Source organism: Aquarana catesbeiana, linkage group LG02 (genome assembly GCF_042186555.1).
Source record: "Aquarana catesbeiana isolate 2022-GZ linkage group LG02, ASM4218655v1, whole genome shotgun sequence".
Lineage (NCBI taxonomy): Eukaryota > Metazoa > Chordata > Amphibia > Anura > Ranidae > Aquarana > Aquarana catesbeiana.
Window position 1 is genome coordinate 359851738 of NC_133325.1, and position 144179 is coordinate 359995916.

At 42.8% G+C, this 144179-nt stretch overlaps 2 protein-coding genes across 2 annotated transcripts in view; both read left to right on the forward strand.

The window, feature by feature from the left end:
• The first annotated feature begins 11799 nt into the window (after positions 1-11799).
• On the forward strand, positions 11800-89544 carry UBE2G1 (ubiquitin conjugating enzyme E2 G1). The gene is made up of 6 exons (XM_073615046.1): positions 11800-11980; positions 68431-68533; positions 69416-69513; positions 74160-74338; positions 80052-80174; positions 88858-89544. Exons 1-5 carry the CDS (start codon positions 11935-11937, stop codon positions 80136-80138), a joined length of 513 nt encoding a protein of 170 aa, XP_073471147.1. The 5' UTR covers positions 11800-11934; the 3' UTR covers positions 80139-80174; positions 88858-89544.
• A 43838-nt stretch (positions 89545-133382) lies between these two features.
• Positions 133383-144179, forward strand: part of ANKFY1 (ankyrin repeat and FYVE domain containing 1) — an 80899-nt gene continuing 70102 nt past the window's right edge. The window contains exons 1-2 of the mRNA XM_073615047.1: positions 133383-133528; positions 141655-141847. Coding sequence (XP_073471148.1) covers positions 133519-133528; positions 141655-141847 — 203 coding nt within the window. The 5' untranslated portion in view covers positions 133383-133518. The remainder of the gene's footprint in view (positions 133529-141654; positions 141848-144179) is intronic.

Sequence of the window (144179 nt, forward strand, 5' to 3'; positions counted from 1 at the left end):
GTGCCAGCTGATTGGAGAAAAGCCAAAGTGGCACCAATATTTAAAAAAGGGCTGACACATATCCCTGGGAACCACAGGCCAGTTAGCCTAACATCAATAGTCTGCAAGCTATTGGAGGTGATGATAAGGGACTATATACAAGATTTCAGTAATGAAAACGGTATTATTAGCAGTAATCAGCATGGATTCACGGAGAAACATTCTTGCCAGACCAATCTAGATAGAAGAAGGCCTGTAGATGTGGTGTATCTGGAATTTTGGCAAAGGCATTTGATACAGTTCCCAACAAGCGTTTACTGTACAAACTGAGGTCTGTCGGCATGGACCATAGGGTGAGTACCTGGATTTAGACCTGGCTACAGGGGCGAGTCCAAAGGGTAGTGATAATTGGTGAGTACTCAGAATGGTCTGATGTGGAAAGTGGGGTCCCCAGGGATCTGTCCTGGGACCAATCCTGTTTCATTTACTCATAAACGATCTAGAGGGTGGGATAAACAGCTCAATCTCAGTATTTTCTCCTTCTATGCAGGAAGTGGAAACCTTGCAAGAAGACCTAAGCAAAATAATGGGGTGGGCAACTACATGGCAAATGAGGTTTAATGTTGAAAAATGTAAGGTTTGGGTGCCAAAAATACAAACGCAAGTTACTTGCTAGGGGGAGAACCTCTGGGAGAATCTAGGATGGAAAAGGACCTGGGGGTCCAAGTAGATGACAGGCTCAGCAATGGCATGCGATGCCAGGCTGCTGCAAGCAAAGCCAGCAGAATATTGGCATGCATTAAAAAGGGGATTCACTCCAGAGATAAAACGATGATTTTTCCTCTCTACAAGTCTCTGGTCCGGCCGCATCTTGAATATGCCGTCCAGTTCTGGGCACCAGTCCTCAGAAAGGATGTGCTGGAACTGAAGAGGGTCCAGAGAAGGGCAACAAAGCTAATTAAGGAAATAGAGGACCTCAGCTATGGGGAATGAATACAAGCATTGAATTTAGTCTCTCTGGAGAGGAGACGCTTGAGAGAAGATATGATATCAATGTACAAATACCGTACTGGCAACCTTAGCATAGGAAAAAACGATTTAGTGAAAGGGAATTTAAAAACACATGCGACCATTTACTAAAGTTGGAAGAGGAGCAGTTCTTTACTGTCAGAGTGATAAGGATGTGGAATTCTCTTCCACAAGCAGTGGTATAAGCAGGGAGCGTCGATAGTGTCAAAAAACTATTATGCCCTGTACACACGATAAGATTTTCCGATGGAAAATGTGTGATAGGACCTTGTTGTCGGAAATTTCGACCGTGTGTAGGCTCCATCACACATTTTCCATAGGAATTTCCGACACACAAAGTTTGAGAGCTTGCTATAAAATTTTCCGACAACAAAATCCGTTGTCGGAAATTCCGATCGTGTATACACAAATCCGACGCACAAAGTGCCACGCATGCTCAGAATAAATTAAGAGACGAAAGCTATTGGCTACTGCCCCGTTTCCGACAACTTTGTGTGACCGTGTGTATGCAAGACAAGTTTGAGCCAACATCCATTGGAAAAAATCTTAGGATTTTGTTGTCGGAATGTTCGATCAATGTCCGACCGTGTGTACAGGGCATTAGATGGGCAACTCAACAACCACAACATACAGGGGTATACGATGTATATTGACATAAACACATACACACATCATAGGTTGAACTGGATGGACTGATGTCTTTTTTCAACCTCACCAACTATGTAACTATGTAACACTTAAAGTGCTTTATTTCTAAGCACAAGTTTTCATGTGATTTCACTTTTGTGTACTTATGATATTAATTGAGATACGTAAGTCATATACTAGTCATAACAGCACTGCTCTCTTTTGAATTTATGTCACAGGAATAGATTTATCTAACTTAAATTTCCACATCAGATGTATTATACCCCCCAGAGGCTCTCTACTATATACCGCAATGTTGATGAGAAATGCCCTAGGTGTGGCTTAGAAATAGGAGCTTTCCTACATGTAGTCTGGACTTGCCACCCCCCCCCATGTGAAGACATTCTGGCATGAGGTGGAGATGGATATTAATACAGTTGGGTCAGTTTAGGAGATATTCATTTTACCTACAGGTGGTAAGCCTTATTATAGGCTTATCTGTAGGTAAATATCACAAAGCAGACTTTACTACCACTTTATTTGGCCCTAGTATATGTATGTATGAATGTGGGTTAGGGACCTTATATTGAAAGCTCCTTTTGGGCAGGGACTGATGTGAACGTAAAATAATTATGTAAAGTGTTGCATAAATTGATGGTGCTCTATACAGTCAGGTCCATAAATATTGGGACAACGACACAATTCTAATCTTTTTGGCTCTATACACCACCACAATGGATTTGAAATGAAACGAACAAGATGTGCTTTAACTGCAGACTTTCAGCTTTAATTTGAGGGTATTTACATCCAAATCAGGTGAACAGTGTAGGAATTACATCAGTTTGTATATGTGCCTCCCACTTTTTAAGGGACAAAAGTAATGGGACAGATTAACAATCATCCATCAAACTTTCACTTTTTAATACTTGGTTGCAAATCTTTTGCAGTCAATTACAGCCTGAAGTCTGGAACGCATAGACATCACCAGACGCTGGGTTTCATCCCTGGTGATGCTCTGCCAGGCCTCTACTGCAACTGTCTTCAGTTCCTGCTTGTTCTTGGGGCATTTTCCCTTCAGTTTTGTCTTCAACAAGTGAAATGCATGCTCAATCAGGTGATTGACTTGGCCATTGCATAACATTCCACTTCTTTCCCTTAACAAACTCTTTGGTTGCTTTCGCAGTATGCTTCGGGTCATTGTCCATCTGCACTGTGAAGCACCGTCCAATGAGTTCTGAAACGTTTTGCTGAATATGAGCAGATAATATTGCCCGAAACACTTCAGAATTCATCCTGCTGCTTTTGTCAGCAGTCACATCATCAATAAATACAAGAGAGCCAGTTCCATTGGCAGCCATACATGCCCACGCCATGACACTACCACCACCATGCTTCACTGATGAGGTGGTATGCTTTGGATCATGAGCAGTTCCTTTATTTCTCCATACTCTTCTCTTCCCATCACTCTGGTACAAGTTGATCTTGGTCTCATCTGTCCATAGGATGTTGTTCCAGAACTGTGAAGGCTTTTTTAGATGTTGTTTGGCAAAACTCTAATCTGGCCTTCCTGTTTTTGAGGCTTACCAATGGTTTACATCTTGTGGTGAACCCTCTGTATTCACTCTGGTGAAGTCTTCTCTTGATTGTTGACTTTGACACACATACACCTACCTCCTGGAGAGGGTTCTTGATCTGGCCAACTGTTGTGAAGGGTGTTTTCTTCACCAGGGAAAGAATTCTTCGGTCATCTACCACAGTTGTTTTCCGTGGTCTTCCGGGTCTTTTGATGTTGCTGAGCTCACTGGTACGTTCTTTATTTTTAAGCATGTTCCAAACAGTTGATTTGGCCACACCTAATGTTTTTGCTATCTCTCTGATGGGCTTGTTTTTTGTTTTTTCAGCCTAATGATAGTGACAGCTCTTTGGATCTCATATTGAGAGTTGACAGCAACAGATTCCAAATGCAAATAGCACACTTGAAATGAACTCTGGACCTTTTATCTGCTCCTTGTAAATGGGATAATAGGGGAATAACACACACCTGGCCATGGAACAGCTGAGCAGCCAAATGTCCCATTACTTTTGGTCCCTTAAAAAGTGGGAGGCACATATACAAACTGTTGTAATTCCTACACCGTTCACCTGATTTGGATGTAAATATCCTCAAATTAAAGCTGAAAGTCTGCAGTTAAAGCACATCTTTTTTGTTTCATTTCAAATCCATTGTGGTGGTGTATAGAGCCAAAAGGATTAGAATTGTGTTGATGTCCCAATATTTATGGACCTGACTGTAAGTACTTGTAAACAAGAAAACAAACAAAAAATGAACTTTACCAGTTAGTAGAAAGAAAAAATGCAGGAGTAGGGAACCACAATTTTAAAGGAGTGTGGTCAGGGGCATGCCGCCATTGAGGCAAATTGGGTTGACCCCCTCAGGTTGCACTTGGTGGGGCACGACAATAACTGGACACTCCGTCCTCACTGCAGCTTGATATACACAGAGCAGTATTACTGAGCTGGTTGCTAGCCGCCTGCGCCATAACAACTAATGACGCTATACAGCCCAGCTGCTTGCGCCCTAGCAATCCAATAATGCAGCGTCATTGATTGCTATAACACTGGCAGCTGGGCCGCACGGCATTGGTTGCTGTGTATGCATCCTAGCAACTGAAGTGGAGGGCACAAAAATTGGGTGTGGAATTTGGAGTGTTGCCACCTGCCCCAAACAACAAATGGCCCTGTACAGAGCAGCTGCCTGCATCCTAGCAACCAATAATGTATAGTAACTGTAAAGATGCTTAAACTGGCCCACCTAAAAAAGCATCGCTCTGCGTCCTGGGTGAAAAATTTCTATGACGCCCAAGTAGTTATATATGCAACAATATAAATACACTCTATGTAGCAGCCACTTAAAATGTAAAACATAAATGTAAATGCAAAACTATAAAAAATCTAAACCATATAGTCCTTTAAAATATTGCAGCAGCGCTCTTGTCAAAATTGAATAAAAAGACAAGCTTTCATATATAGTTCATATGTGAGAAAGATGGAAACGGAGGAGATCAATTAGAGCTTTTGCTGTGATCTGCAGAGAACAACTTCCACCATAAACTTCACCACGTTAGGGAATTCTCCCCTTTGGGGGTGCACTCACCAGAAATACAGCAATACTGCGCCTTTAGTTGTATAAAACTTCTCCACCGCTCCAATAAACACTTTCACCAGATGTCAGTCACACTATACAGGGCTCCAGCAAACCATGTGAAAGGAATGAGATATCCACATAGTATAGTACCGCTTAAAGTTTATTTAATCCAAAAAAAAACCTTTACAAGATATGCGTACCAAATCTAAATTAAGAAAAGTAAAGTGCACTGTGCCTGTATGTTTCCTTGGTTGCCGAAAAGATGAGTAAGCGTTTGCTGTGTACAGCAGCGAGACACTTCCTGGTTTCTCGGTCCATGGAGCGCACACGTCACTTCCGGATAATGTCGTAGATCACGTCACTGACGCGTTTTGTCACTCAGAACCTTATACTTTGGTTTTTAAAAATTCCCATAAATAAATGTTATCTTGATGTTGCCCAAGAATGTTTGTGTCTTATCTGCTTTCCATGTTTATGTGCAAAAAGACTAATTTTTTTTTGTTTTACTCCACAGTTTCCTTCCACGCCACAGGAATGGCAGACTGTGGCCTCCCACTTTGCCCAGCGGTGGGACTTTCCTAACTGCGGAGGGGCAATTGATGGGAAACACGTCCACATCATCCCACTACCCAACTCAGGGTTGTACTATTATAATTATAAGGGATTCAATAGTATTGTGATGTTGGCGGTGGTGTCGGCTACTTATGAATTTCTGTATGTGGACATGGGGAAGAATGGCTGGATGTCCGATGGTGGAGTCATCGCCCAGACGGAGTTCTACAGGCGTCTCCAGAATGGCAGCTTGGACTTGCCACCTCCAGAAGACAATGTGGAAGGACTCCCATTCATCTTCTTGCGGATGAAGCTTTTGCGCTGGGGACCATCTTATGCGGCCATTCCCGATGAGGACCCTCACCCCGGACCAGAGGGTTTTTAATTACCGGCTGGCCAGAGCCAGAAGAGTGGTGGAGAACACGTTTGGAATCATGGCCAGTTGGTTCCGCCTATTTCTTACACCCATACATATGGCGGAGTACAAACTGAATCACATTATCCTGGCGTGCTGTGTTCTACACAACTTTTTACGGCAACATTCTGCCAACTATGCTGGCTCAGTTGGGCCTGAGGCCGGAATTCAAAATGAACCAACCCTGACGGCGCTTGAAAGTGGCCGTCCTGGCTTACCCCCCCCGAGTGCCCGTGATGTTCGGCTAAGATATCTTGAGTTCTTTGCGAGTAGGGGGGCTATTAATATGCCAGACAATGTGTAAAACCTTTTTCAAATTAAAAAAAAACAAAATAAGCAAATCTTTGGTGACATTTACTGCTTGTGTTTGTTTTAGCTGACCCTGACAGAAATGTGGTGAGTCCTGAAAATGCCGTGATTGTGTAACCTTACAAAGCACTGTTGGGTGTTATTTACTAAAGGCAAAGACACTTTGCACTTCAAACTGCACTTGTAGTGCAAAGTGGATTTGCCCTTAGGAAATAACACCCATTGTCACAGAAAGCAGCAATTAGAGCACCCCAAAAGTGTTGTAGCGTTAAGACAATAATCCACACATTCTTGCTTAACAATCTTTTTAATACCTGCACAATCACATGTGCATTTAGAAAAAGTTTTTAAAACAAACCAACATGTTTGCTGTATAACAATTTTTGGGGTCACATTAGAAAAAGTAGAAATGTCCATTTAAGATAAAACAGGCATGTTTAAAACCAACAAGAAAGACACAAATCTTGAACTTACAAAGTTCACATTTGGTAGAACTTGAAGGCAATATCAGACATGAGTATTTAGAAACTGTGTTTGATATTGCGTTCAGATGGGGTGAAGTCACCCCCGGGAAAAGCCAAATTTTGAAGATGCACACAAATAGCTGAATGTCAACATGTGCTGGCTGCCATCATGGGGGATCAAGGGACGTGTTTTGGGGAAGCAACCCCTTCCTCTCAGCTACTTTATTATTGAGGAAGGGGTTGCACCCCCAAAACGCGTCCATTGATCTCCCGTGATGGCAGATAGCACATGTTGACACACTGTGTGCCTCTTCAAAATTTGGCTTTTCTCCAATTTGACAAAAAATGTTAAAATTGTAGCACACCATAAAACAAAGGGATTTGGAGGGGGTTTAAACTCTCCCCAAAACATCAATGATGTTCTTATTTTTTTGAAGAACATCATTGATGTTTTTCTTGATGTTTTCCAAGTCCCTATTACACCCCATGATCTCCCCAATCAGGATCTGTGCACTTTCCGAGGTGAAAGGATCTGGATCCACAACATCACGATCACCTAAAAAGATAGAAACCAAAAAAAAACATGTATTATAAATATGCCGGCATCCATCTCTTACCTGAGCCTGTGGTCGCAGACACTCACCTGTTGTGGTGCCAATTTCCACCACGTCTTCCTCCTGCTCTGTTTGTCTTGGGTGGATTTCCCCTTCTTTCAGAGGTGGGGGGTCTCTGGTCTCCTCGGATGAGGGGTGTCCTCCGAGTCTTTTCTCCCCTATGTAAAAAAAAAAAAATGGTATACTTAGCACACAGATATTTGAAGGAAGAACTATAAATATGAAACATTGCTGTTTTGGCAATTCCAAGATGTAGAATTTTTAGTGTCCTTTGTCAAGCTTCAATACTTTACCTGTTTTGTACAAGCTTCACAGATGGAGACACCCCTATAGTATACACTGGAGCACCTGTGTGGGCCCCCTAATAAAAAAGGCTGTTCTTGTGTCCCACACTAGTGCTCCAGCGTCCAGATGTCTAAACAGCTGCTGAGTGTCCTCTCCTTACACAGAATCTAGTTTGCATTTCATTCTAGTAACAAACCCATCTACACAACCAAATTATTTTCAGACAAGTAGGCCCTAAAAAATGTGGGCAAATGCATATGGCCAAAACAATGGTGTTTTATAGGCCGAAAGAAAAATGTTTGATACGAACGAATAATGTGCCCATGAACATGAAAGTTGACATTTTAAACTGGATAACAGTTAAGAAAAGCACATGGAGCAGCACGAACGTAATAAACACAAAAAGACTAGGAACACAGCACAACTGCTTACTTTTTTGCAGCACACTCCAGATCTTTCTGTACTGCTCGTGCTCTCTTAATTTTCTTAATTAACTTCCTGAGCTGATCTTTCAATCGACGTACCCTGAAATTCTGGTGCAGACTTTTGACCACTTTCGCCATGATCTTGGCCTTTCGGACATTGGGGTTGGGGTAAGGTCCATACTTTCCATCATAGTTGGCCTTTTTCAGGATGTCGACCATCTCCAACATCTCCCCAAAGGACATATTTGATGCCTTAAATCGTCTCCTTCTGGATCGGGACGTTTCTGTCTCCGGGCTTTCCTCCTCCTCCTCCTCCTCGTTGGTGTAAATATCAGACACCTGCTCTGACTCCACCATGTGCTCTTCCCCACTGAGCCAAACGAGAAGGGGCGGGGAACAGATTAGAAAGAACATCAGGGGCGGGCGGAGTTTCACGCATGCACAGTGTCTATAAAGCTTAACATGCGTGCGTAGTATGTACGATCTGTGAGCAGAAGAAGGAGTAACGGAGGTGCCGATCGTGATAACGAAGGTAAGATTTAACATTGGGCCTATACTGCTTCTAGATTGAGGCCTGTATTTGCACAAGTTTAGAAGACTTTAGGCTGACATTAGGGTTTGTCTTGTGTTGTGTCTTGCAGTGAAAATGGATATCTTGAAAGATAAGGACTTTATGCCAATCTTCATTGATATGTTCAGGGAGCTGCCCTGTCTATGGGAGATAAACCACCATGAATATAAGAACCAAACAAAGAGGAAGGCAGCGCTGGATAATTTGTTGCAATTTGTAAAGACGGTGATCCCCATGGCAGACATCACCTATTTGAAGATCCTAATTGGTGGCCTGAGTAGCACTTATCTAAGGGAGCACAAGAAGGTCCAGGATTCCCAGAGATCAGGAGCTGCAGATGACATTTATCTCCCCAGGCTGTAGTACTATGAGAGACTGCATTTTCTGGCAGGTCAGACTGAACCCAGGCCAGCACTCTCCAGTCTTCCTTCCAGGCTTCCTTCCCCCCCAGCTGAGGCTTCTGAAGCCCAACCTGGGCCTTCCAGGCAGCAACATGTGGAGGAGTCCAGCTTGAGCCAGGTATAGCATTCCTCTAAATCTTTCTGGTTGTCCCATCAATGATGTTAACTAGATGTTAGTTTGGAGTACTAATTTATGATTGTGATTGATGATGCAAAAACTACAACCATGTCCCTTTTTCATACACAGGGAAGTCTCAGCCAGGAGGTGGCCGGGCCAAGCAGACTGCCTGATATCCAGGTCCCTCCCCTACACCTTCAAAGACAAAGTGGCAGGAAGAGGAGTAACCTGGAGGAGGCTGCCATAGGCCTCTTTTGGAAGGCTACAGAGGCCCTGAGAAGCCCCCACAGTGTGGAGGAGGACTTTGCTGGCCTAACTGTCTGCAAAATGCTGCAGATGGAGGAGGGCCAACGACTCCTGTGTGAGTCCTTAATTTTGGAAGCTCTCAATAAGGGGTTGAGGGGCCAAATAACATGTGCTACCCACATTTGTAACCTCACACATAGTCCTCCTCCTCCTCCAGGCCACAGCCGGGAAGGAAGCGTGGAAAGAAGACCGGAGAGTGATGACCCTGGGTCCAGTCTGGTCTGGCAAAAGATGCAGCCTCTTGTAGTACCACAGCCTGGGGACACAGATGTCATCTGCTGCTTTCTGGGACTTCTGGACCAGACTGCACTCCCTTAGATATGGACTCCTCAGGCCACCAATTTTGCAGGAAAATATTTGATGTCTGCCCTGGGGGTCAAAGCCTTCGCCAATTTCTGATGTTTCTCCAGCGGTGCCTCCCTCTTTGTTTGGTTCTGAGCCCTTAATAAAGGATTTTTTGTTTCAATTATACTCGCCTATGTGTGTTTTCCTTAAAAACGGACAGTTTGTTTGTGAGGAGGCAGGTACATTTCAAAAATACAATGTGAAATTAACAAGGGACACCAACACCAAGCAACCTTCTTGAGATTAAATAATACAAGATAATAATGGCATTGTGGTAACTTGACACACAAAACACACACAAAAATATTTTGGAGTAAAACTAAAAATAAAATAAAACAAAGATCAGCCTTGAAAAAAATATAAACCCAAAAAAAAAAACCAGCCTTGAAAAAAAATAAAAAATAAAACAACAAAAAAGAAATTTTGTCAGATGTGACAAATCAAAATATATTGAGGGAATCACAGTAAATGATAAAGAAAGAAGTTTGTGAGAAGTCTGTGTAAATATGAGCAGCAAAACTACTTCATTCTTCTCACATTATAAAGAAGAAGAGAGTGCGCTGTATTAAACCATTTTTTACATTGCAGCGTGACGAAAGTGCTGTATCCATTGCTAACGCTAATTTTACCAGACCGAGCTGTTCCATCTCGGAATTTCTTCTGAGCGTGCGTGGCACTTTGTGCGTCGGAACTGGCCACACACGGTCGGAATTGACGCGATCGGATTTTGTTGTCAGAAAATTTTATAGCCTGCTCTCAAACTTTGTGCGTCAGAAAATCCGATGGAAAATGTCCGATGGAGCCCACACACGGTCGGAATGTCCAACACGCTCCGATCGCACATTTTCCGTCGGAAAATCTGACCGTGTGTACGGGGCATTAGTGGTTGCTAGGACAATGGCAGCTGCACCACACAGCAATGGTTGCTGTGACTGCATCCTAGCAACTGAGGTGGGGGGCACAAAAATTGGATGTGGAATCTGGAGTGTTGCCATCTGCCCCATAACAACCTATGACATTGTACAGGGCAGCTGCCTGCATCCTAGCAACCAATAATGTAGTCTCATTGGTTGCCAGGACACTGGCAGCTGGACTGCACAGCAATGGTTGTTGTGACTGCATCCTAACAACTGAAGTGGGGGGCACAAAAATTGGGTGTGGAATCTGGAGTGTTGCCATCTGCCCCATAACAACCTATGGCATTGTAGAGGGTAGCTGTCTGCATCCGAGCAACCAATAATGTATAGTGTCATTGGTTGCTAGGACACTGGCAGCTGGGCTGCACAACATTAGTTGCTGTTTCAGCATCCTAGCACCTGAAGTGGGGAGCACAAAAATTGGTTATGGAATCTGGAGTGTTGCCATCTGTCCCATAAAAACCAATGGCAGTGTACAGGGCAGCTGCCTCAATCCGTATCGTATAGAGTCATTGGTTGCTAGGACACTGGCAGCTGGGCCGCATGCATTGGTTGTTGTGCCTTCATCTTAGCAACTGAAGTGGGGGGGTGTCATAAAAACTGGGTGTGGCATCTGGAGTGTTGTCATCTGCCCCATGACAGTTAATGGAACTGTACAGGCCAGCTGCCTGCATCCTAGCAACCAATAATGTATAGTGTCATTGGTTGCTAGGACACTGGCTGCTGGGCCGCATGCATTGGTCTGCATGCTAGCAACTGAAGTGGGGGACACACAAACTAGGTGTGGTAACTGGAGCGTTGCCACTTGCCGCATAAAAACCCATTACACTGTACAGGTCAGCTGTCTGCTTCCTAGCAACCAATAATGTATAGTGTTATCGGTTGCTAGGACACTGGTGGCCAGTCCACAAACTCATTGGTTTCTGATCAAAGCATGGGGGGGGGCACAAAATTAGTGTGCCATCCGTGAGAAGCAGTATAACATTGGTTTGAGGACAATAACTGAGTGTCTAGCTGTGGCACTTGATGACAAGGTTTTGGTGTAGATGTACAGCACCCCTGATCACTCCAATCACAGCCTCCTCATTACTACAGAACTGCGAGCCCCCACCAACAGCACTGCACAGCCCAGACACGAGCCATACCCACGTTCCCCTGACCTTCCTAAAATGTCTACCGTAATCCGACCTCCCCAAGATGGCGCCACGTGATCTCCTTCCCCCCATCGCCCGGTGTATAGGTCACGGTGTGGGGGGGAGGGCTATATCCGCGCATGCGCGAAGGGGGCTCCGAGCGCAGAGTGAGAGGGACAGAGAGAGTGAAGAGCCGGGGAGGGGGAAAGAGGTGACGGCTCGGACCAGCTGCCTGCTCCCTCCTCTTCTGGGTCGTCCGTTCGTGTTGTCAGCCAGTACTGAACACGTCGGGAGACAGCATGACGGAGCCGCAGTCGGCGCTCCTGCTGCGGAGGCAGCTAGCAGGTAACGTGCCTCCTCCCTGGGTAACAAGGGAAGACAGAGGGAAGGAGGGAGGGTGAGGGGACAGCGCCGGCGTGTGTGAGGGGAGCCCGGGGCACACGGCTGTGCTGTATAGAGGCAAGGAGGGAGAGGGAGGAGGAGGGGGGCTGTTGTTAGAGGCAGCTGCCTGCCTACCGGCTGTACGTGAGAGAGCGGCAGGAAGGGCTGACAGGCTCCGGGGGGGGGTCACCAGGAGGGGAATCCGGACGCGGAAAATACGCAGTTGTCATGCGTTAGAGCCAGGGAATCCCCTTTGTAATATAGGACCGGCCCGTCTGTGGGCGCCTCTTTGTGTTCCTGTCAGGATAGAGGGGAGCGCACCCCCGGGGGGAAACTTTGTGCCCTTCCTGGCCGGGGCTGCTGTGTTGTGTTCAGACTGCCTCCCCACCACCTCCTCCTCCCCCTTTGTGTGGCTGCCCTCGGCTGCTGCTCTGTGGCCCGGGGCTCCGACTACTGCCAGTGACACACCGCTCTGCGCCTGCGCACTGACCCCCTCACGCCAGGGTCCTCACTCTACACTCACATGTGCGAGGAGCTTTAAAGAGACACGAGCCTGTCACTTGTCTGGGGGAAGGGCACTTCTCTCCTGCCTGCTGACATTCACTGCAAACAGCTCAGGACATAATCATAATGGAATTGGCATGGTCACCAAGGATTAGTTTATAGATGATGATGATGATGATGATGATGATTATTATTTTTTTTTTTTTACTCATTTTATAGTAGAGTTCCACCCATAATAAAATATTTTTACATCTTTGAGCATGAGCAACATTTGGGCAACAATTTTTTTACTTTGCGTTGTTGCCATGGGGTCCCTTCTAATCTGCCACTTCTGTGCCGTGGCGATTTATGTCATATCCCGTGACGCCTGTGCTCCTGGGAGATGTGTGTCATGGTTTTCTCAGAAGTCAGTGGGCAGCGCCGAAGGCTTGCATCATCACGTTCTTTTACGCTCTCAGTGCTACGCCCGACTTGCAGTGCGTGAGATCGGGAGGTGCATGCTGGGTAGTCAGCTCGCACTTATCTCGGAAGAGAGTTCTAGTGGGCTTCTCACATGCCCACAATCAAGATGGAATCGCTCAGGAACACGAAAATAAGGTAAGTAAATTTATAAAAAAAAAAAAAAAAAAAAATTACTGGGAACGGGATTTAAATATATACATGCGTTAATGTATATTAACACATACAAGCAAAGGGAAAGCCTAAAAGAAAAAAAAAAATATGTGGGAGGAATTCCGCTTTAACCACTTCAGCCCGGAAGTTTTCACCCCCCCTTTCCTGACCAGGCCATTTTTAGCGATGCAGCACTGCGTTATTTTAACTCACAATTGCGCGGTCGATCAACGCTGTATCTAAACAAAATTTATGTCCTTTTTTTTTACCCCCACAAATAGCGCTTACTTTTTGTGATGTTTGATCACCTCTGCTGTTTTGTTTTTTTTTTTTTTTTTTTTTTTTTTGTTGCCATATATACAAAAAGACCAACCATTTTGGGGGGAAAAAAATATAATTTCTTTTTTTTACTTTCTGCTCTAAAGCCTATGCCATTAAAAAAAAAAAAAAAAAAAAAGTAAAAAGTTGAATTTCTTCATCAATTTAGGCCAATATGTGTTCTACATATTTCTGGTAAAAAAAAAAAAAAAATAAACATTTAATTGGCTTGCACAAAAGTTATAGCGTCTGCAAATTTATGGTATATTTTTATGGCATTTTAATTTTTACTAGTAAAATTCTGCGACTTTTTTTTTTTTTTTTTTCCCGGGACTGCAACATTGCGGCAGACAAATCGGACACAAAGTGACACTTTTTGGGAACCAGTGGCACTAATACAGTGATCAGTGCTAAAAAAAAATGCACTGTCACTGTACTAATGACACTGGCAGGGAAGGGGTTAACATCAGGGGTGATCAAAGGGTTAGGGGTGTGCTCCTAGGGAGTGCTTTCTAACTGCGTGGGGGATGGGTTAACTGGACGAAGAGAGATCTGTGTTCTTGCTTAGCAGAAACACAAGATCTCTCTCTTCCTATCTGACAGAATGGCAGTCTGCCTTGTTTACACAGACAGTCATTCTGCCTCTCCTGTCAACAATCAGTGAGTCCCAGCAGACATCGCATCCGCCGGACCTGCTGATTGGCTCCCACTGTGCCCAATCACAGTCGGAGCATGCCGCCAGTGGCGCGCGCACCCCAGACCTGGAAGAAACAGCAACATACAGGTACCTTGTTTTGCACATCCGAGGCACCCTGCCGCACTAAATGGGCGGTTCAGAAGCGGTTAATATATAAATCATTTTATCTTTTGTTAAATTTATTTATGGAGATGCTATAGAATTTTTATAGACCTATTCAGAATGCTTCAGTTGAGCTGTGTCGCTCAGCCAAAACAATTTTCTATATACCTCCTTGGGATCATTGCAGTGCCTTGCATAAAAATAGACCTGCTACGTTTTTATACAACACAGTGCACCTCAATGTGTCACTGCATCATGGCTCATCTATGTTGCATAGAAATTAATGATATACCATTATGTGATTGATATGTGTTTGAAATACTTGTGTGCTGCTATGTATATAAATAAAAATTTCCACGATCCGACCATTAGTGACCTCACACTGAATTATAAATGATAATAGTAAATGGTGTGCTCCTTCTAATTTTGTCCTCTGTGAAAGTAAAAAAAACAAAAAATAATATATATAATATTTTATTCCACCAACCATCCTTCCTATGCACCTAAATACTCTTTGACCATAATCCATGTACCATGCTAAACGTAAAATCCTAAATGAAATTTATTAATATTCAGAAAAAAACTAAATACATGTCCATATAGTGGTGAATAATCCAATTGTGAAAGCAGGTAAACCGGTGTTTCATCCGCATACAGTTCACCCCTGTTCCAATCTGTGCCCAAAATTGTGATCTGTTCGTGGAAATATATATAAAACCTCCACCAGCCACCTAAATGTGAATTGGCCACTCACCTTAGGCAATGACCAGATTTGGTCAAACAGCGCTTTTTTTGTTATAAATGATGCTCAGACCCTGTATCTGTCCGTCTGGTGCTGAAACTGATTACATCAATCTCCTGGTAAGGTACTCCTAGCATTTCCCATTTTCTTTCAGAGAGACACTGGCAGAATTTGATTCCCTTTCTCCCGTTCTAGATTTCATGTAATAAAAAGGCAAGGTGGCCATGCCAGGTTCAAGTTAGAGCAACTGGGAAAAAGATAGAGGGGGGAGCCTAGCTTTCCACAACCCATGGCTCTACTACTTAGCCTCTCAGCTACAGCACCTAATGGGGGCTATGGCTTCGGACACATGCTGTGAAGTTAAGGACTCCACGTTGATTCATTATGATGAACTTTTGTAGGGCCAGAACATTGGCTGAGGGACTGGAAGCACAACTTATTTCTAAGCCTAATAGGCAATATCCTACGTACAGGCTTATACACAAAATTTGGCTGAAGGTTAAGCAAAGGTGCAACAGGTTTTGGAATACACCCAGTCTAGTGCCATTTGGAATAATCAGATGTACCCTGAACTGGGAAAAGTAAAACATACAGCTCTGTGGTGTGCAGTAGGAGTTGCATCTCGGACACATATTGGAGAATGGCAAATTGATGTCCTTTGCTCAGCTTCAGACTAGGTATGGGGTTCCACAAAATATGCATTTCAATTACCTTCAGCTGCAGCAAAGCTATTCGGGCTGAACATTCACTGGAAAATATGGTAATGTCCCGGACTCCAATATTTCATAGGATGCAATCCTCATCCTCAACCAAAGGTTATATATCCAGATGTTACGCTATACTCCTGCCTGACTACCTGGAACATTGTCCCAATTCTGCTAAACTAAGATGGGACATAGGGGATATTTCGAGTGACCAACGGGAGGAAGCATTAGAGACGGTGCGCTTATGCTCTATGAACATGTCCAATAGACTGTCAACTATACATTTTACTGAGATTACACTTCATCGATACTGGGAGTCAATATTGAGAACACCTAATAGCGCTTTTTCCACTGAGACCCTAAGCCATGCCTTTTAGGCATTTTAGACCCTTTTCACACTGAGCTGCATCGCCGGTAGAGTGACGCTATTTTTAGCACTGTTTTAGCGGCGCTATTCGGCCGCTAGCGGGGCAGTTTTAACCCCCGCTAGCAGCCGAAAAAAGGGTTAAATCCGCCCGCAAACACCGCTGCAGCGGCGCTTTGCCGGCGGTAGGGCGGCGCTGACCTATTGTTTTAAATGGGCAGGAGCGGTATATTCACCGCTGCAAAGAAGCTGCTGGCAGGACTTTTTGTGACACCCTGCCAACGCAGCGCCCCAGTGTGAAAGCACTCGGGCTTTCACACTGGGTTTGCAGCTGAGGCTTTTTTCAGACGCTATGCAGGCGCTATTTTTAGCGCTGTAGCGCCTGAAAAACTCCTCCTGTGTGAAAGGGGTCTTAGAGGAGGTGGTGCAGGATAATTTCCTTAGGGAGGCAGCTAGCAGAGCTCTGTTTCAGGCTTGCAGACTCATTCTACTACATTGGATCTCCTAAAGGTTCCAATGTAGCAGATGTGGATAGATCACATACTGTGCTTAGGTATGAAAAATTGATCTATGCACATAGAGGTAACCTGCCTACGTTTGAAAAAGTATGGGGCAATTGGATGTCAGTGCGGGGCTTGGCCCCAGTAGACCTGATCGTAGACAGATTGTTAATGTAAAACCCCAACAGATAGTGTGGGTAAATACCTTGGGGTGTCTACTTTCCAAAATGGGGTAATTTGTGGGGGTTTTGTGTATAGACACATTTTTTTTTTATTTTATACCAGCGTCTGGCCTTACAGGCAATTAAGTACAGCGCTATCAACTGGTCCTTGAGGTTATATTCGTGGACACAGAGGGGTTTCTCTACAACACCAGTTGCCCTTTGAATTTGGATCGGCATGTCTGCATGAAGGGAGGACAGAACGAAAACATTCAGTGAATCCCTCCACTTCACTGCGGACAAATTATTACTTCTCAAGCAGGCTCTCTCCCCCAGCCTAAGACGGGAATCTACAAGCCGCTGGGGTAAGCCCCGGCAATTAGATTGCACAGTGCCAAATGCGCCAATTCCATGATCAAACAAGTGACTAAAAAGTGGCAGGCTTGTGTAATAATTGTTCACATACAAGTGGTACCCCTTTCTGCATAAGGGTGACGCCAAGTTTTACCAGCGCTCCCTATGTAGTTTGGGCAGTTCTCTGGCTCCACGTGACTATCTTTTCCCTCGTAAACCATAAAACTATATGTATAGCCTTTTGCCCTGTCACGGAGCTTATACATCTTGACCCCATATCTGGCTCGCTTGCTGGGAACATACTGTTTGAATGACAAGCGTCCAGAAAACTTAATCGCAGACTCGTCCACGCAGACAACTTGATCTGGAGTAAACAAGGCTGCAAACTGTTGGTTGAAGTGGTTTACCTGGGGCCGAATTTCTTGGAGCCGATTGTATTCATGGTCACCTCGAGGATGACCGAGTTCATTGTCGTTGAAGAACATAAATTGCAAGATCTGCTCATATCTATCCCTGGTCATGGAGGCAGAGCACACAGGCATATGGTGATTTGGGTCAGTGAACCAATATGACCACTACTTTTTTAGTTATGCCCATGAGGCGGGATAGGCCCAGAAAGTCTTAAATTCGGAGACCATGATAGGTCTCTAATCTCTGGCAAGAGTCAACTGGGGATTAGCTGTGATGAATTGACCAGCATACAAATTGCTTTGGTCCAGATCTATAGAGATCTTCTGTGAAAAACGGCAAATAAAAATCAAGTGACCTAAAACCACCTGAATTCCGGGTTGGCCAGTGAATGGGGGAAGTACGGGTGCTGCAGAAGTTGTGGGCTCCCAATTCGGATTGGCAAATGCAGCAGGAAGGCCACGATGGGCTTGACGGGCCTGTCTTTGTCGTCTTTGGGGCTGTGGGACACTAGTTGTGCTAGCCACCTCACCAGCTTGAACTGCACTTATGGGACACGCCACGTCACCACGTGATACTGCAGTGCTGGTTTGACTACGACCGGGGTGTACTAGGTCTCTGGTGCTTGCCAGTTCACCAGAAGGATGAGCGGCACTAGTACGGGCTCTCTGCTCCATACGAGAGCCCTGCGGTTCTTGCACCTCAACAGCAGCAGAACAGGGTCGGGTATGCCTGACCTTGGCAGGGACCACTACTCCTTCGTCAGAGCTATCTGTCAGGGTGCGGCTGCGACTACAGGATCGTATTCTGAATCTGACAGATGGGTGACTTCCTCTTCAATCTCATCTGTCATGCTCAGAAACGTGTAGGCCTCTTCACTAGTATATATTCGCTTGGACATTGTGGCATCTAAATTTACTGGTACAACTAGTGAAATGCACAGGAAAAAAGAGCACCTGACTGTCAGTGACTGCTTCAAACGCTACAAAAAAAAACTGTTAGTGTTCGCAGGGATCAGGCCTGTCCTGCGAACGCTGCAGTTATGTGTTTTTGTAAGTGACAGTAATCGATTTTGATACTGCACTTGGGTGGGCTAAACGCAGGTATCTGGGCTGATCCTGCTAACGCTGTGTTTTTGGGAACCCTAAACTACTGGGAATGCTAGTATAGATCTGATCAGATCTTGATCCGTTCAGACACTATACTACTAAGGGAGGTGTATGGTACGTGGGTGTTAGCGCTACTGGCACTAATCTGACTGCCTGGGGCGATGCAGACCCTGAATGACATTAAAAACTGATGTCACCCGCCAGGTGATCAGGGGGTTAAACCTTTATTGGGTAATATATGACAGGTGCCCTGATGCTATTTAAAAAAAAAAAAAAAAAAAAAAAACTAACCAGCATCACCCGTGACACCAATATGGTGATCACTGGTGAAAGGGTTAACTAGGGGGCAATCAAGGGGTTAAAACCTTTTATTGAGTAATAATATGGGGGTACCTGACGCTATAAAAACCTGACTGTGAAACTAACTAGCGTCACCCGTGACACTAATACGGCGATCAGAAAAAAGATCTATTAGTGGCACTGAGACAGGGGGTGGAAATGTTAACTGGTGGGGGGAATCAAGGGGTTTAACCTTTTATTGGGGGGTTTGGAGGGGGTACCCTAGACCTAACGGGGCTGCTATTAATTTCCCTGACACTGATTAGAGTCACAAGTGACACCAGTGCAGTGATCAATGAAAAATCTGAAAACTGCAATTGGTGAAGGGGTTAACTGGGGGGCAATCGGGGGTGACAAGTGTACTGGTGTTAGTGTTGTGCAACTCACGGTAAGATGTTCTCTCTCCCCTCTCTGGAACGGAAAAGAATTCCAGAGAGGGAGATGACATCGCTTCCCTTGTCTGTGTTTACACTTAGACGGAAGTATTTTTATTCACCAGAACCGATCAGCAGGTCTATGCCAGAAATCATTGGCCTGGACCTGAAGACTGATCGGTTCTGCTATGAATCCGATCGCCGGGGGGGGGGGTGCGCAACGTACCGGTACGTGAGTATGCGCATCCGTGCCATTTTGCCGACTTATATCGGCGTGAGCCGGTTGGCAAGTGGTTAAGCTCCACTGTAAAGGCTCATTTACACTTGCTTCAGCTTCAACACACATTAACGGCTAGTTTTACACTTGCTTCAAAACAGGGCTTTGGACATGCTTTAACCACTTACCCACTGGGCACTTAAAGCCCCTTCCTAACCAGACCAATTTTCAGTTTTCGGTGCTCTCACATTTTGAATGACAATTACTCAGTCATGCAACACTGTACCTATATGAAATTTTTGTCCTTTTTTTCACACAAATAGAGCTTTCTTTTGGTGGTGCTTATTTACCGCTGGGTTTTTTATTTTTTGCGCTATAAAAGAAAAAAGACAGAAAATTCAGTTAAAAAAAATGCTTTTTTCTTTGTTTCGGTTTATAAAATTTAGCAAATTAGTAATTTTTCTTATGTTTTGGCCAAAATTTATACCACTACATATCTTTGGTAAAAATAACCCAAATCGGTGGATATTATTTGGTCTTTGTGAAAGTTATAGAGTCCACGAGCTATGGTGCCAATCTCTGAAAATTGATCACACCTGAAGTACTGAAGGCCTATCTCATTTCTTGAGACCCTAACAAGCCAGAAAGTACAAATACCCCCCCAAATGACCCCTTTTTTGGAAAGTAGACATTCTAAGGTATTTCGTAAGAGGCATGGTGAGTTTTTTGAAGTTGTAGTTTTTTCCCACAATTCTTTGCAAAATCAAGAGTTATTTATTTATTTTTTTTATTTATATATTTTTTTCACAACATTGTTATATTAGCAGGTTATTTCTCACACACGGCATATGCATAGCACAAATTACACCCCAAAACACATTCTTCTATTCCTCCTGAGTATGGCGATACCTCGTGTGTGAGACTTTTACACACCATCAGGTGTTTCCTAGAGCATAAATTGCACACATCATTTCTCGACTACTGCTTACTTTTGAAGGCCCTGGAGAACCAGGACGATGGAAACGCCCCAAAAAAGACCCCATTTTGGAAAGAAAACAACCCAATGTATAATCTGAGGCATATTGAGTCTTTTGAACATGTCATTTTTGTTTCTACAAGTTTTTGGAAAATGTGTAAAGAAAATGAAAACGCATTTTTTTTTAAAAAATATTTTTATTTTACACAACGTTGTCCATTTACACAATGTTTCTAACACAGCATGTACATACCAAAAATTACACCCCAAAATAGATTCTCCTAATCCTCCTGAGTATGGCGATACCACATGTGAGAGACTTTTCTACAGCGTGGCCACATAGAGAGGACCAACATGCAGGGAGCACCATCAGGTGTTCTAGGGACATAAGTTTCAAATCTAATTTGACTACCTATTACACTTTTGTGAGGCACTGTAGTGACATGGATGTGGTATGGATGAGAACTGATGTGGCATGGATGAGCCATGAATGGGTATGGCTGGGGATGGATGGGTATGTTGAGTATGGATGGGTATGGATGGCTGGAATGGGCACTGAGCAGCGCTGTGGGCACTACACTTCCAGCCCACAGCGCGGCTGCTACCGATCTCCCCCCTCTCCCCTCGCACTTTACCACTTTAGGGATCGTTCCCTCATTTGACGGAGTGATCACGTGGTAAACGGCCGCTATCAGCAGCTGTTTACCATGATCTGTGATGCGCCTGGTCCGCTGGATCCGGCGGTCACTGATGTTCTCGAGTGAGCGGGATTCTGGAAGGACGTCATACTACGCCCTCCCAGAGTTATTCGACCGCCTGTAGCCGTCATTCAGCTATGGGCCGGTTGGTAAGTGGTTAAAGTTATCTGAACGGTAGTCAAAGCTCCTGTCCCTAAATAAAATGGTTAGCTTACAGTCCTGTTTACACCTTGCTTTTGCTTTGCTTCAAAATATTATACCCCATGTAGCTTTAGTGGTGCTTCAAAGCCTCCATAGAAGTCTATGGTAAAGCTTGCTTGAAGCCATACCAAAGGTTCATCAAGGCCTCATTGAAGCACCAAGCAAAAGCAAGGTGTGAACAGGACTGTAAGCTAACCATTTTATTTAGTGACAGGAGCTTTGACTGGCGTTCAGAGAGCTTTAACAAAGCGTGTCTGAAGCCATGTCTTGAAGCAAGTGTAAACTAGCCCTATGAAATAGTGGGCAGGCTTTTATTGCAGAAGAGCTTTACATATATAGTGTACATTCCCATCAGTCCCTGCCTTCAAGGAGCTTATAATCTAAGGTCCCTCACTTTCATTCATTCATTCTAGGGACAATTTAGACAGGAGCCAATTAATTCAGCAGCATGTCTTTGGAGTGTGGGAGGACACATGAGTACCCGGAGGAAACCCACACAGGCAAAACATGCAAACTCCAGGCAGGTAGTGTTGTGGCTGGTATTCATACTGACCATAGTGCTGCTAGGTGGATATGCTAACCACTTAGCCCCTGCCTGCTCACTGTTTTCTCTAGTGCTGTAAACTGAGCTGCACAACTCGACCTACAGCACCCGGCTGGTCTGGGATGAGTAGCTCCTGCACATGTGCAGGAGTGACGTTATCCCCCTCTGGCCAATGAAAAGTCCTGAAGACTGGAATGCAGAAAATGATGCTGGTGCAGGACTGCTGTACAGGTGAGTATTGAGCCTCCGGTTCTGCTTTAAACCCAAACCTATGTGAACATCACTTTCACGCCCAAGTCATTAAAAATGTAGCCTATCTAATAAAGACCAATGAAGTTTGCCTTTATAAAACTTTTATGGCTATGTTCGTGAGTGACAGAACCAGTAAATATTTTTGCTTTCAATGTTTATTGGTTGTTTACAAAGAGGAAAATGCATAGCTAGATAGCGTTGATCAGACATCAAAACCAACATAGAAAGGAGGTACACTTTACATAATACAGGGGGTCCCCTAGTTACAAACATCCGACTTACAAACGACTCCTACTTACAAACAGAGGCGGACAACAGGAAGTGAGAGGAAATCTACCCCTAGGAAGGGAAATTCTCTCCTGTAAGAGCTATTATGGGGAAAAGGTACCTCCACTAATGCTTTATCACCAAGGCTTGTTTCCACAACAACCCAAAATTTTAAAAATCCAATTGTCATTGGGACAGAAAGTGAGGTGAAATCTTCTGAACAGGGGCACACACAGCAAAACAAATGTTACAGGGGTGTTAACCCTTCCCTATGCTATCCAAAAAGCTTAAAAATAGTTTTTTTGGCTGGAGCTACACTTAAAAAATGTACCTGTTCCGACTTACAAACAGATTCGACTTAAGAACAAACCTATAGTCCCTAACTTGTTTGTAACCCGGGGACCCCCTGTACTCATGGTTAACTAACAGTACAAAAGAATGATGAGTCCCTAATCCAATCGGTATGTCCAAAACTTTAAACATTGGAGCTTAGAGAATGATTAGGAATTTTAACAATCAAAATTGTATACCCTCAACAGTAGTAATCGAAAGTACCAACTATAACCCTGAGAGCTAAAGGTACCGTACTTTAGAAGGAAGCTAGCAAGAACTAGAAAAGGGAGAGAAGATCAGAAGCGGACTAAGAACAGGAAGGGAGGGGGGGGAAGGGGGTTTGCGCGTGGGAAGTACTACAGGTAAGTGGTTAACTTGAGCTGCCCTTACCCTTACACCAAACACCCCACTACTCCCATTTTCAGGTACATTTATGCCTAAAATGGATTGGTGCTTTAAGTCCTATATAAACAATATCTGCATCTTTCTCTGAGGGTGAATGGTCATACACTAGTAGACTTGTGAACAAATATTTGTACAGAAACAAAAATTCTGATGAATATCACACGAAAGTACCGCCAAAATTTTGTTTTCTTTTAACATTTAGATTTTGGAACAAGCAAAAACCAAATGCAACATTAGAAATTCATTCTTTGGAGAAAACTTTCCCATTCTGCTCCTTCAGTTTCTTGTCACTGTGGTTGAAAACAAACTCCTATTTGACCCCACTAACAATAAGAAAATTTTAAAGACTGTTCTTCAAGCAAATTCTACTAGTGTATGGCAAGCTTTATGCTGCAAGATGTAAACACTTTAGATGGGTCTGATTTGTATGGAATCTTTACTTGGCTTCAGACCAACTTTTTTTGTAGTTTGCACTGTACTGTTGTCAAATTATCTGTAGCAGTATTGATTGGCATGTGGTCATTCTGTCAGCAGTTGTATAATTTGCATATGCCATATATAGCTGACATGCTTGAGATGTGATACACATGGGTGCTCATAAGCAGAGCTTGTCAAGACCCCTCCCCCTCACATATATGCACATACAAATGACGTTGATTGCGATACACGTTGCATATCGCCGCACACTCTGGAATGAGAGCAATAAATCTAGCACCAGACCTCCTTTGTAACGAAAAACTGACCTATAGGGGGCTTTTTAAAGCATTGCCTATGGATAATATGGGGTACGGACATGTTTAGGGTTGGGTATCTTTTTACTTGGTGCATAATTTTCTCTTTTTTTTTTTTTTTTTGTACCCCCTTAAATTAACTGTGTAGTGGTGGGGTTTTTTTTATTTATTTTTTTTTTTATCTGAAATATGCAGTAATATCGTGTTGCATAATTCTCTAGGGGTGTCGACTTTCAGGGAAAAAAAGTGTATGTATGGGTTTTATGTAATCTTCAGACCTGAAAACTTTTTTTTTTTTTTTCTTTACATGTGCAAAAAAACACAAACTGCTCTGGCTGCGAAAGGGTTAAAGGATACGTTCACCTCTGGGAATATGTTACATGTTCCCGTAAGATTTGTATGTACATTACAAAAGATTTAACCAATTCAGCTCTTTGGGCATACTATGTACATCCAAAGAGTGAACCTTTAATCACAAGCTGATGGCTCCATAGCTCCCGATTTTACGATCGCCCAAGCAGCAAGTTAAATTTCTGGGGGTGTATGCTACACCAACAGTGTACGCAACGCCTCCAGATTGTCATATTACATTGAATTTTACAGAAAATTACAGTACTGCATATTGAAAAGGAAAAAAAATGTAATAACCTTTTAATTACAATATGACTTATACCGGTTACTGTGTATACTATTTTTTTTTTTTTCCCCTACAAAAATTATATGGGCCTTCGTAAGCAACAAAATTGATGAGCAGCTGGGACAATTACTGAGGAAAATGTTTTTCTGTGGAAACAGTTTTATATTGTATGGGGGTCAGTGGGATTATTTTGACTGCCACGCATGCATTTTACAGTCATGTGAAGGAACACTGACAACTCCCCAGACAATCTTTAGTTGACTCCTTTTTATAATGTGGTTTGAAAAAGATAAACCTAAAGTTTGTATGTTGCAATTTGTTCAATGTCCTTTCGATTTTCCAAAAACTTAAAGGGTTGAGCCCTCCTGATTAAAGAGGAACTGCAGTCTGCTCACATAATCTCTAATAAAAACCTCTTTGCCATTCTGAAGCTTCCCTCCAACCACTTTGCATTTTTTTCATTCCCGCAGGTCAGTGTGAACCTAGGCTAAAGTGTGAGCTGGAGTTTAGCTTCAGTTAGACCCCTTTTTCACACTGGGGCGCTTTGCAGGCGCTACAGCGCTAAAAATAGCGCCTGCAAAGTGCCCTGAAAGAGCCGCTCCTGTCTCTTTAGTGTGAAAGCCCAGAGGGGCTTTCACACAGGAGAGGTGCACTGGCAGGACGGTAAAAAAAGTTCTGCTAGCAGAATCTTTGGAGCGGTGTGTATACCGCTCCTCCACCGCTCCTGCCCATTGAAATCAATGGGGCAGCGTGGCCATAACACCGGCAAAGCGCTTTGCGGGTGGTTTTAACCCTTTTTTGTCCGGGTGTTAAAAGTGCCCCCGCTAGTGGCCGAATACCCCCGCAAATATGACGGTAAAGTGTCGCTTAAAATAACGGCGATTTACCGCCGACGCACCCACCGCCCCAGTGTGAAAGGGGTATTAGTGGTTTTATATCCGATACGATTAAAACTACCCTCCACCGCAGACTGACAATGCTGTTGTCTGCTGTGCCTCCTATGCACAATCCTCCAAAGTTGTCTCTCAAATACATGAGGTGTATTTGAGCTGTATTTGACTGCATCTAGAGAAAGTGCTTGCTACAGTATACAGGATACTCCTATATTTATAAGCTTAAATGATCCCCTATGGTAATGAGTGGAGTGGCAGTTGGATTTAGCTCCTCAAAGGGTAGCAGTGACTGGGGCAGATTTCAAACACTCCTGCAGTTGGCTGCCTTTGCAGGAGTGAGTTGCAGTAGTAAAATGCACATTAAAAACTCAAATCCAAAAGTCACACTGCAGCTTCAATACAAACTTTCATTAAAAAGCAGATCAATATTACACTGCACAGGCGGGAACCTAGCAGGGGCACTTGCTGTCAGCACTGTATGTAGCAGCAGCTATGTAAAAGTTACGTCAAAGTTGGAGTTAGGCTTAAGGACTTGTTCGCTCTGCCAGAGTGTGTAACGCATAGCATGGAATGAGTGTACGATGTGAACATGTACTATGATTAATTAGGGTTGCACTGATATCGGTGCCAATACTAAGCATTTGCATGAGTATCGATACTCGTGCAAATTTTCCGATACCTGAAATGGATACTTTCAGGCTCAGTTCTTTTAGCTGTCAGTGGGATTTCCCCTGCTGACAACTGAAATGTGTTTAAAAAAAGCAATCATCGGTTAGGGCCCTTTCACACTGGTGCGGCGTCGGCAGTAAAGCGCCGCTATTGTAAGCGGCACTTTACCATCGGTATTCGGCCGCTGGCGGTTTTACCCCCCGCTAGCAGCCGAGAGAGGGTTAAAAACCACCGCAAAGCGCCTCTGCAGAGGCGCTTTGCCGGCGGTATAGCCGCGCTGTCCCATTGATTTCAATGGGCAGGAGCGGTAAACACTCCGCTCCTTCACCGCCCAGAAGATGCTGCTAGCAGGACTTTTTTTCCCGTCCGGCTAGCGCACCGCTCCAGTGTGAAAGCCCTCGGGGCTTTCACACTGGAATCAAAGCAGCGGCACTTTCGGGTCGGTTTGCAGGTGCTATTATTAGCGCAATAGCGCCTGCAAACCGCCCCAGTGTGAAAGGGGCCTTAAGGCCCCTTTCACACTTGTGCGACCTCAAAGTCGCGCGATTTTACCGTGATTTTGTGGACGCGATTTTGCCACGATTTGGGAGCAGTACTATTTTGTACGACTTTGCCACAACTTTGGCATTAACCATTCTCGGCTTGTGCTTACAAAGTCGTACTGAAATAGTGTCTTAGTGCTACTTGAGGGTTTAACATTGAGGTCTATGGACATCAACTCGCATGGAAGTTGGACCAAAGTAGTGCAGGGACTACTTTGAGGCCCCTTTCACACTTGTGCTACTGCAAAGTCGTGCGATTTTTGCCAAGTCAGTCATATGACTGTGGACCCGACTTTGCCCCACGACTTCAATGAGCAGGGACGCGACTTTGATTACCACATAATTAGGGGGAACTCCACGGCAATTAAAAAAAAAAAAAAAAAAAATACGGCATGGGTTCCCCCTTCATGGGTATACCGGGCCCTTCAGTCTGGTATGGATTTTAAGGGGCACCCCCATGCTGAAAAAACGAAGTGGGGTCCCCCCCAAAATCCATACCAGACCCTTATCCGAGCACCAGCCTGGCCGGTCAGGAAAGGGGGTGGGGACGAGCGAGTGCCCCCCCCCCTCCTGAGCTGTTCCAGGCCGCATGCCCTCAACATGGGGGGTGGGTGCTTTGGGGCAGGGGGGGCCCTGCCCCCCCACCCCAAAGCATCTTGCCCCCATGTTGATGAGGACAAGGGCCCCTTCCCGACAACCCTGGTTGTCGGGGTCTGCGGGCGGGGGGCTTATCGGAATCTGGGAGCCCCCTTTAATAAGGGGGCCCCCAGATCCCGGCCCCCCCACCCTATGTGAATGAGTATGGGGTAAAAAAACACACTAGACAGGTTTTTAAAGTAAAGCAGCTCCGGGGGTCTCTTCCGACTTCTCCGATGTCTTCTCCCACCCTCCGGTGCCTTCTGCCGGGCTCCTCCGCTATCTTCTTCCAGCTCTTTTACTAGCGTTGGCCCAGTTTTCTCCGTCGCCTTCTTCCCTCTTTTTCTTCCGATGTTGACACCTCACTCTCTGCCGCTGTAATGCCGTGTGAGCGGTGCACAACGATTTATATGGGCGTGGGGTGTGGTCACCTGGTGACACTGCCCCCTTATGACATCACAGCCCAGGGCATGATGGGACTCTGACGTCATAAGGGGGCCTTGTCACCGGGTGACATCACCCGGTGACCACGCCCCATACCTATATAAATCGGTGCGCACCGCTCACATGACATTACAGCGGCAGAGAGCATCGTGTCAACATTGGAAGAAGATGGAGAAGACCGGACCAACGCTAGTAAAAGAGCTGGAAAAAGTTACCGGAGGAGCCCGGCAGAAGGCACTGGAGAGCGGGAGAGAGCTGAGAAGTTGGAAGAAGACCCCGAAGCTGCCTAATAAATTACTTTAAAAACCTGTCTAGTGTGTTTTTTTTTTTTTTTGGACCCCCCCCCTCATGTGAATGGGTAGGGGTACGATGTTTCCCATACTCATTCACATAGGGTGGGGGACCCATTATTAAAGGAGGGCTCCCAGATTCCGATAAGCCTCCCGCCCGCAGACCCTGACAACCAACGGCCAGGGTTGTCGGGAAGGGGCCCTTGTCCTCATCAGTATGGAGGCAAGGTGCTTTGGAGTGGGAGGGCAGAGGCCCCCCCTGCCCCAAAGCACCCACCCCCCATGTTGAGGGCATGCGGCCTGGCACGGCTTGGGGGGGGGGGGCGCGCTCCCTCGTGGGGGTTCCCCTTAAAATCCATACCATGCCGAAGGGCCTGGTATGCTCCTAAAGGGGGAACCCATGCCGGTATTGCCGCGCTGTCCCATTGATTTCAATGGGCAGGAGCGGTGAATTCACCGCTCCAAAGAAGCAGTTTGCAGGACTTTTTTCACCGGCCTACCAGCGCACCGCTTCAGTGTGAAAGCCCTCGGGCTTTCACACTGAACAAACAGCAGAGGCTGTTTAGGGGCGGTTTGCAGGCGGTATTTTTAGCGCAATACCGCCTGCAAACCGCCCCAGTGTGAAAGGGGTCTAACTGACAATTGCGCGGTTGTGTGATACTGTACCCAAATAAAATTTTTTTTTTTTTTTCCTACAAATAGAGCTTTCTTTTGGTGATATTTGATCACCTCTGCAGTTTTTATTTTTTTGCGCTATAAACAAAAGACAGACAATTTTGAAAAAATAATTTTTTTGCTTTATGCTATAAAACATACCCAATAAAGAAATGTAAAAAAAAAAAAAAAAAAAAAAAAAAAAATCCAATTCATCAATTTAGGCCAATATGTATTCTGCTATTTTTTTTTTTTTTTTTCTTACCAAAAATAATAAAAAAAAAAAAAAATCCCTGTAATCGTATATTGCTTGGTTTGCGCAAAAGCTAGTGTCTACAAACTATGGAATATTTTTTATGGATTTTTTTTTGTTTTATACTAGTAATGGCGACGATCAGCAGTTTTGTGTTTGGGGTTTTTTTTTTTTTTTTTTTTTTTTTTTTTTTGCGGGACTGCAACATTGCGGCGGACAAATCTGACACCTGACATTATTTGGAGACCAGTGACACTAATACAGTGATCAGTGCTAAAAAATAAAAATAAAAAATGCATTGTCACTTTACTAATGACACTGGCAGGGAAGGGGTTAACATCGGGGTGATCAAAGGGCTAAGTGTGTCCCTAGGGGGTGCTTTGACTGGGGAAAGGTAGAGATCCGTGTTTCTCTCACAGAACGGCTATCCTCAGAACGATCGATCCCCGGTAGATATCGCGCCCGCCGGACCCCCTGATTGGCTTCCGCTGTGTCCAATCACAGCGGGAGCATGTTGCCAGCGGCGCGTGCACAAAATCATACAGGTATGTGATTTCACACAGGAGGGCCACCCTGCCGCAGTATATCTGTGTGGGGCTGTCGTTAAGCAACCTAAAGTTTTAAACATATTTTTTTTTTTTCTTTTATATATGTGTGTGTGTGTGTGTATATTATATTATATATCTCAGTATCTCACGTTTTTGTAAATATTTCATTATATCTTTTCATGTGACAACACTGAAGAAATCACACTTTGCTACAATGTAAAGTAGTGAGTGTACAGCTTGTATAACAGTGTAAATTTGCTGTCCCCTCAAAATAACTCAACACACAGCCATTCATGTCTAAACCACTGGCAACAAAAGTGAGTACACCCCAAGTCAAAATGTCCAAATTGGGCCCAATTAGCCTTTTTCCCTCCCCAGTGTCATGTGACTCATTGTTACAAGGTGAATGGAGAGCAGGTGTGTTAAATTTGATATCACTCGCACTCTTTCATACCGGTCACTGGAAGTTCAACATGGCACCTCATGGCAAAGAACTCTGAGGATCTGAATAAAAGAATTGTTGCTCTACAAATAGATAGCCTAGGCTATAAGAAGATGGCCACCGTGCTGCAGCTCAGTTTCAGGGTCTTGGCAAAGACCATACAGCGGTTTATCAGGACAGGTTCCACTCAGAACAGGCCTCGCCATGGGTGACCAAAGAAGTTGAGTGCACGTGTGCAGCGTCACATCCAGAGGTTGTCTTTGGGAAATAGACGTATGAGTGCTGCCAGCATTGCTGCAGAGGTTGAAGGGGTGGGGGGGTCAGCCTGTCAGTGCTCAGACCATACGTCGCACACTGCATCAAATTGATCTGCATGGCTGTTATCCCAGAAGGAAGACTCTTCTAAAGATGATGCACAAGAAAGCTCGGAAACCGTTTTCTGAAGACAAGCAGACTAAGGACATGGATTACTGGAACCATGTCCTGTGGTCTGATGAGACCAAGATAAACTTATTTGGTTCAGATGGTGTCAAGTGTGTGTCGGCAACCAGGTGAGGAATACAAAGACGAGTGTGTCTTGCCTACAGTCAAGCATGGTGGTGGGATTGTCAGCCCGGGTTCACACCTATGCGAATTAGATGCGGCTTACACCGCATCTAATTCGCAGGACATTTTAAAATACATTCATATGAATGCATCTGGTTCACATATGTGCGTTGCATTTGCACTGCGCATTGCACAAAAAACGTGTGCGTTTTCTGGGCATTGCGGTGCGAATTACGAGCCCCTTATCTTCTATGGAAACACAGATGCATTGTGTTCTGAACATGGATTTTCTACTTCTCCTCACTACCCCTCCCCTCCCTCCCCCTCTCCCTGCTCACTGATCCTGAGCTAAAACGCAGTGATTCCTTTGAACAGGAGATTTTTATCTCCCCAGTGAAACCTGAGCTTCAATTCACACCGCACATGTGTGAAACCGGGCTCAGGGTCTGGGGCTGCATGAGTACTGCCGGCACTATGGAGCTACAGTTCATTGAGGGAACCATGAATGCCAACATGTACTGTGACATACTGAAGCAGAGCATGATCCCCACCCTTCAGACACTGGGTCGCAGGACAGAATTCCAACATAACCCCAAACATACCTCCAAGATGACCATTGCCTTGCTAAAGAAGCTGAAGGTAAAGGTAATAGACTGGCCAAGCATGTCTCCAGACCTAAACCCTATTGAGCATCTGTGGGGCATTCTCAAATGGAAGGTGGAGGAGCGCAAGGTCTCTAACATCCACCAGCTCCGTGATGTCGTCATGGAGGAGTGGAAGAGGACTCCAGTGGCAAGCTGTAAAGCTCTGGTGAACTCCATACCCAAGAGAGTTAAGGCACTGCTGGAAAATAATGGATGCCACACAAAATATTGACACTTTGGGCCCAATTTGGACATTTTCACTTAGGGGTGTACTCACTTTTGTTGCCAGCAGTTTAGACATTAATTGCTGCGTGTTGAGTTCTGAGGGGACAGCAAATTTAGGGTATGTAAACTTATGCGTGTAAAATAAATATATATATACATAATATTTACAACTTTTGCTTGCTTTATTTTTACACCTTTTTAACATATTTACGTGTTTCACATTTGGAAAATGCAAAACAAAAAAAAAAAATAATTTCAATGCTTTATACCATTGTTGACAGCTGAAGTGTAAACAAAACAGTTGCAGTAGATATCGGTAATTGGTATCGGCGAGTACTTCTTCTTTATATTATTATTTCTTTTTGTATCGGTGCAACCCTAACTACAGGGTGAATTTGGTTTATATAAAGTCAATTTAAATCGCTAATAAAAAGGTTTGATTTAAATCATAATTTTTAAAGTGCAACTGTCATCTCTGTCCCGGAGCGGCTCCTCCTCTGACCTGCTGCTGACTCACTGACAGTCTTATTCACTTTAATGGGATGGCTGGTGATGTGGCGGCAGCAGGTAAATGGATGTCTGCTAACGGGCGCTGCCATGATGGATCTGAAATGACAGGTGCTCTTTAAATGAAAGGACTCATCTGGTTGGTAGTTAGAATCTTTAAAGTGGAGGGCCACCCTAAAATAAAAAAATTGCATTAAAAATCTTCCTCTTTGGCGAGCGGCCCCGTTGCCTTCTGGGATCTGTGTGTGTCCCAGAAAACCACGGGGCCATTCACAAAGCGCCGCACGACTCGCACATGTGCAGTAGGAAACTGGCAGTGAAGCCGCAAGGCTCCACTGACTGTTTCCCTTCGTTAAGATGGAGGCGCCGGCGGCTGATCCGATGGACGGATCGGCCTTGGGGGGCTGACATCGCGGCTCGCTGGACAGGTAAGTGTCCTTATTAAAAGTCAGCAGCTACAGTGTTTGTAGCTGCTGACTTAAAAAAAAAAAATATTGTGGCCGAAACCCCCCCCTTTAATATTTGAAAACAAAATGAAGGTTTCCTATTTAGAATAATAAACTGTCAGGTTAGTAAAACAGCGATATCCGAACCAGTTCAATCATACAGTTTGTAGTGTACATAGATTTGCAAAACAATGGGATAAAGGAATATTCCTGAACTTTGTTTCATCTCATGGTTACTGTGAAATTGTGTGAATGCATCAATGGAGTGCATGTTATCTCAGCTTGCAGAGCTTGGATTCATTGAATGAGTTTACCAAAAATGTAAATATTGCAGAATATACAGCCTCATGCTACATAACTAAGCTCCATTTCATGTTGAATAAACAAAATTATTAATGTATCTTAAATAGAAAACTATCTTAGATTTTTACTCAAAGCATTTTATTAAATTTGATAAAAATAATTTTTATATCCACCCTGCCTATCTATAAAACCTTATAACAGGGTACTTTTTTATTTTGCTAGTACGCATTACATGCTAGCACATTAGGAAATGCTTAACTTGGAACGAAGCCCTCCAGCAGCACATGGTCACCCCTGACAGGGCTTCTGTCCTGTCCTTGTAGGTACAAGTTAAAAAAAAATACTTTTACTTCCGCTTTAAAGTTCCTATTGTGGGCTGACAAAACAAAGCTTTTTGTGGACTGGAATTACAAGACATGGTGTCAGCCATCCACTGATGTACTCTCTTTTGTGTAGATATCCAAAAGCCCTGAGGGTGCTGAGGACAGATTCAAAGCAGTCAATTGACACTATAGAAATGGTGGCCAACTTGAAATTTATAGAGGGCCTCAAATGCAGCCACCAATATTTCAAAGGGCCTACCACAGTGGCAAGAAGTTTTGGTCCTTCTGTGCTATTACGCACACCAAAGAGAAAGTGGCAGTAAAATTAAGCACTTGTATTGATAGCACTATTGGCAACACCCAGCATTGGTGCCAGTGACCACAATACAACCCCCCCCCCCCCCCCCCCCCCCCCCAGCATTGGTGTCACTAACTACAATAACACCCCCCCCCCCCCCCCCCCCAGCATTGGTGCACTGACTAAAACAACTCCCCTCCCCAGCATTGATGTCACTGAGTGCAGTAATTACTCCCCAGCAATGGTGCTAGTGACCACAAAAATAAGCCACACCATTGGCGACAGTCACTGCTATAATAATCCCTCACTTGTTGGTCAGTGCCTCTGATGTTACACATCCTTTCCTTGTGCTGATAGTCAGTGGCAAACTGCAGGCTCATATGAAGTGCAATTCAACATTGCTAGCATATATACAATATGGTTACGCTAGTTTCCTAGTGCCTATGAGAAGTCTGTGTTTGATTTTACAGCTTCGTTAGAGATTCATACAGTGATGCTGTTTTTCCCATGTGGTGAGATTTGTGCATTACTTGCAATGTAATAAACAACCCAGGTTGTACATGGTGAATGGCATCTGATTTCACAGCAGGTTTGTGAATAAATTAGCTTTTATATCAGCAGAGTTCTTACAATGGACAGTTCTGCTTCTGTGATGAGGTATGTGCTGCTGTTTGTACCTTGGTGGGAACTTTCAGACCTTGAGCTTACGAATGTTAAAACAGATGGTGGTACAGTGTGTACATATAATGTGTACATTGAAACAAACAGGGCAACATATTTTTCTTAACAATTGCACAACACCCATTTTCTGTACACCTCTGAGTGTATTGAAACACCATTTCCTTTCTGGTAAAGAAAATGAATTCTGTAGTTTTTTAATAGCCTTTCCCTGGTTGCCACACTGTATATTGGGGTGTTTTAAGTCCTTTGTTATGTAAGGTCTCGTTCACATGGGGCATCCTATGGTGTTTACCTGCATGGGGAAGCACAGGTGTTCATGCATCACTGTACAGACTGTCCTATTGATGACAATTGGGACACAAAGGTTCCACGGACACAGCTGCTGCTCCAATTGACATTGTGTGGCTAAAGGGTGCGTGTCCTGAATTCAGTGTCTGTGTTCACAGCTGTGCTCCTGTACGGATGTCAACTTAGAAACAGTGGCTGTGTCTCAACTTACATTAGACTGCCTACATGGGGGATGTACAGAACACCTGCACGCGTGTGTATGCAGTAGTATGCACAAGTCCTAATTCCACATAAGTCCCGATTTCTGGCCCTGCTGGTGTATAACTGTGATGCAAAAATTGGTATCTGTTTTAAATGGGCTTGTCCCTGGCTGTAGGTTTTAGATTTTTTTTTTTTTTTTTTCCCCAGTCATTTAATGGGGGGTCACCTAGTTCTTTTCATACTACCACTGTATTTTTTGTTTACTTTGCTAAACAGTTTGATAACATTAGTGGTGCCTGCTTACTTCATTGAAAATCAGAACTTTCTTTTCTTTTTATTTATTTTTCCCAAGCTTTGAATAAAATGTAGAAGGGGTAGAACCTCTATCATGTTTTATTGCCTTGTCTCTACTAGGTAGGTTCACAACTTGCTCTTGGCCCCAGTGACTATTCTGGGGCACATTCAGTTGTCACAGGAACAGGAGGTGAGGGGAAATTGTACAATTGAGTAATCATGTTCAAGAAACTACTGTCTGAGAGTGAATACTAATTGGGTGTTAAAGAATAATTTCAGGCATAGTATATTTTTTACTTTGAGCCAACTTGGATTAATGTAACTATGTATATACCATACCTGCCTAATGCCCCTGGAAGCTGGAAATTGCAGAAGTAGACTCTCTACCCTCCACTCTAGTGTGGGTTTGTTTTTTTGTTTTTTTTTTCCCCTCCCCATTCACTTCTGGTCCGGTGCTGGCTGGCTTGATGCATTGTGAACAGGGTTGGCAACTTTCAGTCATTTTACGAACAGTTTGTAAATACCGAAATTTTTGCATCTCTCGGTTATGGACATTCATGGAGAGATGCAAAAAGTATGGATTTTACAAACTGTTCGTAAACCCTGATTGTGAGCACAGTATATTGGCTGATCAGCAGAGGTGCCATTCAGAGATCACTTTGCATTTTTGAATGAATGCAATGTGTTCTCTGATTAGATGAGGTGATGTCTCTGCCCTGCCTCTCAGCTTTGTCCAATCAGAGCAGGAATTTGCGCCTAGTCCTACTTGCTGCTTTCTGGAGTGACAGCATTGCCTCTGTTGCTTAAACTTTCCCTCTGTGATCTGCAGTGTTGGGGGGGGGGGGGGGGGGGGGGGGGATAAAGGAGGATTTGATTCAGTCAGTGAAGGTATTGTGTGTACTTTTGAGACTTGTTCATCATAGTACCTGGAATTTTGGACTTGTTTAGGCTGTTGTAAATAAACTTTTTTACTCCATAATTTAATCAAATATATGTGTTCATAGGTGTATTTTTTTTCACATTCTGCTTATTAGCAAATGTGTATGCTACATTCAAGGCATGCCTCTGGTGATACCTGTCACTTTTGCCAGTGTGCACGTGTCAGCCTTTAAGCTTTAAGATATGCAGCTCCATGGCAAATGCAGATTTAAATAGACCCTGAGACGGTTCCTCTTTCAGGCTGCAAAAGGAAAGAAGGGTTTACATATGCGTTAAGGATAAGTTCACCTTTTTTTAAAAAAAGTGCTCATCAGCTCCATGCAGTTCATGAACTACAAACTGCATTGGCCGACTGTACTTGTAGGCATTCATTCATAGGAAACTGAATGAATGACGCAGCTGTGTGGATGAAGTGCCGTATCCACTGTCAGAATTTAAAAACCAAGCAGTGCACTTATCCTTTAAAGTGATATTAACCACTTCCGGACCGCCTTCCGCACATTTGCTGTGGCAAGGCGCCCCTGCTGCGCGAAACGAGCTACCTGTACATCGCTTCATACAGTAGCCTCTGGGGGGGGGGGGGGGGGCACACACGCACACTGATTGATTGGACAGAGGAGGAGCCAATCAGTGGGTCCAAGCGCCGCTCGTGCATGCGCAGTGGGCACCTGGCTGTGAAGCCGCAAACTGTCACAACTCGGTGTCCATAGTAGAGATTCTGGCACCGCCGAGGGAGGAGAGAGGAAGAAAACTGCTGGGGTGAGTGCACCGCTGGATCGTGGGACAGGTAAGTGTGTGTTTATTAAGGCAGTTACACTCTGACAGGAAGCTCAATTAAGTACCTAGAGTCCTCAGCGGTGCTCTGCTAGTTAATTGAAAACTACAAGCTGACAACCAGCTTCAGCTACTGCCTGTTCACTTCCTGGACTTACAGACACAGGCACACCTCCAGCTCTGCAGCTCTCATTGGCCTTCTTATGACTCGGCCCCCCTCCCTTCCTGGCATACTTTCACCAAAGTGCATGATGTCATAAGCCTAGGCTTTTTTCCCAGACAAACAGGAAGTGGGCTGTATAAGGCATTTACTGGCAGAAAAAAAGTTTTGCTATCCAAAGTTAAAACAAGGACAGAAGATTTAATAGATGGAAAGTTTAAAAAATGACTGAAGGTCCGCTTTAACACCATCGAACCAAGCACAGATTGGCTTGCTTAGATCTGTACCGGCCAGGAAATGGTGGATCTGAAACCGGAAGAGACAAAATAATTAGGGCTGAAACAACTAATCGATTAATCGACTATGAAATTAATCGGCCAGCCGATTAGTTGGCCTGCATACAGAATGCATTATTTGTTTACATATCAGGAAATACAGTGCAGCACACATACAGCTCATTACATCATCCATACATGTCAGTAAGTGCCTGAGAACTTCTGAATGTGTGAGGAGCAATGCCTCATGGGACATGTAGTACTGGGCAGGAAGTGAGTGGTTCTAAAGGCAGAAGTTTTCTTTACCTTGCCATTGGGGCACTCTATACTGTACTTAATGCACAGCAAAAAGCAGTGTAGAAACAGATCAAAAGCAAACTGCATAGATGTGTACGGAGCCTTATGCTGGCCAGTGCCACACAGATCAATTTTCAGACAAGAATAGACAAGAATATTTATACAAAAAAATCTTTGTACATTCGCTGAGTGAAAGAATGTTTGAAACTTTCACTTGCTTTTAACATTCTGTTTTAAAATTGTAATATAATTTCTGAACGAAAACCACATACACTGTCTGAAAATTCCTTTGACCAAGAAGTTTTCAATTTATTTCTAAATTTTCCTGTCACTGTGGTTGAAAATTAACGTTAATTTGACCCCACTAACTATTCGAAAATCTAACGAATGTTCTTAAAATGAGTTTGTTTTTTGATTTTTAAGGAAGAAATTGTTTTTGTATTGCCAGCAGATAATATAATACAGTTCTGTTTGAAAATCTGCAAAACAGTCTTTACCTTTTTTTTTTTTTTTTCTTTAAAAAAAGATCTTTGAGTCTGAGATTTACCAGATTCAACCTCTAATAGTATATACAGTATATCTCTCCTCTAATGGTATATACAGTATATCTCTCCTCTAATGGTATATACAGTGTATCTCTCTTCTCTAATGGTATATACAGTGTATCTCTCTCCTCTAATGGTATATACAGTGTATCTCTCTTCTCTAATGGTATATACAGTGTATCTCTCTTCTCTAATGGTATATACAGTGTATCTCTCTTCTCTAATGGTATATACAGTGTATCTCTCTTTCTCTAATGGTATATACAGTGTATCTCTCTCTCTAATGGTATATACAGTGTATCTCTCTCCTCTAATGGTATATACAGTGTATGTATCTCTCTCCTCTAATGGTATATACAGTGTATGTATCTCTCTCCTCTAATGGTATATACAGTGTATGTATCTCTCTCCTCTAATGGTATATACAGTGTATGTATCTCTCTCCTCTAATGGTATATACAGTGTATGTATCTCTCTCCTCTAATGGTATATACAGTGTATGTATCTCTCTCCTCTAATGGTATATACAGTGTATGTATCTCTCTCCTCTAATGGTATATACAGTGTATGTATCTCTCTCCTCTAATGGTATATACAGTGTATGTATCTCTCTCCTCTAATGGTATATACAGTGTATGTATCTCTCTCCTCTAATGGTATATACAGTGTATGTATCTCTCTCCTCTAATGGTATATACAGTGTATGTATCTCTCTCCTCTAATGGTATATACAGTGTATCTAGAGTGGATTAGAGATTTTGCTCCCTAACCATATAGTTGGTTATTTATATTTACCACTGCGTATAGAGAGATTTAAGAATGAAGTGCCTTTTTTTTTTTTTTTTTTTTTTTTTTTTTTTAAACTTATTAACTAAATTATACACCACACTTTGTTTCCATTAACCACTTGAGCCCCGGACCATTATGCTGCCTAAGGACCAGAGGTCTTTTTCCAATTTGGCACTGCATCACTTTAACTTTTAATTGCGCGGTCATGCAATGCTGTACCCAAACGAAATTTGCGTCCTTTTCTTCCCACAAATAGAGCTTTCTTTTGATGGCATTTGATCACCTCTGCCGTTTTTATTTTTTGCGCTATAAACGGAAAAAGACCGAAAATTTTGAAAAAAAATGATATTTTCTACTTTTTGTTATAAAAAAAATCCAATAAACTCAATTTTAGTCATACATTTAGGCCAAAATTTATTCGGCCACATGTCTTTGGTAAAAAAAAGTTAATAAGCGTATATTCATTGGTTTGCGCAAAAGTTATAGCGTCTACAAACTAGGGTACATTTTCTGGAATTTACACAGCTTTTAGTTTATGACTGCCTATGTCATTTCATGAGGTGCTAAAATGGCAGGGCAGTACAAAACCCCCCCAAATGACCCCATTTTGGAAAGTAGACACCCCAAGGAAATTGCTGAGAGGCATGTTGAACCCATTGAATATTTATTTTTTTTGTCCCAAGTGATTGAATAATGACAAAAAAAAAAAAAAATATTTACAAAAAGTTGTCACTAAATGATATATTGCTCACACAGGCCATGGGCCTATGTGGAATTGCACCCCAAAATACATTCAGCTGCTTCTCCTGAGTATGGGGATACCACATGTTTAGGACTTTTTGGGAGCCTATCCGCGTACGGGGCCCCGAAAACCAAGCACCGCCTTCAGGATTTCTAAGGGCATAAATTTTTGATTTCACTCCTCACTTCCTATCACAGTTTTGAAGGCCATAAAATACCAAGATGGCACAAAACCCCCCCAAATGACCCCATTTTGGAAAGTAGACACCCCAAGGTAATTGCTGAGAGGCATGTTGAGTCCATGGAATATTTTATTTTTTGACACAAGTTGCGGGAAAGTGACAATTTTTTTTTTTTTTGCACAAAGTTGTCACTAAATGATATATTTCTCACACAGGCCATGGGCATATGTGGAATTGCACCCCAAAATACATTTAGCTGCTTCTCCTGAGTATGGGGATACCACATGTGTGGGACTTTTTGGGAGCCTAGCCGCATACGGGGCCCCGAAAACCAAGCACCGCCTTCAGGATTTCTAAGGGCGTAATGTTGTGATTTGACTCCTCACTACCTATCACAGTTTTGAAGGCCATAAAATGCCAAGATGGCACAAACCCCCCCCAAATGACCCCATTTTGGAAAGTAGACACCCCAAACTATTTGCTGAGAGGCATGTTGAGTCCATGGAATATTTTATATTTTGACACAAGTTGCGGGAAAGTAACACTTTTTTTTTTTTTTTTTTTTTTTTCCCCATTCATCTTTCAGGACAGCACCATAGAGAGAGACACCGGCTCCTCCCCTCTTAGGAAACACCGCCTTCCAATTCAATATTTAAATCTCATCCTCCCAACGGCCCCTCAGTTCAGGTGTTTCCTCCGGTGGGGAGACACTGCTTGGGAACCGTGGCGGATCAGTCAGGGAGACTGAAGCCAAAGATTTTGTGTGAGGAAGAGGGGGAGTCGGGTCTCTCTAGCTCTTTCCCTCTACTATTGTTTGTTCAGTTAGGTAAAGGCTGGGGAAGCCATACTTACCTGTTTTTAAAACTGAATTGGCGCGCCTCAGCCTCTCTTGGGGAAAGAAACAGCTGAGGAGGTCCGTGTTTCTTCTGCCCAGGGGGGCGCTGTGGGAAGTGCCTGAGTCTCTCCTGCTTGTTCAAGCAGCCAGCGTTTGAAGCTCTATGGCCGGGTCGGATGACGGGTGACGTCAGTTCCGGCGAGGGCGGGCACTTCCGACGATTCCGCGTCTTCCGGTTCCGGACGCGGGGAAAGAAAACGGACCGAGCGTTCGGCTGGTGCGACCCTCTTGCTTTGCTGTAGAGTCAGCTGTCGGGGGAAACGATCGACCACCATCCTCAGCGGACATGTCTGAGACAGAGGTCTCTAGAACTGCTCCAGGAGACAGTAGCACCAGCCATGCTAAGGTAAGTGGAACCCTGGGGTGGTGTTCCCTTACCTAAATCCCGATAGCTTCACGGGTGTTCTCCCCTCACTGGTGGTCGGGGGGGGAGGGGAGTGTGTCTGGGACCCTGGTGGTGGTTGGTCCTGGGGGGGGCACTCCTGGTGGTCCTCTGTAAAAGCACTGGTGGGATTGGGCATTTATGGCGACTCTCTCTCTTTCTTTTTCAGAAAGCCACAGAGAAAAGCAAGTCGCCTCATGGTTCAAAGAAAAAATGCCCCTCTTGTAGAGTTAGTATGGGGGAATCCTGGACCAAGGCACTTTGCAAAGAGTGCATTGATGGATTAGTCAGGGAACAGGCAGCAGAACAGGGTACAGATCTTGCTGCATCCGTCAAAGAGCTTTCTAGCACCTTTCAGTCCTTTTAAGGCACTCTTTTCTAGCTTCCAGTTGCCGCAAGCCCAAAGCAGTCCTTTACCAGTGCAGCAGAGTGTTACACCTAGCCCAGTGGATACTCCCTCTGTTAGTGGAGAGAGACCAGGGGGCTCCAGAGTGGAAATTGAGGAGGAGCCAGATAGCACCGCTTCAGATTCTCAAAGGGAATCGGATGTGGAGGAGGTGGATGGGGAATCCACAAAAACCTCTCGCTATAAGCTTTCCCTGGACGAAGTGGAGGAGCTCTTGGGAGCTATTCACACCACTTTGGGAATTCAGGAAGAAAAGAAGGTGTTATCGCTCCATGACCAAATGTACAAAGGTCTTGGGGAACAAAAAAGGAAGGATTTCCCAGTCCATGATGTATTGGTTGAGGCCATAAAGAATGAATGGAAAGATCCTGAGAGAAAACCTTTCTTTTCAAGGGCTTTGAAGCGAAGGTTTCCTTTTTCAGAAGGGGAGTCTCTAGTCTGGAATAAGACCCCTAGGCTGGATGCTGCTTTTTCTCAGGTTTCCAGGCAAACAGATCTGGCCTTCGAGGACATGGGGGTTCTTGCAGACCCCATGGACAGAAGGATGGACTCTCTCTTAAAGAAGTCCTGGGATTCGTCACAGGGAAACCTTAAGCCTGCCATGGCGGTCACAGTAGTGGCCCGCAATATGGAATATTGGCTTACGCAGATAAAGGCGCATATTGAGGCAGGAACGCCAAAAGAGACTATTTTGGCTTCCTTTCCCATGCTACTTAAGGGTGTAGCGTATATTGCGGACGCTTCCGCCGAATCAGTGCGCATGTCCGCAAGGTCTTCAGCCCTCACTAATTCGGCTCGAAGGGCCCTATGGCTTAAGACGTGGCAAGGAGACAGCGCGTCTAAAGTTAAACTCTGTGGAATTCCCCTCACAGGAGATCTCTTGTTTGGCCCAGGTTTAGAGACCGTTTTAGACCAGACAGCCGATAAGAAAAAGGCCTTTCCCATTAAAAAGAAGTTTGGGGAGCAGGCTAAAAGAAAGTTTCGCCCTCAGAGAAAGTTTGAAACCCCAAAAGGAGAGCGGCAGAAAAAAGCTTGGGGGCAGAAGGGCAAGGGGCGGGGAGGGGCGATTTTTCGCCCTCCTGAACAGCCCAAGAAGACCCAATGACGGGGTAACCACGGTGGGAGGAAGATTGGGGGCCTTCCTCCCACAATGGGAGATGATCACCTCCAACCAGTTTGTGTTAGGGATCATAAGAAGAGGTTACCAGCTAGAGTTCTCAGAACCTCCTCAGCACAGACTTCTGGTCACCGAGCTGCCAAAGTGTGCAGAGAAAGCGTCAGCTCTTCTATCCTCCCTACAGGAGTTAGAGGAACAAGAGGTGATAGTGAGGGTTCCTGTAGAGGAGATAGGCAGAGGCTTTTACTCCCACATTTTTGTGGTCCGCAAGCCTTCGGGAAAATTCAGGCTTATCATGAATCTGAAGCCTCTGAATGTCTCAATTACCTACAGGAAATTCCGGATGGATTCTGTCTATTCGGTGAAAGCGCTTCTTCCCCCAAATTGCTTCATGGCGTCAATAGACTTAAAGGACGCTTATCTGCACATTCCAGTCGCAGAAAGTTACCAACAGGCAAGGGGGAACCAGGAGCAGATCCTTGTGGGGTCTGGCAGAATCCATCCTCAGGTGGGCCGAAGGGAGCATTCTCTCTCTCTCTGCAATACATCTGAAGGGGGAGCAGAACCACGTAGCAGATTTTCTGAGCAGAAAAATGCTGAAGGAAGGCGACTGGGTCTTGAACCAGGACATCTTCGAGATGATTACTCGGAAGTGGGGGGTCCCCTCCGTGGATCTCTTCGCCTCAAAGGCGAATACGAAAGCTCGTCTGTTCTTTTCCCTAAACAGATGGGACGGAGCAGCCGGGGTGGATGCACTAGCTCAGAGCTGGCGTTTCTCAAAGTGTTATGCCTTCCCCCCTCCCGTAATGATTCCAGCAGTTCTGAGAAAATTTCGGTCAGAAGACACAACCCTCATTCTGATCGCACCACACTGGCCAAGGAGGCCGTGGTTCTCCCTCTTGAAGAGTCTGACAGTGGAGCCTCCCTGGATTCTGCCTATCCGGGAGGATCTTCTCTCTCAGGGTCCAATCTGTTGCCCTCAGGTGGAGCGATGGAACCTCGCAGCGTGGCTACTGAGGAAGAATTGCTAAAGGGCAAAGGTTTCTCGGATCGGCTAGTGACAACTCTCCTAAATTGCAGGAAAAGAGAGACGCAAGCCATTTACCTAAAGGTGTGGAAACGCTTTAACAGTTGGTGCACAGAAAGCTCCTTCGATGTACGAAGTTCTGTAGCAGTATTAGAGTTTCTGCAGGCAGGAGCGGACAAAGGATTAGCCCTTAGCACCTTGAAAGGACAAGTATCGGCACTAAGCGTTTTTCTGGAAAAGCCACTAGCTATAGATCCTTGGGTAGCTAGGTTTTTTAGAGCTTTAGGCAGACAGAGGCCTGTTAAAAGTTCCCCATTCCCAGTGTGGGATCTTTCCTTAGTTTTACAGTCTCTTACAGGGGATCCTTTTGAGCCATTGGAATCCTGTACCTTGAAGTTGATCACCCTCAAAACTGTGTTTTTGGTGGCGATCACCACAGCAAGGAGAGTAAGTGAACTCGAAGCCCTTTCTATTAGGGCGCCTTTTTTTCAGGTTTTTCCGGACCGTTTGATTTTTAAAACGGATCCGGCCTTTTTACCAAAAGTGGCCTCTAGTTTTCATAGGGACCAGGAAATTATTTTACCTACCTTCTGTTCGAATCCTGTGAGGGAACAGGAGCATATTTTTCACAAACTGGACGTTAGAAGGTGCGTCCTTCAGTACTTAGATAGTACAAAACAGTTTAGGAAATCCGATTCTTTTTTTGTATTGTTTTCAGGGGCTAGGAAAGGGTTCAAAGCCTCTAGACGATCAATAGCCAGATGGTTAAGGTTGGCCATTAGCCAGGCCTATGTAATCGGGGGTTTGGAGCCCCCGGAGGGTATTAAAGCACATTCCACCAGGGCAGTGGCAACTTCTCAAGCAGAGTGGGCTGGTGCTTCTCCGGAGCAGATCTGTAGAGCAGCAACGTGGTCCAGTTTTTCCACGTTGGTGAAGCATTACAGATTGGACCTGCTGTCAGCCAAAGACCAAGCCTTTGGGCGTAAGGTGCTGCAGGCAGTAGTCCCTCCCTAAGGTAAGGTGCTCGCTTATCCTCTCTATGGTGCTGTCCTGAAAGATGAATGGGGAAAAACGGAGTTACTTACCGGTAACATCCTTTTCCAGGAATCTTTCAGGACAGCACTAGTACCCACCCAGGTTTTTGATTGTCTATGAGAACTCATCGCATGAGAACGTCAGGTAAGATAAAGATTTGTATGACGTATTCTTGTGTCTCCCCAGCTGGCCGGAGGAACTCGTGAAGAACTGAGGGGCCGTTGGGAGGATGAGATTTAAATATTGAATTGGAAGGCGGTGTTTCCTAAGAGGGGAGGAGCCGGTGTCTCTCTCTATGGTGCTGTCCTGAAAGATTCCTGGAAAAGGATGTTACCGGTAAGTAACTCCGTTTTTTTTTTTTTTGCACAAAGTTGTCACTAAATGATATATTGCTCAAACATGCCATGGGCATATGTGGAATTACACCCCAAAATACATTCTGCTGCTTCTCCTGAGTATGGGGATACCACATGTTTAGGACTTTTTGGGAGCCTAGCCGCGTACGGGGCCCCGAAAACCAAGCACCGCCTTCAGGATTTCTAAGGGCATAAATTTTTGATTTCACTCCTCACTTCCTATAACAGTTTTGAAGGCCATAAAATGCCAAGATGGCACAAAACCCCCCCAAATGACCCCATTTTGGAAAGTAGACACCCCAAGCTATTTGCTGAGAGGCATGGTGAGTATTTTGCAGCTCTCATTTGTTTTTGAAAATGAAGAAAGACAAAAAAAATGTATTTTTTTTTTTTTCTTTTTTCAATTTTCGAAAGTTTGTGACAAAAAGTGAGGTCTGCAAAATACTCACTATACCTCTCAGCAAATAGCTTGGGGTGTCTATTTTCCAAAATGGGGTCATTTGGGGGGGGGGTTGTGCTATCTGGGCATTCCATGGCCTCCGAAACTGTGCTAGGCAGTGAAGAGTGAAATCAAAAATTTACGCCCTTAGAAAGCCTGAAGGCGGGGCTTGTTTTTCGGGGTCCCGTGCGCGGCTAGGCTCCCAAAAAGTCCCACACATGTGGTATCCCCATACTCAGGAGAAGCAACAGAATGTATTTTGGGGTGTAATTTCACATATTCCCATGGCATGTTTGAGCAATATATCATTTAGTGACATCTTTGTGCAAAAAAAAAAAAAAAAAAAAAAATATTTGTCTCTTTCCCGCAGCTTGTGTCACAATATAAAATATTCCATGGACTCGACATGCCTCTCAGCAAATAGCTTGGGGTGTCTACTTTCCAAAATGGGGTCATTTGGGGGGGGTTTGAACTGTCCTGGCATTTTATGCACAACATTTAGAAGCTGTCACACATCACCCACTCTTCTAACCACTTGAAGACAAAGCCCTTTCTGACACTTTTTGATTACATGAAACAATAATTTTTTTTTGCAAGAAAATTACTTTGAACCCCCAAACATTATATATTTTTTTTAAAGCAAATGCCCTACAGATTAAAATGGTGGGTGTTTCATATTTTTTTTTCACACAGTATTTGCGCAGCGATTTTTCAAACGCATTTTTTGGGGAAAAAACACACTTTTTTAAATTTTAATGCACTAAAACACACTATATTGCCCAAATGTTTGATGAAATAAAAAAGATGATCTTAGGCCGAGTACATGGATACCAAACATGACATGCTTTAAAATTGCGCACAAACGCGCAGCGGCGACAAAATAAATACATTTTTAAAAGCCTTTAAAAGCCTTTACAGGTTACCACTTTAGATTTACAGAGGAGGTCTACTGCTAAAATTACTGCCCTTGTTCTGTCCTTCGCGGTGATACCTCACATGCATGGTGCAATTGCTGTTTACATTTGACGCCAGACCGACGCTTGCGTTCGCCTTTGCGCGAGAGCAGGGGGGGACAGGGGTGCTTTTTTTTTTTTTTTTCCTTTATTATTTTTTTGCTTTTTTATCTTATTTTTAAACTGTTCCTTTCATTTTTATTTTTTTAAAATTAATTTTATTGTTATCTCAGGGAATGTAAATATCCCCTATGATAGCAATAGGTAGTGACAGGTACTCTTTTTTAAAAAAATTGGGCTCTATTAGACCCTAGATCTCTCCTCTGCCCTCAAAGCATCTGATCACACCAAGATCGGTGTGATAAAATGCTTTCCCAATTTCCCAATGGCGCTGTTTACATTCGGCGAAATCTAAGTCATAAAATGCTCGTAGCTTCCGGTTTCTTAGGCCATAGAGATGTTTGGAGCCATTCTGGTCTCTGATCAGCTCTATGGTCAGCTGGCTGAATGACCGGCTGCATTTTCAGGTTCCCTGTTGGGACAGGAAAGCCAGAGAAAAACATGGAAGACGGTGGGGGAGGGGGGGCATTCCCTCCCACTGCTTGCAAAAGCAGTCTAGAGGCTAATTAGCCGCTAGGATTGCTTTTACATGAAAGCCGACCGCTGGCTGAAAAGAATGATACCAAGATGATACCTAAACCTGCAGGCATCATTCTGGTATAACCACTCAAAGTCCAGCAACATACCAGTACGTTGCTGGTCCTTGTTAGGCATATATTGTAAACTTTTTTTTCATGCAGCCTGTGGGCTGAACGAAAAAAAGATATTGATCGGTGGGTATGCCCAACATTAGAATACCTCCCTTCATCCACCCACTTCTAATGATGGGCATACATGCACCATTTATATATGCCGAAGCATGGGGGCATCCTCCCGCAAAAGGCAGGAGCAAATTGCTCCTCCACCCACTGCTGCCCCCACGCTTCGGCATATATGCTGAAGTATGTAACTGTGGTGGTGAAATCACCTCCGACAGCGCTGGAGTCACGGCTTTAGATATCGTGGGAGCAAACGCTGTTGCTGTCAAGATAAATAAATCTGCGCTGCAACTGAATGGTGTACCTGAAAACAATAAAATGGTTACCAACAAAACAAAGTAAACGGTAAAGTATGAAAAATCTGAAAAGGAAACATGGTAAAACATAATAACAATAAAACATTGCAGAATAGAATAGAGTAAAAAAGAGAAGAACAATAGAGAGAGAATAGAGAGAGAGAGAACAATAAAACAACAACTATTTTTGGTTTTTTTATTTTATATTTTTTTTTGTTTTTATTTTTTTTAATTTTTTTTTAATTTTTTTTTTACACTTTTTTTAGTAACTTTTAACTTTTGTAACTTGTTCCAGGTTTGGGTCTCTCAAAATGCAATGGCATCTTGGGAGACCCTGTGTTAGTGTGCCTAGTCTGTGCAGTGCTGAACCCTACGCTAATACTCAACTAATGTATGGTAGCGTTCAAAGCATTCACCCATGCAAAGACCAGGATTGCCAGGACAGGAGGGACAATAAGACCGGGTGTCACGCCTAAATCCGCGCTTGCTACAGACACGACATCTTTTTTGGGGGGCTCGTTGGGTAGGGGTACTCGGGATGGCATAAAGAAAATGCCGCTCATGCAGCCGGCTTACTGCATTTGGTTGGGGAAGGTGAGGTAGAGCACCGTCTGGAAACAGAAGGGCTCTGACGATCTCTTCCTGGAATTTAAGGAAGGATCCAGTCTGTCCTGAAGCTCTGTATAGCACATGAGCATTCAGCAAAGCCAATTGAAATAAGTATACAGACACTTTTTTGTACCAGCGTCTGGCCTTACGGGCAACTAAGTACGGCGCCAACAACTGGTCGTTGAGGTCCACCCCTCCCATATTAAGGTTGTATTCGTGGACACAGAGGGGTTTCTCCACAACACCAGTCGCCGTAGAAATTTGGGTCGTCGTGTCTGCATGAAGGGAGGTGAGAACGAAAACATTCTTCTTATCCCTCCACTTCATAGCGAGCAAATTATTATACTTCAAGCAGGCTCTCTCCCCCAGCCTAAGACGGGAATCTACAAGCCGCTGGGGAAAGCCCCGGCGATTAGGTCGCACGGTGCCACATGCTCCAATCTGCTGATCAAACAAGTGACTAAAAAGTGGCACGCTCGTATAATAATTGTCCACGTACAAGTGGTACCCCTTTCCGAATAAGGGTGACACCAAGTCCCACACTATCTTGCCAGCGCTTCCTATGTAGTCAGGGCAGTTGATCGGCTCTACGTGACTATCTTTGCCCTCGTAAACCATAAATCTACATGTATAGCCTGTGGCCCTGTCACAGAGCTTATACATCTTGACCCCGTATCTGGCACGCTTGCTGGGAAGGTACTGTTTGAATGACAAGCGGCCAGAAAACTTAATCAGGGACTCATCAACGCAGACAACTTGATGGGGGGTAAACAAGTCTGCAAAACGTTGGTTGAAGTGGTTTACGAGGGGCCGAATTTTGTAGAGCCGATCGTATGCAGGGTCTCCACGAGGACGACAGAGTTCATTGTCGTTGAAGTGCATGAACCGCAAAATCTGCTCGTATCGTGCCCTGGCCATGGAAGCAGAGAACAAGGGTGAATGGTAAATTGGGTCAGTGGACCAATATGACCGCAACTTACTCTTTTTATTCAACCCCATGAGGAGGGAAAGGCCCAGAAAGGTCTTAAATTCGGAGACCGTAATTGGTCTCCAATCTCTGGCAAGGGAGGACTGGGGATTAGCGGCGATGTGTTGACCAGCGTATAAATTGCTTTGGTCCACAATAGATCTATAGAGATCTTCGGTGAAAAACAGTGAATAAAAATCCAGTGGCGTAAAGTCAACTGTTTCCACCTGAATTCCGGGTTGGCCAGTGAAAGGGGGAAGTACGGGTGCTGCAGAAGTGGAAGGTTCCCAATTCGGATTGGCCAATGCAGCAGGAAGGGCACTATGGGCACGACGGGCCTGTCTTTGTCTTCTTGGTGGCAGCGGGACACTACTAGTGCTTGCCACCTCGCCAGCTTGAACTGCACTTATGGGACTCGCCACGTCACCACGTGATACTGCAGTGCTGGATGTACGACCAGGGTGTACTAGGCCGCTGGTGCTTGCCAGTTCACCAGAAGGAATAGCGGCGCTAGTACTTCTCTGCTCCATACGAGAGCCCTGCGGTTCTTGCACTTCAAGGACAGAAGAAGAAGAATGGGGTCTGGTACGCCTGACTCTAGCAGGGACCACAACTCTGTTGTCAGAGCTATCTGTCATGGAGCCGCTGTCCTCTACAGGTTCGTATTCTGAGCCTGAACTTGACAGATGAGTGACTTCCTCTTCACTATCTGTCATACTCAGAAACGTGTAGGCCTCTTCACTAGTGTACCTTCGATTTGCCATTTTGGCCTCTAAATTTAGGGGTACACTAGTGAGACTCACAGGCAAAAAAGCTCCTGACTGTTGGCGACTGTATAAAAACGCTACCAAAAAACTGTTAGCGATCGCAGGGATCAGGCCTGACTCTGCGAACGCTGCAGTTATGTGTGCTTAGTGTTTTGTAAGTGTCAGTTATCGATCGATACTGCACTTGGGTGGGCTGGGCAGGGCTGGGCCGAGGAGCAAAACGCAGGTGCTAGCAGGTATCTGGGCTGATCCCGCTAACACTGCGTTTCAGGGAACCCTAAACTGCTGGGGAGTATAGATCTGATCGGATCAGATATCGATCCGTTCAGATACTATAGCACTAAGGGAGGTGTATGCTGCGTGCGTGGGTTTTAGCGGTACTGGCGCTAACCTGACGCTGCCTGGGGCGACGCAGACCTTATCTGATCCTAAAAACTTAACTTCTATCACCGCCGGGCAATTAGGGGGTTAAACCTTTATAGGGTAATAAACGGCGGGTGCCCTAAAACTATAATAAACTGTAATAAACTACAAAAAACAAACTAGCTAACCAGCGTCACCCGTAACAGTTATACGGTGATCGCTGGTGAAAGGGTTAACTAGGGGGCAATCAGGGGGTTAAAACCTTTAGCAGGTAGTATATGGGGGTCCCTGTCGCTATAAAACACTGACAGCGAACCTATATACTTACCTCCCTAACTAGCGTCACCTGTGTCACTAATACAGCGATCAGAAAAACGATCGCTTAGCGACACTGGTGACGGGGGGTAATCAAGGGGTTAACTTTTATTAGGGGGGGTTAGGGGGGTACCCTGGACCTAAGGGGGGGTACCCTAGACCTAAAGGGGGCTAACCTAACTGCCCTAACACTTCTAACTGACACAAACTGACACCAATGCAAAAAAAAAAAAAACTGCTATTGGTGACAGAGTGACAGGGGGTACAGGGGGGTGATCGGGGGGTGACAGGGGGGTGAAATGTGTGCCTGCGTGTTCTACTGTAAGTGTAGTGTTGGTGCACTTACTTGGATGTCTTCTCTCCTCTGCGTCGGATCAAAAAGACCGACTCGAGGAGAGATGACATCACTTCCTTTCCCTCTGTTTACATTACAGAGGGAAAGGAAGCATTTTCATTCGCCGGGAGCGATCGGGAGGGGGTGGCCAACAATGGATGGCCGCCCCCTCACCTCTCATCGCCCGGGAACAAATGGCGACCGCCTCGGGCACCGGGGGGGGGACCGATCGGACCCCCCACCCGCGGAAGGCAAATCACGTACATGTACGTGATTTTGCCTGTCCGTGCCACCTTGCCGACGTACATCGGCGTGAGGCGGTCGTCAAGTGGTTAATAACCTTAAAAAAAAAAAAAATCGGCCAACTAATCAATTATGAAAATAATCGTTAGTTGAAGCCCTAAAAATCATTGCTTGCGATTTCAGTGGTTACATGTGAGATCAAGGCATGGATTTGCCTGCATTGCTGTCCCCACAGAAGCTGGCAGTTATGGTCCCAGGCTCCCTTGGGTGGAGGGGGGGCTGCTGACTCTGAAAGTGATCGGCAGCTAAGGAGCGACCACATTACTTTCAAACTGGGAGGCTGCTGAAGAAAATGCATGCAAGCTGGAGGCTGGTACTGCAGGCATCTGCTTGCTAATAAAGGTTCACTTTTTGTACAAGCAAACATTAAAAGCACTTTAAAATGCCCTCATCCACATATGTAGCTGTAAGCATTGTGGAGAAATTAACTTTCAGTGGTCCATGTAGGCAAATTTCTAAGCATTTTATATTCCTAGTGTAAACTTTCTGTCTTTTTTTTTTTTTTTTTTTTTTTTTTTTTGCTGTAAGGGAGCCACAGGTGCTGCATACAGCCTGCCATACAAGTGAATGACTGTGTGACCATTACCTTGGAAACGTTGATGCTTCTTTGGACCAGTGTTTGCCTGTGCAAAACTTGAAACTCTGTAAAGCACAATACATCGATGAACACACGCCTGGGTAAATGGCTGCCAGCCCTTTTGAAACTTCTTTCCGAGCCCCACGTACCTTTTGAATTCTGTGACATTCACTATGCCCTGTGAATTTGCACTACTTGTGTCGCATGTTTCACAGAGCCTGCCTTCCGAACCATGGAAATGCAAAGAGGAGGAATTTTAGGGGGCACAATCGTTCTAAAAATCACTGCATGCAAACACTATAGGATATGTAGTCCTTAGAAATCAAACGCAATCCAAAGCAGAGAAGATACTGCAAAGCTTGCAGGGAATCCAGGCGGTTGTGGAAAGTGATGGCCAACAGAAAGCTGGTAATCGGAGCCTGAAAGATTTTTCAAGTAAGCTTATTTTGGATTGTCAAAAGTAAGCTTTTATCATCCTTTCTCTAGGGCAGATTGTTGCTGAACACAGAAAAATGAAGTCTTTCTTTTGGTTCTCTTGGAATGAAGCACTTTCAACTTGTTCTTTGTTTACGTTTTTCTTCCTTTTACTTTTTACTTTTTTTTTATATTGCTACTAGTCTAGTATTGTGTTGAAGCTATGCATTGTGCTCTATATAGCTCCCCGTCCCCTTTCTTTTCTGTGCTATATACTTGGCATATTTTGAGATTTGACCTGTGTGCTTTCTTGCTTTTATGTAACTGGTGTTGCTTTGCAGTGTGTTATTATGATAAAGCTAGTCCATTACTTTGAGCTATGTACTGGCATATGTACAGTATATGATACGTTCTAAAATAGAAATGACTACTTATCTTCAGACTAGTCTTCATAATATTTATAAATAGCTTTTAGTTTAGAGAACCTGCTTTTCAGTGGTGAACATTTGTGAGCTGTGCTTATAGGTGGGAGTATTATTAGGGGTCTGCAGTGAGGAAGTTCCTTTTCCTGTTAGAAATAACTAATCCATGCGGGAAGTAACACAAGCATAGAGGGGTGACGCAGTGCATCAAAGACACCAGTGGGCTGTGGCAGATAACCTTGCTTCATACTGCTACTAAAGTTTTCATATAGAAAAAAAAAAGTGGTTTCTTTTGTAAAATTGTATCAGTTTTCAAACTTTTTTTTTTTTTCATTTGTTAAACCTGGTAACTTCTATTTTGGCATCTCTTAGGTGGTTATCGAATAGCATGTTATCAATAAGACATGGGAAACGAGGTCAGCCTGTTTCCTTACTTGCCACTTTTTAGTCTGACCTCTTTTCTTTCTTTAAGAGAGGCTCATGGTAATTTTTATAATAAAAAATTAAATACTGTATTTTATAGTGAACCTCACTAGGCCATATGTCATATACATGTTCTTAAACTGTAAGTTCACCTTTTACAGAAAATCTGTAAGGTGAGCTTACACTGGATCCCCTTCCCATCGCACCTGGTCCCGCTAATTTGGAAGTCCAGCAATCACCCGCTCTGCCACATTGTTTAGCTGCTTTACCGGTCTGGGGATTTTAAATCCCCATGGCTTTCTCTCCTCTTTGCCTGTGGTAACAGGACGGGCTACGCGGGTTCTGACTAGTCAGCGCCGACCAATTAGAATGCCTCTATATGTACCTCCTTATGAGGTACGTTTAGGAGATTAAGCCGAGGGGATTTCTAAGCCCCGGACCAGTGAAGCGGATATACAAGGTCTCCTAGCGGGTGGATTCAGGTCAGTGGGACCGGGGGGGGGGGGGGGGGGGGTAGATGAGGATCGGGGTCCAGTGTAACTTCACTATACAGATTTTTCTATGAAGGTGAACTTGCCCTTTAAGCAGAACATTAGGCAAGGAGCAATTCATCCTCAAAATTTACAAGAGAAGCACCAACATTGTCCCTCAAGCCATTCTATCCAATGTGCTGAATTGCTTTACAGCTTGGCCACAGACTGGCTTTAAATGGTAAAGAAACGTTTAAATCGGTTGTATACCCCGCTTGGTCATTTTTAGTTACAGGTAAGCCTATAAGGCTTACCTGTAGGTAAAATGAATATCTCCTAAATCTGCACAGTTTAGGAGATATTTACCCTGCATGCAGCCACTGACGTCAGTGGCGCATGCGCTCTGAGGGTCCTGCGGATCGTGCCGCAAATTCAGAGCTCCTTGCCAGAATGGAGGCCTCGCATGCGTGGGAGTGATGTCATTGCGGCTCCAGCCACTCATAGCGCCGGAGCCAGCGAACCCGGTCGAAAGGCAGAGGGAATGTGTCCCTCAGCAGTGACTGGGCGTGCTGCGGTGGCTTCGTTCTAAGGTAAGTATTTCATAATGTGCTAGTATATGATGCATACTAGCACCTTATGCTGTTGTCTTGCAGTGTTGTTGTTGTTGTGTTTTTGTTTTTTGTTTTTTTTTGTTTTTTTTTTTTTTTTTTTGTTTTGTTTTTTCTTCAGTGATTTAATACCACTTTTTAAAGGATATCTTTTGGAACACCCTGTTTTTAGGGCTCCTTCATACGGACGTGTCCGTAGCCCGCTCTGCTCAGCGGGGGATCGCTACGTCGATCCCCGCTGAGCAGGCAGATGACAGGGCCGTTGCTGCACAGTGTGCAGCGACGGACTTGTCAGAGCGCTGCTCTCCCCTATGGGGGATCGGATGACGACGGACCGTAGAGTCCGTCGTCACCTGATCCGATCCGAAAACGGATGGAAAAGTAGGTTTGTCCTCCGTCACACACTTTTTCGGATTGGAGCAGGTCGGATGTCAGCGGACATGTCACCGCTGACATCCAACGCTCCATAGACCTCCATGGAGTGTCCGTTCAGATCCGCCTAAAAAACTGACAGGCGGACCTGAACGGATCGGCCGTGTGAAAGAGGCCTTAGGGCGGTACATGTAACGCATTCCAGCATCTGCTGCTTTCCTACGCTGACCCCCCCCCCCTTCCTGTGACAGCAGGCTGGGGATCTTCTCCCCGTACCCACTGTCACTATTTGTGAGTGAATGATGTAGCTGTGTGGGTGGAGCCACACTGTTCTCAGTTTCCTGTGAATGAATGCCTACAAGTACCACCACCCATTGCAGCTGACGGCTTGTAAATTTAAATGAGTTGCAAGGGCACTGGTGAGCCTTCTCATGGTTTATTGACCTTCCTGCTCTCAGGTAACTGCCTACCTATGTCGGAGATATGAGCAAACCGATATCCTGAGAGTTTGCAGGAGCTGGACATTACGTCTGTAATCTGCTGATTGCAGGAACAATGCTCTGCAGGCTTCTAAAAAAAAAAAAAAAAAAAAAATGCACGTTTGTTGCATGTCAAAAAAAATAACACGTGAACTTTATGCTTTAAACACCAAATAAATCCCTATACTTTCATAGATCGTGCTGCTGAGGCCTGCTGAAATGTTTACACCCCCTACCAGCTTCTTCACCTGCTTCGTGCAACATTTTAATTTCTGAAGCACTGTAACATGAATTGGTGGTATTTAGTCTTTTATTCTTTATGAGCAAAATGACCAGTTGACGTGGAGGTCTGCCATTGTACATTCCACTATATTATGGTGCCCCTGTCCTGCTTATTTGATCTATCCAAAATCCTTCTGAAGACTACTGCTACTGGTTAAGTGAACATAACATAGCATTAACAAATGTTTTGTGAGCGGATCTCAGTCCTCTTGCCTGCTACTAGTGATCAACACCGGATGCAGGCTGGTTCAGCTGATCTTTGCTTGCTCATGGTATTCAGTTACATTGGTGTGCTGAGCGTGTATATTTTGCAGAATACCTTTTTGCTACTTGGTAAACATGATACATTACTATGTCAAAAGTACAAAATGCTTACAAAACTTTTCTATATTCCTGCCTACAGGAATGCTGTTGAAAAATGTATGTTAATATGGAGCTTTAATGGTATTCGGTACAATTAGTACTTTTTTTTTTTTTTTTTTTTTTTTTTTTTTTTATCCCCAATAATGAAGTTTGTATTACATTTTTGAAGTTCCACTTTCAAGGAAAAAAATCTAATATACACATACTTTCACTATTGACACGTTAAAACAAAAACAAAAATAAATTTAAAAATACTTTATAAAAGTGATACAAAAAAAGTTTAAAGGCGGGCGCACACGTCGGTCCCACAGGCACACAAACAGCAAGCGTCCCACACGTGGAGTATCGCCACAAACATCAGATCATGGGCAGCAATTCTGTGTAAATCTAACATGGTAACTTGTAAACGCTTTTAAACACTTCTCGCCCGGCCTATTGCAAAATGACGGCCAGACAAGCCTTTTGCCCTTTCGGGTGGACGTCATGAGGAACGCGCAGGCACGATCTGTCACCTACTGTGCCCACCGCACACAGCTGATAACTGTACTGGTCCGCTGCTGGTACCATACGATCGCTGTGACCAATCACACCAGGTCACAACAATACTCACTGAATCAGTTTCATTCAGTAAAAATGGTTGCTTATGCCAATGAAATTCATTGGTATAAGCAATCATGTGTTTAAAAAAAAAAAACTCAGCAATTTTTTTTTTTTTTTTTTTTTACATACTGTCACCAGTCAGTGTCCCTAATCACTGCCACACCAGTTGTATGATGATGCTGTACTGCATTGATGACAATAAAATTACAACTTCAAAAAACTTGCCATGCCTAATTATCTTAAAGGATCACTAAAGTTAATTTTTTATTTATTTTTTTAAAATAACAAACATGTTATACATTCCTCCACTATGCAGCTAGTTTTGCACAGAGTGGCCCCGGACCTGGTCTTCTGGGGTCCCTCGGCAGGTGTCTCGGCTCCCCCCCGCAAGGACTCAACACTTTCATGCAAGCTCCCTCGCATGGTGTTGAGTGCTTGCGCGCGCCCCCCTGTGATACAGCCGGCAGCCATAGCCTCTCACTGTATCACTCGGCCCTGCCCCCCGACGCGCTGCGTCATTGGATGTGAATGACAGCAGCGCGAGCCTATGGCTGCGCTGCTTTCAATCCATTCACTCTAGGCAATCAACGGCCAGGCTGAGCAGCGAAGAGGATGTCGGGGGCGAGCGTGGGACTTTCGAGGGGTCAGGTAAGCAAAACGGGGGGGCTGGGGGGCCGGTATTGTCAGATGATTTTTCACCTTAATGCATAGAATGCATTAAGGTGAGAAAACTTTTACCTTTTTACAACCCCTTTAAATTGTCTACTTTCCAAAAAGGTTCATTTGGGGGATATCTGTGCTTTCCTGGTGTTCTCGGGCCTCAAGAAAGTGTCAGTGAATCAGGACTGAGATTATTTATTTGCAAAATTGTATAACCGATATGAAGAAACACTTGTGTTTTTTTTTTTTTTTTTTTTCCCCCAAAATTTTCAGTTTATTTAGCAAAATATAAGAAAAAAAACAGTGGTGAATACCACCAAAAGAAAGCTCTGTGTGAAAAAAATTGTAAAAATTTCATATGGGTACATTGTTACATGACCACGCAATTGTCATTCAAGGTGCGACATAGCTGAAAGCTGAAAATTGGCCTGGGCAGGAGTGAAAGTGTCCGGTATTGAAGTGTTTAAAGCTTATCCTAAGTGTATTAAAATTTGTTTGTTGCCATTGCACAGGCATGCGCAATTTTGAAGCGTGACATGTTTGGTATCTATTCACTTGGCGTAACATCATCCTTTTATATTTTAACAAAAATTTGGGTTCTGTGATTTTTTTACATTATGGTTCAAAAAGGTGTATTTTTCCAATAACGGCGTTTGAAAACCCACTATGCAAATACTGTGTGTCAAAGTCTCGGTTAACACTGGTTCGACGCGGGAACCAGCATGATTCCTATGCGGGTTCCCAAATTGTATCTGACACACACTGACATCTGTGAACAGCTGCAGGTGTCAATAGAAAGTTGATGACGCCCCCAAATCTGTTCACAGAGCGCAATGCGAACTGTGAAATCAGATCGCATGGGTCTGAACACCCATGCGATCCGATTCTAGTGCGAACCAAAAGAAGGGCCTGCATGAGATGTGATTTCAGCCATACAAACTGTGTGGCTGAATCTGCATCGCACAGACATTGCATGTGATTTGCAACCCAGCAAACAATTGCAAAACCCACCAATTTATTCTCTAGGGCCTCTGCTTTAACCACCTCAATACAGGGCACTTTCACCCCCTTACCGCCCAGGCCATTTTTCAGCTTTCAGCGCTGTTGCACTTTGACAATTGCACGGTCATGTAACACTGTACCCAAATGAATTTTTAATCATTTTCTTCACACAAATAGCTTTCTTTTGGTGGTATTTAATCACTGCTGGGTTTTTATTTTTTACAAAAAAAGAGACCAATTTTTTGGGGGGGGTTCTTAGTTTGTCAGTAAATTTTGTAAATAATTTTTCGCCTTCGCTAACGAGGTGGCACTTATGGGCAATATTATGCAGCACTGATGGGCAGGCACTAAAAGGCAGGACTGACTGGCACCAGTAATGGGCATTGATTTGTGTCACTGATGGACACTCATGGGCATTGATTGGTGGCACTGCTGAGGCTTTACTGTAATCGGCGCACTGATGATCCGTGCCCTGATTACCTGCCCTGTTCTCCCCTGAGAGGAGATGCTGCTGATCGGCACATGCCGTTGTCAGTGTGAGCTGGGGAGGGCCGATTACCGGTACTTCTGGAGGAGCTCAGCTATGAGGAAAGATTAGCAGAACTGAATTTATTCTCTCTTGAGAAGAGGAGAATAAGGGGGGATATGATCAACATGTTCAAATATATAAGGGGTCCATATAGTGAACTTGGTGTTGCGTTATTCTCTTTATGGTCAATCCAGAGGACACGGGGGCACTCTTTACATCTAGAGGAAAAGAGATTTCATCTCCAAATACAGAAAGGTTTCTTCACAGTAACAGCTGTGAAAATGTGGAATGGACTCCAGCCGGAGGTCAGTAGATTGCTTTAAGAAAAGCCTGGATGCTTTCCAAAATGTACATAATATAACTGGGTACGAACATTTTTAGGTAAAGTTGATCCAGGGAAAATCCAATTGCCTCTTGGGGGATGAGGAAGGAATTTTTTTCCCCTGATGTAGCAAATTGGAGCATGCTCTGCTGGGGTTTTTTGCCTTCCTCTGGATCAACTGTGGGTATAAAATTGGGTATATTGAATTGTACGATATTTATTTTATTTAGTTTATTTTTAAGGTTGAACTGGATGGACTTGTGTCTTTTTTTCAATCTGACTAACTATGTAACTTCTGCATTTACATGTGACAGCTGTGATTACACAGCCAATCACATGGTTAACCACTTCCTGCTCGCCGTATGCAGAATGGTGGCCGGGAAGTGGCCATGTTACCCTGACTGGGCGTCATATGACGTCCAGCAGGATAACATGCCGGCGCGCGCCCTTGGGGGCGCGCAGCGTGGCGATCGCGGCATGTCAGTCTGACACCCCGCATCTCCGATCGTGATAAGAAGCCTCTGAGAGAGGCTTCTTACCACGTGATCATCGTGTGAACCAGGAAGTGTCAGTAAATGGCAATTTCTCGGTTGGCGCTGACAGGGAAAGCCGATCAGCGACTCTCCTTGTCGGGGCGGGGGGTCTGTGCTGATAATCAACACATTGATTATTAGCACAGCCCCCTCAGATGTGCCACAACACCTTTTTTAAATGTGCCCATAAGCTGTCAGTCAGTGCCCCATAAAAACACAGCTCACAGTGCCAATCAGTGCCCATATCCGAGCTCAGCAGTAAAACCCATCAGTGCCGCCTGTCAGTGCCACCTATTGGCGTCCATCAGTTTTTTATTGCGCCTCATCAGTGCCCGTCGGTGAAGGAGAAAACAAAATTTTATAACTGAAACGAAGAAAAACTTTTTGAAGAAAAAAAGTTTTTTTTTTTTAGTTTAGCAAAAAATTAAAAACCACAGAGGTTAACAAATACCACCAAAAGAAATCTCTATTTGTGGGAACAAAATGATAAAAAAATTTGTTTGGGTATAGTGTAGCATGACCACGCAATTGTCATTCAAAGTGTGACAGAGCTGAAAGCTGAAAATTGTCCTAGGCGGGAAGGGGCGAAAGTGCCTGGTAGTGAAGTGGTTAAAGAGCTGTATCAGCGGCTCTTTACAGAGATCGGGGTCTCGCCGTGTCCTAGCAACAAGGTGCTGCTGCACTGTGGGGCACGGCTGTTCTGGTGCGCGGGCAGCATGTGGTTAGTAAATAATAATAATATAATACAAGTATTTAATGTTTGGGGGTTCTAAGACATTTTCTAGCAAAAAAGTTCTGATTGTCACATGTAAACAAAGTGCCAGAAAAGGCCTGGGGGAGGGTCAAGTGGTTAAAGGGGAAGGGGAATGCTTCTGTGAGGCTGGGTTCACACCTAAGATGGCTCCATAGAGGGTCGGTCACAATCTCCTGTCATGCGACTTGGGCACTAGTGTGAACCCACCCTAACTGCTTTAAAAAGTGTTGGCTGGAATTCAGCTTTAATTCATCAAAACCACCTACTCCTGAAAGAGCATTTTATACTCTTCTCTTGCTAAACTGACAATGCTGCTGTACAAGGGTGGATCTATTGTAGAATACCTAAAGCTGACCATACACTGGTTCAGCACTGACCGGCCAAATTTCTGTTGGTGCGTGTCCGTCCCTCCCTGCTTGGCAGAAGTTGATCATTTGAAATTCTATGCTTGATTTTAATGAACCAGGCTAGGCAACGGGGTTGATTTACTAAAACTAGGGAGTGCAAAATCTGGTGCAGCTCTGCAAAGAAACCATCAGCTTCCAGATTTTTTGTTAAAGTCTGAATTCACACACTGGTGACAAACATTATACTGCATTGTAAAACTTCTGTCACCGCAAAGACACACAGGAAATAATTGTTTCCTATGTGTCCTATTCACACTGCAATGCAGACATGCTATATTTTATCACTGCACACCGTGCTGAATCACATGCCACTGTACAGCAGCGCATTGTGCTGCTGTACATTGCCATTAAAGAGGAAGTAAACCCTACCAGTTTGTTCTTTCCAGCATTTCTGGTATGCAGCTCACCTGATTAGCTACCATTTCTGCCACTGCCTCTCTGTCTCAGAGATGCTCCGCAGGGGATTAAAAGAGGCTGAAATAAATATAAATTCAAGTACTTAAAACCAGTCACATTTTATGAAATGCATTTATTACTGTAGGTTTTAAGCTTTAAGAAAAATTCTGCTTGTTTTTAATATAACAGGCAGGCATTGTGTTGCTGATAACTGCATTCATAGTCCTACAACAATACTTGTCTGGAATGAACTGAAGGGATCAGCAGAAACACTGCAGCCTACATTATTCTAGAATGCCAGGCAAATACATTTGCTAAACACTGAAATGAAGCTCAACTAGCAGCCTCGCTGGCTTCTTGTCTGTACAGGCATGTCACTGGATGTAACAATTCAACTACTAAATATGACTAAGCAGAAAAAAACCTTCTGGCTAAATTCAGAAGCTATGAGCGGTATCCACAGTTTCCAAGTTTGTGCTTACAGTCACCAGCCAACCATTTGATGGAAATACAACACGCCTCATGCAAGCCTGAAAATCAGGAAAGGGCTGTGCCTGTCCTTTTAACACCAACATCTTTCTTCAAAGTTTCAACTTTCAAGCAATATATCATAAAACCTTATAGGACTTGCAGGTATCAGCAACACAGTGGTGTTGATTTCTTAAAACTGGAGAGAGCAAAATCTGGTGCATTGTAGCCAGCCTGCTTCTAACTTCAGCTTATTTAATAAGGCCGGGTTCATACAACAGACAGCTGCCAAAGCACTTTATTGCTTCGGCAGCTGTCCACTGCTAGTTGGAGTAGGGGGCAGTGTGATGCGCAATGCAGTGTATCACGTGGTTTTCTTTTTATTTGTACAAACTTTATGTGAAGTGTACAAAACGTACGCTTCCTTAAAGTGGTTGTAAACCCTTACACACTTTTACTTACAGGTTAGCCTATAGGCTTACCTGTAGATACTGGAAATATCTCCTAAACCTGCACGGTTTAGAAGATATTTACTATCTACGCTTGCGCCGATGTAATCGGCACACGTGCAATAAAGGGCGGGCATGGTTGTGCTGTTTCTATAGGGCCTGTGCCGTGACCGCCAGCTCCCGCATGCATGCGCGGGAGTGACGCCACGCGACTCCGGCCAGTCACAGAGCTGGAGTCCACGGCCCCGAAAGGAAGAGGTGAAGTTGGACGCAGCCACCAGCGGGGACCTTGGGGACATCGCAGGCTTCGTTTGCAGGCAAGTGCAACATAATGGGCTAGTATGCTATGCATACTAGCCCATTATGCTTTTACTTTGCAGGGGAATAAAGAGGAAGTAAAACCCATCATGGTTTACTTCCTCTTTTTAATGGCAATGTACAGCAGCACGATGCGCTGGCATTAGATATAGTAAATACTTAGCCAATTACTCCCGCTGCTGTGTGAGTCAATACGGAGAGAGAGACCTGGGAGAGACACTGCTCATGCACATCACTGGATCGAGATGGAGCTTACTTAGGTATAAGAGGGGCCGGGGGGGGGGGGGGGGGGCTGCACCCAGAAAGTTTTTTTACCTTAAGGCAAAAAATGCATTAGGGTAAAAAATAACCTTCTGCCCTTAAAACCACTCTAATGCCATTTTAAAAATATTTGTTGCTATACCAACTGCTCACTCATGTCACTGATGTTTCTTTGAGCTGTAGATCTGAAAATTTCAGGGGTTTCCTAAGATTTCAAACTTTTTGCCAAGGGTTTCTCCAAGGTAAAAAATGTTGAGAAAACCCATCAGGAGTAGAGTGGAGATAGCTATCAGTCTGCTACTGCGTCTTCAGTGTCCTTGAGCTGGCCATAGATAGAATTTAAAACAAAAATTAAACAATTCATTCATTCATCATTCATTTGATGTTTTGAAATATTTAATTTGCTTTTAACATTGATTTTGGAATGAATGCCTTTACCTGATGAAAACCACATACTTGCTCCTTCGAATTTTCACATTGCTGCTTTTGAAAACGTCCGAAAACTGATTTGATTCACTAATTAGGATAACGAATAAAAACTTTAAAAAAAAAATTATTTTTCCTAAGAATATATTTTGAAATGTTACCCATCCATGGACCGATTTAATTGTAACAGAGAAAGTGGTCTGCTGGCATGTAGGATTGAATGGATAGGATACAAATACTCCTGCCCATTGGAATGAATGGGCACCGCTGCCGAAGTGCCGATACACTGGCTCATTTAACCCTGCTAGCAGCCGAACGGCGCCGCTAGACGGTAAAGTGCGGCTTAAACTAGCGGTGTTTTACCATCAACGCCCGCCCCAGTGTGCAAGTGCCCTAAATATAAATTGAAGTCTAAATGCCTGTTTTGACCTCTCCAATAAAACCGTTTGAAATGCAAAAAAAAAAACCCCTTATTTCTTGCTTTCCAGGTTCTCTGCTCCTCTCCTAATAGAAGCCCAATTTGTGGGCGTTGCCGGCTTGTTTTAGTTGTGCCTGAGGTGAGAGGTTTGTCAGCTAGAAGGCTTCCATCCCGTTCCCCTGAGCCACCCCCTATTTTTTTTTTTTTGTTAGAATGCATCCCTGGTATTTAGGGCCCAGTTGACTGCGTTCTAGTGTCCCTGGTTGCTAGGACACAGGTGGCTCCAGCAACCTAGCGTCCTTGGTTGCTAGGAAGCTTGTGGTCCTAGCAACCCAGTTCTGAAAATGTATCTGTTTCCTTAAGGACCGCCATATGGACATGCAAAGTGTAATGTTTATACACAGCACATATTATTGTTCCCACTTAAAGCAGTAGTAAATCACTGTGTGGTGTTTTTTTACACCTGCAAGGCAATTTCATAATGTACTAGTATGCATCGCATGCAAGCACATTATGTGAAACTTGCCTTTAGAACAAATCCCTCCAGCAGCATGCTGTAACTGCTGAAGGCATTTCCATCTTCATCCGGTCTTCCTTCTGGATTCGCAAACTCCAGCTGTGCGAGTAGCCAGAGCCACAATGGGGTCACTCCCATGCATGCATGTGGGAGGCGGCATTTACAGCACAGGACAGGGTATGCCGTTCCTTCTGAACTCATGTACTGGTGATGTTACTGACTACGTCTACAGTAAATATCTCCTAAACGGTGCATGTTTAGAAGATATTTACAATACCTATAAGTAGAGCTGCACGATTAATAATTTAAAAAATCGTGATCTTGATTCAACCCCACCCCCCACGATCTCTATGCAGAATTTCCCGATTCATTCATGTAACAAGTGTAGAGAGCTCTCTGCTCACTCAGCTGTCAAAAGGAAAAAAAGGGCAGTCTAAAGTTTTTCACAACATTGTTTATAGATACTATAAACATTGTAACTTTTCATTCTTAGATCAAAGGAATGAACTTCTGTGTATAAATGAGGGAAGTTTAACCACCTAAAGACTAAACCTTTCTGACACTTGTTTATTACAAAGTTAAAATCAGTATTTTTTTTTTTTTTTTTTTTTGCTTGAAAATTACTTGGTCTCTATTTTTGCTATTTTTAGCGCTACTATTCGGCCGCTAGCAGGGGGTTTTTAACCCCCGCTAGTGGCCGAAAAAGGGATAAAACCGCCTGCAAAACTGCCCCACTGTTTTCAATGGGCGCTGCAAAGATGCGGCTTGCAGGGCTTTTTTTTTTTTTACCGTCTTGCAAGCACACCGCTCCAGTGTGAAAGCACTTGGGCTTTCACACTGGAGAGACAGGAGAGGTGCTATGCAGGCACTATTTTTAGTGCTGTAGCACCTCAGTGTGAAAGTAGCCTCACTGTCTTGATAAAATGCCTTGCATAGCACCTGTTTTAAAGACGAAAAGTTCACAAAGGTGCATAACCGTCTCCTCTATTTGGCCTGCTATGTATGTAGTGGTTTTCCCCTTTTAACACTGTCGGCATTATTTTAACTACCATTGTGATAAAATAATTGTAAAAGTCAATTGCAAACATTTCCATAGGTGAGGAGAGCAGGAAAAGCTGCCATATCAGGCATTGGTAACATTACATATTGGAAAATAAAGGCTTTCAATAGCTAAATGGCCATTTAAAAAATAAACGCCTAACCAAGATTTGTAAATTGAATGTAGACTTTGGCCAAAAAAAAAAAAAAGTGCTTATTTGCTGAGCCCTCCAGTATGAAAATGCTGCAATGCAATTGAGGGGAAAAAACCCCATGGCACCTAGGCAAGGGTTATCTCACCAACCTTCTAGTGGGATCACTGGAGATGCTGAGTAGCCCAAACCTCAGAAGATTTGGGCTATTCAAACTTTCCTGGGATCTTGCTGGAAGGATTGTGATGTCACCACCTGCAAAGCATTGTTGAGAGTGTGTGTGTGTGTGTGTGTGTGTGGTTTTTTTTTTTTATTTTTTTTTTGTTTTTTTAAAGCTTTGTGCAAGCGGTTTTCCACACTTAATTTTCAGACGTGTGTTTTTTGAGCTGGGCAAGGGGAAGGAAAGCAGTTCAATACAAGAAGAGAATTTCTTTAGGTGCAGAAATGTGCGTCCCACATTTATAGGCGACTGATTGTTGAAATATGAATAGCCACACCCATGTATGTTGATTGTGTGTGTTGGCTTTTTTTTTTTTTTTTTTATGCAGATAGCATTGGGAGATGAGAGCAGCTATAAACTTGACTTAATACTGTGGATTGAGGCTAGTGCACAGTATAGAGGGATATGCTTTGTTCATTTTTCATTTCAGAGGTTTACAACCTCCACGCTTATCATCTGTATACTCGAGCTGAGGTTTTTTTCTATAGCCTTCAAAAAGCTGCTTGAGCCTGCATTGTTCAACCCATTACTTGAAAGCCCAAAACATTCGGGGGGGGGGAGAACTATCTGGGATGTAAATTTATGGCGTGCAGTAAAAAAAAAAATTCTTCCTAATTATTGAACTCGACTACTCTTGTGTGGTGGCTCGGCAAGCTCTTTAGGTCTTTGTGTTCGGCACAGTAGACACCTTGTTGCGGATGTATACTGTGCGCTTATATCCACAAATATGAAGTGCCAGGTTTCTCACTCAGCTGTGAATGCATGCTTTTTCAGTAAAGGTCCTTCTAAAGCTGTTCATGTGTAGTGCTTTTAAATATGTATGTTTACATGTCATCGTATACTTGTGTCACTAGATGTGCATGACATACTAAAATTAGATACTGCATACTTTGCTATCAAATACTGCTAGTTATTGTGCTTGTGATATTAATAGAAACCTGCCTTGGAAATGTGTTTTAATTCAAACCAAGGAGTATGTAACATGTAGAGTTTAATGCACCTGTCGCCCCTTGCTCCTTCCTTGCAGGATGTGTGTAATTGCATTTTAGATCCAGTTACTGATTGTGTAGAGATCTGTTTACTGTGGCTTCTCAGGTCTTAATGAAAAAGTGCAGCATGAGTTGAGATACGGACTCCTGACAGAACCTGCCCTACACAAGGTGGCAGCAGTGCCCTTTAATTAGTGATTGGTTTAATGTTTTCATGGATTTCCTAGTTGTTGCACATGGATTGTCCTCTGCTCTATTTGGAAACACAGGACATTGAACTGTTGATCGGTATTAAAGTGACACTAAACTTTCGTTTAACCACTTGAGGACCAGGTCTTTTTCTGAAACTTTGTTACAATATAAACAGTATTTTTTGCTAGAAAATTGCTTAAAACGCCCAAACATTGTATCTTATTTTATTTTTTAAAAGCAGATGATGCTTTGGCTTCATTCACTTGTAAGACTCCAAAGTTGCTCCAACTTTGGAGTGCAACTTGGGGGTGCGACTTGGATATGACTTTGGCTTTGACCAGTGATAATGGACAACTGTTGCACACAAGTTGCATTGTATAACACTTAAGTATGACATTCATGCAACGTCTGAGGGTTAACATTTGAAGTCTATGGCCTTCAAGTTGCATGAAAGTCAGACCAAAGTAGTGCATGAACTACTTTGAACTTGCTGCAACTTTAAGTCATGCATATATGAATGGTTATCAAAGGAAGACATGGGGAATGACTTGTCGTGCAACTTTGATGTCCAAAGTTGCACGACAAGTTACACAAGTGTGACTGGAGCCTTCCAAAGCCTTTATAGGTTACCACTTTAGATTTATACAGGACACCTGGTGCTAGAATCATTGCTCTCGATCTGACGTTCATGGGGATACCTCACGTGTAATGTGATCTGTTTGTGTACCGATGCAGGACCTACACATGTGTTCGCCTGTGCACACAAGCACAGGGGGATATGGGCACTTAAATTTATATTTTTAATTTTTACACTGTGTATGTTAAATTTTTTTTTTTATGATAACAAGGAATGTAAACATCCATTGTGATAGTTATGGGCAGTGACAGGTTCTCTTTACTAAGACATCTAGGGGTCTTAGACCCAAGATCTCTCCTCTGATCCAAAAAGCTTTAGGTCATACCAAGATCGGTATGATCCAATGCTTTTTTTCAAACCAGTAATGGCTATTTACTGGCTATTTAGCGGGTAGGGTTGCTTTTACATGAAAGTGCTCTGCTGACCAAAAAAAAAAACCAAAACATAGTGGAATGATGCCTGCAGCAGCTCGATCTACTATGATCCTACTGTCTGTTGGATTGTTCCCGCTCAATTAGCACTGTGGCCAGCAACGACCTGAAAATAGGTAAGTATATACATCTTTTAGGTTGGTGAGAATAGGTGTTGGTGGGTAGGGGGAGCATTTTGTTTTCTTTTAATTTTTTTTTTAATTAGATGTAGACTGGAATTCCGCTTTAGAACCTTTTTTATATTCCAGTTCAAATTAAGTTTGTTACAAAATAGTTGGCTCCTTGCGCCTCCACTAAGAGGGCTAAACCAATGCATGTTTAGTTTATTTTATTTTATACAGGATAAAGTAAATCAGGAAAATGTTGTATTATGGCCACTAGATGGAGCCGATAGTCATAGAAAATGAATACTATGCTTGTCAACTCTAGTGTGTGTAATGCAGTATTTTCACTCTATATCAGAACTTGTAATTAGCGGACCTCCAGCTGTTGCAGAACTACAAGTCGCATGATGCATAGCAAGATTCTGACAGCCACAAGCATGACCCCAAGAGGCAGAGGCATGATGGGACTTGTAGTTTTGCAACAGCTGGAGGTCCGCTAATTGCATATCCCTGCTCTATATGAACAAAAACGTTTGACTTGCAGAGGCCTAATAATGATTGTTTATTGAAGCACCAAGTTTCAAGAGTACCCCCCAGATTTCTCACTTCAGCCCAACTGCCTTAATGGAGTTAGGCCCTTTACTATGAATTTTTACAAATGGGGAATGTTGGTGATATTGGGGTTGATTTTACTAAAGGCAAGGGAATTTGCCCCAGAGCTTGGTAAAGGAGGTGACGCTCTGCTGACTTCTATCATCCATTCATGTGTAAGCTAAAATGTGTTTATTTTCCTTGCACATGATTGGGTAAACTTTGCAAAGTGAAACTTTAACACGTTCACTCAGCTCTAGTGAAAAATTCCCGTGCAGATTGCCGCTCCATTTGCAAAGTGTATTTCCCTTTGGTAAATTATCCATATTAAATCTGGGAAAAAATTCTCTCCATATAAGTGTAATACACATAAGCAGAGAGCAACGTGACCCACAGATAACTATCCAGAGCTAATATCTAAGATTTCATTCAAGTTGGTTGTGTATGTGCGTGTTACTTAAGCCGGCTTTACATGGTTTGAAATTTGTCCAGTTCAGCAGGGACTGGATACTTTTTGGTCCCTGTGTGGGCAGGGAGGTTGCACTAAAGTCACTCTACCGTCTGCGATCCTACTGTTGTATTGTCTCCACTCAATCAGCACTGTAGGCTATAGCTGGCAGCACTAATCTGTGTATACTGACAGGGAAGAAGTCTCCCTGCTTTCAGAATACAATAGTTCAGCCAGGAGGAACCTGCTGGTTGAATGGAAAAAAACAGATCCATCTATGGGCTGCCTTATCCATGTGTGAAAAATACGCCTAAGCAAAAAAAAAAAAAATTCAATATAATGTTCAGTTACTAACCTCAATATTTATATGTTCTTTTTGCAGAACTAAATAAAAATCCAGTAGAGGGATTCTCAGCAGGCTTAATAGACGATAATGACCTATACAGATGGGAAGTGCTAATTATTGGCCCTCCAGATACTTTATAGTAAGTAAAACTATTCAAAAAATATTTTCCAGCAATGTTCAGAGAATAAGTCTCCATCCAGAGTAACTGGAAATCTGGAACCTGAATTTGAAGTTTTCTTACTGCAAGACATTTGTGCACAAAATGTCTAAAGAATCAGTGTTTGTAAATTGTAGTGCATGTCAATGATGGTAAGAGGAAGGGCTAGAACCCATTTTAGAATTTCATTGTTTGTTTTCCCTCTTTGGGAGATTTCCGCTCACTACTGGGGAGAAAAATGGCAATAAAAGCTCATAAAAATGTTTATATATATATATATTAATTATAAAATCTCTATTTACATTTTTCCTCTGATCACATAACCTCTATTTCTCAGCTGCATAAGGGGCTTAGAGAGGTGGGGGGCATGTTAGCAGGAGGCAGAGAAACAACAGTACACTGATCTTCCCAGTGATTAGCTGTGCATGGGGACATGTCAGCACAGGTCTTGGCCATTGGAGTATGGGCAGATTGTGCTCCTAACACGGCCAGAAAACTGACAACGCTGAGATGGATGAGCTTCTATGCTTGGTGTGATCATTTTGAAATAGGAAAGCAGTGGGACTGGCAGGATCACCAGCTATTTCACACAAAGGAAGCAATACTAAAAGAACAGGATACTTTTTGACACCAGTGCATGGTACAACAGATGCATATCAGGAATGTGAAATGTTGGGTAACATACACTGCAATCCCATCAAAAGTAATCGTATCTAATTACAGGAAAACAAAGCCCCGATATTTTTTATTTTTTTTTTTTTTGTATCAGTTGGTAGCAGTATAAAGCTGTTGTCAAATCCGGTCAACGTGTGTAAACAATCTGTGTTTTGTATGAAGAATTTTTCTTTTTTCTTAACTTTCCAGCGAAGGAGGGGTATTCAAGGCTCATCTTACTTTTCCAAGAGATTATCCCCTGAGGCCGCCAAAAATGAAATTTATTACAGAAATTTGGCATCCAAATGGTGAGTTTCTTTTTTCTGTGTGTGGGTTATATAAAGGCTTTATAACTGGCCTGCCAGTTTTCAAAATATAACTCCAAACTGGGTGAAGAAAGCAATTCTCTCCTAGTCGGTGATGCATGTTGCAAGGATTTTAGTAGGCATGATTGCACACTGTTACCTCCTCCTTTTTCTAATGAACCTGACTATATGGATTCCACTCACTTTCTACTTCCTGAATGCATAGTAGGAGGAGCTTTTTCAGAAGTTTAGTCCCAGAAAAGTAACATTAAAGTATAACTAAGACCCCTTTCACACCAAGACGCTTCAAAAAATGCCCTAAAACGCCTTAGCGTTATTACCGCATTTTTACAGCGTTTTAGGGGCGTTGGCCTTAAAATTAGCACAACGCTGCAGGTGTTTTAACAGCGTTTTTCAAGCGTTATTGAAGCATGTGTTATTGATGCTATCTTTCTGCTTGCATGTTTATCCTTTGTGATATCATGTAAAACAAGCAGTGTCTTGTAAAGTAATAAGCAGTGTCTTGTTTTACTTCAAATCTTCATTTTTCTGGGATTAATTCTTTTTTTTGGCACTTTAATTTTGTTTTTTTGGCACTTTGATGGTCTGTTTAATCATTCTGACCTTCCCACAAGTTCAGTCCAGTTGTAGATCTCTCTTTTCTGCTTGCATGTTTACCTTTTTGTGAGATCATGTGAATTTTCTACAGCCCGGGGGCGAATTATAGGCGCTATTCAGGCGTTTTTACAGCGTTTTCAGTTCATTTCAAAGGAGAGGGGCGTTTTTGAAGTGCTTTTTTTCAACGTCCAAAGATGCTGCTTGCAGGACTTTTCTCAACGCCCCGCCAGCGCAGCGCCTCAGCGTGAAAGGTTCCAATGAGATGCATGGGGAGCGTTTTATGAGCGTTGTTTTTTTTTGTTGGATAGTGTGGAGAGGGATTAGAACTCCTGTCGGGTTTTTATTGCTGTCTGTGCCCCTGTTGAGGAGATACAACCCTCCCTATTTGTCCTGTTTATCACTACTAATATTGAAAGTACGCTAGTACTGGTGAGCTGAGGGTTCCCAATGATTTCCCTTAATTTGCAGGAATTTCCTCACTTCTTGTTTTGGCTATGGGACAGATGGTGAAGCGAAATCTCCGCACTGGCACACAGATGGTGAAAAAAAAATAGCAGGTTATAACCCTCCTGTATTCTATCCAAAATGGGGGGAGGAGTTGGAGTTTGCCTATAGTTTAGTTTAATAGCAGAAAATTACAGAAAAGAGTGGAGCAACCCTTTTAAAGTGGATGTAAATCCAATGTCCTCCTTTCTAAACTACTGCCATAGGGGTTATCTATAAGGATATACATGCCTCCTGCATGTATCTTTACCTGTCTAATGTCTCCCCTCCGTCTGTTATGAGAACCGAAAAACTGCAGATTCTGTGGGTGGGTCTGTTGTCTGGAGCTCGGTGGGTGGAGTCGTGATGTCAGACTCCCCGCCCACCTCTACACTCCCCTTGTCAATATGCATTTTCTCCTGTGTATTTCGGGGGTTACATCCACTTTCAGGTTGCCGTTTGGGTTGCTCAAGGTTGGAAGATTTGTGAGGGGAGGATTAATCTAGACCTGAACTAACATTGCCATATATGGCCCAGATATTCATTAGTGATGAGAAAGCTTTGAGTATCCTTTTTACTGTTTGATATTGTAGCAGGTAAGCAAAAGTTTAAAAAAAAAAAAAAAAGTTTTATCATACGTTTAGGTACATGGCTGTTTATTTTTTACACTGACAAATAGAAACTTTAAGACCAACCCCTGTATAACCACACCCTTATTTGTCATGCTTCAGTTTTTTTTTTTTTTTTTTTTTTTTTTCCTAGTGTCCTAGGAGGTAGGACGCCCTTTTGTAGGCTCTGTTGAAGCTATTTAAAAGCTTTTGCAACACCAGCTCTGTGAAAGGGATTGACGGCTAGGAAGCCGCCGCATCGCTTTCATGCCCTGCGGCAGCTGGACGAAACCCACACAAGCTGATGGCTGCTACTGCCACCAGCTTGTAGTTAAAAGTTCACTCTTTGGACGTAAGTAGTATGTCCAAAAAGCTGAAATGGTTAAAGTTCTTGGTCATCCCCTTGGGGGGGGGGGGGGGATTTTCCTACTTTTTAGAGCCCTTCTTCCCCAATGCCTAGGGTTGAAAGTCTAAAGACTTGTTGGCTGGCTTCTGTCAAACAAGCTTGCTGAAAAACCAGCAGCCAATGGCTGCGAGCGCTGACTAGTGTGTTTTTGGCAGGGACAGAGGAGCTGGAGGTCCCCCTGTTAGAATACAATAGCTCAGCGGGGAGATCGCTGTACTACAATAGCATAGTTGATGCAGTGAGTTCCTCGCCATGTACCAGGCGCAAGGCTTGGGCTTCTTGTAATCCTTAAGCAAGCTGGGCTGTTGGTGTCTGTTGGGTCACCCCTCAGTTGAACTGCTTTTGGATGTTCTAAATTCCTAAGGCTACTTTCACACTGATGCCGGCGCTGGCGGTGAAGTGGCGCTATATTTAGCGCCGTTTTAGCGGCGCTATCCGGCCGCTAGCGGGGAGGTTTTAACCCCCGCTAGTGGCCGAAAAAGGGTTTGCAGCACTGCAAGGCTGCGCTTTGCCGGCGGGTTTGCAGCATTGCCCCATTGTTTTCAATGGGAAGGGGTGCTTTAGAAGTGGTAAATACACCACTCCTACAGTGCTCCAAAGATGCGGCTTGGAGAACTTTTTTGACCGCCCTGCAAGCTCACTTTTCCAGTGTGAAAGCCCTCAGGGTTTTCACATTGGAGTGAATTGAGCGGCTCTTTCAGGGAGCTTTGCAAGCACTGTTTTTAGCAGTGTGAAAGCAGCTTAAGAATAGCTAAATACCTGTGTCCTTTAATGCAGTGGTCATCAACCCTGTCCTCAGGGCCCACCTAAAAGGCCAGGTTTTATGTATTACCTTGGGGAGATGCAGACTAGAATACTGCAATCATGAGCAGCAAATATTAGCACCTGTGATGTATTTCAGTTATCTTGCAAACCTGGCCTGTTAGTGGGCCCTGAGGACATGGTTGATGACCACTGCTTTAATGGATGACAAAATTAGAGTTTTTGTTCTTATTGTAAAATTACTTCTTTTGAAGTCCATGGAGGGATGCAGGCCCCATCCCTCCATGTTTATTGGCCCTATATACTGCTTGCACATACATTTCAGGCATGGTGGTTAGGGGGACGTTTATATGGAGACTGGCTTTTTAAAGTGTTTTGGTTTTTTTTTTTTTTTTTTTTTTTGCCTGTGTCCAAACCTCCTGTACTCAGCAGCATAAAACAGAAATGTTAAAGCATTACTGAATTCCTATTTACTTCTATGAACTTCAAGAAAAATGTTAAGGAAAGTATAACCTGCCTGTACTTAAACTAGAGAAATTTTCCTGGCTTCTGTGAAGGCTTTACCTGTATCAAGTTTCATGTAATAGCTCTGCTCATTGAAACTAAAATGAACATAATTAGAATACCATAACTTCTCTGCACCCCAGATTTTGTTGCTGACAGAACCTTGTACCTATCGCAGGAAGCAGATGGCACTGAGGCCAGAGCCTGATAAAATCACAGGCTGTGTCCCTAACCTCTCTCCCCAGCCACTGTGCCTGTCATGCAGACAGGTGCAGCGGCTAGGATGGTTTGTTGGGTTGACGGAGCCTGATTTGGGGGGTGGAGTTCTTAGACTAGTTCCCCATGGTGTCTGCCTCCATTGTGATTGACAACAGAAAGAAGGTAGATTCTATATTACCGATTTGAACAGAGTAGTGGCTATGCAATCCTGCCCACTGCCATACGCTATCAAAAACACAGCTGGCAGAAGTGTCAGTGTGCCTTCGTTATTTATTGAGGCATAACAACCACTGACTAATCTACCGCCCATCAGCCGACATCCCTGCCCCTTTGTTTACATGGGGATAATGGCTAATCAATGGCAACTTGAAAAAAAAAATCCATCCCAACTAGTTTGCTGTAGACATAATGAATAAATACCAGTAATGGTTATTTTTTGGTGCCTTTACCTGGAAAAAATAGCTTTAAAGAGTATCCAACATAGTTGGTCAGTTTTTTTTGCTGCAGAAACACTGATATAGGGGAGGGGAAAGACTGCAGATGACCCAGATGTCAGAGGATTCCAACGCTCTAGAAGTGTCGATTCTCTGCAATTTCATCCTACAGGATAACTCTAGTTAGTGAGGAGACGGAAAAGAATGCTGTTTATAAAGTAGTGTTTTATTTATTTTTGTTCCCCCCCCCCCCCCCCCCCTCTTTTCTGGTCTATAACCATGTATACCACCTCGGGTTTAAGAATTGAAGACACTCGGGGGTTGATTTACTAAAATTGGAGAGCCCAAAATCTGGTGCTAGAAACCAATCAGCTTCCACTTTTTGTCAAAGCTTGATTGAACAAGGTGAAGTATGAAGCTGCTTGACTGCCATGCACACCTGCACCAGATTTGGCACTCTCTAGTTTTAGTAAATCAGCCCCATTGTGTCACATAATAACCAATTAGCTTTACAAGGCAGATTTAAATAAATTGGCGCACTTTCATATATTGTTTAAAAGCCAATAATATTCTCTTCATCTTGGATAAATTGTTTCCTTTTTTTTTTTTTTTTAGTTGATAAAAATGGTGATGTATGCATTTCCATTCTTCATGAGCCGGGAGAGGATAAGTATGGCTATGAAAAACCAGAAGAGCGCTGGCTTCCTATTCATACGGTGGAAACCATTATGATCAGTGTAATTTCTATGCTAGCAGATCCCAATGGAGACTCCCCAGCCAACGTTGATGCAGCAGTATGTTTTTCTATGTGTTGTGTTTTTTTTAATCTTCTTTCTTTCACAATATTTAGTCATGATGTTCATGATTATTTCATAATTATTTATAAAACCTTTTGGCAATATTTGTAATGAAGACTGTACTTTTTCTTGCTTCTGATCAAAGTAGATTTCATTGAATAAATGGACATACGCTATATTGTCAGAAATATTGGGACGCCTGCCTTGGTTTAAAATTAAGTTGGGCCCACCCTTTGCAGCTATAACAGCTTCACCTCTTCTAGGAAGGCTGTCCACAAGGTTTAGGAGTGTGTCTATGGGAATATTTGACCATTCTTCCAGAAGCATATTTGTGAGGTCAGGTATGATGTTGGACGAGAAGGCCTGGCTAAAATTCTTTACCCTAATTCACCCCAAAGGTGTTCTATATGTCTTTATGAACCTTGCTTTGTGTACTGGTCCAAATCATTTTGGTATGGATCTATTATCGAGGGTTAGGGCTTGGCCCCTTAGTTCCAGTGTGAGGAAATCTTAAGGTGTCAGCATACTAGAGCTGCACGATTCTGGCCAAATGAGAATCACAATTTTTTTTATTAGAATAAAGATTCTCTCATGATTCTCATGGCATAACTTCATCTTTCACATTATACAAAAAAAGTGCTAACTTTACTATTTAGGTTTTTTAAAATTCATTAAAGTGTATTTTTTCCAAAAAATTGCATTTGAAAGACAGCTACGCAAATGCAGTGTGACCTAAAATATTGCAACAACCAGTATTTTATTCCCTAGGGTCTCTGCTAAAAAATTACAATGTTTATAATTAGCTCAGCAGCTGAGGAATGTTGTGATACTTGGCAGACTTTTTTATTTTTTTATTTTTGACAGCTGTCGGCTTGAGCAGAGCATTCTCTGCATAGAAAGAATTGGGAAAATGCTTTTAAGATGCGAGGGGGGAAAAAAATCGCGATCTTGATTTTTAACACTTAATCATGCAGCTCTACAGCATGTCAAGACATTTTGGACAATTTCATGCTCCCAACTTTGTGGGAACAGTTTGAGGATGGCCCTTCCTGTTCCAACATGACTGCGCACCAGTGCACAAAGCAAAGTTCCATAAAGCTAAGGATAAGCGAGTTTGGGGTGGAGGAACTTGACTGGCTTGCACAGTCCTGACCACAACCCAATAGAACACATTTGGGATGGATTAGAGTGGAGAGTGCGAGCCAGGCCTTCTCGTCCAACATCAGTACCTGACCTCACAAATGTGCTTCTGGAAGAATGGTCAAACATTCCCATAGACCAGGAATATGCAATTAGCAGACTTCCAGCTGTCGCAGAACTACAAGTCCCATCATGCCTCTGCCTCTGGGTGTCATGCTTGTGGCTGTCAGTCTTGCTATGCCTCATGGGACTTGTAGTTCTGCAACAGCTGGAGGGCCGCTAATTGCATATCCCTGCCATAGACCCACTCGTAAACCCTTGTGGACAGCCTACCCGGAAGAGATGAAGCTGTTATAGCTGCAAAGAGCGGGCCAACTCAATATTGAACCCTACAGACTGACTGGGATGCCATTAAAGTTCATGTAAAGGCAGGTGTCACAATACTTTTGACAATATAGTTGATTTACAAAGCTATTTTAATTTTTTTTTTTTTTTTTTTTTTTTTTTTTTTTTTTTTTTTTTTTAAAGCAGTTGTAAAAAAAAAAAAAAAAAAAAAAAAAACCTGTAAGGCAATGGCATAATGTGCTAGTATGCATAGCACATTATGAAATTGTCACCTTGGAACAAAGCCCTCCAGAGCTGTAAATTCACCGCTGAGAGGGCTGACATGTTCCCCTGTCTGTCTTCCAGGTTCATGAGCTCTGGCTATGTGATTGGCCAAAGCCATGATGACGTCCCTCCCGTGCATGCGCGCAGGAGCCCTCGGTTCCGGTGCGAAGCTCTGGCAAGGTATGCCGGACCTTCAGATTGCATGCGCCGGTGATGTCACTAGCTGCATGCAGGGTGAATCTCTCCTACTGAACGGTGCACGTTTTAGAAGATGATATTAATTTTACCTTCAGGTATGCCTTTATTATAGGCTTACCTGTACATAAAAATGACCGAGCGAGATCTACATCCGCTTTTAATCCGTTTAAAAAAAAAAAAAAAAAGGGGGTAACTCAAGATACGTATTTTCTGAAAATCCATTCTGGTTTCATATACCCCCTACTACACCACAGAATCTTTAGACTGAACATGGCTTTGCAGCAAAAAAAAAAAAAAAAAATTCACTGGAGTTTTGCCTTGGCATAGAGTTGGGTCCTGCTTTGGTACCCAAAAGGGTCTTCCCCCCAACTGTTACCACCTGGTAGAAACTTCACAATTTTCTTAATTGTCTTTGTACTAGAGGTCGACCGACATGGGTTTTTCTCTGGCCGATGCCAATATTTAGAAATCGCGATGGCCGATATATGATGCCGATTTTCTTTTGGGCTGATATTTTAGGCCGTTTTTTTTTCTTTTTCCCTTCATCTCCTAAAATCTTAACAGTTATACCCCTTTCACACTGGGGCATTTTTCAGGCGCTTTTGGGCTAAAAATAGCGCCTGTAAAGTTCCTGCAAAATGGCTCCCCTGCAGTCTCAGTGTGAAAGCCCGAGTGCTCACAACTATATCTTAAATATTAAATACACAAAAACAGGTAAAAATAACTTTTGGACCAAAAAAAAATGGGCTAGCTTTACTGCTTAGTTTTTTTTTTTTTTTTTTTTTTTTTTTTGTTTTCATTCATTAGTGGTTTTTTTTTTTTTTTTTTTAAAACAAAACCGTGTGACATAAAATATTGCAACAACCGCTATTTTATTCCCTAGGGTCTCTGCTAAAATATATATATATATATATATATATATATATATATATATATATATATATATATATATATATATATATATATATATTGTAATGTTTGGGGGTTCTAAGTGAATTTCTAGCAGAAAATACAGGATTTTTACTTGTAAGCAACAAGTGTCAGAAAAGATTTAGTCTTTAAATGGTTAAACTGAGAACTCCTACACACAATTGATAAGTAGAAACATTGGATCTCTTCTTGGTTCTTTTATCAGACTTGGCAGGCTGCCCAGAGAGGAAAAAAGTCCCTCCACAGAAGACTTCAGGCAACTTGCATTGACTTCTATTACAGAAGTCATTTGCAAGTTGCGCTGAAGTTATAATCGGCCTTTTTTATCAGCACAATCGGCCAATGCCGATTTAATTAAACGCGAAATATCGGCCGGCCGATATATCGGTCGACCTCTACTTTGTACTATATGCTGTAGCATTAACAGTACCCGTTACTGGAGCACCTGAACACATACCTTTTTCCCTCCAATGTATGTAAAAATAAAGTAATTGATCCCCTGCTGATTTTGTACGTTTGCCCACTGACAAATGATCAGTCTCTATAATTTTAATGGTAAGTTTATTTTAACAGTGAGACAGAATAACAAAAATATCCAGAAAAAACGCATTTCAAAAAAAGTTATATATTGATTTGCATTTTAAAGAGTGAAATAAGTATTTGATCCCTCATCAATTGGCAAGATTTCTGTCTCCCAGGTGTCTTCTATACAGGTAACCAGCTGAGATTAGGAACACACTCTCAAAGGGAGTGCTCCTAATCTCAGTGTGTTGCCTGTATAAAAGACGCCTGTCCACAGGAGCAATCTGATTCCAATCTCTCCACCATGGCCAAGACCAAAGGGCTACACAAGGCTGAAATGGACTACAAGACCATTGCCAAGCAGCTTGGTCAGAGGGTGACAACACTTGGTGTGATTTATTCTCAAATGCAGGAAATGCACAATAACTGTCAATCTTCCTCAGTCTGGGGCTCCATGCAAAATCTCACCTTGTGGTCTTTCAATGATTATGAGAATGGTGAGGAATCGGCCCAGAACTACACAGGAGAATCTTGTCGATGAACTAAAGGAAGCTGGGACGATAGTCGCCACGAAAACAATTGGTAACGCACTACGCTCTGAAAAACAAATTCTGCAGCGCCTGCAAGGTCCCCATGCTCAAGAAAGCACATGTACGGGCCCGTCTGAAGTTTGCTAATGAACATCTGAATGATTCAGAGGAGAACTGGGTGAAAATGTTGTGGTCAGATGAGACCAAAATCAAGCTCTTTGGCATCAACTCAACTTGCCGTGTTTGGAGGAGGAGGAATGCTGCCTATGACCCCAAGAACACCATCCCCACCATCAAACCTGGAGGTGGAAACATGCTTTGGGGGTGTCTTTCTGCTAAGAGGACAGGACAACTTAACCGCATCAAAGGGACAATGGATGGGGCCATGTACCGTCGATCGGTATTCCAGCATGACAATGACCCAAAATGAACAATCAAGGCAACAAAGGAGTGGCTCAAGAAGCACATTAAGGTCCTGGAGTGGCCTAGCCAATCTCCAGACCTTAATCCCATAGAATATATGTGGAGGGAAATGAAGGTTCGAGTTACCAAACGTCAGCCTCGAAACCTTAATGACTTGGAGAGGATCTGCAAAGAGGAGTGGGGCAAAATCCCTCCTGAGATGTGTGCAAAAACCTGGTGGCCAACTACAAAAAAAAATCTGACCTCTATGATTGCCAACAAGGGTTTTGCCAAGGGATCAAATACTTATTTCACTCATTTAAAATGCAAATCAATTTATTACTTTATGAAATGCGTTTTTCTGGATATTTTTGTCATTCTGTCTCTGTTAAAATAAAATAAACCACCTATTAAAATTATAGACTGATCATTTCTTTTTCAGTGGGCAAACCATACAAAATCAGCAGGGAATTAAATACTTTTTTTCCCTCACTGTATGAGGCAGTTTGCGTTTAGTCAATAATAGAATGATGAAAATGAGAATTGCAGCAGTAAATACAAGTTGCAAAATGTATTTTTTAATTTCTAAAATAGGCCATGAGAATGTAAAATCTTTCAAATGTTAAATGTATACCATAACACTGGTTCAAGCATTATGTGCTTGATTGGGTGTTTCAAGATTTCAAATCATCTATCACAGTGTAATATTACAAATAATGCATTTATCTACTTCTCTCTCTCTTTTTTTTTTTTTTTTTTTTTTATGGTACAGATGACTAAAAGACCATAGTTGCCATATACACAGGCTGCAGGGTGAACAAAAAATAATAGAACCAATTTCCTCTCTCTATCTTATACAGGGCGGATAGACAAATATTCTGCTGTGGTTATTGCCTATTGACAGCTGGCCAGCCGGCTATCGAAATAGCAGAACTGACGGGAGCGGGGCTGACGGGGGATTTTTGTTCAGTCTATGGAAAGCAAAATTGCCAAGTCTCCAAAAGACCAAGTTGAGATTTGCTAAAATTCGTATCCACTTCAAAACTGGGGCAATTCTGACATTTTTCACATACATAGTAAAATCTGCATTTTTAATCTGCAGATTTTTAGGGAAAAAATACACTTTCATAAATTTTGTTGCACACAAACACTATCCAATTTTTTTGGAAAAATATTTAAAAAGTTTCACCGAATAAAAAAAATACCTAACATGTCACACCCAGGTCTTTATTACCATGAAATAATGGACATATACAAAACTACACCTGTGTGCTAAGTCCTGTAATAGTAACTTTTTAAGCTTTTGTAAATCATCTAATTTTCTTTTACCTTAAGCCAAAAAAAATGCAAAAATATATGGATTGTTTTTGTCTTTATAGAAAGAGTGGAGAGAAGACCGTAATGGAGAATTTAAAAGGAAAGTTGCACGCTGTGTAAGAAAAAGCCAAGAGACTGCTTTTGAGTGACATTTAAGCAGTAGCTAGTAGCTTCACAATTTCAGGGTAAATTTGTAATCTCTTTCTACCTCCCAATTTTCTTTCCCTTTTTGCATGCATTTCTGCTCTGTTGGTAAGATTGCACATGTAGAGCAGTTTCAAGATTGCTGACCTTCTCTTCATATCCTTGCATTCATTTCCATTTAAAAGGATCCTAAGTGGTAGAAAAACTATACAGAGGCCAGCTATGTGTACCACCTTGTGAAAATGCAAGTTGCCCATCCAACATTTGGCCTGCATGTTGAGAAAATGACCCACAAGCTTAACAAGCATGCAGATCAGGAAAGTCTGTTAAAGTACTCCTCGTCTGTGTACTTGTTTCTGTATAGTGACTTGGAACATACTGAAGCCATTGTATCATCATGACAGCTGGAGATGGGCATTTTCAGAAGTTGTTAGTGTCTGTGCTTCCTTGGTACAGGGAATGTTTAATGCTGAACTAGGGTCCCATAGGTAGGAGTGTCAAAACTGGGTATATAGTGCTAACCTGCTGAATGTGACATCAGAGCAGAGGTAGTGTATTGAGCCAACAAAATCGTTAAACTCAAGTGGTCAAAAAAGCATTTGCTTTTGATGCATCATGCTAAGTTTAATTATGACTACTGCATCTTTCGGCATTGCTTCAGCTACCCTTGTTTGATCTTGTGCTTCTATAAAAAACACTTGTTCTCAAGAGTGAGAGGTGAGGTGGAAAGGTGTGTGTGTGTTCTAAAGGTGCCCAGTAACAGGATCTTGTGCATGCCATCATAATTTTTTATGGCTATATTAATATCTCCTTCTGTTCTAAAAATCTGTTCCTTGTTGAAATGTGTTTTTAGATGCATGCTTTTAAAGAGGGTTTTGCTAGGTACACTAAATGTAAAGCAAATGTTAACATATTTGCAACGCTTTTTAATAAGGAGCTTGCCTTATTTCACTGTAGGCCAAGTAATTAAACATATTGTCAGGGGTGTTTCTGTATGAAAGGGGCAGCAATGATTAAGTGGGATTTAATTTGAATGCTTTATATATTGGAATGTTTTGAGAAGAACTCCTCCAAAGTTATAGTGAATAGCCACTCAGACCGTTGTTACCAGAACAGACATGTCCACAGAACACTTGTTCTGGTGACAAGTCAGAATACTTAATCTGACTAGGCTCTAATCCGTTCCTATAATATATTCAAAACTAAAAAATTTACAACAAACGTCTTAATGGGAGTGCTGATTATCGCGTTCAACAGGTGACATGATTTCAACAATCTTCCAGTAGTGCTAAGCTTCCTGAACCAGCTACAGTGCCTTGAAAAAGTATTCATACCCCTTGAAACATTCTACATTTTGTCATGTTACAACCAAAATCCTAAATGTATTTTATTGGGATTTTATGTGATAAACCAACACTAAGTTGGTACATAATTGTGAAGTTAAAGGAAAATGATAAATGGTTTTCAAAATGTTTTACTAATATGTGAAAAGTGTGGTGTGCATTTGTATTCCGCCCCCCTGAGTCAATACATTGTAGAACCACCTTTCTATGCAATTACAGCTGCAAGGCTTTTTGGGGATGTCTCTACCAGCTTTGCACATCTAGAGTGGAATTTGTGCCCATTCTTTTTTGCAAAATAGCTCAAGCTCTGTCAGATTGGATGGGGAGTGTTTGAACAGCAATTTTCAAGTCTTGCCACAGATTCTTAATTGGATTTAGGTCTGTACTTTGACTGGGCCATTCTAACACATGAATATGCTTTGATCTAAAACATTCCATTGTAGCTCTGGCTGTATGTTTAGGGTCATTGTTCTGCTGGAAGATGAACCTCCACCCCAGTCAAGTCTTTTGCAGACTTGAACAGGTTTTCTTCTAAGATTGCCCTGTATCCATCTTCCCATCAATCGTGACCAGCTTCCCTGTTGGAAAAAAAAGCATCCCCACAACATGATGCTGCCACCATCATGTTTCACGGTGGGGATGGAGCGTTCAAGGTGATGTGTAGTTAGTTTTCTGCCACACATAGCATTTTGTATATGCAAATGAGACTTCCTATGGCTTTCTTTCAACAATGGCTTTCTTCTTGCCACTCTTCCGTAAAGGTCAGATTTGTGGAGTGCATGACTAATAGTTGTCCTGTGGACAGATTCTCCCACCTGAGCTATGGATCTCTGCAGCTCCTCCAGCGTTACCATGGGTCTCTTGGCTGTTTCTCTGATTTAATGCTCTCCTTGCCTGGCCTGTCAGTTTAGGTGGACAGCCATGTCTTGGTAGGTTTGAAGTTGTGCCATACACTTTTCATTTTTGGATGATGGAATGAACAGTGCTCTGTGGGATGTCAAAGCTTGGGATATTTTTTTTTTTTTTTTTTACCTAACCCGGCTTTAAACTTCTAAACAACTTTATCCCTGACCTGTCTGTGTTCATTTTGGCCTTCATGATGCTGTTCACTAAGGTTCTCTAACAAACCTCAGAGGGCTTCACAGAACAGCTGTATTTATACTGAGTTTAAATTACATACCGGTGGACTCTCTTAACTAATTGGGTGACTTCTGAAGGCAATTGCTTGCACTAGAATTTAGTTAGGGGTATTACAGTAACAGGGGCTGAATACAAATGCACTCCACACTTTTCAGTTGTTTGTAAAAAAAAAAAATTGAAAACCAATTATTTTTCTTCCATCTTACAATTATGTTCCACTTTGTGTTGGTCTATCATATAAAATGTACGTTTTTTTTTTTTTTTTTGTTTTGTTTTTGTTGTTGTAACATGACAAAAGTATGAATACTTTTTCAAGGCACTGTGGGTGCACTTTCATGAAGATCTGTGTTTAACCTTCATGATGGAGTCAAGGGGTTCTTGAAGGTTGCTAATGGTTGTGCCAAAGCTTTTGTAAAAGCTTGATGTCCACATTGCTCTTATGCTAGTTAAATTCCTTTTTTGCACTTATCTATGCAATTGCCTTCATAATACAGTGCAGCTCCCCCTTAACACCCTATGATTGCCACATTCATGTCTCAAACACTTAGGTGAAAACTGACATGCAGCTTGTCAAGCTGTTGACATATACAGCATAATTCTTTTTTAGCTATAGGAGTTCAGGGCTCATTTTTTGTGTTGGGAATAGGCAGGCTACATGAGTAAGAATTTGGTGCCTATAGTAATGGGTTTTTGGCTTGTATCTACATCTGAGGCACTTCTGAGATCAATCCTAATTCATTGGCAGGTGTGCTTGACCTCCTTTTGACCTGTTTTTGACTGGAAGAGGTTTTTGCACTTGCATAGGAATGACAAAACCTGATGGGAACAATAGCCCTTTGACACAGGCATTAAAAGTAGCTGTGCTGTCAGACTGTATATACTAGGAGAAGACCAAACTCCCCAGGTGAAATGTCTACCCAGCTCAATTAAAATGCTCAGTTGAGTGTATAACCGCTTCAGCTCCGGAAGCTTTTACTCCCTTCCTGACCAGAGCACTTTTTGCAATTCGGCACTGCATCACTTTAACAATTGCGCGGTCGTGCGACGTTGCACCCAAACATTAACGTCCTTTTTTTTTTTCCCCACAAATCGAGCCTTCTTTTGGTGGTGTTTGATCACTTCTGCAGTATTTATTTTTTGCGCTATAAACAAAAAAGTGAGTTTTGAAAAAAAACGCATTTTTTACTTTTTTGCTATTATATATATATATATATATATATATATATATATATATATATATATATATATATATATATATATATATATATATATATATATATATATATATATATATATATATATATATTTTTATTTTATATATTTATATAATATATATTAATATTATATATATTATATAAAACCGCCTGCAAATCGCCACCATAGCGGCCCTATACCGGCGGTTTGGCGGCGATACACGTTAATTTCAATGGACACGGGTGCTTTAAGAGTGGTGTATACAATGCTGCAAAGATGCGGCTTGCAGGACTTTTGGACTATGTAGGTTACCCACTACTGAGCCCTGCACTCTGTATGTGGCTATGATTGGTGGGAACACTTCACAAAGGAGGGGGTGCTGCTAGGCATCTTTGCCCTAGGTACTGGATGACCTTGTACTGGCACTGGATAAAAACCTGCTACCTGAAGAGTGTTCTAAATGGAGCTTACATTTTTTTTTTTTTTGTATATATCTGACATCTACGCAGACCCTAGCCTATATAATCTTTGTTTGTCAATGCATCACTAGCCCTCCAAAATCTTTATTTTCAATTGTCCAAGAGCCAGTGTTATTATCGTCAACTAAAACAATTCAGATGACTAAAATGGCATTTTGGTCAAAAGGCTATGACTAAAACTAAATTGAAATTAACACTGCACTACCACATAAGAATAAGTAGGGTGCATCTACAAACTGCTGAAAAAGTAAGAAATGCCTCCCAGCTAATAGAGTTTAGTTTGTTTTTAAAATATTTTAACCACTTGCCTACTGGGCACTTAAACCCCCCTCGTGACCAGATCAATTTTCAGCTTTCAGTGCTCACTTTGAATGACAATTACTCAGTCATGTAATACTGTACCCAAATAAATTTTTTTGTCCTTTTTTTTTCATACAAATGGAGCTTTCTTTTGATGGTATTTGATCACCTCTGGGTTTATTTTTTGCACTATAAATGAAAAAAGACAAATTTTTCTTAGTTTCTGTGATAAAATTTTGCAAATTATTAATTTTTCTTCATAAATTTTGGCTACAATTTATACTGCTACATATCTTTGGTAAACATAACCTAAATTGGTGTAGATTATTTGGTCTTTGTGAAAGTTAGAGAGTCTACAAGCTGTGGTGCAAATCAAAAAATTGGCCACCTGATGTACTGGTTCTTGCGACCCTAACATGCCAGGAAAGTGCAAATACCCCCCAAATTACCCCTTTTTTTGAAAGTAGACATTCCAAGGTATTTAATAAGATGCATGGTGAGGTTTTTGATATTTATTTTTCTCACAATTCTTTCCAAAATGAAGATTTGTATAATTTTTTTTTTTTTTTTTTACGATACCACATGTGTGGGAATTTTTCACAGCCTAGCCACTTAGAGAGGCCCAATATGCAGGGAGCACCATCACATGTTCTAGGAGCATAAATTACACATCTAACTTGTTGACTACCTATTACACTTTCGAAGACCCTGGAGCACCAGGACAATGACACGTGACACTGATGACAGATGGCACTAATATGTGGCACTGACACGTGGCCCTGATGACAAAGGGCACTAATAGGTGGCCCTGATGACAGAGGGCACTAATAGGTGGCCCTGATGACAGAGGGCACTAATAGGTGGCCCTGATGACAGAGGGCACTAATAGGTGGCCCTGATGACAGAGGGCACTAATAGGTGGCCCTGATGACAGAGGGCACTAATAGGTGGCCCTGATGACAGAGGGCACTGAATGAATGAATGATTTGTATAGCGCTGCAGTTGCGAACTGAATCGCCTCAAGGCGCTGGAATGTCCTGTGTTGTCAAGCTTCTTAGAGGTAGGTCTTGAGTTTCTTTCTGAAGGCCTGATGGTTTTCTTCCATGCGAATGTGAGTAGGTAGGGTGTTCCATAGCCGTGGTCCTTGGACTGCGAATCTTCGTTCTCCCTTTGTTTTGTAGCGGGTTTTTGGAATAAGGAGGAGGTTCTGGTTAGAAGATCGAAGACTGCAATTGGGTGTGTAGCGTTTTATTTTCTCGCATAGGTATTGAGGAGCGTTTCCATGTATACATTTATGGGTGAGGCAGAGGGTCATGAAAGTGATCCGATTCTTTACGGTTAGCCAATGTAGGCTCCTCAGGGAAGGGGAGATGGATTCCCAGGGTTTTTTACCTGTTAACAGTCTTGCCGCCGTGTTTTGGATGAGTTGTAAGCGCGCAAGCTGATATTGAGGTAGTCCTATGTAGAGGGAGTTTGCGTAGCACTGACAGGTACTGTGGGCACTATTTTCTAATTTTTTTTTGTACACTCACAGGCTGCAGCATGGAAGCTCTCCCTCCTCACACGCGGTCTCTGTGTGAGGAGGGAGAGCCGGCAATGAGAGATGATCTCATATGTCTACATATGAGATCATCTCCCATTGGACACTCTGATCGAGTGCTAAATGGGTGCTGTGATTGGCAATTTATCACGAACTGTGATTGGCTGTGTCCAAGGGACATGGCCAACACAGAATCTCCCTGGATGCGCGCTCGTGGTGGCACGCTAAGGGGAAGTAAACAGGAGGACGTCCAGGGACGCCCTCCCGGCAATTGGGCGCCTCGCTGTAGCCGTCTTTCGGCTATAGCGTGGACGCCTAATGGTTAAAGTTGCACTTCTGTTTGTCAAAAAGCATTATTTTTTGTTTATGAAACTTGGTTTTATTAAGACATTCTATATCACAGCGGCTTAGGCCCCTTTCACACATGGCTGAGTCGGCAAATGACAGGTCCGCCTCTGCTTACTGTGCAGGGACGGACCTGTCAGAGCCCCGCTCTCCTCTATGGCAGATCGGACAAAAACAGATCCGCCTGTCCGTTTTTTATCCAATCCAATGGATGGATGGTGAACGTATCGCCAACCGTCTGTTTTGAGCGGATCTGATCGGATGGCAGGCAGGTGTTAGCGGACACATCTCCGCTAACATCCGCCTGCCCATACAAGTCAATGGGTGGCCCGCTCGGATCCACCTGAAAAATGGACAGGTGCACCTGAGCTGGCTTATCGTGTGAAAGGGGCCTAAATCTGTGTCTGTAGTTCATGTTCAAACCTTAATACCATAAATACATGTTCGATTTTTACTCCAGGCGTATGAGTTTGGAAATTCTAGAGAAATGCTTAAGACTGCTTTCACACTGACAGCGTCGGCCATTAGCGCCAAAGCACTGCTCATTTTAGCGGCTCTTTGGCGCCGCTTATAAGCCACTAGCAGGGCGATTTTTAACCCCCAAAAAAGGGCTAAAAACCTCCCGCTTTGCGGCGCTTTGAAATTGCTGTCCATTCATTCCAATGGGCAGGGCGTTTTGGGAGCGCTAAATACAGCGCTCCCAACCCACCCCAAAGATGCTGCCTGCAGGCCTTTTTGGAGTATCCCACAAGCGCACTGCCTGAGTGTGAAAAATCTCACCTGGAATGACTGGGAGGCAGTTTTCAAGCGCTTAGCAGAGGCCATGTCCAGCGCTAAAATGCCTGAAAACCTCCCAGTGTGAAAAGGGTCTTAAGAGGAACTGCAGAGTGCTCACATAATTTGTAATAAAAACATCTTTACCATTCTGAAGCTTCCGTCTGACCACTTTGCATATTTTATATTTACTGCGATTCTGTACTTGCCAAATATGCTGCAGAAATCTCCCTCCTCTAAATCTGGCTGCATCCATTTTAACTGTGGGCAGCTGAAGCTGCTGCCTGTTCACTACCTGGATTTACACAAACATGTAGAGGCACACTCCAGGCTCTGCAACTCTTATTGGCCCTCTTATGACTCATCCCCGTCTCTTCCTGGCAAACTCACAAGAGTGAGAGAGAGCTGTGCATGATGTCATAAGCCTGGGCTAATGACCAGACAAACAGGAAGTGGACTGTATAAGGTATTGGCAGAAAAAAAAGTTTTACTATCCAAAGTCAAAGCAACAAGGGCAGAAGATTTAATAGATGATAAATTCATTACAATTTGATTAAATCCATTAGATTTTAGTAGACTAAAATACGACTTAAACAAAAATGGCATTTTAGTCAAAAGACTAACAAAAACTAAATTGAAACTTGATGTCAAATTTAACACTGCAGAGAGCGCCAAGTCATAGGAGTGCAGCTATAAATGGTCACAGTAAAGGCTACCTAGATATTGACCATGGAAACAGTTTGGGGATCATATAAAGGCCCCCTACATCAGGGTTTAAATGCGTTGCACTGTAGGCTAGAGAAATGTTGTCCTTTTTAGCTTTATATGAAAGATGCAGTCTTATGAATTATTAGACCAGAGACTGGTGAAAGCTGTAATTGGAGCTTTAAAAAAAAAAAAAAAGCTACGACTACAAGTCTTTCCAGATTCTTCCTCCCCTGATGAAGGGGGCTTTTTTATAACCTCACACTGGACTTTTTCTGTTAAACCTTTGTTGTGACTAAAGGTATTTCATGGCAGTTTATGCTTGTAGGTATGTGACTAGCCATATTACTCGTTTTATGTTTATGTATGACATTTATGCTTTAGCAGCACTGAATGCTTTGTAATGCTTTAGGCTACTTTTACACTGAGGCGGGGGGTAAGTGGTAAATTGCCGTTAAATTTAGTGGCGCTTTAAGAGCGATGCTTTTTCGGCTGCTAGCGGGGCGTTTTTAACCCCGTGCTAGCGGCCAAAGGGTTAATAGCGCCTGCAAAGTGCCGCTGCCAAAGCGCCTGCAAAGATTACAACGGCAGGGGGTAGTGAAGGAGTGGTGTATTCACCGCACCGCTCCAAAGATGCTGCTTGGACTTTTTCTAACATCCTGCAAGCGCACCGCTCCAGTTTGAAAGCTGCAGGTGAGGCGTTTTTCAGGCGCTTTACAGATGCCTTTTTTTTTTTTTTTTTTGCCCTTTAGCGCCTGAAAAATGCCTCAGTGTGAAAGTAGCCTTATTGAAACTGTGTTGAAGTTCACTTTTGTTTTCTATAAATCGTACATTACAATATAACTTATGAATAGTCACCATGTTGTGAACTGCAAACCATTTCTTAATCTCTTTTGTTTTTAAGGTCTCCATTAGAGAAACAAGGCACTGTTTTTCCTGCACTCTACCCACCTTTTTGCTGGACTTTCTGTTGTAATAAGTTGGCAAACGCTGGCTGGCACCGGGGTTGCAATAAAACATGCCAGTTATCAATGCTGACAAGAGCCTAACAAGTGCCAACTTAAAGGTGATTTTCGCATTTCAAAATCTAAAGAACTGCTTTAAACTTCAGGAAGAATTGTACAGACCTGTACATAGCACAACATGATCCGGATAATATATATACTGTTCATGTACATCAAAAAATACACATTGTACCAAATAATGCTTTCTTGATGTTCGGGTATGAGTTATGTAAAGTCTTCTGAGAATGCATATAGAGCAGAAAATATGAAGGAAAAGAGAGCATTTGTAGTCGGAATTTCTCAGATCATCTGTTCAGCTTGATCTCCTGGTGATCTTCTTCCTTTTTTTTTTTTTTTTTCTTTTTTTTTCCCTCCTCCTCTCTCCTCAAACTGTTATGTTAAAGGCATGCAAGACTGGAGTCTGGTGGCTTACATAGCTATTTAGGTTCTACCTTCTCATCTGGCAAGTGCTCAGTGAGGTCTTTTAGGATATGTATTTTCCTTCTGCCCTTAAAATGAAACCTGTCTTCTCTATGCAGAAACGGCCACTAATAATGTTAATGAATAAATCATTTTAATTCCATGCAGCAGGATTTTAGATTTTTTTTTTTTTTTTTCCCTCTTTAAATATTTCAGTTTACTGCAGCTAATCATGTAATGGCTCGGTATGCAATGTCTCTTTATCATTTTCTTAGTTTGTCAGTAATTCCACCACCACTATTAGATGTTTTATGTGGTCACTGCAGGAATTTGGTTACCTTTTTTTAAAAATTGATCGATATTTTACCCCTAAGGGGAATAAGCTCTGGTAATTAAACTCCTGAAGTGCCTTTATGTATCACAAAGACTTTCCAATATATAGTGTAAATTGTTGGTTTGGGTCTCATGCAAAACCATTTTCAAAGAGTTGAGCTAATTGTATACTCAACCTGGCTGTAGCAGATCACCAGTGACCCCTAAAACCCTGCTGCTTTTATTGAGGCAACCAAGTGACTATTAGTGATTGCATTTCTTGTACAACCCCTTCTCTTTGGCTGCCTGGTTTGAACTTGAAAGAAGGAAAGCATGCATATGTGTAGGTTTATCAATGTATCTTCAGGGTTTGACACAATGTTGCATTTTTTTTTGTCCCTGTTTTGTTAGTTTTTTTTTTTCCCTCTCCTAACACACTTCATTGCTTTTTTTTAACTTCTTTTTTTTTTTTTTTTTCTTTCTTTTTTTCCTTTTTTTTTTTTTTTTTCCATGACTCTCATTCTGTTCATGTTTTTAATCTCCTCCAGCTGTTTTTTTGCTTCACCCAATGTACAAAGAGAAAAAAATGTGATGTATATTTTCATGTAATTTGATTTTGGAATTCTGTCACCTTCTGTAGTGCGTTCTTCCAAAATATAATTTTTTTCCAATAAGCCGTTGTGATTATTTGTGAGTCTTTGTCATAGTGGGGAGTTCATTAAATTGTTGCTCAATGGTAAATTCATTGCTGAAAAAAATAGAATATATAAAAGTAGCCCAACAATTTAGGTTAAAATCTATACACAGTTGAATGATTAGAAGGTGTTAGGGAAATGCTCATCTCCTGTTCAGACCTTTAAAGTGAATCTGTGGCCAGACTATGGAGATTTAAAGTATTTACATATTTTTTACCAACAGTCAGGTTTAACCTTTATTGCCACTGACCTACTGTATATGCTGGGTGTTTTACACACACTTTCAGCGGCTGCAGTGGCCAAGAGTGTGTAAATCTGACAAGTTGGCTGTCAGATGGAAGCAATGCTGCCAGAGCGCTTCCACACACCAACATAACTGTTGGTCCCACCTTCCTGTTTTTGGGGGGGGGGAGGGGAATGTTTTTAACCCTTAAGATCCCCTCAGAAATTTGAGCCCAGCCTACCTCACATACACGCAGGTTCAGAGGTAAATGTATGCATCAGGGGCACCTACACGCACGCGCACACAGATTGCGCTACACATTACATATTGCTGGGCATGCCGGAGTTCGAGCAATAATTCTAGGCCCATTCACTGTTAACTGATGACCTGTAGGTTTTTAAAGCTCCTATGAAAAGATTGTTGCCGTTTTATGGGCAGATGCAATTTTAAGGCTTGACGTGTTGGGTATGTATTCACTCAGTGCAAACTCACCAATTGGGTAATATTGCATTTATGAGCCCTAAAATGAACTTGAGTGCATTTCTTATTGAAATTTTTGAGTTTCATAAATTGTTACAGTAATATTGTTTTGATGTTTGCACTCTTTTTTAAATATCATTTTATGCCTAAAGTTTGCTTCAAACCCCAAACATGATAGATGTTCTAAGCCAGAGACCCTGGAGAATTAAATAGTGATCGTTCCAAAATGTTCTATTTTTTTTTTTTTTTCTGTCCTATATTTGCGCAATGGTTTATCAAGTGCAAATTTTCACTAAAGAATACACTAAAGTTAATTTTTGGGCACACTAATGCAATATATTACCAGTTCAGTAAATTCTAAAAGATGAGCTTGTGCGGTGTAAATAGATGGCAAACATGGCAGGCTTTAAAAGTGTGTGTGTGTCTTTAAAATGGTTAATTTCGGTACCCTGTATTTCATAGGCAGTTTTTAATGAAAGCTCCTATGGGTCCTCAATTTAGAGTTAACTGAATTATTTCTCAGTCCAATGTGATGGCAATATGCAACATGTAGCACAAGCGATTGTTTTTGGATGTAGGTGCCCCTGATGGGGGTGTTTAAGTGCTTGGGTGTAATTTTTTATATCTTACTGGTACAGTAGAGGACACCTGCAGAGTGTTCATACACCTTGGGTTATAGACCTCAGTTTTGTGCTAGTGAAGATGGACTGTTTTTCTTCACTAGAATCTGGAGTTAAGCTAAGGTTGGTTTTGGTTTTTCTCTGAAGTTTTTAAATGGTTCATTCAAAGCTGGTCCAAACAAACTACTCGCTTCACTAACAGATGCAGCAGCTGTGTGCACTATATAAACTGTAGCCTCAGCTACATACTGTATACAGTGCTGTGTTTCAGGCGCTGGACAGGAACTTACCATCCCACTTTTGGAACAAAATCAAGCGAAGGTCTGCTCAATCATTCACAGGGATCTCTGTATTCTATGAAGGATTACAAAACTTCTGACTGAGACAGGGAGGTGGCCAGGTGACCTCATGATCGCTGCCATTCAGCGGAAGCTTTGTATGCAATCATAGAATATAAAGCTTCTTTGGCTGAGCAGCACTCAGCCCAGCCCAGTTTTGTTCTGGGAGCAGGACAGGAAATTCCTGTCCTGCAGTAACACAGCACTGCCAGAAGGATTAGTTACGGGAGGGTCTACAACCCTTCAGAGCACACATGCCTTATACTGCTCCCTATAGTGTAGGTACGCCATAGGGGAATACCCTAATTTGTAGCAATAGTGGAGAACAGGTTAAAGGGAGTTGATGCAAAATTGCAGGTGAATTTTCGCTTTGCTGAAGGCCCACACAACACCTAACCTCAGAGCGACGATGCATCTTTTGCACCAGAGCAGGAATCTGGTGCTAACACTGGTCTCCTCATCCACTTCTACCTCTATTTCAGGCACGCAAAAAGCGACTAAAGCAAATTTGTCTGCATCTGTTGCATGACTCTAGACAGATTACAGCCTTCATACAGCCATCTTCTTCATCCAGAGCCCAAAAAATGCCTCTCTTCCCACTCCCCATCAATAAACCAGTCCGATCCTGATATGCCAGTACTGGAGAACAAAGGTGAATGAAAAGGATATTGATGCGGCATTGGAGGAAGCTGCAGCAGATTTTTCCTCATTTCACGCAACATGCTTGCTAACTTTAAAAATCTGCTCCATCTTGCCATGCCCCTTTTGGTATAAAGATGCCTGTAAAAGCCCGCAAAACATCACTTGTTCATGAACAGATAAAATGTGCAGTCACTCCTGGAAGCATATTCATTGCCCCAAAATCTTTGAATTCTATCCAGTGGAAAAAGTTTGCAAAAATGTGGGCCATCTCTGTGGTTGATTCTGCCGTATCTGTCCTAAACATACTGTACCTATTAAAGATTTTAGTTCTTTCAAAGAGTCTGCAGATTGAAAATTTATAGATGCGCTTAAAGGGTAGCTCCACTTTCATGGGGAGAAAAAAAGTGGCAAATAAAAATATATACACACAATTGCGACACAAGTCATATTGTAATTACCTTTCCTTTTCAATCTGCAGCTCCTGTAATTTTCTGTAAAATGCAGTATGGCTACATGGGTGTGTTCTGTACACAGAATGTACATTTCTGCTTGTGTGATTGGCTTGCTGATTTTCCCAGAAGTCTACACTAAGATAAAAGTCAGATTTTTGGCATCCCCTGCAACAAAAATGTCATTTTTGGTAAGATGCTCCTAATAGGAAATCATATCTAAAGGGATGCAGACCCTGCAGTTTTCCACATTAGAGCCCTACAGCTGTAGCAGCTGGTTGATAATTATGAAACCACTCCTAACTCGCTCAGCACAAAGGAACAGTCATTTCTTCAGAATAACAAAAGGTAGGAATCTGCAACAAAGTTTAACCTCTTCGCGCCCGCGGTAGTCAAGACGGCTACTGTACAGGCCTAAACTGCCTCAAGGTCATACATGTACGTCCTCCCGAGCATGCAGGGCACAGGCGGCACCCTTTGTGATCAGCAAGTTAATGAGACTCAGCTGCTCACAAATCTGAGTAAGGGGCTGGCCCCTTGCCGCGTGATCTGCTGTCAGCCAATGAAGTAAACAAGCCGGTAATCAGCTTTTCTTCCCTCGCGCTGACAGCATGAGGAGAGAAAAAAAGCTGATTACTGGCTTGTGTAAATGGGACATTGGTCCCGCACACGGAGATCCACTGCCGCCTCATCATTGCCCCCTATCGGTACCCATAAGTACTGCTAAGCAGTGCCGCCTTATCAGAGCACATCAATGAAGGAGAAAAATTACCTGTTTGCTAAATTTTATAACAAACGATGAAAAAGTGTTTTTTTTTTTTTTGTGTTATTTTTTGCTAAAAAAAAAACTAGTGATTTAAATACTACCAAAAAAACTCTATTTTGTGTGGGGAAAAAAGGATAAAAATTTAATTTGGGTACAGTGTAGCATGACCACGCGATTGTCATTCAAAGAGTGACAGCGCTGAAAATTGGCCTGGTGAGGAAGAGGGGGTTTAAGTGCCCAGTAAGCAAGTGTTTAAAATCCCTGCAATGTCCATAGATCACCAAGAGGGGAAAGTTGTTTTTCTCAACAAAAGTGGAGTTGCGCTTTAAATGATTGTTTTAATCTTGTAGTCTCAGACCTGCAACTTGCTTCTATTTCATTATGTCAAACTGCAGCTAAACTGGGCTAGGACAATGAACAATCCACATGACCTTGTTTTTCTAGGATTGTGCTGTTACAAAACAATTGTCTTTTTGCTCCCTTTTTTTTTTTTTTTTTTTTTTTGTGTGGATGCTGTAAGAACATGCCAGACAAATTTCCAGAATGTCAAATGTGCCAGCAAAACAGGATAGTAGCCATTCATTACATGGGTTAAATCTTTCCTCAACCTCTTCTCCAGTATGAAGTAACCATAAAATGAGTCCAAGAGAATCGGGATCACTACATCGGTTCTTACATCTGTGAAACGTGTTGTGTGGGGCTTGTTGCCATAACTTCACTACCGGTTTCTGGAACGCACATCTGCATTCCACAGGCTGTACCAAGCAAGTTGTTACTCTCTAGCCTAGCTAACAATTTGTACATGTATATTGGATTTTTTTTTTATATCTATCCTTATTTCAATAAAAGCGGGATTACACTATTTTGTGGGTTTTCCCCGTAACATTTTATGTTCAATACCGGATATAAGGTGGAGGAAAATGGACGATTTTAATCCCTTGGGGGTAATGGCTGTTATCCGGTTTTGCTGATCTGAGGTATGTGTTCTAGAGAAGAAGTTGGAGGAAAAGAATAGAGACCATGGGCAGATTAAAGGAAGCGCTTGCAGACCAATTAAGGGGTTTAAAGTTCCAGTGATTGTTTTAGACATGGGGGTGGTATAAAAAAGGAGTTGTATCACAGCACTAATATAAGCAAGTGGGGAGAAGATTAAATAACACAAGGGATATTTCATCGTGGAACTTTGAATATGGTCTTTAGCTGCTCCCCCCATCTGGCCTATTAACAGATGACGGCCGAGCAAGATCTTTCTGGTTCTGGGTGGATGTCATGACTTCCTCCAAGTTGTGGGGAAAAAAAAAAAATCGCCTCACTTTTTTTTTTTTTTCTTTTAACTGTCACCAGTCATATGATGGCACTGTACTGCTCTGGTGACAGTGTGTGTGTAATTTTTTTTTTTTTTTCCCAAAAAAATTACAACTTCAAGAACTCACCATGCCTCTTACTAAATACCCTTTTGGAGTTTCTATGTAACCAAAAATGGCTTATTTGGGAGGTATTTGTACTTTCCTGACATTTTCGGGCCTCAAGAAATGAGATGGGCAGTCAGATCAGGATTGAGCAATTTTCAGATATACTGTATATACCATAGTTTGTGGACTCTATAACTTTCCTACAGACTAAATATACACTGATTTGGGTTATTTTGACCAAAAAAAGTAGCAGATTACATTTTGGCCTAAATTTTATGAAGAAAGGAATATATTTGCAAAATTTTAGAACAGAAGTAAAAGTGTATGTATTGGGGTGTGTATGGATAGATAGAGATATAGATAGATAGAGATCTCTCTATCTCTATTTGGGTGCAGTGTTGCATGCCTGAGTAATTGGCATTTAACATGTGACAGCACTGAAACCTGAACATTGGCCCGGGCAGAAAGGGGGTGAAAGTGTCCTGTGTTAAAGTGGTTCTAAAGCCTTGAGGTTTTTTACCTTAAGCCCTTGTTCACACTGAATCTGACTTTGAAATCGTGCAACTTCACTTGAAGTTGCACAATTTCAAAGCCACAGTTCAGTGTGACTTGGCTGACATTTGTGTGACTTCATGCACAGATGTCTATGCAAGTCACATCTGAAGTCAAAAATAGCACAGGAACTTTTTTTTCAAATGGGTGGGCTTTCACACTGGAGCAGTGTGCTTGCAGGACGGTAAAAAGTCCTGCAAGCAGCATCTTTAGAGCGGTGTATGCACCGCTCCTGCCCATTGAACTGAATGGGCAGCGGCGCTTTGCGGGTTGTCTTAACGCTTTTTTGGCCGCTAGTGGGGGTTAAAACTACCCCGCTAGCGGCCAAAAACCCCCGCAGAAACAGAGGTAATGCGCCGCTAAAGATATAGCTGACACCCCAATGTGAAAGGGGCCTTAGGGAAGGACTGAAGAGGAATACTGTAGTGTCACTTGAGTGCCGTGTTGCCAACCTACCAGATTGAAATTTTACTGGCACAGCCAAAAGTTACAAAAATTACAGTTTGAAGTGCAAATTTCAGTATTTAGGCTACAAATAAGTACAATATGCAATATGATTTAAGGTAGATAATACAGAAAAAAAAAAACATTTCTTATTTTATTTTCAATATAGTAAGTAAGTGGCTCAGGGGCAGGACTCAGGAGGGCAGGAAAGAGGAATGGACAGACACATGAAATTGAGCAGTGTGCGGCAGCACAGATCACCAACACGTCCCCTCCTAAATCACAGTGCCAGTCTCTCTCCACGCCAGGTGGTCTTTTCGGTCCACTCCAGTCCAAACAGTGCTGACAGTCCCACTCCCGATTTTGCCTTGCTCCCGTCCCACAGACCTGCACATGAGGCTCTGGCCACTCCGCTTGGCTCCCTTGCACCATGACATCACACGACACGCTCAGGCACCACCTCCGCTAGACCTTCCCCCCGCCGGTACCACCTGAACACACTGTAGCAGGCACTTGGATGGTCTTGGCCGGCTCCGGACCTGTTCTGCGTATGCGCAGTTTTGAACCAAGTGTCACAGCCATATTTTTTTTACTGGCAACCTTTTCTTTTTCCTGGCAGGAGAAAAGTGCCTGTTTTTTTTTACTGACGGTTGGCAACACTGCTTGAGTGACAGCTCTGAGAATGCTGTGGCTGCTGCAATCACAGCAGTGCCCAGCAACAGTTTCAGGACTTTTGGATGTCTACACAGGGAGGACCTTTACAGGCAAATAACATGCACAAAATACATTAAATGTGCACATAAACTAATGGGTAAATTGTTCCTGAGATGCATGATCTGGTGACACTGTTCTAATTATCTAAGGCTGGACATACACTAAACAATTTTTTATTTTTCTATTTCCTTTAGCTTTACCGTCAACCAGTGGTGGCTGGTGCGCAAAAGGTTTTTTTTTTTTTTGGGGGGGGGGGGGCGCAAACAAACTGAAAAATACTGAAAAAAAAAAAAACATCAATTGCAGCCTCACTGTGCCCCAGCATATGCAGCCACTGTGACCCCTGCCTGTCTACTTGGCACTTACCCCATCTTGGTGGCGGGTCAGGCAGTGGGTGTCGGGGGCAAGCTGTGTGGGACGAGCAGCGGGTCCTCCATGCTTCCTGCATCTCTCCTTCCTTCTGCTAGGCGTCCTTTAGGACCGCCTATGCCTTCAGCTAATCAGGAGACTGGTATTAGACCCACGCTACCTGATTGGCGGAGAGGTAGTCTAGTGTTAGAAAAGCAAATGAATGTTTGCTTTTTCTAGCACACCTGGGTGGGCTTGGAGCGCAATGCTCTGCAATTTGAGTCCACCTTTTTTGAAACCTATTAAAGCCTATGGCTCTAATCAGGTGCTTAAAAAAAAAAAAAAAAACACCCCTGCCGCTGTAATTCAGGCGTCCGAAAAGGGGCCAGATGCCTGAATAGGGGTGGCAGTGGCAGCCATGGATAGATTCATGCAATGCATGAATCTATCCATTAGTCATATGAGGGGGTTTGATGTGACAGAGGGGGCGGTGCTTGTGCGCCCTTAATAGACGCATCTCCACTGCCATCAATTATTTAGTGCAAGGGCCTGTTTGCATACAAATTTAAATTGTTTAGGTTTGCACTCATATTATGGGTTTGGTAAATCTGAGACTGGGTTCACACATATGCAAAATCGATGCAGATTTCCCCCGCATCCACTTCACATGACATGCAAGTGTGACCGGCTCTTAATGGAGCCGCTTCACACATGTCTGGGGTGACCTTGATACGGATTGAAAAAGGGTCCTGTGCATGTTTGTGTCCGATTCAGGCAAAAATTCAGACCTGATTTGCACCTGAACTGGTGAACAGCCACAAATCTGGGGCTGCACATATGTGGCTGAATACACGCTATACAATTTTCTGTAGATTTTTTTTTTTCCTTTCAGATTTACCAAAACCATATGAGGTCAAACCTTAAGAGTTTCAGTTTGTATGCAATCAGGCAGGCCCTTGCACTACATGGTTTTGGTAAATCTAAAGGAAATCTGACAGCAAAAGTTGTATAGTGTGTATGGGGTTTAAAGAAAATTTTGTGTGATTTATGGCCAGCCTTAGTTTCACCAGCTCAACTAAGAGTTTTTTTTTTGAAGATGCAGGCCCTGAAGCTGTCATCCTTTTTCTTCCGTCACTGTATGGCACATCGCTGATTTGATACAAATATTCATATTAGGTGCTGGGGCTGGCATGCTTGTTCTGGATCAGCAATCACTAAATAATAAATCAAAGAATAAGGACAGCTAATGAGTCTAGCTTCAAAAAGAAGGCGACAAAAGCAGCTTCCCTGTTTCTGTCCTAACAGTCTACAAACTAAGCACTGCAAAGCCACAAGGGCTAGAACATTCAATAAATGTCTCTAAACCTATTAGAGAGTGTGTAATGCTAACTCTGTTCCAACTGTTTTGCTTATGTAATGTTACTGTGGTAACAAGTACAACAGATCCTCTGCAATATTTTCTGCCTGCAAATTTATTTGGGTTAAATGTCTTTAATGTCCAAATTAAGTTTGCTACCAAATTGCTTCTCCTTGCAGGTATGCAGTTGTTTAAATCACAAGACATTTTATGCCGTGTTACTAGTAATGTGAAGGTAAATGCTTTACATTATGTATGGGAAAAGCAGCATTGAATCCTAAATGTATTACAGTAACAAGGGTCTGACCTCTACTGGAGTTTGTCCAGAACACAAAGTAGCTACACAAGTAAATTTATTTGAATCTACATGTGGACTGATGCTAGTGATAAATATGCTTGCAAGGGGTTAACACACCATCTTTCAGAACAGATGTCCCAGAATCCTAGCGAAAAGTAATACATTCTGTACGCTGCAAAGCTTGCCATCCCTCCTCCTGGCTTATGCTAATTAGATTATTGTTCACATTCTAATTGGTAATAATAACTGTTCTTTGCTTTTTAGGTCATTTGTGCCTTCTTCCCTCCTTTCCCCAATTTTATCATGTATAACACCCTTAAAATTACTACTCCTTGAAGGATGCTTTAAAGAAGCCAGCAAAATGTGTTGCATGACAGTTGGTTAGTAGCCAGACACAATAGACTTGTCCACACCGAGAATGATATGTGCTTGGCTTCCAGCTGGGCAAGATTTTTTGCAGCAGCCAGCTGGCAACCAATTACCTCACAAAAGATGGTTCTTGTCTTTTCTGTGCTCTGGCATTACAGTTAAGTATGGGTCATTAGGAAAATGCACAATACCTTCTTTCCATTGCTCTAGCAAACCCCCCCCCCCCCCCCTTTTTTTTTTTTTTTTAAATTGTGTAAAACTACAAAAATGTTCTGTCTACAGTACTGCATCAGGGACTTCTTCGGAAAGAAAAAGATTTGAATTGGTGGATTTGAAGATGAAGACTTCCCTTTTGTTAAACCCTCCCTATTGATAGTCAGTGAGTTATGGATCAGGAAGAGAAAATTCATCTGTCTCCTTGTAAAGCACTGGGTTTCTATTAACACATGAGAATAGACTGTCAGCTGAAAAATTCAGCCACAACCATTGTTCCCTCCTTCATTTACTAAAGTCCCCTTTCAAACGGGGCTGCTTGCTCAGTAGGGGATTTTCCACTGAACAGGCAGATGACAGTTCTGTGCCAGCTCTGCTTATGCAGAGTGCACACGGACACAGCGTGCTCTCATCTATAGGCAGACGGATGTAAACAGGCCAGCTCTCCGTTTACACCAGTGCTTCTCAACTCCTGTCCTCAGGACCCACTAACGGGACAGGTTTGCAAGATAACTGAAATACATGACAGGTGATCTCATTTGCTGCTCAGTGATTGCAGTATTCTAGTCTGCATCTCACCAAGGTAACACTTAAAATCTGGCCTGTTAGTGGGTCCTGAGGACTGGAGTTGAGAACCACTGCTTTACACCCAATTGCCATCCATTTAATTCTGACCAGAATGAGGGGAACGGATCCCTTTTTCCTTTTTGTTTTTGCTGGATCCAATCAGCTTGGAAGTAGGCCGGTGTAAACAAACACATGTACGTTTACACCCGCCGCTCCATAGCCAAGAATAGAGGTTCCGATCAAATGGACAGGCAGACCTGATCGGAATGTTCGTGTGAAAGGGGCCAGGCATGTTAAGAATGCACTTGCACACTCTAAACTTTTTAATACAGGAATTACCTTAGTTGCCTGATATTGATGAATGTAAGTTTATTTTTCTAGAAACCTGCTGTATTAAGCACTTGAGCTCCAGAAGATTTTAATCCCTTCATGACCAGGCAATTTTCTTTTCTTTTCGGCACTGCTCTACTATAACTGGCGATTGCATGGTCATGCAACAATATCATTTTTTTCACACAAATAGAGCTTCCTTTTGGTGGTATTTGATCACCACTGGTTTTTTTTTTGGGGGGGGGGGGGGTGGGGTGGGGGGGGTTGCGATATGAACGAAAAAAGGCTAAACATTTTTTTAAAAAAACCTATATTTTTTACTTTCTGCTATAAAACAAACCAAAAGAAATAACTTCATAAATTTTGTCCAAAATGTATTCTGCAACATATTTTTGATAAAAAAAAAAAAAAATCCCAATCGGTATATATTGATTGGTTTACGTGAAAGTTCTATCGCCTACAACCTATGGTGTATGTACAGTGGGGAGAACAAGTATTTGATACACTGCCGATTTTGCAGGTTTTCCTACTTACAAAGCATGTAGAGGTCTGTAATTTTTTTCATAAGTACTCTTCAACTGTGAGAGACGGAATCTAAAACAAAAATCTAGAAAATCACATTGTATGATTTTAAAAAAAAAAATTTGCATTTTATTGCATGACATAAATATTTGATCACCTACCAACCAGTAAGAATTCCAGCTCTCACAGACCTTTTATTTTTTTTCTTTAACCACTTCCCGACCGCCGCACGTATATATACGTCCTAAGTTTGAACGGGGATATCGTTGTTATGGCAGCAGCTAGCTGCCATAACCCCGGTATCCCCGTTTTCGTGCGGCGGCCAGCTTTCAGATAAAAGTGGTCCCTGCGGCGGATTCGCCGCGAGATCACTTTTATCGGTGGCGGGAGAGGGCCCCCCCCCCCCTCCCGCCGCGATCCGGTGACCTCCGCCGCTTACCGGAGCCGTCGGTAGCGGCGGAGGCGATCGCGTCCTTCTGCCTGGTGTGTCTGGAGACAAGTGAGGCCAAGATGGCGCTCACTCGTCTCCAAGATACTGCTGGGCGGAAGCGACGTCAAAACGTCACTTCTGTCCACGCCTCTTAAAGGCATATTTTTTCAAATGTCATTTTTCTAAATGACTTTTTTTTTTTTTTTTAATTGCATTTTAGTGTAAATATGAGATCTGAGGTTTTTTTGACCCCAGATCTCATATTTAAGAGGTCCTGCCATGCTTTTTTTCTATTACAAGGGATGTTTACATTCCTTGTAATAGGAATAAAAGTGACACAATTTTTTTTTTTTTTTTTAAACAGTGTAAAAATAAATAAAATATTTTAAAATAAATAATAAAAATAAAAAAAAAATTTTTAAAACCCCCCTGTCCCGACGAGCTCACGCGCAGAAGCGAACGCATACGCGAGTAGCGCCCGCATATGAAAACGGTGGTCAAACCACACATGTGAGGTATCACAGCGACCGGTAGAGCGAGAGCAATAATTCTAGCCCTAGACCTCCTCTGTATCGCAAAATATGCAACCTGTAGAATTTTTTAAACGTCGCCTATGGAGATTTTTGAGGGTAAAAGTTTGACGCCATTCCACGAGCGGGCGCAATTTTCAAGCATGACATGTTGGGTATCAATTTACTTGGCGTAACATTATATTTCACAATATAAAAAAAAATTGGGATAACTTTACTGTTGTTTTATTTTTTTTATTCAAAAAAGTGAATTTTTTTCAAAAAAAGTGCGCTTATAAGACCGCTGCGCAAATACGGTGCAAAAAAAAGTATTGCAATGACCGCCATTGTATTCTCTAGGGTGTTAGAAGAAAACCATATATAATGTTTGGGGGTTCTAAGTAATTTTCTAGCAGAAAAACCTGTTTTAAACATGTAAACACCTAAAATCCAAAACGAGGCTAGTCCTTAAGTGGTTAAGAAGCCCTCCTGTTCTCCACTCATTACCTGTATTAACTGCACCTGTTTGAACTCATTACCTGTATAAAAGACACCTGTCCACACACTCAATCATACAGACTCCAACCTCTCCAAAATGGCCAAGACCAGAGAGCTGTGTAAGGACATCAGGGATAAAATTGTTAGACCTGCACAAGGCTGGGATGGGCTACAGGACAATAGGCAAGCAGCTTGGTGAGAAGGCAACAACTGTTATTATTAGAAAATGGAAGAAGTTCAAAACGACGGTCAATCTCCTTTGGTCCATGCAATCTCAACTCGTGGGGCATCAATGATCATGAGGAAAGTGAGGGATCAGCCCAGAACCACATGGCAGGACATGGTCAATGACCTGAAGAGAGCTGGGACCACAGTCTCAAAGAAAACCATTAGTAACACACTACGCCATCATGAATTAAAATCCTGCAGTGCACACAAGGTCCCCCTGCTCGAGCCAGCACATGTCCAGGCCCATTTGAAGTTTGCCAATGACCATCTGGATGATCCAAAGGAGGAATGGGAGAAGGTCATGTGGTCTGATGAGACAAAAATAGAGCTTTTTGGTCTAAACTCCACTCGCCATGTTTGGAGGAAGAAGGATGAGTACAACCCCAAGAACACCATCCCAACTGTGAAGCATGGAGGAGGAAACATCATTCTTTGGGTCTGTTTTTCTGCAAAGGGGACAGGATGACTGCACCATATTGAGGGGAGGATGGATGGGGCCACGTATTGCGAGATCTTGGCCAACCACCTCCTTCCCTCGGTAAGAGCATTGAAGATGGGTCGTGGCTGGGTCTTCCAGCATGACAGCGAACCCGAAACACACAGACAGGACAACTAAGGAGTGGCTACGTAAGAAGCATCTCAAGGTCCTGGAGTGGCCTAGCCAGTCTCCAGACCTGAACCCAATAGAAAATCTTTGGAGGGAGCTGAAACTCAGTATTGCCCAGTGACAGCCCCGAAACCTGAAGGATCTGGAGAAGGTCTGTATGGAGGAGTGGGCCAAAATCCCTGCTGCAGTGTGTGTAAACATGGTCAAGAACTACAGGAAACGTATGATCTCTGTAATTGCAAACAGATTTCTGTACCAAATATTAAGTTCTGCTTTTCTGATGTATCAAATACTTATGTCATGCAATAAAATGCAAATTAACTACTTACAAATCATACAATGTGATTTTCTGGATTTTTGTTTTAGATTCCGTCTCTCACAGTTGAAGAGTACCTATGATAAAAATTACAGACCTCTACATGCTTTGTAAGTAGGAAAACCTGCAAAATCAGCAGTATCAAATACTTGTTCTCCACACTGTGTGTGTGTGTGTGTGTGTGTGTATGTGTATATATATATATATATATATATATATATATATATATATATATATATATATATATATATATATATATATATATAAAATGTGTGTGTATATATATGTGTGTGTGTGTGTGTGTGTATGTATATATATATATGTATGTATATATATATGTATGTATGTGTATATATATATATATATATATATATATATATATATATATATATATGTATGTATATATATATATGTGTGTGTGTGTTAGGGTTGTCCCGATACCACTTTTTCAGGACCGAGTACAAGTACCGATACTTTTTTTCAAGTACTCGCCGATACCGAATACCGATACTTTTTTTTTATGTCACGTGACAGTGTTTTTTTTTAGTTTTTTTTTAACAGTGCTTTTTTTTTTTTTTTGGGGGGGGGGGGGTGAACGGTGTGTGTGTGTGTGTGTGTGTGTGTGTTTTGTTTTGTTTGTTTTTTTTTAATTTACAATTTTTATTTTTTACAATAATTTTTTTTTTATTCTTTATTGCAATATGTGTTTTTTTTCGTTTTTGTTTTTTTTTTTAATCAGCCCTGTTGGGGGGCTTTGGTGAAATATCAGGGGTCTTAACAGACCTCTGATATCTCCCCCTTGAGACAGAGAAAGAGACAGAGGATAGAGATTCCCCAGTCCCTTTCTCTGCAGCCTCAGCTGCACTGAGAATGAATGGAGAGAAGACAGCGGCTCCTCTCCATTCATAAACTGACACATAGTAATCACAGGAGATTACAATGTTTCAGTTATGTGAATGGACAGAGTCAGCTGACTCTGTCTATTCACAAAGGAAGGAGGAAGAGGACAGCGGAACGGAGGGGGACAGAGAAGGAGGGGGGAACAGAGGGGACAGCGGAGAGGCACAGGGAAGGAAAGAGGTACGGAGGGGAACAGCGGAGAGGGACAGAAAAGGAGAGAAGAACGGAGGGGACAGCGGAGAGGCACAGAGGAGGAAAGAGGAACGGAGGGGACAGCGGAGGGGGACAGAAAAGGAGAGAAGAACGGAGGGGACAGCGGAGGGGGACAGAAAAGGAGAGAAGAACGGAGGGGGACAGCGGAGAGGCACAGAGGAATGGAGGGGGCATGGAGGATAATGCAGTGACAGTCAGCGGTGAGCGATCACCGCTGTGTCACTTAAAAGCAGCTGAAAGCCGCTGGGGGAGAAGCTTGTATCTCCCCCATGCGCCGATCACAGCTGACTTTTAGGTATTGGGGAAGCATCGGGAGCATTTGCCCGAGTACAAGTACTTGGGCAAATGCTCGGTATCGGTGCCGATACCGATACTAGTATCGGGACAACCCTTGTGTGTGTGTGTGTGTGTGTGTGTGTGTGTGTGTGTATATATATATATATATATATATATATATATATATATATATATATATATACACACACTGGAATTTTTTTTTTTTTATACTACTAATGGTGGCAAATCAGCGACTTATAATGGGACTTTGATAGCATGGTGGGAAATCTGACACTAACTGATGCTGGGGGGAACTGACTTGGGCTACTTTCACACTGGGGTGGTGAGGGCGTTGGTGGTAAAGCGCCGCTAGTTTTAGTGGTGCTTTACCGTCATTTTAGCAGTGCTTTTCGGCCTCTAGCGGGGTGCTTTTGACGCTTTTTTTTTTCCTGTTTATATGTATTCTGCTTACATTTTGTTGTCTCTGGTTTCTTCCTCCTTACATCAACATTCTAATGATATTTTTATTTTCAGTTTTCACTATATAACAACATTGGGTCTAAATAAGGTATCACTGGATCTATGTGCTTCTCTATGCTATTCAGGCAGGTTATGGCTGGTGGCAGGGGCCAGCAGGTCCTGTACATAGCTTTGTAAAAACATTACATCACCCTGACTCACTACTCCTTTCATAAGCCCTCAACACTGATGCAAGCAGTGGGCCAGTTCTTGGGAGGAGTTATGCAAATATCTAAATCTTCTGGCAGATGTCAGGACAAGTGGGCATTCCCAGACAGGCTGCAATTGTATGTAAAACCACCTTTGTTAACCCCCACATGTAAAAGAGAGCCTCCATGATTAAAATAACTGTAATCCAATTAATTAAATGGATGGTTCAGGGCAGGGCTGGGGCTGAGGGGGGCTATATTTGTGAGCTCCCCTCTCTCTGGCCCTCACTGAATGCAGTGTCACTCCTGTCAGCAGGGATTTTTTCTGTCCGAAGCGCAGTGGTACCTCTGCCACTCGCTGGCTGCTATCCCTTGTAAACACCGAAGCAGCTTCCTGTGCCGATTTTGTGTTTACATATGACATAGCGCACCTTAAGTACCATTGCCACCTCAGTTCAGGAGGAGCAACAGCTGCCAGGAGGCTAGGCATGGAGCACTCTGCAGTAGCACTGTACTGGGTGACCACAGGAGGAGAGGAGAGCTCTGTGTCCTGGGCAGCCACAGGAGGAGGTAGAAGCTCTGTGTATTGGGGGGGGGGGGGGGTGCTAGGAGGTTTGGGAGCTCTGTGCTATAAGATGGGGGGGTGCTAAGAGGTTTGGGAGCGCTGTGCTATAAGATGGGGGGGGGGGACCTCTGGGTGCTAGATGGTGTGGGAAACTCTGTATTGGGAGTGCTAGGAGGTGGGGGGAGATCTGTGTGTTGGGGGTGCTGATAGGTGGGGGGAGATCTGTATGTTGGGGGTGCTATGGGATGGGAGGAGGGGTGTACTGTGGGGTGGGAGAAGGGGGGAGCTCTGCATACTTGCAACGGAAAGATGGGGGGGTGGGCTTGTGCAGTTTCCCATGTTCGCCCTGGGCACTGTTTGAATTGGGATGCTTAGGAAAAATTGTCCTGCTGTTATGAATTTTGGTGTTTGGTTTTATCAATGAAATGTTATTAATACTTATAGTCCTGTGGTACTATGATGAATTTGTCAATATGACTCAATGAAAATGTTTTTACCCTTTTCCATCATGTCTGTAAATTGTTCATTCTACTGCATTTTGTTATCATGCAATAAAATTATTATTATTATTATTATGTGTATATATTGATTTCTCCAATGATTAGCCTCATTTAAAGTCCCCCTAGACCTATGCTTTTTCGTTTGGACTCTATTTAACTTGCTAAAACTCTCTAATAAACACTGAGAACATCAGTAAGCAGTGAAATCAGAGCATACAATTTCAGTACAAGTGAGGAGCCAATAAAACTGTGCAAGACTGAAGGTAAGGCTGGAGTTCAGCTGTAAGTGAATATTAACACAATTTATTGTGTGAAGCTTCTCAACTCCTTTAGTAAATCTGCCCTCAGTATATCGGAGCTGATGTTAAAGGAGATGAAAGATCTCAATGATGTTATGCCATCAAGCCTGGTTCTTTACAGTGCCTTGAAAAGGTATTCATACCCCTTGAAATTTTCCACATTTTGTCATGTTACAGCCGAAAGCATAAATGTATTTTATTGGAATTTTATGTGATAGACCAACACAAAGTGGCACATAATTGTGAATTGGAAGGAAAATGATAAATGGTCTTCAATCTTTTTACAAATAAATATCCAAAAAGTGTGGCGTGCATTTGTATTCAGCACCTTTATTCTGGCACCCCCAACTAAAATCTAGTGGAACCAGTTGCCTTCAGAAGTCACCTAATTAGTAAATATAGTCCACCTGTGTGTAATTTAATCTCTGTATAAATACAGCTGTTCTGTAAAAGCCCTCAGAGGTTTGTTAGAGAACCTTGGTGAACAAACAGCATCATGAAGGCCAAGGAACACACCAGACCGGGCAGGGATAAAGTTGTGGAGAAGTTTTAAGCAGGGTTTTTTATATATATATATATATATAGATATATATCTATATAGATATATCTCTATATAGATATATATATGTATATCTATATAGATATACCAAGCTTTGAACATCTCATGGAACACTGTTCAATCCAGCATCCGAAAATGGAAAGAGTATGGCACAACTGCAAACCTACCAAGACATGGCCCTCCACCTAAACTGACAGGCCAGGCAAGGAGAGCATTAATTATAGAAGCAGCCAAGAGGCCCATGGTAACTCTGAAGGGGCTGCAGAGATCCACAGCTCAGGTGGGAGAATCTGTCCACAGGACAACTATAATGCCCCATCCAAGCGATCAGAAATTCTGCCAGCAAAAGTCGAATGTGAGCTTTTGGTCAGAAATTCCGACCGTGTGTATGCTCCATCGGACTTTTGCTGGCAGAATTCCAGCTAGCAAAAGATTGAGAGCATGTTCTCTATATTTCGGTCGGAAAAAGTTCCTATCCGAAAATGCGTTCGTCTGTATGCAATTCGGACGCTCAAAAAAATCACGCATGCTCGGAAGCATTGAACTTCATTTTCTCGGCTCGTCGTAGTGTTGTAAGTCACCGCGTTCTTGACGGTCAAAAGTTCAGAGAACTTTTGTGTGACCGTGTGTATGCAAGGCAAGCTTGAGCGGAATTCTGTCGGAAAAACCATCCAAGTTTTTTCTGACAGAATTTCTGATCGTGTGTATGGGGCATTAGTTGTGCACTCCACAAATCTGGCCTTTAAGAGTGGCAAGAAGAAAACCATAAGTCATCCTGGTTGTGAGAAGCCATGTGCGGGATACAACAAACGTGGAAGCAGGTGCTCTGGTCAGATGAGACCAAAATTTAACTTTTTGGCCTAAAAGCAAAACGTGGCGAAAACTAACTGCACATAACCCTGGACACACCATCCCCACCGTGAAACATGGTGGTGGCAACACATCATGTTGCAGGGATGCTTTTCTTCATCAGGGGACAGGAAAGCTGGTCAGTGTTGATGGGAAGATGGGGTATGAATACTTTTTCGAGGCACTGTAGCATGGCTCATACAGCGTAGGAGGGCTATTCCCTATGGTTGCAGGAAGGAAATGTGCACCGTCTATGGCCTGCCTAAGTACCTTTTTTGTGCTACACCACAGCACTTCCTGCTTTCCAGCCTAGGCCAGAATGACATTGTGCCCTGCTGCCTTTTGGGATTTATAGTTCAATGTGGGGTGCAAGCACATTGCTGGATATTGCGCTTGTGCAGATGTGTAGCAGGTCTCTAGGAACTGGCAGTGACCTGTGGCACATCTGTGCATGCACAAACTAACTGCAAAGCCCCATAAAAATGTATGAAAATGCCTTGTGTCTCTGTCAAGCCCTGGAGAGCTGCTATACAAAAGCGCATGTTTCAGATAACTGAAGAGGAGCAGGGGATAGCAATATCCCTTGGTGAAGTTCTGCTTTAGCATGATGTAGGATAGGCGAAAGCACAGATTAAACACATACATTTGTTCAAGTGTTATACTGTTTAAATCGGGTGTCAACATACTGTATAATTTCTTGGGGACTTTGAACTACTGTTCTAGCTGTTATGCATCTACCTTTGCACTTACTGTTATGTTCCAAAGGAGATAAAATAGCTCTATAAACGTTTACAGCATATGCAATGTATAGGAGAGCTATTAGCACATATGAAAAATATGCAACAACAAAAAAGAAAAGATAAAGGTGCATGCTATTCAGGAAGCCAGAGAATTCAGCTTGAGGTAGAACTCCAGCCAATGGGATTTATTTATTAAAGATCAGGCTCACTTCTGCATAGAAACCAATCAGCTTCCAACCTCAGCCTGTTCAATTAAGCTTTGGCAATAAAACCTGGAAGCTGATTGGTTTCTATGTAGAAGTGAGCCTAAATTTTGCACTCTCCAGCTTTAGTAAATCAACCCCATTGTTTTTCTTAGTCTTTGATCATGCAGGAAATGGTCAAAAGTTTTGGACTTTATTGTAGTCCGTGTCTCGCTTAGGGGTAGCAATTAGTTGTTTACAATTAAAACCAGGCACAGAAAGTCAAGGGAAATAGAAAATTTTAAAGCATGTAAAGCCAAAAGTGTTTTGACAGACTGGAAGTGAGAACAGCAAAACAGTTCATTTTTTGAACTACTGTATAAGAAACTGCTGTTCCCTTGGCAGTAAGTAAGAAAGATTGCCTCTAGTGAAGCCCTGCACAGAAAACTTATGGGGTTCTAATCCTATTCTCAAATTGAAAAAAAAAATACAATTCAGGGTTGGCAGTGGAACAGGAGCAGAGTGGAAATGTGTTTAAAGGGTACACTAGCTCCAGTGCCATCTGTTCAAGGTGGATTTTTCCCCTCTCTTGGGAGATTTACACTCCATATTCCACGTCTTAGTCAAAGCCTACAGACCTTATGCCTGTCTGGACTCTGCAGTTATATCAATAAATTGAACACATAAATAATATTGTACAACATAACCTGCAAGCTTTTAATCCATAACTACTCTTTCCAAAATGGGGAAACTTTTTGTTGGCTGGAGTTAAGTTTATTTCTCACTGAATTACTTTCTAAAGACCAGCTCCTGTTTTACAAATTTGCGTTTTGTACTCCACAGAGGAGCAGTTGAGAAGATGTGAATTTGTTCATCTAAAATAAATTCAACGCTTCATTCCTATTTTTGGTATCCAAGCAATTGAAAATATTTCCTAATTTGCCATGTTAAGCTGGATTTTGTGAACTACTGGCATAAATAAATTAGGCCATAATTTATATGTCTGATAAATTATAGGGGGACCAAGGTGGCTTTGTGATTGTTACTTTTGCCACGTAAGCACTTTTACCCCAGTTAAAAAAATCCCCGCCAAGACACTATGGAGTTGATTTACTAAAGCTGGAGAGTGCAAATTCAGGCACACTTCTGCAAAGAAACCAATCAGCTTCCAGGATTTATTGCCAAAGTTTAATTGAACAAGCTGAGGTTAGAAGTTGATTGGCTACACAGCTGCACCAGATTCTGAGAGCTCCAGCATTAGTAAATCTACCCCTATGCGTGGAGTTTGCATGTTCTTTCTGTGCTTGCATGGATTTACTCTGAGAACTCTTGCTTCCTCCCACACTAAAAAGACATGTTGGTAAGTTAATTGGCTCCTGCCTAAAGCTCACCACACATTGCAATCTCCTATAGATCTACCAACAACTGTGTAGTGTTCGGCCCCTTTCACACGATTGGCTCAATCGGATCCACCTATCTGTTTTTCAGGTGGATTGGAGCGGGCTACCCTATGACTTCTATGGGCAGACAGATGTCAGCGGATATGTGTCCGCTGACACCCACCTGCCATCCAATCTGACAAAATCCGCTCAAAACAGACAGATGGCGATCCGTTTGCCATCATTCCAGCGGATCGGATGCAAAAAGGACAGGTGGTCCGTTTTCATCCGATCTCCCCATAGAGGACAGCAGGGCTCTGACAGGTCCGTCTCTGCACAGTGAGCGGAGATGGACCTGTCATCTGCCTGCTCAGCGGGGATCTATAAAACCTGTAAGACCTGGTTCACACAGGGGCGACACGACTTACAGCGCGACTTTGCGAAGTGACTTGAGCGTGAACCACAGCGTGACTTGGATCGACTTACAACGCGACTTGAAGACGCCTCCAGGACAGGGGACTTTGCCAGTGGCCAATCAGAGCTTATCAGCTCTTGTGACATCCTGCCCGTTTAGTGGGGAGTACCTGGGTAATCTCCTTTCTGCTTCCTGTAAAGTTGCCTCACTATGAACGGGGATCTGACTTGGAGGCGACTTCCATTGAAATCAAAGTCGCCTAGAAGTCGGATTGAAGTAGTACAGGAACCTTTTCTGAAGTTGGAGCGACTTCAATGGTGTACAATGATCGTCTTTTGACAGACTTTTGTCCTAAAATCTTACCGTTGGTACGTTCCTTTTGACAATTGTTGTCCAATTTTCCGCCAACAAATGTTGGATGACAGGCTAGTAAATTTTCGGGAGACAACGGTTTGACATCAGATTTTCGTATCGGTCAGTACACAAATCCATCACACAAAAGTACAAACGCGCATGCTCTGAATCAATGCTTAAGAGGCCCAAAGGGTGGCACTCAAGAGCTGAAATCCCTCGTAGTACGTCGCTACGTTCGTGTTTGTGGCACAACAATTGTGTACCGTTAGTATGCAAGACAAGATCCTGGCACACGCCCTTTTGACAAAAATCAGACGTTCAGTTGGCCAACAATCGTACCGCGTGTACGAAGCTTAAAGGGGGCTGAATACAAATGCACGCCAGACTTTTCAGATATTTATTTGTAAAAAATTTTGAAAACCATTTATCATCTTCCTTCTACTTAACAGTTATGTGCCACTTTGTGTTGGTCTATCACATAAAATCCCAGTAAATTGCATTTATGTTTTTTGGTTGTAACATGACATAATGTGGAAAATTTCAAGGGGTATGAATACTTTTTCAAGGCACTGTAGATACCTGTAATGAATAATATTCATTGTGTATATATCAGCTACATTAAAACCACTTGCCGCCCTGCTCCTACAAATATACTGCGGCAGGGCGACATGGGCAGGCTCAGTGACGTGTATATACACATAATTGAGCCTGTTGTGGTTTAGGAGCGAGCTGCGTGGCCTCAGCCCACACCCCTCCTGTGACCACTGCGTCTGGTGGCTGTTACCGATAACCAGGTATCATGCGATTGCTATGATTGGTCATAGTGATCACAGTGTAAATAACCTGTCATGAACGGCTTTCCATTCATGAACAGCTTGTTTACTGTTGTGATCTGTGATGGGCCCAAAGCAATCACATGGTAGCTTGCTACCTATACCAATGTGATTAGCTTAGCCAATCACAGAGCACAACACAATCAAAATCAAAATCAAGCTGTTCATGAATGGGAAACCCAGTCATGACAGCTAAAGTGATCATCGCTGCATAAGCAATAATCGTGTATATATATATATAAAAAAAAAAAAAAAACCCTGATCACCCTCCCCCATAGTAATGCAGTGTCACAATGATGACAATTAAAGGGGTTGTAAAGATGTTTTTTTTTTTTTTTTAAAATAACAAACATGTTATACTTACCTTCACTGTGCAGCTCGTTCTGCACAGAGTGGCCCCGAACCTGGTCTTCTGGGGTCCCTCGGCGGCTGTTTCAGCTCCTCCCCGCAAGCATTTACCACCTTCATGCGAGCTCCCTCGCACGGTGGTGAGTGCTTGCGGGCGCGCTCCCGTGATACAGCCGGCGGCTATAGCCGCTCGCTGTATCACTCGGCCCCGCCCCCCGGCGCGCCGCGTCATCGGATGTGATTGACAGCAGTGCGAGCCAATGGCTGCGCTGCTTTCAGTCCATCCACTGCAGCCAATCAGCGACCAGGCTGAGCTGCAATGAAGCTGACGAGGACGAGGAGCGAAGATTCGAGGCGTCAGGTAAGTAAAACGGGGGGGCTGGGGGCGGCGGTACTGTCAAAAGTTTTTTCACCTTAATGCATAGAATGCATTAAGGTGAAAAAATTTTTACCTTTACAACCCCTTTAACTACTCTGATGACAGGACATAAAAAATAATTACATTTTTTTTTTTTTTTTTTACATACTGTCAGTTGGTCAGTATCTCTGATCACTGCCACACCAGCCATATGATAAACTACTGTACTGCACTAGTGACAATACGTAAAAAACAAAATTGCGATTAAAAAAAAAGAATTTCATTTCTTAATTTTCAAAAAAAATGACAACTTAAAAAAACTCACCCGTGTGCCTGTGAAGATTTGGTGTGCCTGGCTGTGCAAGGTAGGGGATCCCTTTCATCTGCAGCTCCTAGGTGGGGTGTGTTACAGTGAGATACACATGTTCGGTCACAGGTGTTTTTTGTTTTTTTTGTCAACAGTTGCACTGAAACCCATTCTGACAAATTTAGGAAATATCGGCAACTGCTGTATTTCTTCCACTACTCGCCATGAACAAACATGGAGGGAGACAAATTTCTTAACCCCAGAGTACCTCCTTAAAGTTTTCCTGTCACTCACAGGGCCAGTTCAGAGGGAGTTCTGCTATGGGGATCTCATGAGTGGGATCTCTCTAACTCTTACATTAGATGGCCTCTCTGTGCTGTTCCCCACTTTACCCTGGTTGGTGACCCTCCATGTGGGAGGTTCCAACCGTGGTCAAACAACAAAGGGTATAGGGTGGCCAAAGGTCAGGAAACAGTGGGATTCACCTGTTGGCCTCCTGAGGGGGCAGGTATTTAAGGGCCTGGTGCCTGGCTTCACTCCTGGGGGGTGTACGAAGCAAGGTCTCTACCTTTAGACTGCCTGAAGAAGAAAGGTGACTGGAAGCAAGAAGTCTATGCTGGTATTTTTTCCCCGTTTTTTTTTTTTTTTTTTTACAACAGTGTGTTTGTTAACCACTTCAGCCCCGGAGGATTTTACCCTCTTCCTGACCAGAGCACTTTTTGCGATTCGGCACTGTGTCGCTTTAACTGATAATTGCGCGATCATGCGACGTTGTACCCAAACAAAATTGACATCCTTTTTTTTCCCCACAAATAGAGCTGTCTTTTGGTGGTATTTGATCGCCTCTGCGGTTTTTACTTTTTGTGCTATAAACAAAAAAAGAGCGACAATTTTGAAAAAAACGCAATTTTTTTTACTTTTTGCTATAATAAATATCCCCCAAAAATATAGAAAAAAACAATTTTATTCCTCAGTTTAGGCCGATACGGATTCTTCTACATATTTTTGGTAAAAAAAAAAAAAATCAAAATAAGCGTATACTGATTCGTTTTCGCAAAATAGCTTCTACAAAATAGGGGATAGTTTTATGGCATTTTTATTTTTAATCTTTTTTTCTATTAGTAATGGCGGCGATCTGTGTTTTTTTTTTTTTTTTATTGAAAGTTTTTCAAAGTAGAATATAAATGATACAAAATATAAGTATAAAAGTGTACATTTAGCCGGTTAAGGAAGTGGAGGTGTATTCCTAAGTAACAGAGAAATGAACATTCAAAAACCATTGAATTACCAGTTAGTAGACCAGTTGGTTGCATTGGTAATCTCATGAGTGTATTCTAAATATAAGATAAATACAGTGCGTAACTTTACATAGAGTACAACAATAGAAGGGGTATGAACAGGAGTAGGAGGGGGGAGGGGAAACTCTAGGTCTGACCTTTAGTTGAACAAAAGGAAGTAAGTATGAATGATGAATATTCCCATCAAGGGAATGAACCATCAATTAGCCTTAAACCAATATTTCCACATTTACCAATGCATATCAGCAATTTTTATCGTGACTGCGACATAATGGCGGACACATCGGACATTTTTTACACTATTTTGGGACCATTGTCATTTATACAGCGATCGATGCTATAAGAATGCAATGATTACTGTGTAAATTACACTCGCAATGAAGGGGTTAACCACTAGGGGGCAGTGAAGGGGTTAAGTGTGTCCTAGGGAGTTATTCTAACTGTGAGGAGGCTGGGCTTTAACACACAGGACAGCGATCACTGCTCTCGATGACAGAGAGCAGTGATCACTGTCCTGTCACTAGGCAGAAAGGGGAAATGCTTGGTTTACAAAAGCATCTCTCCGTTCTTCCTCTCCGTGACACAATCACGGGCACCCGGCGGACATCAAGTCTGCGGGACCTGCGGTCACGGAAACTGCGGCGCGCGCGCGCCACCGCTACTTAAGGGGAACGTACCTGTACACCCTTTTGCCTGCCAGCGCCATTCTGCCGACGTACATCGGCGTGCGCTGGTCGGCAAGCGGTTAAGCAGCACTAAGTTTCCAGCACGGGAATATGCAATTCATAAGACAGAGTATTTAGTCACCTGTACATTTTTAATATTCACCAATGTTACAGTGTTGTCGGATATTTCAATGGTATACCGTATACATGAGAGCTATCCCTTAAAGCAGGACTCCAAAAAAAATAAGATAAAAATGAATAACCCATTAAAAGATAAATAACAAAATCCATTTTTGTTGCAATAGTCACCTTCAATCAAGAGAATTCCCTCCCCGGTCCTTTTTTCTGCTGCTGGATGCCCTCATGCAGATAGCCAGCATCGCTCTACCCACTTCCTCTGAGCCCAGGTCATCATAGACCCATGCAGCCTGTGACTAAACCATAAGTGGAGACGTCCAGTGCTTTGAAAAAGTATTCATACCCCTTGAAATTTTCCAAATTGTTTCATGCAACAACCAAAAACGTAAATATATTTTTTCGGAATTTTATGTGATAGATCAACACAAAGTGGAACGTAATTGTGAAGTGGAAGGAAAATGATAAATGGTTTTCAACATTTTTTACAAATAAATATGTGAAAAGTGTGGTGTGCATTTGTATTTAGCCCCTTTACTCTGATACTCCTAACTAAAATCTAGTGCAGGGATCCTCAAACTACGGCCCTCCAGCTGTTGCGGAACTACACATCCCATGAGGCATTGTAAAACTCTAACATTTAGAGACATGGCTAGGCATGATGGGAATTGTAGTTCTTGAACAACTGGAGGGCTGTAGTTTGAAAACCCCTGATCTAGTGGAACCAATTGCCTTCAGAAGTCACCTAATTAATAAATAGAGTCCACCTGTGTGTAATTTAATCTCCGTATAAAGACAGCTGTTCTGTGAAGCCCTCAGAGGTTTGTTAGAGAACCATAGACAAACAGCATCACGAAGGCCAAGGAACACACCAGACAGGTCAGGGTTAAAGTTGTGGAGAAGTTTAAAGCAGGGTTAGGTTATAATAAAATATCCCAAGCTTTGAACATCTCGCGGAGCACTGTTCAATCCATCACTTGAAAATGGAAAGAGTATGGCACAACTGCAAACCTACCAAGACATAGCAGTCCACTTAAACTGACAGGCTGGGTAAGGAGAAAATTAATCAGAGAAGCAGCTAAGAGGCCCATGGTAACTCTGGAGGAGCTGCAGAGATCCACAGCTCAGGTGGGAGAATCTGTCCACAGGACAACTATTAGTCGTGCACTCCACAAATCTGGCCTTTATGGAAGAGTGACAAGAAGAAAGCCAGAAGAAATCCCATTCGCAGTTTGTGAGAAGCCATGTGGGGGACATAGCAAACGTGGAAGAAGGTGCTCTGGTCAGAATAGAACTTTTTGGCCTAAAAGCAAAACGCTACGTGTGACGGAAAACTAACACTGCACATCACCCTGAACACACCATTCCCACCGTGAAATGTGGTGGTGGCAGCATCATGTTGTGTGGGATGCTCTTCTTCAGCAGGGACAGGGAAACTGGTCAGAGTTAATGGGAAGATGGATGAAGACAAATACAGGACAATCTTAGAAGAAAACTTGTTAAGAGTCTGCAAAAGACTTGAGACTGGGGTGAAGGTTCACTTTCCAGCAGGACAACCACCCTAAACATACAGCCAGAGCTACAATGGAATGGTTTACATCAAAGCATATTCATGTGTTAAAATGGCCCAGTCAAAGTCCAGACCTAAATCCAATTAGGAATCTGTGGCAAGACTTGAAAATTGCTGTTCACAGACGTTCTCCTTCCAATCTGACAGAGCTTGAGTTATTTTGAAAAGAAGAATGGGCAAAGATATCACTCTCTAGATGTGCAAAGCTGGTAGAGACATCCCCAAAAAGATTTGCAGCTGTAATTGTAGTGAAAGGTGGTTCTACAAAGTATTGATTCAGGGGGGCTGAATACAAATGCACACCACACTTTTCAAATATTTATTTGTAGAAAATGGTGAAAACCATTTATCATTTTCCTTCCACTTCACAATTAATAGCCACTTTGTGCTGGTCTGTCACATAAAATCCCAATAAAATACACCAAGTTTTTTAGTCGTAACATAACAAAATGTGGAAAATTTCAAGAGGTATGAATACTTTTTCAAGGCACTGTAGCATGGTGATGAGTTTATTTCAATGTCAGTCCCCTTTCTCTTCCTATTAACATACTTCTTGGCAGCACATCAATTGAATGGTTCCTTGTACTGCTTCATCCTTTCATACTCTAGCCCTGCTGCACTGCTTTATCAATATTGTGTTAGGCCTGGTTCACACCTATGCAGGTTGCAGTTTGTATATTCTGGGTGCATTTTGCATTTTTCAATACACCTTTTTGATCCATTGAAGTTTATGGAACCAAAAACCCAAAAAAAGGCCCTGGCCCTTTCCATAAAATGCATTGATATGAACGTGACCCATGGGAAACCATGTTAAATTGACTGTAGTGCCTTTCTGCAAAACTGAAAACGCACTAAAAAAATGCAAAGGTTTAATTAATGCCTTAAAGTGCAAGCAGTTTCGAGAATAGACCACCTTGCAGAGGAATGCAATCTCATCAGAAATGACCTGGATAAGATCAGGGGTAGGCTGACTGAATCAGAATCTAGAATTTCTGTGCCTGAAGATCTCAGAGCTACCCACACCAATACCATAGCGGACTTACAACACACAGTACAACTGCTAGTTGCTAAATCCGATGACGCAGAAAATAGAGAGAGACGCAACAACATCCATGTCTTGGGTCTCCCGGAGGGGGAGGAGGGTGACCGACCGGCGGAGTTCGCGGAAGAATTCTTCAAAAATTGTTGGGCCTTGTGGATACCTCCCCGACTTATGTTGTTGAGCGTGTCCACCGTGTACCAACAGGACGCAGTATTCCTGGTGCAAATCCCCGACCCTTCTTGGTCCGTTTCCTCAACTTCAGGGACCATGACAGGATCCTTTCAGCAGCCCGCAAACTTTCCTCGCTTCCATACGGCAACTCCTCAAAGTTTCCAGACTTCTCGGCCGACCTGCAGCGCAAGAGGAAGTCCTTTAATGATGTCCGTAAGCGGCTACGAGAAAAGGACATAAAATACAGAATGTTGTATCCCAGCCGTCTCTGGGTCCCTCATAATGGCTCGGTCAGATTCTTCAACTTTCCGGCTGAAGTGGATGACTGGCTGAACAACCTACGGTAAACACAAGATGTTATTCCTCACTACAAGTCGCTCTCTGAAAGTTAGCGCACAGATTCCATCTTCCTTCAGGATCCATGCTCGGGGGGGGGGGTTGTTTATCCAGCCATCAGTTCTGTTGCATAACTCCTTGGACCTCATCATCAGATGTTGTTGCTAGTTGACTCCTCTGCCCCTCATGCAGAATTTACACGTTATTTTGGGTGGGAGAACATTCTATCCCTGGAAGCTGGTGTGTTGACTTGCCACTGACTGCGATTATTATTTTTTTTTCTTTCCTTCTCTTCCTAGAACCATTGATCACTAAAGATCCTGCTAGTTCTAGACTAGATGTGCTTTTCTTATACATTCTTCTATCCCGGAGCTACCTTGTTAGAAGAAACTCACAGAAGTATCAAACCTACACTCCCCCAGTCATCTCTTTTTTTTTCTTTTTTTTTCTTTTTTTTCCCCGCCAATTGAAGAGGTGTCGGCAGCACTGAGTTGCTGCACTTTGGAACTTTTTTCAGAAGTCTGAAGATCTAAGAATTTGTGTTCAGGTTTTGGGTATTAAACTGACCATAGGTATTGTTTTTTTTTTTTGGTTCTATTTTCTCTTTCAGGGGTACTTCATGGTCAGTAGGGAGTTCACAGGTTATGGTTTTTCTCTTTCTTTTTTGTACGTGCTATATCCACTGACTGATGCTTATATTTCATGTGTTCTATTGACACTCACTATGCCCAGTGCACAATTTGTTATACTTTTGAGATTCCCCTTGGTCCCGGGGGGCTGGCCCCCCCACATGTAGGTATCATTATGTTGTATCATAATCTGTCACTACATTCATGGAGTTAAAACTGGTATCATGGAATGTACGGGGTCTCAATGACAAGGTAAAAAGGGCATTAATGTTTAATTATCTGAATAATCACAGACCCCATATCTTGTTCCTGCAGGAGACTCACCTTCTGGGGAACAAGATCCTGGCGCTATGCAGACCCTGGGTACGGCAATCATTTCATGCGACGTACTCCAGTTGTGCAAGAGGAATGGCCATTTTATTGAACAAATACCTTGCGTATAAGGTCCTGCATCTACAAACTGATCAGGAGGGCCGATTCATAATCCTACTACTGGAGATCGGAGCGATGGTCTACGCTTTAGTGAATATATATGTGCCCCTCCCTTTAACCAACGGGTCCTCTACAAGTTAATTGAGCTTTTAGCTACATTACAATTCTCCAGACTATACATAGCTGGAAACTTTAATTCTATTTTGGATCCGTCCCTGGACTCGTCCAATCCAAATAGGGTGTATTCGCCAGACCTGCTTCACTGGGCACAAGCATTTAACTATACTGAGATCTGGAGATGGAAGCATCAAACCACTAGGGCTTACTCCTTTCACTCCACCACTCATAAATCAGGTTCCAGGCTTGATCTGGTCTTTGGCAACACCTGTGCCCTGGCGGCGGTGAGGGGGGTCTCGTACTTACCTGGGGGCCTCTCTGATCATGCACCCCTGGAGGTCACCTTGGAGTTGTCGGACATCAGGAGTCGGGACTGTTGGCGCTTAGCACCCAAATGGTTGCAGGACTCGAGGGTGGGGGAGGAGGTCTCTCCCAAATTACAACAATACTGGGAGATCAATGAGGATTCAGCCTCAGCGCAGGTAGTCTGGGATGCCTTTGAGGCCAACACCAGAGAAGAATACATTTCAGCTATTAAAACGGTCCATTCTGAGATGTCCGGTCAGGTCCAGGCACTTGAAGAGGAAGAGGCTAGGGCGGAGGAGGCTTTTTCTAGCTCCGGATCACTTTAGCTGGCTAGCTGATGCAAAAAGAGCATTGTCTCTACATCTTGCCTCGGCCACACATCTAGATTTAATTTCTCTGGCGGGGAAGATCTTTGAATCCGGGGACAAAAATAGTAAACTCCTAGCGAATTTAGTTGCGGACTCTAAAATGCAGACGGTGGTGTCAGAAATCTGTGGTTTAGATGGTCAGGTGATCTCCACCCCTGAACTAATTCTAGATTAATTCAGATCCTTCTATGAAAACTTATATAAGGCGGTCCCTGGCTGGCCTGAAGATCGGCGTAGGGAATTTTTGCATTCCCTGCATCTACCCACTCTTTCGCAGGAGGATCTCAAATTTTTAGACATAGATTTTACCACTGAGGAGATAGAGGAGGCTATTTGCTAATTTCCTAGTGGTAAAACACCGGGACCTGATGGCCTACCTGGTGAATGGTACAGAATGTATGCCTCATTAATTGCACCTAAATTGTTAAAAGTCTTCTCTGAAAGTAAAAAACAGATGTCCTTACCCCCTTCAATGTATCAGGCACACATAGTCCTCATCCCTAAGCCCGGTAAAGATGTATCCCTCTGTGCTTCTTATAGGCTGATCTCCCTGCTAAACTATGACCTCAAGATCTTGTCAAAAATATTAGCGACCAGACTGCGGACGATTTTACCATCCCTGATTAATATAGACCAAACTGGTTTCATGCCAGGGAAATCAACAGATATAAATTTACGTAGAGTGTTTGCCCATCTTCAGCTACCTCCCACTGAGTTCTCCACGAGGGTAATGGTGACACTGGACATTGAAAAGGCGTTCGATTCGGTGACATGGCCTTTTATGTCCTCAGACCTAGAGGTTATGGGTTTTGGAGAAGTATTCCGCAGATGGACTGATATTTTATATAAGGACCCGACGGTGCTCTGTCGGCGCCCTTCTCTGTTGGAAGAGGTACGAGGCAAGGTTGTCCACTGTCACCGGCCCTTTTTGCCTTGGTGATGGAGCCACTTGCCTCGGCCCTCAGACAGGCAGACGGGGTTAGAGGCATTCAGGTAGGATCCATACATGAGAAAGTTGCTTTATACACAGATGATCTTATCCTTTTCTTGAGTGCCCCTGCCCAGTCTCTTCGAGAGACGTTGACCATTCTTTCTAATTTCACTAGCTGTTCGGGACTCAAGGTAAACTGGGATAAATAGGGCCACAAAGGAAGTGGCAGATCCCAACCTACCCTTACTATGGACAGACAAAATTAAATAACTAGGTATTCACATCTCCACATCTACCTACGACTATCATACCCTTAACTTGGAACCACTGATACAAAGGATGAGAAAAAGACTGAAGGTGTGGGCACATCTCCCCCTCTCTTTAACCGGGAGGATCAATTTATTTAAGATGAAGCTTCCACCTGCCTTTCTCTATGCTCTCAGACATGCACCTGTCTGGATCCCCAAAAAGGTTTTTCGCCTGATAAACACCATTTTATTATCTTTTCTCTGGGGATCCGGTCAGCCGAGATTTAAGCTGATGGTGCTGCAGAGACCGTGGGGAGAGGGAGGCTTGGCTTGCCCTGACCTTCACTCCTACTTCGTGGCGGCTATGTTATCCCACGCCCACAACTGGCTGGTCTCTGATGAGTCCAACACAGCAGTGGTCCTGGAAGCAGCACGTTTGGGGTCTTATGAGGCGTTATGGAACCTAATTTACCGGGGCCCTAGAGCTCCCTTCCCTCTTACATCGGCAATGAGAGCGGTCATACGGGCGTGGTCAGTGGCAAATTCACTACACCCCATACCTTCTGGACACATCTCCCCCTATAGCCCTCTTTGGTTTAACCCGCAATTGCCAGAATTCTGGTCCATTCCTGACCCTGGGGTATGGGCATGCAAAGGCATCAAATATATCAAATTTGTCTTGAGGGCAGAATACAGACCTTTGACAGATTGAAACAACAATATAATTTACCTAACTCGCACCTGTTTAGATTTCTGCAGCTTAGGCATGCTTTCAACACTCAGTTTGAAAATGCTCCCGTGGCCTTTTACACCTCGAATCTGGAGACTTTGCTCAGAGATGAAGCTCTAGTTAAGCCCTTATCTACCATTTATAATGCACTACTCCCTAACGTCCACATGGGACTAGAAAAGCTTAGGGCACGGTGGGAGGTAGATTTCCCTACACTAGACACAGAAGATTGGGAAGAAATATGGGAATACCCCTTTTCACAGCTAGTATCAGCTAGAGATAAATTGGTGCAATTTAAAATAGTACATCAGGTATATTACACGCCCGTGCGCTTACATAGAATCTATCCATCTATCTCTGCCTCTTGCTGGAGATGCAACTCAGCCTCAGCGGATTTCACTCATATTTTTTGGAACTGTCCTCAGATTGAAATTTTTTGGGTTGAGGTAACCAAATTTATTTTGACTGTCACCACCGTCCCTGTGCCATTGTCTGTAGAGGTATGTTTGCTGGGACTCGTTGAACCACTGGCCCCACGCCGGGCAATCAGAACCCTGCTAGGATTATTACTTTACTATGCCCGTAAATCTATAGTACTCAGATGGAAGGCCTCATCTGCACCTTCAATAAATTCCTGGAAGAAGTTAGTGAATGCGGCTTTACCATTGTACAAAGCTACTTACCCGTCACGTGGTTGTGGCAAAAAATTCCACAAAATATGGGATATTTGGACGGAATCTCAGTCCACTAATGCAGATTTGATCGCTGAGTAGTCTCACTCTCTTAGTATGCCGGGAATGGCTCAAGTAGCATCCCTGATCTCATAAACGTCCCTGGGCTGCTCAGTCGATAATTTATGGGGGGGGGGGGGGGGGGATATGAGTATGTTATTGTAATGTACATCTCATTTCATGAAGGACTAAGGTGGGCGTTACGGGATATACATGGAATTAGAGGACTACTTTGAATATTCTGCACAGGTGGTTGAGCGTACAACGGTTTAGTTAGAATTTCTATTTCTCTATATGTATGTTTTTGTTTTTCTCTTCCCGCTTTGTATTAGTGTGTAGTTGTAATGACCGAGCCTGGGTATGCCCAATAGGCTCTGTTTTGTTTTGTATTTACCTTGAAATTACAATAAAAACAACTTTAAAAAAAAAAATAAAGTGCAAGCACTTTACAGGTTCTTCATATGGTATTATACAAGCAGGGGCAAATTTATTTTTTTCTTGGTAACTGAACGGCAGTAAAATGTGTGATTTTACAAAAATCTTTGCCCCGGTCTTTTACTGTTAAGTTCATCTGCACATGGCCATTAGCACCTCATATGCTATACAATTATTTAGCAATTACTTCAGATATAATCATATCACTCAAAGAAATCTCTATGATGTTGTTATTATTTTTATTATAATTATACAGGATTTATATAACGCCAAAAAAAAAAAAATAAGGGTGACAGTGCAATTACAATACAATTCAAGACAAGAGGATTAGGAGAGCCCTGCTCGTGACCGATTGTAATATAAAGGGGAGGGACAAGTAATCCTTTTTCCCTATAAGCCTTTTTGGATAACTAGCCTAAAGCCTGGTACACACAGTACGATTGTTGGCCAACCGAGCATCTGATTTTTGTCAAAAGGGTGTGTGCCAGGATCTTGTCTTGCATACTAACGGTACACAATTGTCGTGCAACAACCCCTTTTGCTAATTTCGTGTTTGGTGAGCATTGATTCCGATCATGTGTGTTTGTACTTTCGACTTTTGTGTGACAGATTTGTGTACTGACCATACGAAAATCTGACTTCAAACCGTTGTCCGCCGAAAATTTTCTAGCCTGCCATCCAACATTTGTTGGCCGAAAGTTGGACAACGATTGTCAAAAGGAGTGTACTAATGGTAAGATTTTAGGACAACAGTCTGTCAACAGAAAATCCCCTGCCAACAATTGTACCATGTGTACGAGGCTTTAGGCAGGCCATACACAGTGCAAATTTCTTTCCTGCAACCATGGGTTGCAGGATAGAAATTTGCACGATTTCCCCAGTGCTGACAGGGGAATCCCTCCTGAACAATGGTCTGCTCCCGCCGGGAGAAGACAGTGATTATCGCTAGCAGCTATAACAGCCGCTAGCGATATTTACAAGAAAATCTGGCATGCTGGTTGTACCCAAGTTGATCGATAGATCAACTTGGTGCATTCAGCCTACCCATAGATTGTTCAAATCTTGGCCAGATTCGAACCGTATATGGCCAGCAAGCTATACATTATACAATTTTCTTGTACAGTTTTCCTTTATAAGGTCAAACCTAAACACTTTTAATTTGTATGCAATTAGGCAGGCTCTTGCACTACGTAGTTGAAGGTAAATCTAAAGGAAATTGAAAAAGAAAATTGTATAATGTATGGTCAGCCTAATGCTGGCCATATACTATACAAAAAATTGGCCTAATCCATTTTCGAAAAACGAACATTCGGCCGTGAGCGCAAACGATATTACCATCATGTAATGACCGATACATCATTCAGTGGACATAAATGAATGCATTTGTTGTTCGTTTTTTTACATATACCTAGTGTAGACAGTTCGTATGGGAAACACATTAACCTTTCAATTTATCGTTCATTCAGCAGAAAATTTCCAAACTTGTCCTTCATTTTTTTGGCTCAAAAACGTCCCGACGATTTTGTGCCCAGTAACTGGCCGAAAAACTAACGAACTGTCTAAATGACTGAATTTCAGGCGCTTTTTCGTATAGTGTATGGCCAGCATTAGGCCCCTTTCACATGGGCTGAAAAACTGACAGGCGGATTTGATTGGAAGCGCCATGGGCAGGCAGATTTAAACTGTCTTGTGTCCCTGTATGTCTGCTTACCTTAGAGTCAGTCCAGGACAGAAAAGAAGAACAGAAAAGGACTGCATCCTTTGCCGTTTTTCTGGACCTAAACGTGGATCAGAGGTAGCCTGATGTAAGCGGACACAGGGCTATTTGCATCCAACAGTTGAAAGCTCCAACATGGGGCTACCACAGTCTGCTGTCAAAAAGGTGGGGCACACCTATATGAAAGGACTGTTAATACTAGATTGACAAAATAAAACCTCAAACAGATGATGGATTAAACAGTGCTAAACAAAGCTTGGGATATTTTATTATAGCCTCAATAACATGCTTGTAGCGGTGTTATACTGTACAATATATATGATATGTATAGATTGGCATAACACTGCATAGGGTTGTGTAATGTACAAAGATCTCACCACTGGTTTTCCATTGCCCCTGCACATGATTAGGTTTTTGAAGTCACCACAACATTGCCGTTTTTATTAGTGTAACTCCAGGTTTACCACCCACTCCCCAACTAGTATGTTTTTAAAGGCTAAATTCACTGTATCCAGAAAATAACCTGTGCAGTCTTGGGGCCCCAGTAGATATTAAAAAGGGTACAGCTTTGTAATGTTCATTCAACCTGTTGTCATACCTGTAGGCCATTTTGTGTCCCCCTGAAAGCCTGGCTGAAAAATTCAGCTTGCATTCCCCACTTCCTGCCTTGTTGCTGGGATGCAGAAATCATTCATGTTCACTCCTGTAATGCTGGGTGTGAGATTCCAATGGTAGTCGTGTCCTGACAACAAGGCAGAATGTGGGGATCACTAACTGGGAGTCTTTTAGCCAGGCTTCTGGGGAACCCAAATGGTTGGTAGGTATAACAATTAAATGAATTAAGGTTTTACAAAGCTGCAAAGTTTATATATATATATATATATATATATATATATATATATATATACACACACATATACAGTATATACTGGGGTTCTCTGACTGCATAGGATATTTTCTGGAAAAGCCTTTAAAGCCCCTATACATACTTTTTGTTCTTTAGGCCTTCTTTCAGTCCTGTTACAACCCTGGCTCTTCTTCTTCTGGCAGTGGTAGGAGGTGGGCATTCTATGAGGTATGAAGTGTTGGACCAACAGGAAATGGGCAAGATGACAGAATGTTATTCTGCCCAGAAGAGGGCCTCTGGTGCTGGTCCTAGGTGGAAACTGGAGCATGGAAAGGGTACAGACAACTTGTGAATATTTTTTGCATTATAAGGAAGAAAAGTTGACTATAGGGAAAAGCTGCTACATCTTAGAGCTGCACGATTAATTCCCCCTGTCGATCCTAACAAAGCATTTTCCCGATTCTATGCAGGGTACTCTGCTCAAGCTGACAGCTGTCAAAAAAAAAAACAAAACACAGGCAGTCTGCCAAGTTTCACAATATTCTTCAGCTGCTGAGCTAACTATAAACATTGTAAATGAACCTCGGTCTGTAAATGACTGAAGTTTAACCACCTAAAGCGGAGTTCCGCCTGGGAAAAAAAAAAATTAAAAGTCTGCAGCTACAAATACTGCAGCTGCTGACTTTTTAATATATGAACACTAACCTGTCCAGGGAGCCCACTGTGTCGGCACCTGAAGCCAATCTTCGGATCGACTCACGAGTGCTGCCGCCACCATTCCTGGTAAGGGAACCAGGTAGTAAAGACTTTCGGCTTCACTCCTGGTTCCCTACTGCGCATGCGCGAGTCACGCTGCGCTTTCAGGATGGTCCCTGCTGTCTTCTGGGACCCGTGTGTCTCCCAGAAGACAGCGGGGGGGAAGGAGGAGGTGCCAGACATGGCATACTTTTGACAAGTATCTACTCCCCACTCCCCCCTGAAAGGTGCCAAATGTGACACCAGGGGGGGCTAACCTGATAAGCAGAAGTTCCATTTCTGGGTGGAACTCCGCTTTAAAGACTAAACCTTTTTTTGACACTTGTTGGTTTCAAGTTAAAATCATTATTTTTTTCTAGAAAATTACTTAGAACCCCCAAACACTATATATATATGTATATATATATATATATATATATTTTTTTTTAGCAGAGACCCTAGAGAATAAAATGGTGGTTGTTGCAATATTTTATGTCACACTGTATTTGCGCAGCAGTTTTTCAAATGCAATTTTTTGGGAAAAAAATACACTTGAATGAATAAAAAAAGAAAAACGAAACAGTAAAGTTAGCCCAATTTTTGGGGATAATGTGAAAGATGATGTTACGCTGCGAGAATCGTAAACTTTATTAAAGCAAAAATATTGTGATTCTCATTTTTCCCAGAATCGTGCAGCTCTACTACATCTCACCTCTTTTTGCTGCAAGTATTTTATATTTCCAGGCAAGTAGAATATTTGCTCCCCCGCCAATTGCTGTGGTGCCTCTCATGAACTCGTATGTCACTACAGGACGTAAAAGTCGTCAGGAGGAACTACCACAGCTGGCAGAAGCAAATAAAACCTGATATAAAAAAAAAAAAATAAAAATTGCCACAGCTATTCCAAACCCGGGCCACTGGAAAGGCAAGCATTTTCATATTTTTTCACAGGTGATTTACTGGGTAAAGTGATGACAGGATCACTTTAATAAAAAGAGACTCCTTTGTCTCCTGTTGGTAAACCTCTAATGCCCTGTACACACGATCGGACATTGATCGGACATTCCTACAACAAAGTCCATGGATTTTTTCAGAAGGATGTTGGCTCAAACTTGTCTTGCATACACATGGTTGCACAAAGTTGTCGGAAAACCCGATCGTTCTGAACGCGGTGACGTAAAACACGTCCGTCGGGACTATAAACGGGGCAGTAGCCAATAGCTTTTGTCTCTTAATTTATTCTGAGCATGCGTGGCACTTTGTGCGGCGGATTTGTGTATACACGATCGGATTTTGTTGTCGGAAAATTTTATAGCCTGCTCTCAAACTTTATGTGTCGGAAATTCCGACAGAAAAAGTCAGATGGAGCCCACACATGATCGGAATTTCTGACAGCACAATCCGAACACACTTTTTCCGTCTGAAAATCTAACCGTGTGTACAGGGCATAACTGTGAGCTGCCATAATTTGAACGTGATATTCTACCTGCCAAAAACAGCTCTGTTGTGGTGTTGTCACTTGCTATGGTCTGGTTATAAAGCCCGTTTACACAGCTGCTTTTTAACACACACATTGCAATGTGTTAAGCCGGATATGTTCAACTTTCACATAATAAAAATAGTGCCTGTTCCCATCTCAGCACTGCAGTGCGTCTTGAAGAATAAAACATGTTTTTTGGGGGAGTTTTTCGGCGTATTAGAAACCCCATAGAAGCCAACTGTAGATTGTTTAGTCTAGGGGCCATGCGGTTGCCGTGTGTTTCAAAAATTAGTGCATTCAAAATGAATAGGGCTGAAATTGCACTGCACAGAACTGCATGTGAATCGCACAGGAACTGCACAGTGTTCCTGTGCAATTCACACACAGTTCCTAGTATGAATGGGCCCTTTAGGTGTGGTCAGTCTAGCTGCATTTAGGCTCCATTCACATTTGGTGTTTTGGGATTAAATCGCTGCGATTCTGCCTGTAGTCTCAAAATGCGTGTTCAGGTACCATTCATTTTCAATGGCACCTAATGCGGGGTGAGGTTTTGCCGCGATTATCACACGGCAAACCACAGCAAGCAAAGCTTATTGCCCAAAAAAATAGCAGGAGCTTCTTTTGGGTGACCAGCTTTGCACCTTGCAATTTGCCGCACGATAATTGCAGTAAAACTGCACCGTGCTTAGGTGCCATTGAAAATAAAGGCCACCTGAACATGTCTTTTGTAATTGCAGTGCAATTTGAGATCACGGACAGAATCGCAGCTATTCTGCCCAGAGATCTCAAAACGCCAAATGTGAATAGAGCATAAAGCGATTCGGGCACCGGTCGCAGGCTGCCCTTCTGACATAAAATGCATGGTGAATAGCCACCCACATCCCGGTGCGGCAGGTAGAAGAGGAGAGCGCTGGAGTGAAGGATAGGGTAAGCAGAGCCACCGATAGGGGGGTACCATCGGGCCTCCTGTAGGGGGCCCGGGAACACAGGGGGCCCAGGCAGCAGGGGGATCGGTGCAGCGGGACGGGAGGACAATCGCAGAACAACGCACTGTGGGGTTTATTTATTAAAACTGGAGAGTTCAAAATCTCTGCAGCTCTGCATAAAAACCAGTCAGCTTCCAGGTTTTATTGGCAAAGCTTAATTGAACTAGCTGAAGTTAGAACTGATTGGCTACCATGCACAGCTGCACCAGATTCTAAACACACCAGTTTTAGTAACACTCCCCGTGCCTGTGTCCCTCCCTCCAGCAGCTGAAAGCTGGTTTCTACCCCTCTCCTTGCCACTGGCTTTCAGCTGCTGGAGGAAGAGAGACAGACACAGTGCATTGTTCTGTGATTGTCCTCCTGTCCCTCCACACAGATCCCCCTCTGTGTGCTGCCCACATCTGATTCCCCTTTGTTTGCCCAGGCCCCCCGCAGCGCCGCTAGTCACCATCTCCTGCAGATGCACAGGCAGATGGAGAGTGGTTGAAGGGGCAGTAAATATGTAAATGGCCTCTTTCTTTTCTGAATGAACACAGTTAGTGATCGGTTCGAATCACTCCTATGTCCATTCATAACTGAGCATAGCCTCTGTCTCCTGGTCATTTATCTTTAGTGCAACTGAGGCTACAGAGAAAGGAACTGAAGAATCTGTGTCCTCAATTCCTTTCTCTGTCTCAAAGTTGAGATGTCAGGGGTCTGTTCATACCCCTGATATTTGATCCCATCCAAACTCACCCTTTCCCTCAACAGCGTAGTAAAAAAAAAAAAAGTAATAAATCATTTAAAAAATGTAAAAAATAAAGATAATTTTTTAAATTGTAAAATAAAAAAATTGGAAAAAATAATCATTTTTGTAATTCGGGGGGAGGCCTGTCAGGTAGGCTGTATGGGGCCCCGTGATTTCTAACAGCAGTAAGGCAGTAATACCTTATCTCTGCACCCCTACACTAAACAAGCAATGAACTCTGCAGTGTCAGGGGCCCCAATTTAAGGGTAGATTTTCTCTAATTATCAAATTTCAGCTTTAACAAGCTTTGGTCAATGGCTATTAATTCCACTCTAAATTCTAAAATTCATTTTTATGTGCATCAACATGCGTCAAAATGCCTGTTCACGCATGTCAATGCACCTGCCTAAAGCCTGGTACACACGGTGAGGTTACCGGACAAATAATTGTCCGTTTTTTCTTTTGCATGCTAATCTCATATCGAAAATGAAGAGGTTACTCAACTTACGAAAATTCTCGTATGACAACATACAACTTCAGAAGTGATGTAATATGTTGAAATTATTTCGTAGTCGTGCTCTTTCGTTTATTTCCAGACAAAAGCTGTACTGATTAAATGGAAATCAGCCATTGGGTTCACTTATAATAAAAATTTTCTAGCATGCACCTTCAGGTTTTGTCGCCCCAAAAGTCGGAATCAGCTGTCGAAAGACTATACTAATGATCAGATAATCGGCTGATCATTGTCGTACAAATTTTTGCTTCTGATCTTATTGTGTGTACGGCCCTTTACCCTACACAAACGTGCACCCCTACCTACACACATAATGGGCCCTTAAAAGCGGTAGTAAACCCTGGGGAAACCCCCCATCCCAAACAAAAAAACCTGCAAGATAATGGTATAATGTGTTAGTATGCATCGCATACTAGCACATTATGAAATACTTACCTTAGAACAAAGCCCCCGCAGCAGCGCCCGGTCACAGCTGAGGGGGCTAACATGTTCCCCTGGCGTTTCTTCTGGGTTCGCAGGCTCTGGCGCTGTGAGTGCCCAGAGCTGCAATGACGTCACTCCTGCACATGTGCGCGGCAATCGTCGATTCCAGCAAGAAGCTCTGATGTTTTGGCACGATATGCTGGACCTTCAGAGCGCATGCGCCACTGACATCAGTGGCTTAATTCAGGGTGAATATCTCCTAAATTGTGCACGTTTAGAGGATATTCATTTTACATACAGGTAAGCCTTATTATAGGCTTACCTGTAGGTAACAAATCACCAAGCGGGGCATACAACTGCTTTAAATTATAACTAAAGGCAAAACTTTGTGTTTAGTTTTGGATAGAGTGGAGAGGGATTAGAACACCTGTCAGTTGTTATTGCTCTCTGGGCCCCCATTAAGGAGATTCCCCCTCTCTAATTGTCTTGTTTAGCATTATCATTGAAAGCAAAAGTAAAAGAAAAGCCCAAATTTTAGGTTGTCCCCAGAGAAGCATTAAAGGGAAAATCTTCCAATGGGGACACAAGTAAACTGCTGGAAAAAAAAAAAAACTACAAGACAATGGCATAAAGTGCTAGTATTCATTGCATACTAGCACATCAGAAATACTCACAGTAAACAAATACTCTTGTGCACAATTGTGTTGATCAGGTGATCTATAGTTCAGGATGGATAATGTCCTTGGCCTTGCTGCCCTCCAGTCAAAGAGAGAATAGAGAAAAGAGGGCGCACCAGCCTTGTGCATTATCCTTAGATGAGTTTATTTAAAGAACAAATTAAAAACTACTCACAAGCATGTGAAAGAAACCGCAATGTAAAAGCCTTTCAATTGATGGCAATCGGTCTCCAGACAATGAAAGAGAGGACACGAGGACCACTGCTGGTTGACGCGTTTCAAAGGATTACCTTCTTCCTCAGAGCCTGGCATTTAAGGTTAATGCACAAGGCTGGTGCTCCTTCTTTTCTCTATTCTCTCTTAGAAATACTCAGCTTAGAACTAAGCCCTTCCAGCAGTGCCCGCTCACCTCTGAGAAGACTGACATCTTCTCCCATCCTTTCTACCGGGATCGCGTGCTCCAACGCTGTAAGTGAGCCGCGATGACATCACTCGGTTACGGCAAGCAGCTCTGAAGGTCCGGCGTACTGGACTTTCAGAGCGCATGCGTCGCTGATGTCAGTGGCTGCACCCATGGTGAATATCTCCTAAACTGTACCCGTTTAGGAGATATTCATTTTACCTACAGGTAAGCTTTATTAGAGACTTACCTGTAGGTAAAAATGTCCAAGTGGGGTTTATAAATGCTTTTATTTTCAGGCTGGGTTCACACTAGTGTGAATTGGATGAGGGTTTCTCCGTATCCAATTCGCATGACAGGAGATTGTGACCGACTCTCTATCTCTGGGGTGGCTGCGGAGCTCATTGAATAGGGACAAAGTTGCCAACTTCCTGCAACATTTTTTACTGACAAAACATGGACAATTTACTGGCAGAGCACAATTTTTACTGGCAACCTGAGAAATGACAAAACTCCTATTGAAAACTAACACAGTGAATATTTTAACACTACGAGCATGACATGGAAACACTGACGATACCTATAACAAAGTAATTTGCTTGATTTACACTCAAAAAGTCAACACAGCATGAAATTATCAGCCCCTGATATTTACTGGCACTTGTAAAAGAAATCACAGATTTTTACAAACTGTCAGTACATTTACTGGCGGTTGGCAACCCTGCACTGGGGTCTGCTGCGTCTTTGGCTTTCAGGGCTGATTGCAGGCAAAAATTTGGCCCTGAAATGGCGAACAGGGACGCACCGACTGTAGAGTTGCCACCTCATCCCTTTATACCCGAACACTTTTGAATTACACAGGTTCTGAGGCTAATTATATACAGACAAGGCACCAAGTGAGTTTAATTACCACCTTAATCAGACACAGAACCTGTGTAATTAATATGTTTTCGGGTTTAAAGTGATAAGGTGGCAACCATAACCGACTGCGAGCCGCATCTGTTGGAGGTGTAAACCCAGCCTAAGGGATTTACTCTCACTTCCTGTTTGGCCATGGGACAGGAAGTGAAGGGCAATCTCCACATAGGGACACAGATTGCAAAAATAAATCTGACAGGTATTACTACCCTCCCTGGCTCTATCCAAAAAAAAATGCCTGCAGTTCTGCTTTAAAGTTTCTTTTCCCTTTTTTTTTTTTTTTTTGAATGGTGTCTAAGTGGCAGGCAGGGGCAGGAGTAAAAGATGTTATAGTGGATCAGTGGGCTTATGTTCTTTGTGGTCCAGTAGCTAGTCGCTTTGTAAACACAATTCCTCCATGAGTTGTATGGGAAGCTGCAGATCATTGTGGTGTCCGCTGGAGGTCGCAACACCTCCTTGGAGCGCTTGGAAGCTAGGGGGTAGCGGTCCGGCAGTGAAGGGGTGAATGGAGGCGCACTCTTTCACTTCCCCTCGGACGGTCTTCTCGCCTCCTGACTCGTTCTCGCGATAACAGCCGGGCGGATCCATCATGGCGGAAGGTAAAGAAATGGGCCCTGCGGGGATACAGTGGGCAGGTGTAGGGATCGGGCAGCAGATGTTATCGGCATAGAGGTGTCAGTGGGGGGTAGGAGATGGACGGTGGCTGCAGAGAATGGCCTTGTCATCCTAGAAGTGCGTGTGATAGATGGGGGGGAGGACATGTATGTGTCATGTACATGGGGTGATCGGTGTACACAGCTGGATGTATCATGTATGATAGGAAGGACTGGTCTGCAGATCTCCTCCACTCACATCTCATGGAAGCTTTCCTGTGTTCAGGATGTTTTAGTCGCCTATTCTAATATAGTATATTATTTTTTTTATCACCAGGTCATAATTATATTATGACCTGCTGATCCTGACACAAGGGACCTTGTCCAGGTGACAACGCTCATCACACATGATCTGCCGTTGTCACCCACCCTGAGACATGCCATACTTTCCAGGGGTAGTAGCTGTATACATGGAGATGGCAGATCAGCAGCACTGACATGATGACACAAAGTAGAAAAAGGGCAAATCAAGTATTCAGTTAAAAAAAAAAAAAAAAATCGGCGACCTGATGTGTTACAGCGGGTGATCGCAGGACTGGGGAGGGGGTCCAGTATGAGTTCACCTTTAAGGATTTTCTGTAAAGGGTACTTACCCTTTAAAGTGACTCTAAACAATCCCCTTGTAAAACAACCCATTCAGTTTAAGGCTGGGTTCACTCCCACACATGCGATGTTCTAGCCGGTGTCATTAGCACAGTATTAGTGTCACTTGTTCCCGCAAAGCAACCAATTGGCCGCTGCAAAATCATAGTCCTGCTATAAGTTGCTGATCGGCACCATTACTAGTATATATAAAAATATGTATTTTTTTTACTTTCTGACATAAAGCATAACCAATACATTTTTTTAAATTCTGTTAAATATTTGTTTTTGGTAAATAAAATCCCAATACACGTATGTTGATTGGTTTACGCAAACGTTATAGTGTCTACAAACTATGGAGATTTTATATATATATATATATATATATATATATATATATATATATATAAAAAATCTCCATAGTTTGTAGACACTATAACGTTTGCGTAAACCAATCAACATACGTGTATTGGGATTTTATTTACCAAAAACAAATATTTAACAGAAAAAAAAAATGTATTGGTTATGCTTTATGTCAGAAAGTAAAGGGGGAAAAAAAAAAAAAATATATATAATATAGTGATACAGCGTTGCATGACCACACAATTGTCAGTTAGGACTCATTTACACTTGCTTTGGCTTCAACGTGCTTTTATGGTGTGTTTTTGGTGCTTCGAGGGAAGCTTTAGCGATGCTTCGGTGAAACGTCGGTGATGCTTCCATGATGCTCTTTTGAAGCATTGTTGAAGCTTGACACATGCCCTGTGTGTGTGCGCGGATATCTCATACCTGCAATTTCTCCAAAACAAAGGGAAGCTTAAGCTGAATTAAAGCTTCTCAAAAGCTGCAGGTGCTTCAAGCGTGCTTTGTCATAGAGTTCTATGGAGGCTTTGAAGATGATTTGAAGCACCACTAAAGCGACATGGGGTAATTTTTGAAGCAAAGCGTAAACAGGACTGTAAGCTAACCATTTTATTTAATGACTGGAGCTTTGACTGGCATTCAGAGAGTTTTAGGGCTCATTTACACTTGCTTCGGCTTCAACACACATTAATGCGCCTACCGCTTCAACATGCTTTTCTGGTGTGTTTTTGATCCTTCAGTGGTGCTTTGATGAAGCTTTAGTGATGCTTCGGTTATGCTCTTTTGAAGCTTGGCAGGTGCACTGTGTGTGGCTATCTCAGCAAACTTACACTGTTCTACAAGCTGTACACTCACTACTTTACATTGTAGTGTCATTTACACAAAGTGTCATTTCTTCAGTGTTGTCACATGAAAAGATAAAATATTTACAAAATTTTGTGAGATATTGTGTATAGAAAATGAAACCTTTAGAAGACTATACAGTTTGTTTTATTATGATTGGATTAGCCGATGGCTTTGTAAATGAGGGAATGGGACAACTAAAATAAGACATTGATAACTGCTTTCTCCACTGTTGGTGAGGAATTGGCACAGACTTGTCTTTAGGAGCTGGGAAAGTGTTTTCCTCTTAGATTATACACTTGTGCACAAATAAGTAACAGGTATATATTGTTTAGAATGATTTAAGTCAATAATTAACACCTCTGTGCTTTTGGGACCTGGAGGTTCAGAACATTTCCTACAATAGAGTATCTTGAGACTCTATTTTAAAAAGAGAAATCCTGGCAAAGGCTCAAAATTCAGCAACATTACTTCAAGAAACCACTTGAGCGTTTTTTTTTTTTTTTTTTTTTTTGTTACAAGTAAATATTCTGCATAGTGGTATATGAGGGTCTGCTTTTAATATTTGGTGGTTTAGTTTTTTTCTTTCTGAATAGTCTAATAGGAATCAGGGTGGATAAAAATCAATGATTTTTAAAAAAAAAAAAAAATTTAAAAATCGGATTTTTTTTTTTTTCTATTTAAATTGATTTATTTTTATCAAATTATTTTAATAAAATGCTTTTGGAGTAAAAATATATCTAAAGATAGTTTTCTATTTAGGGTACAGTAATAATTTAGTTTATTCAGCATGAAATGGAAATTGGTTATGTAGCATGAGGCTGTGTATTCTGCAATAGTAAAAGTTTTGGTGAACTCATTCAATGAATGCAAGCTGAGATAACATGCACTGCATTGATGCATTCACACAATTTCACAGCAACCATGAGATAAAACAAAGTTCAGGAATATTCCTTTATCCCAGTGTTTTGCAAAGTTATGTACAATACAAACTGTATGATTGAAACAGTTCTGATATCGCAGTTTTACTAACCTGACAGCTTATTATTCTATATGGGAAACCTTCATTTTGTTTGCAAATATTATAGATTCAAACTACCAGCAAGAACGAGTCCTTACATTTAAAGAGCACCTGTCATTTCAGATCCATCATGGCAGCGCCTGTTAGCGGGTATCCACTCACCTGCAGCCGCCACGTCCCTCGCCTTGTTGTCACTGCCTCGTCACCAGACGTCCCATTAAAGTGAATGGGACTGTCGGTGAGTCAACAGCGGGTCAGAGGAGCCGCTGCGGGACAGAGATGACAGTTGCTCTTAAAAATTATGATTTAAATCGAGTTGATTTAAATCAAGGCTTTTTACTGGTGATTTAAATCGACTTGATTTAAATCATATCCACCCTGCGGAATATAATAATTGTATAGTAGAGAATAAAGCCTGCCTGTGCAGTTTCATATGGAGAGCAGCCAGGCCTGCATATAACCTAACAGTATGTTATCAATCTAGGGAATTCATAAAGAATGTTGTAGATGCAGGGTTAGATTATAAAAAAAATATCCAAAGCTTTGAACATCTCACGGCACACTGTTCAATCCATCTTCCCAAAGTAGAAAGAGTATAGCACAACTGCAAACCTACCAAGATATGGCCCTCCACCTAAACTGACAGGCCAGGCAAGGAGAACAATAATCAGAGAAGCAGCCAAGAGGTCCATGGTAACTCTGGAGGAGCTGCAGAGATCCACAGCTCAGGTGGGAGAATCTGTCCACGGGACAATTATTAGTAGTGCACTCCACAAATCTGGCCTTTATGGAAGAGTGGCAAGAAGAAAGCCATTAGAAGTCCTGTTTGCAGTTTATGAGAAGCCATGTGGGGGACACAGCAAACCTGTGGAAGAAGGTGCTCTGGTCAGATGAGACCAAAATTGAACTTTTTGACTTAAAAGCAAAACATTATGTGTGGCGGAAAACTAACACTGCACATCACCCTGAACACACCATCCCCACCGTTAAACATGGTGGTGGCAGCATCATGTTATGGGGATGATTTTCTTCAGCAGGGACAGGGAAGCTGGTCAGAGTTGATGGGAAGATGGTTGGAGCCAAATACAGAGCAATCTTAGAAGAAACCTGTCAGAGTCTGCAAAAGACTTGAGACTGGGGTGGAGGTTCATCTTCCAGCAGGACAATGAAATACAGCCAGAGCTACAATGGAATGGTTTAGATCAAAGCATATTCATATGTTAGAATGGCCCAGTCAAAGTCCAGACCAAAATCCAATTGAGAATCTGTGGCAAGACTTGAAATTTAAATATTTGCTATTTTTGCACTAGCGCTGCTAATGTTTTAGAAATTTGTCTTTGACATATATTTGATGCATCTCATTTTAGTATAGCAGCTGCTGACTATTGTTTTATCAACAATTTCTCTGTGTGCGTTGAGGGAGGGATACTGAACATAGTTTTTTATCTCTCATTCTTTGATAAGACTTGAAAATTGCTGTTCACAGAGGTTCTCCATCCAATCTGACAGAGCTTGAGCTATTTTGCAAAGAAGAATGGGCAAAAATGTCACTCTCTAGATGTGCAAAGCTGATAGAGACATCCCCAAATAGACTTGCAGCTGTAATTGCAGTGAAAGGTGGTTCTACAAAGTATTGACTCAGGGGGGCTGAATACAAATGCACGACACACTTTTCACATTTATTTCTAAAAAAACTTTGAAAACCATTTATCGTTTTCCTTCCACTTCACAATTATGTGCCTCTTTGTGTTGGTCTATTACATAAAATTCTGATAAAATACATTTACGCTTTTGGTTGTAACATGACAAAATGTGGAAAATGTCAAGGGGTATGAATACTTTTTCAAGGCACTGTATCTGCAAATTGGTTAGAATTCTTCTTTTGAATTTGATGCAGCCTTTGCAGTAGTAGGAATCGCCTGAATCTGAAACATGTATCAGTATTTGTACCGAAACTGGAGCAAAGCTTTCATGAATTAGGCGCAGGCCATGGTAATGGGGGCAATAGTGCTAGAAAAGTTATCACTTTATGGAATCCCCCCCCCCCCAGTATATTCTGGCCGGATTCTTCCTTTGAGTGCCCTAGGTCCTCTGTGTGGTAATAGTTTTACATTTTTATATGAATTCCTCTCTCTGTCACACTGAATAAAATAAATATGGAACTCCTTTGTCAATCCATAGAAATATTTTTGCAGGCTTCATTCACGGTCCTAGAGATGGCATTTTCTTACACTACACATTTACAGTTGGTAAATGTTTTTGCAGGGTTGTACAATGCCTCGGACAAGGCTGAATGCACAGACCTTTGCCACAGCAGGCTCTTTTACACTTCAGCGGAGGTCACCTAAATTTACAATGCTTGCAAATGCTTCACTGCTGTGAAATGTAACCATTGCAATGTATCATTTCATTGACAAACTGCTATCATTGCCTAAATCACATGACTCTGCTGGTTTGTTCCCTGGTCTGCAGTAAAATAGTTGTTTTCCAGGGTTTAATGGATCTGATACCTAACCTATCTGTATAATGTACATTTTCCATGCTAGGTATATTGGTGTATGGGACACATATTGCTTGGCATCCCTGCCTTCTGTCAGAAGATATAGTGGATGATCTACTTGTTCTAGATGTATAGCTCCTATTTAGCAGCTTTTTGTACTTGCTGCAAAGTGCACCCATGTAAAAGGAATGTAAGACTTTGAAAAAGAGAGGATAGCTTGGCATTTCATATATTGGGATGGACAGAGCCTGCCCTAGTGGTGCCAAGCAGAAGAACTGACACTTTGTTTATGAATGTATTTAAAGCACAACTTTAAGAATTTAAATTATTGGACCCTTGCAGTGGAGCCCCTCCACACCTCAAGGATTAAAGTGGGTGTGAACAAATTTTTGCTTTTACAACCACCTGAAATGCTCATTCTGTGTAGGAGAGAGATAAGGAATCTCTATTGCTTAACCCTATACCCTACCGCGGCTGGCTCCAGTACTCTCCTCCTCTTCCTGAAACTGCAGTCTGTGGGCACTGGGCAGAGCCTCTTGTGTCCTTATGTATGATACAGGTACCTTTAAAGTGATTGTAAAGGCTCTTAAAAAAAAAAAAAAAAAAATACAGGTTTATACTTTCCGGCTCTGTGCAATTGAATTGCCCAGAGTGGACCCGATTCTCCCCTTCTCAGGTCCTCTGCCAGCACTCCTGGCAAGTGCTCGCATAGAAAGCTGCATCCTATGGTGGCACTCATGCAGGCTCGCTGCTGAGCCTTGTTGTTTGCGTCATCCCCTCCTCACGCAGACCCTGTGACTGGACAGTGAAAGAAGAAGCAGCACCCTGATGAGCTCATTCATAGTTTGCTCTCTCTGTCCTCCTATCCACATTCTACTTGCAATGCACCACAACTGATTGTCTCCTTGTGCTGTTATACACATTGTGCACTTCAAGAGGCTGATGCCAAGTTAATTTCAGGTACTTTCATTGCTTGCCTTTAAAAAAAAGAAATGTAATGTATTAATGCGATTGTAAAATAAAAAACAAACGTGCCTATACTTACCAGCTCTGTGCAATGGAACCTTCTCTTCCTGGGATCCCCTGCCGGCACCCCTGGCCCCTCCCCTCTGTCCAGTGCCCCCCCATGGGAAACCGCTTCCCACGGGAGCACTTGTGTGCTCGCTTCCGAGTCCTGCTGCTGCGTCCATTGACACAGACAGTAGAACCCGGCCCCGCTCCCCCGTCACTGGAAGCTGATGCCTAAACATTTGACAGGTCAAATCGGACCCTATTGGCGGCAATAGGAACGTCCCAATCAATGCGACACCGACTTTGCGTTGCCACACCGATTTCCAAAAGCAGTTCCTGCACAATGTTTGGCGACTTTGGGGGCGATTTCAATAGAAGACATCTGTGCATAAACCCCCTGTTTTGAAATCGTGCAAGTTCATCTTTTCAAAGCCGTGTTCTGTGTGGACGAGGGCTGAGGGAGAGAAACTAAGGAAAAAGAAACACTGGAATACTAGTCATTACTAGCTTGCAAAATGTGTTTGCATCACCTGTAATGTTGGGCGTCCTAAGCTTGTAGATGTTGCTGTATTATGTAAAACCAGGGCTTTTTTTCAGCGTGAATGCGGGGGAACGCAGTTCCGGCACCTCCACCACTAAATGTATGTAATAGCATGGGATGTGGGGTGTGCTGGAGGGTCTACTGATGTTGGCTGCTGGTGATCACTGGTGGGGATCTGATTTTGTGTGAGGGTCTATTGTTACTGATGGGAAATCTATTGTTGCTGGGGGGTCTTATGTTGCTGGAAGGGATCTACTGTTGAGGGAGAGGTCTATTTTTACTGGCTGCTGGAGGATCTATTGATGCTGGCTGCTGGGAGATCTGTTGTTGCTGCTGGGGGGTCTAATGTTGCTTGGGTGGATATTTTGTTACTGGGTGTGATATTTTGTTGTGGGTGGTTCACTGTTACTGCAGGGAATCTATTGTTGTTGGGGTGGAGTCCATTGTTGCTGGGGGAGTCTATTGTTGTGTGGGGATCTATTGTTGCTGGCTGCAGGGGATCTATTTTACTGCTTTTGTTTTTATCATTAACATGTTCGATACAAATGATTTAGCACCACAAAATGATACTTGGTTCTATATTCTCTAAAAAGGGGCAGTACTGGTAGGTGGTGCAATCAAGGGACGGTGGTCAGAGGTCGGTAGGGGGGAGACAAGGGGTAACTCAGACCGGGGGGAGTTCCTGCACCTATTCTCCGAGGAAAAAAAGCCCTGTGTAAAACTATACGTTTTTTTACATTTTAGAGGGGTGCCTCAAGGTTGTTCAGAATTTTAAAGGATGCCTTGACTGAAAAAAGGTTGAGAAACACACATTGCCAGTGCACATGTATTGTCACATTCTGTATGCTGCTTGCAAGCCTGTGGGGAGCATTTAGAAAAGGATTTGCAACCTACCTCATTTAAAAAAAAAAAAAAAAACCCCAGGTAATTGTATGGAAAAGGTTCTTCTACATATCAGGCATGGTGCCCAGAGTGCTGGCCCATAGAATAACTGGGAGTCAGATATCCCACACACACAAATTCTCACAGGTATTTACCTTTTTTATTTTTTTCTATATTCAGAATAATGCAGTCCAAGTAAAAAATAAATGTTATCTTTGTACCAGAAAGGGGGATTTGATCTGACCTGTGGAGGAACTTCTTACAGGGTCAGGTCTTTTTGGAAGGTCTTGCTTTGTTTCTATATTCTCACATTGATATTTTTCTTATAGAGGAAGTGGGTAAGCTGCAGAAGCACTTGACGCTTCTGCGTCAGGAATATGTGAAGATGCAGCAGAAACTGGCGGAGACGGAAAAGAAATGCACCCTTCTGGCTGCCCAGGCCAACAAGGAGGTCTCCAATGATTCGTTCATCAGCCGGCTCCTGACAATCGTTGCTCAGCTCTTCCAGCAGGAACAGTACAGGTAGGATGAGGTCCTGTGGCATTAAAAGCTGTTTGTTGTTCCCTTTTCATAAGCTTAATTTTGCTTGCACAGTCTTGTTAAATTAATGCTTACAAATTGTAAGGCAAATATAAAAACATTTAAATATTAAACACACTATATGAAATGGGTAAATATGTGGAACTACCAGCCAGTTACAGAATTTGTTGTAATCAAGTAATGGATTAATCTAAAGTGTGAAAAAGATTGCTAGACTACGCCATAATGCATATGAAGGGCGATAGGCCCCTGGAAACATAATTCTGCGTCCCGGCTATATACTTCCCAGTTGTGGCATGGCTGTCCTTGGTCCTGTTTATCCCAGCACCCTGCTCCCATAATTCTACTGAACTTGTATGGCACCCAGTGTTATTACCTATTCATAATCTGTCAATGTTAATTTTTTGTAACCTCAGGTTTTGTTTTTGGATTTTCTGCTGAATCCTGCCCACTAATCCCTGGAGATTCTATTGGTCAGTTAGGCAACCTATCATAGTGATGGTCCAGTTGAAATTTGGAAAGGTGTGAGATGGCAAGCTTTGACAGTACCCAGAATAGTCCCGCGCCCGCCAGGAAGCTTACACTGCACATCGCTAATCGCAGGCAGTGACACATTTCCCAATCTGTGCAGCCGCGGATCAGGAAATGTCTCACTGGCTGTGATTAGCGCTGTGCAGTGTAAGCTTCCTGGCAGGCACGGGCATGTGGAGCTGCGAATATGCCTGAGCCCATTCTTACTTATGGCAGTCCACCATGCTGACTGAGTCTCTTTAATATCCGGGCTTTAACAAGACTCAGTATTTTCACACTAATCAGCCTAAGTAACAAATAGAGAGATTAGTCCCTGATTAACACTGACCAATGCGAGTATACATATTTCATACCTGCGGGACAGCTGTGGAAGTGGGAAATCAATGTAGTAGTTGGTGCTACTACAGTGATGTCTTCAGTCTTCCAGGTTCTGAGCCATTCCATGGGGTGGAGAAACAAGGTAGTGACCTCATAATCTCCACTTCATCCAATCAGGGAACAACTTGTATTCATAAAAAAAAAAAAAAAAAAATGCAAGGTGTTCTGTAAATAGTGGCAGTGCAGAGCGAGCGATCCTTCTATGTTCAGTATGCAGAAGGGCAGCCGTTCGGCACAAAACATGGAAGACAGCAAGGATCACTGTAGCAGTGGCTACTACAGTGATTTCCAGTTTCCACAGTGGTCCCACTGGTATAGAATATGTGTATTTACATTGGTCCAAGCCGCACCCATATATCTCTGCAATACAATTCTTACTTGGAGTTCACAATGTCCAACAACTGCATCTTTCAAATGAATTTTATTGGGCTTTTAAGCACATTACAGTATGTGGAACAGCCTCTGTTTACCTCTGGCTGAATAGAGTTGGGTTTTTACACACAGCACAGACAAGTACAGTGTCATTGACCACTAATGTCTGACTGTGTGCTTAGCTACAATGAATGCGAACTCTGACAACCCTTATAGACAAATCAAATCATCTTTATATTCAGAAAGCTGTGTCTGGGTGACCGGATGCAGGAGTGAGTGGTGGAGCGTGTGTTCTCCTCCCGGTCTCTGTTCTGATGCTGCATTAGCGTTGTAATGCTGGATTGAGCCGTCCCTGTGCCAAACATATTCCTGCGGCCCCTCGGCTCCTACCTGTGGCTGCTCCCTGTTTTTGGTGTCTGGAGGTGCTCATCCTGCTGGGCGGCGGAGGCGGGTGAAACGTTCGGGAGATCCCGCAGTGCTGCCGCGCTGAAGAGGAAGTGTCCGGACGAGGCAGTGCCTCAGCGTCTGAGCCCAGTGACGTCTCGCAGGCATCGCGAGAGACTGAACGGAGCGAGAGTCCCGGAGACAGCGGAAGGGGAGATCTGAAGTGACCGTGTCAGGTATGCACACCATGGTAACAAGTGGCGGGTGCGGAGAGGAGAAGCTTCGGGCGGCTCTGGGTTCGGTGCAGCCCCTGGGACGGAATAGGAGCAAGTTAAAGGAGGTAGAACTTTAAAGCTCTTTAAATTCTAAAAGATTTTAATACTCCGGAATTACAAGTGTTTTGTGTTCACCGCTGCAAGGTGCAAAGTGTCGGGGGGGCTACTTCTATTGTCTATAAAGTTTGGACACTATAAATAAAGGGGGACTGTCGGGTATACTAGCTTTCCTGCCTAGTAAAGTTAAGTTAGCCTACCAGGTAGCTAAAGCTTACAATGACTAGGAAAAAGGGGGAGGAACAGCACCAACTGGCTCAGGAGAATTCAGCCACACAGTCAACCCGTTCAGTTAAGGCGACGGGGAACCAAAGCGT

Coding starts and splice junctions, on each gene's coding strand:
- UBE2G1 (XM_073615046.1), top strand. CDS start 11,935: ATGACGGAGCCGCAGTCGGCGCTCCTGCTGCGGAGGCAGCTAGCAG. Junction 68,534..69,415: donor GGCCCTCCAGATACTTTATA/GTAAGTAAAACT, acceptor TTAACTTTCCAG/CGAAGGAGGGGTATTCAAGG. Junction 74,339..80,051: donor CAGCCAACGTTGATGCAGCA/GTATGTTTTTCT, acceptor TTGTCTTTATAG/AAAGAGTGGAGAGAAGACCG.